Consider the following 119,957-nt stretch of genomic DNA (forward strand, 5'->3'; position numbering starts at 1 on the left):
GCAGTGTCTCCTCTGACAAGCTTTTCTCATTCACAACTGTACCACTCAGAGTTCAACCAGATTTATCAGATTTATTATAGGGAATTGGCTTATGCAATTGTGTGGGCTGAATAAACAGTCCCTATAAGGCTGTCTCCGTATTTGATGCTGTAGCCTAAAGTCCACAGGGCAGGCGTTCAGAAAGAGAAGATGGATATGAAGTAGGGGGAATTGACAGCAGATTGGAACCCACAACCATGAGCTGAGACCCTGCAAGGATGGATCGACACACGTATCTGTTTTTGTTGCCCATGGCGTTGGTGATGAGGGTATCCTGCAGAAGCTGGGGCCTTTCATCGCTGCTACCTGGGATGATATTTCTGAGAACCAAGTTCTTAAAACCTTCAGTGATTCCCCAGTACTTTTAGTATCCTATGCAAATCACTACAGCACAGAGACCCTCAGGCTTTTAACTGACTACCACTCTGGCCTTATATGTTGTCATTCCCTTGACATGCCTCTTCTCACCTCTTCCCCTCCACTTTCTAATTCTCTTTCTCTCTCTCTGTCTCTCTCTCTCTCTCACACACACACACACACACGCACGTGCACATACACAAACACACGCACATGCACACGCACACAAACGTAATCTCAAGCCATAAAGAATTACAGTAGAAAAAAATTTACCCATAATAATTGGGGCCTGGTTTATTCAAAATTAACTATCTTAACTCCAGAAAAGAACACTTGAAGAATTATGTTGTTGCCTGCTAAAACATACAGAAGGCAAGAATTGTCACAAATTTTGCACTACAAGCCAGGTTTCTCTAATATCATGCGAGATTTCATTTTAAAGAGTGTTGCCCTGTTCTCATCAGGGAGATTGTCCTCCCTGTTGTCACTGACCAGCCCTTGACAGCCCTGTGGTGTCTGTTATCTTCCACTGGAGCAAAGGATTCTTCAACTGTTACGATGCAGAGGACTGAAAACTAGGCACTTACTTATTTATTTTTTTTTTGAGACAGGGTCTCGCTCTGTCACCAGGCTGGAGTGCAGTGGCACAATCATGGCTCACTACAGCCTCGACATCCTGGCTCAAGTGATCCTCTTGCCTCAGCCTCCCTAGTAGCTGGGACTACAGGTGCATGCTATCGTGCCTTGCCAATTTTTAATTTTTTTTTTTTAAGAGATAGAGTCTTGCTATTTTGCCCAGGCTGACTTCAAACTCCTGGGCTCAAACAATCATCCCAACTCAGCCTCACAAAGTGCCGGGATTACCAGCATGTGCTACTGTGCCTAGCCAGCTTTTTAATTTTTTATCCCCAACATCTAGCATAGTGCCTATCCCAGAGCAGTTACTTCACTCACTGGAGAATAACGTACGACATTACTTGAAAGAAGGAACTTTCTTCTTACCCCTTAAAGTCCTCATCCGTCAGTCCATGGAGGAGCCTAGAAAGTCAAGCTTCATAACCTCTCTGTGCTTTTTTTTTTTTTTGACAGTCTTACTCTGTTGTCCAGGCTGAAGTATAGTGGTGCAACCTCAGCTCACTGCAACCTCTGCCTAACGGGTTAAAGTGATTTTCCTGCCCTAGCCTCCCGAGTTGCTAGGACTACAGTTATGCGCCACCATGCCTGGCTAATTTTTGTATTTTTAGTAGAGACGGGGTTTCACCCTATTGGCTGGGCTGGTTTCAAACTCCTGACCACGTGATCTGCCCACCTTGGCCTCCCAAAGTGCTGGGATTACAGGCGTGAGCCACCGCACCCAGTCTCTCTGCCCTTTCAAGATAAGCTTTTGTTTACTGTGCTTGGGACATTTAAAGGAAGATCATTTCCTAATGCTTTATACACTGCTGTTGTGAATGCTATTGTTATAATATTTCTGGAGACCAATATGACATATAATTATAATTATAATTATTATTTTATTTTTTTCTTTTTTGAGACACAGTCTTGCTCTGTCACCCAGGATAGGGTGCAGTAGCACAATGATAGCTCACTAAGTGCTTGAACTCCTGGGCTCAGATGATTCTCCCACCTCAGCCTCTGAGTAGCTGGGAGCGTAGATGCATGCCCTCAAGCCCAGCTAATTTTTAAATCATTTTTTATAGAAATGGGGTCTTGCTGTGTTGCCCAGGCTGGTCTTAAACTCCTGGCCTCAAGCGATCCACCCACCTTGGGCTCCCAAAGCACTGGCATGAGCCATTGTGCCAGGCCTAATGTGGCAAATTATATCAAAAGCTTTAACATTAAGAATTGCCCTTGACCCAGTAATTCCATTTTTAGGCATATGTACTAAGAAAATAATCAAGGATGTGAACAAAGATTTACCCATAAGAATGTTAATTGCAACACTGTTTATAATAGCAGAAAATTGGAAACACTCTGCATGTCTATCAAAGACAATTGGCTTGAAAAACTGACTCACCTGTCAACAGGCTATCATGTAATAATTAAAAATTAAATTGCAGAAGTGGGTTTTTTATATGTCAAGATGCTCATGATCTATTGTCAGATTTTAAAAGCAAGTTACCATATAGTAAGTACACTATTACAGTATTTTTGTATAAAAATCCATGTGACATATGCATAGAAGAAAGTCTAGAAGGACATTCATCAACTATTAACCGTGTAGTCAAATATCTTTATCTTTTTCTTTTTCTGAGATGGAGTCTCGCTCTATTGCCCAGGCTGGAGTGTAGTGGCACAATCTCAGCTCATCACAACCTCTGCCTCCCTGGCTCAAGTGATTTTCCTGCCTCAGCCTCCCGAGTAGCTGGGACTACAGGTGTGCACCACCATGCCCAGCTAATTTTTAGTAGAGACGGGGTTTCACTATGTTGGCCAGGCTGGTCTCGAACTCCTGACCTTGTGATCTGACTGCCTTGCCCTCCCAAAATGCTGGTATTACAGGCATGAGCCACTGTGCCTGATCTCCTTTTTATTTTTCTATAAGGCACATATCACTTTGGCAATATTCTTCTAATGAGAAAAAAGTTAACTTGTAGTGAGTTCTCCAAGCCCTCCACTAAGCTGCATTCATAGTCATAAACACCTTTGGACCAAAAGAAAGAAGAAAACAATGACCAATTACCAAGACTTACTATTGGGTGGGCATATATCACATACGTGAACTCGTTTAGTCCTGTAAATATGCATCTCGTCTCCATTTTTACTGGAGAAAACTGAGTGCCAGAGAAAATAAATGGTAGCTGTGCCTGAAGTCACGCAGCTAGTGACAGATTTCATCTAGCAGGTCTTCCCAACTGTAAGCTCCAGCCCTTTCTACTGCAGCACACAGCACAGGCCTCTCCTGAGGCACCCACCTCTGAGGCCATGGTTGGCACTAAGAAGGGTGAAAACAGATAAGTTCTCAGGGTCATTGTCCTCTGATGTAAGCCCACCAGAGGCCAGGGATCCTTGCATTAGCAGAAGTTGGGTTGAAGCTGCAGGGGTGTATATTGGCTTGTAGTTAATGGATAACAATGTATTTGCCTGAGTATTGACCCATGATGAACAAGAACAACCGATATCATGCACTCACTGAAAACACAAGGCCAGAGAGTCTTGGGCTCAACTCCTGGCTGGGTGTGTGATCTTAGGCGAGCAATTCAATTTCTCAGGATTTTGATTACATTATTTCAACAAAGTAGGGTTTGGCCTAGTGACTTTCTAGGGACCCTTCAATCTCTAACACTTATGATTCTTTGATGAGTTGCAGATATCATGCAGTTTTCTCTTTGTCCCTAAATATCTTAGGGTCTAACTTTCTCTTACATAATCACCGTATAGGCATCCAATTCACAGAATTTAACATGTACCCCCTATTATATAATTTGCATTCCATATGTAAAATCTGCCAACTGTCCCATGGTATTCTTTAGAGGAATTTTTCCTTCTTACCTCAAGATGCAATCCAGGATCGAACTGATTGCATGTTGCATTTAGTTACGAAGTCTCTTCAGTCTCCTTTAATCTAGGACAGTTCTCGAGCCTTTATCTCTCGTGGACTGACATTTTAGAAGAGTACAGCCAGTTGTCTTGCAGAATGCCCTGTAGTTGGGTTTGTCTCGTCTTTCCTCATTGTTAGTTTAGGTTACCTGTCCCCTCTAGAATACCACAAAAGCCAGGTTGTATCCTTCGCAGTGCATCGCATCAAGAAACACATGGTATCTATTTGGCTTGTTTATTGGTGATATTTATTTTGATCATTTGGTTAAGGTGATGTCTTCCAGGTTCCTTTGGTATACAATTAAAATTTCTCCCTTTACGGTTTTAAGTAATCTGTGAGGAGATACTCAGAGACTATGTAGATAACCTCTCCCATTTCAAATTTTTACTCCATAGTTTTAACATACATTGGTGATTCTTGCCTGGATTTGTTACTACAATGATGACTGCAAAATGGTGGTTTTCTAACTATCATCTCTTCTATATTTAGCATTTGGCATTTTATTGTAAGCAAAATGTTTTCCTTCTTTCTTATTCAGTTGGAATCAGTATGGACCCATGGTTTGCTATTTTGTTCCGTGTATTCACTACTATCGTTAATTATTTTGATGCTCAGATTGTCCTAGATTTCACAATGGATTCTCTTCAAGTGGTTTCTTTTTAAATGGACTTACTCTTTGAGTCCTTCCTTACTTTCTGCAAAGGATCAACTTACACTCTCCCTTTTCCTGGAATCAGCCATTGCTTCAAGGAGCTTTGGTTGCTTTTAATGGGGAATAAGATTTAGAAAACAAGTTCTGATACTAGGCGGGCTTATTGGTACTGGAACTCATTCTTGCTTGTAGCCCTTCTCAGTGGAAAAAGTTGCAAAGAACAATAATTTCATTTGGGTCCATGTAAAATTATGACTTCATTCTGCTACCTCTAGTACCAATCCAAGATCCCAGAGTTTCTTGTCTTCTCTCATCCTCACTCTTTCTCACAGTGAGAATCCTGGTTTTCAAACGACAGTATGAATTTGCTCAAGATTACAATACACATAAATAGTTTTAAGAATTGCTATACCCATTCTATTGTGGAAAACAAACCTACTAAGTAGATTCCAAGATTTGTTTGCATTTCTTTTTTGTTGTTGTTGTTCTTTAGACTGATGAAATATACAATTGTCCTTTGGTATCTATGGGGGATTGGTTCCAGGACCCCAAAGGATGCGAAAATCTGGGAATGCTCTAATACCTTATCTAAAATGACATAGTATTTGCATATAACCTATGACATCCTTCCATATATTTTAAATCATCTCTAGATTACTTATAATATCTAATACAATATGAATGCTATATAAGTAGTTTTTATACTATATTGCTTTTTAATTATTTTTATTGTTGTATTATTTAAAAAAATTTTTTTTCCAGTAGTTTCATTGGATGTGGAACTCACAAATATGGAGGGTGATGGTAATCAATGAACTGTGTCCAAAAATTACTTGGATTAGTTTTCTTTTTTCCCCTTTCATCGTATCTAGTATTCATCTGAAACACAGTTAGGCTCATTTGTTTCTGTTTGTATTTTAGTTTCCATTCCCCTATCTTTGTTCAATTGATTTTGTTTTAAATATATAAAACATTAACATGATTCTAAAAGTCAAAATTAAAGTACTCTGAGCATAGTACTGGAAATTTTGAGTAATTTTTCTTTTCCTTATATTTAGAATTCTCTTTTAATTATTACTAAATATATCTTCTTCCTTCAATAGGATTTGGTGAGACTGCCATTGAGCATACCTCCTCCTTGCTCCATTCAACTTTGGCTGTCCCCATATACTTTTTTGTTGTTGAGACAGAGTCTCACTCTATCACCCAGCCTGGAGTGCAGTGGTATGATCTTGGCTCACTGTAACCTCTGCCTCCCGGACTTAAGCAATCCTCCCACCTCAGCCTCCTGAGTAGTTGGGACTACAGGCTCAGGCTACCACATCTGGCAATTTTAAAATTTGTGTAGAGAGGGGGGTCTCCCTATATTTCCCAGGCTGGTCTCAAACTCCTGGGCTCAAGCAACCCTCTCGCCTCGGACTCCCAAAGTGCTGGGATTACAGGTGTGAGCCTCTGTGCCCAGCCCCCATATTTTGTTTTTTGAGACAGTCTCACTCTGTTGCCAGGCTGGAGTGCAGTGGCACGATCACGTCTCACTGCAACCTCCACCTCCTGGGTTCAAGCAATTCTCCTGCCTCAGCCTCCCGAGTAGCTGGGATTACAGGCACGTGCCACCACAACCAGCTAATTTTTTTTTGTATTTTTAGTAGAGACGGGGTTTTACCATGTTTGCCAGGCTGGTCTCTAACTCCTGACCTCGTGATTCACTCGCTTTGAAATTGTTGATGTTTTTATTGAGTTTTATTTTTAAAATATGTATTTATTTTTTAAAATTTCAACTTTTGTTTTAGATACAGGAAGTACCTATGCAGGTTTGTCACATGCGTATACTCTATCTAGGTAATGAGCATAGTACCCAATAGGTAGTTTTTCAAACTATACCCTCTCCCATCGTCCCTACTCTAGTAGTCCACAGTGTCTATGGTTCCCATGATTATGTCCATGTGTGCTCAATGTTTAGCTCACACTTGTAAGTGAGAACACATGGCATTTGGTCTTCTGTTCCTGTGTTAATTCACTTAGAATTATGGCCCTCAGCTGCATCCATGTTATTGCAAAGGGCAGGATTTCATTCTTTTTTATGGCTGTGTAATATTCCATGGTGTGTATATACTACATTTTCTTTATCCAGTCCACCATTGATGGGCACGTGGGTTGTTTACGTGTCTTTGCTACTGTGACTAGTGCTGTGGTGAACATATGAGTGCATATGTCTTTTTGGTAGAACGATTTATTTTCCTCTGGGTACACACCCAGTAAGGGGATTGCTGGGTCAAATGGCAGCTCTGTTTTAAGTTCTTTGCCAAATCCCCAAGCTGCTTTCCACAGTGGCCGAACTAATTTACATTCCCACCAACAGTGTATAAGCATTCCCTTTTCTCCACAGCCTCACCAGCATCTGTTGTTTTTTGACTTTTTAATAATAGTCATTGTGACTGTCGGGAGATGGTATCTCAATGTGGTTTTGATTTGCATTTCTCTGATGATTAGTAATGATGAGTACTTTTTCATGTTTTCATGTTTCTGCTTGTACGTCTTCTTTGGAGAATAGTCTGCTCATGTATTTTGCCCATTTTGTAGTAGGGTTGCTCACTTTTGTTTGTTGATTTACATTCCCTACAGATTCTGGATATCAGAATTTGCATATTTTGCATATTGTCATATGCATAGCTTGTGAATATTTTCTCCCTATCTGTAGGTTGTCTGTTTACTCTGTTGGTAGTTTCTTTTGCTGTGCAGAATCTCTTTAGTTTAATTAGGTTCCAGTTATCAATTTTTGTTCTAGTTGTAATTGCTTTTGGGGACTTAGCCAAAAATCCTTTGCCAAGGCTGATGCTGAGAAGGGTATTTCCTAGGTTTTCTTCTAAGATGTTTTTTGTTTGCTTGTTTCTGTTTGTTTTTTGAGATGGAGTCTTGCTCTCTCACTCAAGCTGGAGTGCGGTGGCATGATCTTGGTTGACTGCAAGCTCCACCTCCTGGGTTTAAGCAATTCTCCTGCCTCAGCCTCCCAGGTAGCTGGGATTACAGATGTGTGCCACCACGCCCAGCTAATTTTTGTATTTTTAGTAGAGACAGGGTTTCACCATGTTGCCCAGGCTGCCCTTGAACTCCTGACCTCAGGTGATCCACCTGCCTTGGCCTCCCAGAATGCTGGGATTACAGGCATGTGCCACTGCACCTGGGCCTAAGATTTTTATAGTATGAGGTCTTACATTTAAATCTTTCATCCATCTTGAGTTAATTTTTGTACCCATATACTTTTATTTCTTCATCAGAACTTTAAAAATCTCCAATATTCAGGAAAAATCCAGGAAAGAAGCAACTGAATCATAGCTGAGTTTCCACTGAGAGAAAATGTGCCAGAGCTGTAACCTCTTTATGAGAACGTGGTTTGCCATTAGATCCTGGTTCTGTTAATTTGGCAGATGTTATCACATGTAGGGTATTTGAAAGGACACATGCTTTAAGGTGACATGATTGTCAAATGGAATGAAGATACCTCCCAACAAAGCCTCATAGGATGAAATGTGCGTACGTCACACTCAGCACAGTACCTGGCATACAGTAGGCATGCAGCAGTGTTAATTCCCCTTTTCTTCTTTGGTCAGGGTGTGGGTAGTACTGGTAATGGTGGAATTTGGCAATAAAACTACCCATTGGGAGTGACACCCATGAGAACCAGCACCATTGGGTGAGGCAGTTTGTCTACAGGGTGGATGCACTCTCTGAGTTGGCTTGTAAAGATGCTAATGAGGCAATTTGAAAAGCGCCCAGATCTGTGCAAGGTGCAGGGCAGCTGCTGAGAAGAAGACTGTACTGAATTAAAGCTTAGCCTTCTGCCCTGCCTTCAATTCAGGGTTCAGGGTGTATGCCTGTCACTGGAATCCAGCTAACTACCTGTATTGTTACCAAGTGTTCTGAAGTGACGATGCAGTCTGTTTGCAGGATATAAAAGGACAATCAGAGAGGAAGAATTTGTCAGCATTTGTCCAGCCCTGCTGGAGAGACGCTAGAAGAGGCATCGGTCTCCAGTGCAAATTAACAAACTGGCTTCTGGCTTATACATCAGTTGACTGTGTATAGGGTCAGTGTACTCACCCCCAGGCCTGAGCAACTCTGGGTCCTCAGGAACCCTGAAGGTGTGACTGGCAAAGCTGAGACCCTGCCTAGTGGGCTGCTTCCCTGAGACTGCACCTACCACGTCCTTGACATCTCTTTTCATAAACCAGCACAACTGTGAGTATGAGATATGACTTGAAGATCCTAACTGTCCCCTTCTTATCTTTTAGAATTTCTTTGGCGAGGTACTAAGGGCAAACTGCATGCCAGGCACTTAGTGTATAAAATCCCACCTGGTCCTCACATCTATCCTGTGGATTAGCTGTAGCCTCAGAGAATGTGAGAAACCCATCCTTGGACACAGCTGATGAGTGGTGGAGCTGGGATTTGAACCCCTGTGCTCTTAGCCATACTGCCATAGGGATTCGTGGAGGAAATTCCACTTTTGAGGCTATAAGGGAGATTTGCCCTAAGAATATTTTTGATTCTGAAAAGTGTTCTCTAAACATTTTGATGTTTTCCATACGTTGTCCAAATATGACTGATAAAAGTAAGAGGGAGAGGGAGATTCCAAACATAGGATACTTCAGGAAGGAGTCAAGGACAGAATGCCAAAAGGTAGCCCTGAGGCTAGCAGGTGGGTTGGAAGCAGCAAATACTATCCCAGTGACAGAGGAGACAGCTGCAAAAGTTGGAAGGTGTGGAAAGTAAACAATGTGATACACAGCTCCTGCAGTAAAAGTGAACAATCTGTTAGATACGCTCCCTGCCTTTGCCCCTCAGGCATACTCTGTTCTTCCTTCAAGCCCCAGAGTGAATGTTATCCTCTCTAGGAAGCCTGTCCTGACTTCCCCAGCAGAACTAGTTTCTCCCCCTGGTGCATTCCTAATATCCACTCCTTGAGGTCCAGAACCATGCCTTCTTCTCCGAAGCCATATAGGTTAGAGGCAAACCCTGGCTGTAAGACCTCAGGCAGGCAATTTAACCTTTCTGTTCCTCAGTTTCCTTATCTATACAATAGGAATAATAGTGGTACCTACAGGCCTTGCTTGGTCATGGGCGTACATGAGAGAAGAAACACAGAGTGTTTAGCACAGGACTGGGCACACACCGAGACTTATCAGTGTCATAGAGAGTGCTAGGCTTTGGCAGTCGATGGAGTAGATATTCATTCAGTATTTGTGGAAGGAAGAAAAGATAAAAGGAGGAAGGGAAGAGAGAGAGAAACACACCAACTAGCTGCAGAGACCACTACGAACCAGGCAGCACTCACCTGGTATTTTGAAGCCATTGCTGCCGTACAGTTTTGCTAAGTACAAACCCCCTCCCCTTAGGCCAAGACTTGGAATCTGGATTTCTAATTCTCCAGACACCTAATCTCGTGTGCTGTCTCTCTCAGCTCTGCAGCCAACAATGTCTCATCTGTCTGACCTCTCCCTGTTCTAAAATCAATGATTCTAAGTTGCTGCCCTGGATCACACCTGTGTCAGGAGGTGAGCAGACCAGGAAGCCCCCTGCCTCTCCCTCCTCACTCAAGGAAAATCAGCTTTGTTTCTCCTAACCTGGTTCATCTGGTGGTGCATCCATTCAAGTGTGACCACTTCCCCGTTGCTGGACCAGAAAAAGACCACTGGCAGAGTCCCATAGGAATCTGCTCTGTGGGAGACAAAGTGAAGACCACAGGGTGCAGTCACAGCATGGACAGCTGTCCTCGGACATTGTCTCTGGCCATCCTGTGCACCAGGGCTATGCTAAGCACCTTTGTACACCTGTGATAAGCCCATATTGCAACCTCAGGAAATGGAGACTCCTGCTACCTTCCTTTTTACATGGGAGGGGCCCGAAACTCCCAAAAGCTAGTCTTGGGCTGTCTAATAAGGTACCCACATGCAACTCTTGAGCATCTTTTTTTTTTTTTTTTGAGACGGAGTTTCACTCTTGTTCCCCAGGCTGGAGTGCAATGGTGCAATCTCGGCTTGCTGCAACCTCCGCCTCCTGGGTTCAAGCAATTCTCCCACCTCAGCCTCCTGAGTAGCTGGGATTACGGGCATACACCACCATGCCTGGCTGATTTTTTTTGTATTTTCAGTAGAGACAGGCTGGTCTTGAACTCCTGACCTCAGGTGATCTGCCCACCTTGGCTTCCCAAAGTGCTGGGATTACGGGCGTGAACCACCACGCCCAGCCCCCTTGAGCATCTTAAACGTGGCTAGTCCAAATTGGGGTATGCCACAGTGCGAAACAAAGAATGTAAACTGTCCCACTCATAATTTTCATATTAATCACATATTGAAATTATAATATTTTGGATTGATACGTTAAGCAAAACATTGTTAAAATTAATATCATCTGTTTCTTTTTACTTTTTGAATGCAGCTCCCAGAAATTTTATTTCCATTAGACAGCACTGTATTTGACAAAGCCTAGACTGCTCTATCTTCACAGCCTTGCTCTTCACTCCTGTGCTAAAACTAAACTCCCATGCTGATCCTAAAGTTGCTCCCATATGCGATGGAAACCCAACACCTGGGTTGGGCTTCTGGGGAAAGAGGAACTCTATCCTCCTCTTTCTACAGGCGGGCGCATCTGTGCATGTATGCATATGCTGGGAGTGCCATTGTTTTATGAATAAGGAAACAAAACGTTCTGTGGCACACCCAGTGTCACAGGCCCTCTTACCATGCAGTGGAAGAGGTGGAATTTAAACCCAAGACTGCCTGACACTGAAGGCTGTGCTCTTCCCTTGCTTCCTCTCCCAGGGCTCCCACACTCCGCAGCCCAGGAGAAGGCCAGCTCAGGTTCTTTGAGACTGGGTTGAAACCCAGGTGCACAGGTGGTGGTGCACAAGTTCCATGTTATTGGATCTTTTTATCTGTTTGAGTCCTGCCTTTTATTTTAGTTGCACTCATGGCCTTCACCTATACAAGTCTAATACATTCCTCAGGCCCCAGACCATTCTCCTCCTCTTTGTTCTGCGTCCTGAGGCCTCACATCCTTCCCAGCCTCTTTCTGTACATAGCTCAGGCTCAATGAATGTTTGTCTCCTCACTGGCTGAAGCTAACCTGTTGTCGTACCCCAGAATCTGAACGTCTGGTTTCTGTACCCATTTTCCTAGTATTGTTCCTATTTGAAAACAATGCCTACAGCCCATGTCTACAGAACTGAGATCTTTAGATTTGGGTTTGTAAATCAATCCTCAAAAATTATTTGCCTCCAGGAATTAATTAGGGCTGTGCCTCAGTCAATTTTGTGTAATTATAACAGAATATCACAGACTGGGTAATTTATAATAAATAGAAATTGCTTTGGCTCATGGTTTAGGGGGCTGGGAAGTCTAAGATCGAGGGGCTGCACCTGGTGAGAGCCTTCATGCTGCATCATAACATGGTGGAAGGCATCACATGGGTGAGAGGAAGAGAAAAAGGAACCAAACGCATCCTTTTATCAGGAACTTGCTTCCAGATAATGGCATAATCTATTCATGAGGGTGGAGCCCTCATGACCTAATCACCTATTAAGGGTCCCACCTCTCAACGTTATTACATTGGGATTAAGTTTCCAACATGTGAACTTTGAGGACATATTTAAACTATAACAGACTGTATCTGATTAATCTTAGAAGTCTTATCAATCCTTGATTCCCCCAGAATCTTATTTCAGTTCCTGGCACGTGTGGAGTTGCTCAATAAGTGCTTGTTGAGTTACAAGTAACTATCAGGATCACCCAATAGCTACCACTGTGTACCAGCAAGCACACAGAGGGATGTAGCAGTTCCTAAACTTATTTGAACACAGAATTCTGGGATGGAGACAGGAGAAAGGAGAAGGGCTAGAGTAGGGAGAGAGTGAGGGGGTGGTTACTTACCTCATGGACTAGGACTTTATAGAACGCCTTCTGTGATAACCTCATCTACAGGCTTCTTTCCCACTTTGTCTCTTTTCTCTCATGACAAACTACTGCTGATATGTGTTTTTTTTTGTTGTTGAAATAAAAAGTTTTTAAAAGATAATTGTCTTTTCTTAAACATAAGACCTAACACAATAAAAACCCTAGAAGAAAATCTAGGCAAAACCATTCAGGACATAGGCATAGGCAAGGACTTCATGACTAAAACACCAAAAGGATTGGCAACAAAAGCCAAAATAGACAAATAGGACCTAACTAAACTCCAGAGCTTCTGTATAGCAAAAGAAACAATCATTAGAGTGAACCGGCAACCAACAGAAAGGGAAAAAATGTTTGCAATCTACCCATCTGACAAAGAGCTAATATCCAGAATCTACAAAGAACTAAAACAGATTTACAAGAAAAAAACAAGCCCATTCAAAAGTGGGCAAAGGACATAAACAGACACTTTACAAAAGAAGACATTTATGAGGCCAACAAACATATGAAAAAATGCTCATCATCACTGGTCATTAGAGAAATGCAAATCAAAAGTACATTGAAATACCATCTCATGCCAGTTAGAATGGCAATCATTAAAAAATCTGGAGACAACAGATGCTGGAGAGGATGTGGAGAAATAGGAACACTCTTACACTGTTGGCAGGAGTGTAAAGTAGTTCAACCATTGTGGAAGACAGTGTGGTGATTCCTCAAGGACCTAGAAATAGAAATTCCATTTGACCCAGCAATCCCATCACTGGGTATATATCCAAAGGATTATAAATCTTCGTATTATAAGGACACATGCACGAGAATGTTCATTGCAGCACAGTTTACAATAGCAAAGACTTGGAACCAACCCAAATGCCTATCGATGATAGACTGGACAGGGAAAATGTGGCATATATACACCATGGAATACTATGCAGCCATAAAAAATGATGAGTTCGTGTCCTTTGTAGGGACATGGATGAACCTGGGAACCATCATTCTCAGCAAACTGACACAAGAACAGAAAATCAAACACCACATGTTCTCACTCATAGGCGGGTGTTGAACAATGAGAACACATGGACACAAGGAGGGGAGCATCACACACTGGGGTCTGTTGGGGGGAACTAGTGGAGGGACAGCAGGGGGTGGGAGGCAGCAAACCACATTGCCATGTATGTACCTATGCAACAATCTTGCATGTTCTTCACATGTATCCCAAAACCTAAAACGCAATAAAAAAAGATAATTGTCTTTTGTATGGTTCCAATAAATAGAACCTTTCTGAACCACGAATAGAAGCTCAAAAAGAAGGCAATAGTCCCAACCACTGTGTTGCTAGTGTTCCCACCCACCTGCCCTTCAGTATCGTTCTCTTAGCAAGAGTATCAGGTTTTAGTCTCATAATAAGTTTGCTTCTATACATATAAAAGGAAGAATAGGCTTGAAATACGATGAGAGAACTTTTGATGTCTCTTTGACTTTTTCCCCTTAAGTAAAGTCATTGTTTAAAGATAACCTAAATCACAATAAGTAGAACGTTTTCCACCCAGATGGCTAAAGGGCTTAAGGAATCTCATCTGTGCTTCTGGCAGATGACTGTGGGGTTCAACCACCTTCCTGATCTAACAAGGGCTTTGCACACAGACTGTCAGCCAGGAAGTCTGAATTCACCAAGCACCACTGGGACCTGAGATAACTATTAGAGTGGCTAAGGAGATCTCCACAGCAAAGGTGCTAGGGTAGAGGGGGTGAATGGGACAGTCCTCCATATTCCTATTCAGGAGGGACCTGCAAATCAGAATCTAATCATAAGAGACTTGAACAAATATTATGATTTCTCGGGAAACAGTTGGGAAACCGAAATTTGTTTGTATGCACAGGTGGATATGAGGTTGCTCAAGGGTCTAAGGTTAGAATCATTGGCAAATTCTATCCAAAGTACTGACATAGGAAAATCCAAGTTCAGAATTCAAGGTAAACTTGATTAGCCCTTCCAATTATAACAAAACTGCTCAAGTCTGCCTTAAAGAGCCTTACAAGCCGGGCAGTCCCTGCAGCTCCACAAACTGACCCATCCTTGGACTTGTTCTCCACGGAATGGATCTGCTCCTTCCCCTGGCTCTTTGCACCTTAGCCGTGTGCTGTGGAGCAGTGTCTCCACCCAGGCCGGCTCTCAACCCCTTGCCTCTGCTCTCCCGGGGCTGCAATGACTCAGATGTGCTGGCAGTTGCAGGCTTTGCCCTGCGGGATATTAACAAAGACCGAAAGGATGGCTATGTGCTGAGCCTCAACCGAGTGAACGATGCCCAGGAGCACAGACAGGCAAGTAACAGGCATGTGGGCAAGCTGGAGGACTGGCCAGGGTAAGGGAGCCCAGAGTCACATGATGGGAGGTGCTTTCCGAATTGGAAGACCTGCTGAGAACACTGTTCTCCTCTGCCAGGGTAAGCAACAACGCACTTGCTGTTAGTAAAAACAAGTGTTAACAGTGATCCTACTCTGACACTTGTGTCGGGTTCAACGGTGTATAGGGCATCTTCACAAACATCCTTTGGCTTTCCCATAAAGCGGGGATTTTTTTGTGTGCAGTCTTTCTGGGTTTCTGCTTCCTGTGAAACATGCATTTCTCCACCCCTTCCCACAGGATGGCCTGGGATCTCTGTATTATCTCACGCTGGACGTGCTTGAGACTGACTGCCATGTTCTCGGTCAGAAGGCATGGCAAGACTGCACAGTGAGGTCGTTTCATAAATCGGTGAGTGCTTGTTTTCATAAACCATTAAGGGCCCTAGGGAAGGCAAGTAGGTGCCTCCTTCTACAGGGTGAAGGTTGCTCAATGTCTGCCATCTTTCAAATGTCCCACTTTATAATCTCCTGGCAGGTGCCCATGAATTTATTTTAATGCTCTAGACAGAACAAAGTTTAACTCATGAGAGGGGTTTCTGAGAATTCCCATTGAGGTCATACAGAACAGAATGGAAAGGCTGCCCCCAAGACTTTTTTTTTCCTCCAAGACCCTCCTTTAGGCTCTGAACCAGAGTTTAAATTGTGAGAAAAAGGCCTGAGGTGTGAATATCCTGCATGTGGGGTTAATCTAGACTGAAGAAGCCATGGAGCTTTGTCTATTTGTTTTATTTGGTTTGGTTTTGTTTAATAGACACTGATGTGAGGTTTGAGGGGGGAAATGGATGACTTGCAGTATGAAGGCTCTCAAGGGCGCCATGTAAGGATTTCCTGAAACCACAGAACATAAAGCGCTGCAGAATTAATCTTTTAAAGAGGATCATAGAGGAGACTTGAAAATAGATAATCCATTTCATTTGATTCTTAATTATCCTGGGGTGATTTTCATTAACTGATATAAAGCTTTACAATATGAGTACAGGATTGTGATATAAGTGTTTAGAAGCAAACTATTTGATCAAGATATTTTTCCTAATTATGTAGCCAGTTGGTCAAACTGCACCCAACTTGATTTTGAAAAGCGAATGCCTGTTGTGCATTATGATTGTTATGGTGACACTGGCTACTAAAACACATACACAAAAAGTGTATACTGACTCTAACATGACAGAAGTTCATTTCTCATATGTGTAAAGTTGAAAGTAGAAGTTCCAGATTAGACAGGGGCTTTGCTCCAGGGGTGATTTGAGACCCAAGTTAATTCCACACTGTGGCTCTAGACTCTGCCAGCTTCAGCTCACGACTTCCCTGGTTACCTGCTCATCTGCATCAAGCTGTGCACAGAGAAAGAGCATAAAGGACAGTGAGAACATGGGAGACCCTTATGAGCCAGATCTGGAAGTGATTACACCTCACTTCTGCTCACCTTCCTGTGGTTAGAACTCAGTTATACACAGTCACACCTGTTGGGGAGACTGGGAAATGTATTCTAGCTGTGTCCTAGGAAAAGGTTAAACAGTTGGATCATCAACTGCAGTTCCTCCCAAACAAAACCACAAAATTTGATCTGAAGTTTCTAATTACTTTAAAAGAAAATGTCTGACTTTAATTTTGGAGTTATTTTAAAAGCTCATAGTTGCATTCACTAGTCATAAAATGTATTTGTTGGTTTCAGGTTTATGGTCAATGCAAAGCAATATTTTATATGAACAACCCAAGTAGAGTTCTCTATTTAGCTGCTTATAACTGTACTCTTCGCCCAGGTAAGAAATCACTATGATTTTGTTAATTTTAATAAAGGATGGAAAAGAATACTTAACTAGGGCTTTGCCAAGAGTGTATAGGGTATCTCTCATTCCTATTTGCTGTTTATTCTTAATGCCAGTTTCTTAATATTTCCAGTATTTACCTCCCTACTGAAATTCATCCTATACTCCTCCTCTTCCCACAATTAATCTTACTAAATTACCTCTACATTTATATCCTGCATCAGATCTTAAAATTGCAGTCTGACATAAATGGCATAATCTCTGTTCCTCAGACTTCCTTTCTTGCTATCTCTGCCATTATTTCCCAGACTACACCAACTCTACACTCCATTCTACTGGATGCCACACGGTTTTCTGAACACGCACTGCACTTCCCAGTCTCTGCATCTTGCTTGTGCCTCTCCCTCTGCTGAGCCTGCCCTCCTCTGACGACCTCTGACCTTGGAACACACCTATTCTTTAAGAACCACCACCATTTTCTTCCACAATGTTCTCTATTCTAGAAAGGAATGGCGCTTTTGTAATCCACATCCCTATAAAGCCTTGCCTAAACTACTCAGGGAACACATAATGATTTGGGGTCTCATGTCTTATATCACATAGAATATTTTATCCCTTTTGACCCAGCAATCCCATTACTTGGTATATATCCAAAGGATTATAAATCGTTCTACTATAAGGACACATGCACACGAATGTTCATTGCAGCACAGTTTACAATAGCAAAGACCTGGAACCAACCCAAATGCCCATCGATGATAGACTGGACAGGAAAAATGTGTCACATATACACCATGGAATATTATGCAGCCATCGAAAACAATGAGTTCGTGTCCTTTGTAGGGACAGGAATGAACCTGGAAACCATCATTTTCAGCAAACTGACACAAGAACAGAAAATCAAACACCGCATGTTCTCACTCACAGGCGGATGTTGAACAATGAGAACACATGGACACAGGGAGGGGAGCATCACACACTGGGGTCTGTTGGGGGGAAACGGGATGGACAGCGGGGGGTGGGGAGTTGGGGAGAGATAGCATGGGGAGAAATGCCAGATATAGGTGAAGGGGAGGAAGGCAGCAAATCACATTGCCATGTGTGTACCTATGCAACAATCTTGCATGTTCTTCACATGTACCCCAAAACCTAAAATGCAATTAAAAAAAAAAAGAATATTTTATCCTTTATCCTTTCTTCCTCCTTGCTGCGCCCTTCCTTACTTCTCACCATGTAGAAGGTGTCAATAACGTTGTTAAGTAAATACATGGACTAGAAATGAGGCTGAAACTAATGACATTTGAAATACGCACATGCATTACTTGGGGCCTTCCTTTTTTCAAGGGAAAGTCTTTGGAAAGAGAGCATCCACAGTGCGGGAAAACAGAATTTGGTCACCTGTCAAACAACTACCTGTGTGTGGCTCCCCTGATGGATGTGCAAATTCTGATTCCATAGGTCTGGGTCTGGGCCTGAGATCCTGTATCTCTAATAAGCTTCAGGAGATAAGAATGCTGCTGGTTGCTTTGAATAACAAGGCAAGCGAGCAAACATTTTGTTAGGCACAGTTTAAGGTGCCTGGTTATGAAGGCAGGATTCACCTAAGATAAGTTAGAACAGCAAGTAGTAAACAGTCTCAGGACTTAAACGGAAGTCATAGATATCAGAGCTACGGGAGGTCAGGAAGCAATAGGTGGTGATGATTCAGGAGTGACAAGCTGTGGATTTAAGTCCCCCATTTTCTTCCCCAGTCCCCAAATACATGCAGATAAACGCAGAATCACTCAAAACAATGTGTTTGCTCTGCAAAAGCAGCTTCAAGATAAATTCTCTATCTTGCTTTCCACACGAGGCTTACTGCCCTCAGCTCCTCCCAAATAGAAATTCTGGCTGTACTTGGTGTGATCATTCTATCCAGTCACACAGTGACTTGACCAATTTTGTTCTGGCTCACTTGCATTTTTCTTCTTTTATTTTTTTTTAAATCTATTTTTATTTTTAATGACAAAAAAATAGTTGTACATATTTGTAGCATATATAGTGATATTTCCATAACTACTGTATCATGATCAGATTGGGTTATTAGTATATCCATCTAATATAGGAGCAACTGACTAGTTAGAGATTAGACAGGTTCAGACTGCATTCAAACCTTTATCACTTCCTTGTGTTGGGAACATTCAACATTCTTCTTCTAGGTATTTGGAATTTTATCTTATTGTTAACTGTCATCATCCTGCAGTGGTCTAGAACACTAGAATTTATCCTCCTATCTAGCTGTAATTTTGTATCCTTTGACAGATCTCACTTGCATTTCTAACCAAACAGGATGCGCTTCTACCTCCTACTATGTCATTCACTTATCCATTCATTCTACGAGCATTTACTAAGCACTTTCTATGTATCAGATATGATGTTCGGTGTTAGGGACTGAAAGGTAAGTATGACATGGCAGCAATCAAATCTCAACCTTTTAAGACACTCAGTCTACTTTACAGAGTCAATAATGAGAAAAGATATTGAACTTGTTGGAGGAAAAGGTCCTATATTAATATACTACATCACATGTCTTTGAACAAAATTCTCAGAGTAAACGTGTGTGAGGTGAAAACTTTGCTTTGCTCTCTTTTTTAATTGTGAAGGTAATACATGGTCATTACAGAAAACACTGCTGACAGCTAACTTCTATTCCAGAAAAATGTCTTCCTTGCCCCATCCTTGCCTCTTTACAGTTATATGATTTATAGGATTGAAAGTCAATAATATTTAAAAATGTATGTTATTGGCATCAACAGTTTCAAGAAGAAAGGTTCACATGATGTGTCCTGACTGCCCAAGCCCCTTACCCACCGACTCTTCATATCCCCAAGTTTTGGAGGCTGCCATCAAGTCTCTTGCAAAATACAACAATGGAAGCACATCTAAGCAGTATTCTCTCTTCAAAATCACCAAGGCTTCTAGCCAGGTGAGGCTAAAATGCTCAAGCCAGTTACACAGTGTGTCTCATAACTGTTGCTGTAGGTTCCTACGCTGAGAGGAGAATGTCAAGGCACTCATTTTGATTAGAACCAAAATAGCTTTCTCTACTTTCCCCACTTTGGTAGACCTGATACACAGTCTATCATGTTTCAGTTTCTAAGTTATTTCATGGCATTTCTACAAGAGTCAGGTGACTTGATTTTTGCTTCCCCAACCTTAAGGCAAGAAGAGAAATGGACTCCTGGTCTCCTTAGGGGATTGTCCATAGGTCCACTGCTCACTGCTACCTTCTCATACCTGACTGATCACGGATCATTTTACAACATAACCTTTACTCTACATTAAGGCCTAGAGTGGGTGTTGAATTTTATGAATTAGGGAAAATAAAGGCTCATTTGTATTTAGATTATGTTGATTTCTTTCCTTCTTTTTTTCCCCTCTGTCTCTTTTTTTTTCTTTTTTGAGACAGAGTCACTCTGTCACTCAGGCTGGAGTGCAGTGGCACCATCTCAGCTTACTGCATCCTCCACCTCCTGGGCTCAAGCAGTTCTCCTACCTCAGCCTCTCAAGTAGCTGGGACTCCAGGTGCATACTACCACACCTGGCTAATGTTTGTAGAGATGGGGGTCTTACTATGTTGTCCGGGCTGGTCTTGAACTCCTGAACTCAAAACAATCCACCCTCTTCATCCTCCCAAAGTGCTGGGATTACAGGCATGAGCCATTGCACCTGGCCTGATACTTCATTCATATGCAGAAAAATCTAAAAGACAATTCTACATAAGGAAAAATCAACTAATCAAAATAAAGTGTTTAGGGCCCATTCAAATCTTAAAGAAGGGAAGAAAGGTGTGCAGTTATAAACATAATAAATAAATCATGGTACATGGCTTGATCAGTGTGGGGATTTGCAGAACAACAGATATGTGCATTGACAATGCCTCTGGTGACATATTGTTTCTGTAGATGTAATGCTGCCAAACCTGGGTCTTTTACCCAGGCGAAATGTTTGATTTTTATGTCTTAACTCTTGTCTCATAACAGTGGGTGGTTGGCCCTTCTTACTTTGTCGAATACTTAATTAAAGAATCACCGTGTACCAAATCCCAGGCCAGCAGCTGTTCACTTCAGTCCTCTGATTCTATGGTGAGTTTTCCTGAATGCCTTCATAATTTGAGTGTTCACAGATCATCTTTAAGTGTTTGTGGAGCATAAATTACATATGAGGTGTCATAAAGCATGAGATGCTTTTCTTTCTCTCAAGGAGCAACTGACTAATTAGAGATTAGACAGGTCCAAACTGCATTCAATTTTAAGTGCAATTTTCATCAGCAGTTGCAAAAGTGATTATATGGAGCTGTAAAATATAGACATCTCAGTGGTGGGTAATGCTTTGGTCTGACCCAATCCAGTTACATTTGTAAGACAGCATGGTGCTCCATTTCTTGGACCACTCTTTAAGAAAGACAAAGTCAAATAGGCCTTCATTCAAAGAAGCATCCAAGAAGGAAAGCATGCCTTGAAGCCATCCGAAACACACCTGGTGGGAATTTAAACTGGCACGATGTGTTGGAGTGCAACTGCCAAAATGCACCAAGAATATTTTTCCTCTTATTGACTTATAATAACAGCTTTATTAAGAATTCACACATTGTATAATTCATCCGTTTAAGGTGTACTTCAGTCATTTTTAGTATGTTCACAGAGTTGTGCCACCATCACAACTTTCTTATTTTAGAATATTTTCGTTAGCCTCAAAAGAAGCCTCACACCCACTAACAGTCATTCCCTACTGTCACCTGACTTTGTGGAATATAATTAAAGAATCTCTGTGTACCAAATCCCAGGCCAGCAGCTGGAAACCACTAATCTACTTTCTGTTTCTATGGCTTTGCCTATTCTGGACATTTCATATAAATGGAATCATATAGTATTTGGTCTTTTGTGTCTGACTTCTTTCACTTAGCGTAATGTTTTCAAGCCTTCTCCATCCATAAATAGATATAGTTTTACCTCTTCCTTAGCAAATAATGTCTTATTGCACAAATATTGTTTATTGTTTGTCCATGTTGGACATTTGAGTTGTTTCCTGCTATGAACAAGTGTACAAGTTTTTATGTACACATATGTTTCCATTTCTCTTGAGTATATACCTCAGAGTGGAATTGCTGTTATATGAAAAAAAAAACCCAACTCTGTGTTTAACTCTTTCACCGACAATACTGTTTCCCACTGTGACTGTATCAGTTTTGCAATTCCATCAGCAATGTATGGGGCTTTCAATTTCTCCACATCTTTGCCAACACCTATTATCATCTTTCTTTTGGTTATAGCCATCCTACTGGGCATGAATTGGTATCTCATCATGATTTTTATTTGCATTTTCCTAATGACTAATGATGTTGAGCATCTTTTAATGTGTTTATTATCCATTAATATGTTTACTTTGGAAAAACGTCTACACAAACCATTTGCCCATTTAAAATCTGGTTGCTTATCTTTTCATTGTTGAATAATAAGAGTCTTTACACATTCTGGATACAACGTCCTTATCAGATATATACTTTTTAAGTATTTTCTCTCATTCTCTGGGTTGTCTATTCACTTTTTTGACAATGTTCTTTGAACTATAGAAGTTTTAAATTTTGATGAAGTTCTATATATGTCTATTTTTTCTTATTTTGAATAAGGAATAATGTCATATCTAAGAAACCATTGCCTAACCCCAAATCACCAAGATTTACATGTGTAAAATGCAAGGGATCCAGAATGCCAAAATAATCTTGAACCAAAAGAATAAAATAGGAAGACATACTTCCCAAACTCAAAACTTACTACAAAGCTACAGTATTTAAGACAGTGTCTTGATGGTATAAGAATGATATATAGATCAATGAAATAAAATTGAGAGTAAAGAAATAAACCCCTGTACGTAGGTCTATGACACATTTTGAGGGTTTTTTTAATCTTTTTTTTTCTTTTTTCTTTTATTCTCATTACACATTTTGAGTTTTTGTACAAGGTGTGAGGTAGGGAGTTCAACTTCGTTCTTTTGCAAGTAAACATTCAATTTTCCCAGCACTATTTATTAGAAAGACTATTCTTTCCCCCACGTAGTTGTCTAGGCATACTTCTTGAAGATCAATTGACCATAAATGTAAGAGTTTATTTCTTAAATCTCAATTTATTCCATCGATCCACACTTCTAAGCTTATACTAGTATAACACTATCTTGAATACTATATAGCTTTGTAATAAGTTTTGAGATTGGAAAATTTAAGTCCTCCTATTTTGTTCCTCTTGTTCAAGATTGCTTTGGGTATCCTGAATCCCTTGAATTTTCATGCTGATTTTAGGGTCAGTTTGTTCATTTTCTATTTTTAAAAAGGCAGTTGGAAATTTGATACATTTGATTGCATTGAATCCGTACATCAGTGTGGAAAGTACATTATCTTAACATTAAGTTTTCAAATCCATGAATATGTGGTATCTTTCCATTTGTTTAGAACTCATTTAATTTCTTTCAACAAAGTTTTGTAGTTTTCCATGTACAAACCTTTTATTTATTTTGGTAAATTTTATCTCTTTTATGCTAATATAATGAAACTGTTTTCTTAATTTCATTTTTGGATTGTTCATTGCAAGTGTGTAGAAAGACAATTGATTTTTAATATTGATCTTATATCTTGTAACCTTGATGAACTCGTTTATTAGTTCTAACAGTTTGCTAGTGGATTTCTTAGGGTTTTCTATGTGATCATGTCATCTGAAAAGAATAACTTTTTACTTTGCCCTTTTAAATCTGGATGCCATATGTGTCCCTAGCCTCTAGGGCTCACTTGTTCAGCACATCCATCACCTCCCAATTTGTGATCCACTCTAGTGTCAGCACCAGGTAGGCCAGTGAACTCTGGTAGCTCAGCAAATCCGAGCTAGCGTGGGAGTGGCCAGGCTCTACTTGGTCCAGGTACCTGCAGTTTCTTCAGAAGGTTCTCTGAGAGCCCTTTCCCTTTGTGACTTGATGAGGAAGAGAAGGAAAAGGCTGAAACACCATTTCCCGGGCACTTCATACTTTAATGGATGGTCTCTTTTTAAGGAATTTCTAGTCTTCTTTTCATACGGTCTGGAACTGAGTGACAGAGTAATATTTAGGCAATCTGTTTAGACACTTATTTTTCTTCTTGTAGATGTAGGGATACAAGCGCAGTTTTCTTACATGAATATATTGCATAGCTGTGAAGTCTTGGCTTTTAGTGTACCCATCACTCGAATAGTGTACATTATATTCAGGGTGGTACTTCTTTTTGTCTTTTCTTTTTTTGTTGTTGTTTTGTTTTGTTTTTCTTTGTTTTGTTTTGAGGCAGAGTCTTGCTCTACCACACAGGCTGGGAGTGCAGTGGCGCAATCGCGGCTCACTGCAACTCTCCCTCCTGGGTTCAAGCGATTCTCCTGCCTCAGCCTCCCAAAGTAGCTGGGACTACAGGAACCTGACACCTCGCCTAGCTAATTTTTGTATTTTTAGGAGAGATGGGGTTTCACCATGTTGCCCAGGCTGGTCTCAAACTCCTGACCTCAAGTGCCTCAGCCTCCCAAAGTGCTGGGATTACAGGTGTGAGTCACCATGCCTGGCTCAGGGTAATACTTCATCCCTCACCACTCTCCCACCTTTTGGAGTCTTCAATGTCTGTTACTCCACTTTGTGTCCATGTATACCCTTCTTTAGCTTCCATTTTTAAGTGAGAACATGTGGTTTTTGGCTTTCTGTTTCTGAGTGATTTCACTTAGGATACTGGCCTCCAGTTCCATCCATGTTGATGCATGCAAAGGACATGATATCATGATAGATATACAAGTGCAGTTGTCTTTTTCATATAGTGGTTTCTTTTTTTTTTTTTTTTGGTGGTGAGGGGGTAGATAACCAGTAGTGGAACTGCTGGATCAAACGGTAGTTCTATTTTTAGTTTAGTTTTAGACACATGTAGTAAATTTTGTGTGGATATACCTAAGAGCTCTTCTTTAGAAATTGAGGAAACATTTTATTGTACTATTCTATTTATGCTTGAAAATATGCATGGTGTATAACCCTAAAATTCCTCTTCTAGGAATTTATCCTAAGGAAGTAACTAGGAATCCACGAAAAGATATAGCTTGAATGTTTAAACAACAACAACAAAAAAAATAGATTCAGTTTGTCCATCCAACAAAAAAGAGCTTTTTAAATATCACAGAGGAATATTAGGTAACCATTATTTAAAAATCCTCGAAGACCATTCAATGCCATAAAAGGGTTTTTATAATACTGCTAAGTGACAAAATAGTTATAAAATAATACATATAATATGACTATTTTGTAGAAAAAAACATATGCATAGGAAAAAAGATTGGAAGAAAAGAAATCAAATCATTGCAGGTAACAGGTATCTTTCATGTAATTTACAGGTCTTAATTTTCTTTTTATTTATCTCTATTCTAAATAACTATGACATTTGAGTAAAGAAACAAAGTTACTTTACTTTTAAGTAAAGAGAAACTTAAGGAGCTGAGAGTCATTTTGTCTGAGAAGAGAAAACTCAGGTGGAACATACTTAAAGGGCGGCTACATGAAAGATGAAAACAAGTTTTCTAATTGACCCTAAAGCAGAACTAAGGCCAAGAGGTAGAAGTTGTATAGACATAGCTTTCCACTCAACAAAAGAACTTTTTAAAAAACAGAGTTTTGCTCCTCAAGAAATACTGAGTTTCTCATTGTTGGAGGCAGTTTCACCTAATTTGGATGATTTCTTGGTAGGGGTGATCTAGAAAGAATTGACTCAGAGTCCACCTATTACATGGTACAAGCATAAAAATGTTGATTGGCTGTGTATCTACACAAGGAGAAAGCTAGTTGATTTCCATCTATGATCACTGGTAATACTCACATGACATTGTATTTTCTCTGTCTTTTAGCCTGTTGGTATTTGCAACGGTTATCGGATACAAGCACATTTGGAAGAGTTTGTCTCTGCGACTTGTGACTTCTTTGAATCACAGGTATTTTTCAATCTAACTGCTTGTCTTTCTGTGAAGAAGAGCAGATTATCTATAGCTACCTGCCACTACCTTACCCCTCCTTTGATTTTCCCAACCACCTTGCTCACCACTTTCCTCATGCTACCCAGAGGCCACACCCACAGCTTAGCTGGTCAAAGACCTGTTATGCTTTGTGTTAGTCACAATATGGTCCTGTAGAGTATGCAAGACAAATTCGGAAACAGGTAACTACAAGGCTTGGATGTCATTCAAGCTTCTGAGACATTAAATTCAGTGTCCAAAGAAACCTTACCTCAAGCCACAGGGAGAAATCATTTCCATGAAAACATTCAATACCTTTCCAGAAGTGTTTATTGAGCACTTATTGTAAGGCAGCCTGGTATATTTGAGAGAGCAGTGGAAACAGGACAGTTGGGATCCAGTTTTGCTCTGGTACCTGTGAGCTGTGTAAAAGGCACATACCGTTTGAGTTTTGGCTGCCTCATTTATAAAACGGGATTGTAACACCTGCATCATTCAGATCCCTGTGAGAAGTGAGTTAAAGGACCTGAATAGAGGGTGCTGTACAGGGCCTGGTACAGAATAAACAATCAAGGAAAGGCACCTGCTGCTGCCCCTACTGGAAACAGAAAGACAGCTTGTTGGAGACTTTGAGTGAGTCACTGAACCTCTCTGGGCCATTATTCAGCTCTGAAATTGTGAGACTTACAGTCAAGCTTCTACAGGTCTTGGGTCCCCCTGGCCCTTATCTGTTTTGTTTTTTAACCCTTTCACCAGGAGGTCTATCCCTCTAATCCCTCCACCTAGTCTCCCTTTGAAATGTTCCAACAGAAAGGCACAGATCAGCTTAGGCTGGTACTAGGCATGGGAGGGTTTTCCCTATGGAACTCTGCATTTAAAAATGTTCTCATTCCAGGCTCCAGCCACTGGAAGTGAAAACTCTGCTGTTAATGAGAAACCTACAAGCCTCCCCAAGGTGGAAGAATCCCAGCAGAAACACACACCCCCCACAGACTCCCCCTACAAAGCTGGGCGAAGAGGATCTGTCCAATATCTTCCTGACTTGGATGATGAAAATTCCCAGGAAAAGGGCCCTCGAGAGGCCTTCCCTGTGCATCTGGATCTAGCCACGAATTCTCAGGGAGAAACCCTGGATGTTTCCTTCCTCTTCCTGGGGCCTGTGGAGAAGAAGCTGGTTGTCCTGCCTTTCCCCAAAGAAGCACGCACTGCTGAGTGCCCAGGGCCAGCCAAGAATCCCAGCCCTCTTGTCCTTCCGCCGTGAGAAGCACACAGAGTCTTCTGTAGGGGTATGGTGCACCGCATGAGATGAGAGGCAGTGGAGACAATGGACAGAGAGACAGAGTGCTCACAGGTAGAGAGCGGCTAATGAAGGACACCTTTTTGACTCTTCTTGGTCTCAGCATGTTGACTGGAAATGGAAATAATGAGACCGAGCCCGCGCTTGGGCTGCACTCTACCTTGTACACTGCCTTGTACCCCAGGCTGCATCCCCTTCTAAACTGAGCAGTCTCATGCCATGGGTAGATGCCTCTTGTATGTCTTCATCCACTCACTTAGAAAGATTCTTATCCTTTCAGCAGTATATATGTGCTCAAATCTCAGCATGAAAGCCTCACATGAGTAAAGATACTTTCCCTAACGCCAAGAGACATATGAAACTGAGACAGACCCAGCACAGTTTCAGTCCCTAAATTCCCTTTAATTCCAGGACAGGTATTAGCTGCATATGGCCCATACCATTTCCAACCCTCTACCTCTTTTCATCTGTCTGGAAGTCTCCAGGTCTCAAGAGTGGGGTAATTCACTTAGAACTGGGGGCACATGGAAGAGAAGTACACGTGTGGCCTGTGGTAGACACTGTGGGAGTACCAGACCATGAGAGTTCTCATCACTGTTACAATTTCTCCAGGACAGACAGAGGAGGGCCCATTATAGCATTCAATTACAGTCTATGTTTTTCATCTTTCAAACACTGCAGGATCAATTTCCCCTCATTCAGTAATATATATGTACACATGCACACCTGCACACCAAATAGGACTCTGGACATTTTGACAGAGAATTTGCAGATGCAGCTATTTTCCTCTATCCTGGCCGCTATTAGAAGAGGCACATAGGGGTAATTTGCATGAGAGAAGTAGACAATATTTGCATTCCATTCCTCTTATCTGCTTCTCATAAGGAAGTGATTATGTGGGGGTGTCACGTGGGGTCTTACACCCTGTTGGTCAGGGTCTGAAAGAAGCAGAGTTGTACTCAGGTAGCTCAACTAAAAAGACTTTAGTTGTTGTGGCGCAGTGGCTCACGCCTGTGATTCCAACACTTTGGGAGATTGAGGCGGGTGGACCACTGGAGGTCAGGAGTTTGAGACCAGCCCGGCCAACGTGGTGAAACCCTGTCTCTACTAAAAATGCAAAAATTAGCTGGCTTGGTGGTATACCATCTCTTCATTCCTTTGGTCTCATTTCTTAGGTCATTGGTTCAAACAGCCAATGGGAGGCGGAGATTGGAAGGAAGCAGGATGGGAGGGAGAAGGCAGGGCGTAATTCCAGCAACTCAGGAGGCTGAGGCAGAAGAATCGCTTGAACCTGGGAGGTGGAATTTGCAGTGAGCCAAGATCATGCCACTGTATGCTGCCAGCCTGGGTAACAGAGATAGACTCCGTCTCAAAAAAAGAAAAAGACTTCAGTGAAGGGAACTTTAGTGAAGGCTTGTGGCCCAGGCGAAGGGAAGGTCAAGGGATGCTGAGGCACCTGGACAACAGCATCAGGAGGGAGCCTTTGCCACCTGATGCTGAGCAGGAGCAGGAGTGACTGGCTTCCCCAATCTATTGGAGCTGTCCTTTGGAGAAGCCACCCTGCAGGTGGAGGGGTGCAGCCCCTGCAGAACCTGGTGCTGGAACAGGAAGGAGCAGGGAATAAGCACCCTTCCCTTCCGTTCCCTTCCTGCTTCCTTCCAATCTCCTCCTCCCATTGGCTCTTTGAACCCAATAGTAAACTAGCCAGCAGGGGAGCCTGGGTTATTCAATTCCCTGGAGCCAGCCTGGGAGACAAGGCCAGGCAGAGAAAGTCAAAGGATGGGCCTGAGGCAAACAGAGAGAAACCATTACAAGCCCCAACTGGGGTTTCCCAAGGGGTGTTCTATAAGGCCCTTCTATACTGGTAAAAGAATGGGGAAGGGCCTCAAACTTTGTGGCTCCTCCTACCTACCACCTCCTTTCTCTTTCCATGGCTTAATTTGTGAAAAACTAGATTGTTCCCATGCTTGCCACTTCCTCACCACCTCTTCATTCCTTAGGTCACTGTAATGTGAATCCATCTCTTTTCCTATAACCCACTGACTTGGTGTTCCCTAACAATCTTTTATTCTAAATTTTTTTTAAAAAAGAAGCATTTCTGTTCACTTTTACTTACACTTTCAAGCATCTGGCAATGCTGACCTTGCTTGCTTTTTAGCCTTTTTCAAGTTCACTTTGTCCCACATCCTCCAGGTTTTTCTTCTATCTTTGTGACCACTCCCCATCATGTCCACCTTGGTTCCTCTTCTCTGGCTCATCTCTCAGATGCTGTTTCTCTGGCTTTCAGTCCTTGATCTTTTTTTCTTACTCTGGAGACTCCAGGCAGACAAACTAATCTACATCCTTGTCAACAGTTGCAAAATGCTGCATTTATTACTGATCTCAGGCTCTTGTGTTCAAGTCATTAGTAGTTTGCAAATTGCTAACACTAATCCACAACAAAATTTCAGGAGCTGGGTATTTCTAGTTATATAATATTAAGAGTTATCTCAGGTGAATGTTTAAAATGAACATATTCAACAACAGGAAAATGAAAAACCCAAGTTAAAAATGGGTAAAACATTAAAAAAAATGAGACCGTGTCTTTTGCAGGAACATGGATGAAACTGAAGGTTATTATCCTTAGCAAACTAATGCAGGAACAGAAAACTAAATACCACATGCTCTCACTTAGAAGGGGGAGCTAAATAATGAGAACACATGGACAGGTAGAGGGAAGCAACAGGCACTGGGGCCTACTTGAGGCTGGAGGGTGGGAGGAGGGAGAGGAGCAGAAAAACTGTTGGGTACTAGGCTTAGCACCTGGGTGACAAATAATCTGTACGACAAACCCCTATGACATGAGTTTACCTATATAACAAACCTGCACAGGTACCCATGAACTTAAAAGAGAAGTTTTAAAAATAAAAATAAAAATAAGCAAAAGATTTAAACCTCACCCCAAAAAATATAAAGATGGTAAGTAAACATCTGAAAAAATGCTGAACTTTAGTGAACTTCATATGTCATCAAAGAAATGCAAATTGTAATAACAATGAGATACCACTACGCATCTGTGAGAATGGCCAAAATCCAGAACACTGACAATACCAAATGGTGGCAAGGATGTGGAGCAAAAAACTTCTCATTCATTGCTGCTGGGAATGCAAATGGTACTGCCATTTTGGAAGACAGTTTGGTGTTACTTTCAAAACTTAACATACTCCTATCATATGATCCAGTAGTCACACTCCTTGATATTTACCCAAATGAGGTGAAAACTTATGTCCGTACAAAAACCCCCACATGAATATTCATAGCAGATCTGCTCATAATTGTTAAAACTTGGAAGCAACAAAGATGTCCTTCACCAGGCGAGTGGATAAGTAAATCCAGACAATGGAATATTATTTGGCACTAAAAAAAATATGAATGTCAGGCCATAAAAAGACATGGAGGAAGATTAAATACATATTACTAAGTGAAAGAAACCAATCTGAAAAGATTAAATACTGTATGGTTCCAACTATATAACATTTTAGAAAAGGTAAAATTATGAAGACATTAAAAAGATCACTGGTTGCCAGTGGATAGGAAGGAGACAGGGTTGGAATATGTGGAGCACAGAGGATTTTTAAGGCAGTGAAACTATTCTGTATGCTACTACAATGGTGGATACATTTCATCATTTGCCGAAACCCATAGATGTACAACATCAAGAGTGAATGCTAATGGAAGCCATGGACTTTAGATGATAACGATGTGTCATTGTAAGTTCATCAGTTGTAACAAATGCTCTGCTAGTGTGCAAAGGTTTATAGTAGGGGAGACTGTGAGTGTGAGGGGCATATGTAGGGGCTCCATAGGAACTCTGTACTCTCCACTCATTTGTGCTGTCAACATAAAACTGCTCTGAAATAATAAAGCCCATTTTTAAAGTAAATTAACAAAATAAGTGGATCACGAGGTTGGGAGTTCGAGGCCAGCCTAACCAACATGGTGAAACCCTATCTCTACTAAAAATATAAAAATTAGCCAGGTGTGGTGGTGCATGCCTGTAATCCCAGCTACCCAGGAGCTGATAAAAACTGTGTTTTCTTTAAAAAGTGACTCCTATTACAAAAAATTAAATGTCATAAAATTCTGTCAACCAGTCTAGTGATTCTCAAAGAAACAGAGATTTACAAAGAGGTCCATTGTAGCATGACTTATAAGAACAAATAACTGGAAAAAATATGCATGGCCAAAAATTGGGGAACGTTGAATACATTAACACATATATAACATGCAATACTATGTAATCTCAAAAATAATCTTTCTGAAGAATATTTAATGATCTGAGAAAGTCCTCAAAGTATAACCTTAAGGGAAAATACAATATTTAAACCACATATAACAAGGAATTGTTAAAAGTCCTTATCTTGGCAAGGGTTTGGGGGGTGAAGAATGGAGGAAAGAGGCTTAATTTTTATTTTATAATATTCTAAAATATTCTGTTCGCTTTTTTACTTTGTGCAGGGATTATATTTATGACTAAAAATTGTATACTTAAAAATAACTCAAAATTTAAAAATCCTATAAAAACACAAAAACATTTATAAAGCTTACATGGTTTTTATTAATACCTGAAAAAAACAGAGGTTATAAATAAATACATACTCAACTACAGTGGAGGAAAAGAAACACTTGTATGTACAGAATTATTCTAATGATGCAATATATATATATTTTATATATATTTTATTGCACTTTAGGCTCTGGGGTACATGTGAAGAACATGCAGGATTGTTGCATAGGTACATACATGGCAATGTGGTTTGCTGCCTCCATCCCCATCACCTATATCTGGCATTTCTCCCCATGTTATCGCTCCCAACTCCCTACCCCCTGCAGTCCCTCCCCTAGTGCCCCCCAACAGACCCCAGTGTGTGATGCTCCCTGCAAAATATATATATTACATATATTCAAATAGCAAAAAGTGTATGAAGCAATTATATATTATAAATAGTTGGTTTTCCTCATGGTTGTAGAATTACAGGTGAATTTTCCTTATGCTTTTTGTATTTTCCACATTTTTGCAAAGAGCATGTGTTCTATTATGAGTCAAAAAGCTTTAAAGTATAAAAACTCTGTTAAGTGGCTAGGCACAGTGGCTCACACCTGTAATCCCAGCACTTTTAGAGGCCCAGACAGGCAGATCACGAGGTCGGGAGTTCGAGACTAGCCTGACCAACATGGTGAAACCTGTCTCTACTAAAAATACAAAAATTAGCCAGGCATGGCGATGCGTGCCTGTAATCCCAGTTACTCAGGTGGCTGAGGCAGGAGAATCACTTGAACCTGGGAGGCGGAGGTCGCAGTAAGCTAAGATTGTACCACTGCAGTCCAGCCTGGGTGATAGAGCGAGACTCCGTCTCAAAAAGAAAAAACAAAAGTCTGTTAGGTAACTGTTTTTTCTGATAAAATAGCCAGGACACCCAGAAATAATCTAAATGCAGAATGTAAATGTTTAGACAGCTGGGCGCTGTGGCTCATTCCTATAATCCCAGCGCTTCGGGAGGCCGAGGCTAGTGGATCACCTGAAGTCAGAAGTTTGAGACCAGCCTGGCCAATATGGTGAAACCACGTCTCTACTAAAACAAAAATTAGCCGGGTATGGTGGTGGGTGCCTGTAGTTGCAGCTACTTGGGAGGCTGAGACAGAAGAATTGCTTGAATCTGGGAGGCGGATGTCGCAGTGAGCCGAGATGACTCCACTGCACTCCAGCCTGGGCAACAGAGTAAGACTCTGTCTAAAGAAAAAGAACAGAAAAGAAAAGAAAATGTGAAGATGAAGATTCTACCTGCCTTAGTTTGCCCAGATACCATCTGTGTAAAGTCAGCACTTCCATCCGAGGCCACTCTGTGGTTCCCCTAATGCTAACAGGAACCATCCCCAAAGCCAAATGTTACTTCCCGGATCATCGAGAGTCCTCAGGACAGAATGTCTCTCTTACTTACTACGATTCTGCCTCCTCCCGACCATGACCATCCCAGCACCCTTAATGTGCTCTCTCCCCTGAAGCTACTCCAGATGCTAGAATGGCATCATGAGTACTGTATCGCTCTTAAAGACTCCATAAAGCAAGAGGAAGAGGATGTACAGCTCCCTGAGGTACCCTTACTCTCAGCAGATCAGTACTGTAGAAAAATCATACTCCTGTTCTGGATGCCTCTTCCCAGCCCCTCAACATTCCCCTCCTTCCCCTACACCAGCATTTGGCTCACCCAGGACACCCCACGTAGGGTGCAGCCAATATAGCCATAATAGAAAAGCTCCATTAAGGAGCTCAACTCGTAATAACAAAAACTCAAAATAGTTTTTGTTTTCATCAGTAGCTTTCCCCTTCCCCACTGGGTTGTAGCCTCTTAACAACACCTTGAGCAGATTCCCTACATTCCTGTCATTCTCAGTCACAATGGACTGGTCCCACTGGGTATTTAAAAGCCAGGGTTACTGACATTAAAAGTTCATTGGCAAACATTATTCAAAACATGTTGCACTCATTAAACCTGTGACTTGTGGAAATGAGGTCTACTTTTCATATACCTCCCTTTTCTTTCTCTCTTCAAATCCTTTCCCTCTCTTCAGTTGTCTCTAGAATCCCTGTAATTCTCAACCTTGACTGCACACACTGGATCACCTAGGAGTTTTAAAACGACCCATACCAGAGTCCACTCCCAGAGATTCTGATTAAATTGTCCTGGAGGGAGTCCTTGACATCAGGACTTTTTAAAGCTCCTGGGGTGATTCTAATATGAAGCCAAGTCTGAGAGACATGAGTGTGGACCCTCGCAGATACTCACGGTAGAGGCAGAAGAGGGAGGAATGGCGATGATGCCTAACTGGCTGTGGGGTAGTGAGGACGGAACCTAGGCTGATCCCTCTGGTCCTTTCTGATGCTGCTGGCTCTTCTGGTCTGAGGGTTATATGTAGGCATATGGGTTTCTTCTGAAGGGTGAGGGTAGGGGGTCAGCTGTATCAGAGCCCAGTTCCCCCAGTGCTGATCCCCTCTCACAGTGGAATGGCCATCCAACTATTTGACTCTTGCTCTCACCACCATCCTCTTCCACATGAACCAATTCTTTTCGGCATGCTTTGAGGGCCACCGAGAATTGTGATGACATGAGGTGTCCCCAACTTCTTTGCAGGCGCATAATAATAATGAATAGCATCACTTATTCGGCATCTACTCTATGCCAAGAATTATGTTGGTTGCTTCATATTGGTTGTTTTCTTATTTAATTATCATACAAGCCTGCCAAGAGGTAACAATCCATATTTTATAAATGAGGAAACTAAGAATCAGATAAGTGGCCAGGCGCAGTGGCACATGCCTGTAATCCCAGCACTTTGAGAGGCTGATGCAAATGGATCACCTGAGGTCAGGAGTTTGAGACCAGCCTGACCAACATGGTGAAACCCTGTCTCTACTAAATACAAAAAGTTAGCTGGGTGTGGTGGCACATGCCTGTAATCCCAGCTACTTGGGAGGCTGAGGCAGGAGAATCGCTTGAATCTGGGAGGTGGAGGTTGCAGTGAGCCAAGATCACGCCATTGCACTCCAGCCTGGGCAACAAGAGTGAAACTCCATCCCAAACAACAAGAACAACAACATCAACAACAGCAAAGCATCAGATAAGTTTTGTGGTTTACCCAGCATTACATAGTAAGAAAGTAATAGAGACAGGTTAGAAATTCAGATCTGACCTCAACATGATAGCCTCTTAATTATTCTATTTTACCTAAAGTCACTTCCTTTTATGATGGTACCTGTTTAACACGTTACCTCCCTAAGTTAATGCAGCTGCCATCTACTGAGGAGTTTTAGTGCCATGATCCATCAGTCCACTGACTGATGATGGAGATTTCCAGCTGAGACAGACAGGCAGTTGGAGGAAAACTACCCCTAGACCCGCCCCCTACATCAGCATAGGCAGTGCTTATGTTCAAAAACGTACTTTGGATCTGCTACCTACTAGAAAAATCCAGATCTGTGCAGATCACGGTTCCACCCTCTCATCAGCAGCATTTCTCAACTTTCTGACCCCAGGACCCACTAATCATTTACAGCTTGTTGATGGTTATTTGAACTCAGGGTCAAGGTGAACATCCCTAGTTACACAAGGAAAATGTATAAAGGTTTTGTTTAATTAATTGCGTGTGTCTCAGAAAGTCTGTATAAAATTCTCCACGGTGGAAGATCATAGCAAGGGATGGTTTAACAAAATGAAGGCATTCATTGCAGCACTGCTTTTGATCACAGTGCAGTATTCGTGTGCTGTGAGTCCCACTGACTGCAATGCTATTGAGCCGGAGGCCGAGAAAGCTCTGGATCTGATCAATAAAAGACGACGGGATGGCTACCTTTTCCAATTGCTGCGGGTTGCTGATGCCCATTTGGACGGAGTGGTGAGGAATGGCCAATGGCAGAGTTCAGTTGGGAGACTATGCACCAGGGGTGAATGTGACTCTACCCTCTACGCTTACTGCTTTGCACAATGGATGGCTTTGGTCAGAGTTTTCTGTTTGGCTTCTGTGGCTGCTCTAAATTGTTCTTTTTTCCTTCAAACTAACGTTTATTATTAGTATGCCCTTAACTATGATTTAATTTGTGAGTACGTATAAGCATTTATGCTGAGCCCAGTTACATGCTAAGTACTGCCAGAGAAACATTGGAATAAACTATGGGCCTTGGCCTCCAGGAAATAATAATAGGCTGGCACATACAGGCAAACTGTATAAGTTAGGATAAACTCAAGAGAAGGAAAAGTTTTCTCAACCCTCCTAAGGCTCCTGACTGAGCCTGAAATAAAACTGGTAGACGATTAACAGAAGAAAATATACAAATTTATTTAACCCAAGGTTTACCTGACACAGAAGTTTTCATAAATGAAGACCCAGATATCCAGGGAAACTGCCCACTTGCATACTTAGAATTGATGAGGAGTGTACCGAATGCAGAAGTAAGATGGGACAAAAGGCTGTGATCTAAGAGCCATAGACTGAAGGAAGGACCCCGCAAGTTCTGTCTGTTTGAATTCTCCTTGACCTCTCTGTGTGCCATTTCTTGACCCCAAGTATGGAGCAGGATCCCTCTGGTATGCAGATCTGAGCACCTACTATCAAACAGAGTAGGTCAGAGAATTTCTTTATGGCCAGCTCCTACAAAGAAAGACCCAGGGGGAAGGCTAGATTCACATTTTAGAATTTATGGATGCTTTCGGGGAGAGGGCTTCCATCTTCTGTGATTTGCCCTGGAGAAGAGAAATTTTAGTTCCTATGGCTTGCCTTGGGGGAGAAAGCAGAGTAGAAGAACAAGGGGCAGGAGAAGGTCAGACAGGTCTTGCCCTTCCCATTTCCTTCCGTTCAAAGGACTCAGCATAACAAAGTACCATACTTTGAGGTATCATGTTTTGAGTCCCAACAATAGCCAACTGATAAAAGGAGTGGTAAATGTACCGGAGCAGTTTAATGAGGGGAGATTTAGTGAGACTGGATGGGAGGAGGCTTCCTCTGTGTAATAATGTGTGGGTAGGATTTGAACAGGTCTGTGAAAGGTGTTCCTGGTGAATTCCTGGCATCACCACTTCTAGGAGGGTAGGGAATCAGGAGGAAGGGTGTTAGGAAGCCACTGAATATAAGCAGGGGGGTTCCAGAAGTTCCACGTGGGCTCTGGAGCAGCCATCAGGTGGGAGCAGAGCCTGTGGGCTTGTCTTGAGGTGAAGCAAGCTTACTGTCTTCACTTAGATTACATGCCTGCCTAAACTGGACTCTAGGAGCTCATAGAGATTACAGAGAGGCATGAAGCCTCCCTCTAAGCACCCCAAATAACCTACTCTTCCTCTGATGGAAAAACTGAAATTAGCGAGGCCAGACAAGGAGTACTGCAGAGGACAATTTACCCTTCAGAAAGTATCACAGAAGGAGGCACAGCGGGTTGCAGAGAACAGGTGTGCAGGAATTTAGGATTCAACCAGTAATTCAGTGACCATTAGTCCCATGCCAGGCTCGTCATCACATGTTAGGGCACAGGATGCCTCCACACAGAGCTACCACTGAGAGCTAGCATAGAGAGTGAGTGGGTGGAGAGAGGACCTGGTCTGCCTGGGGAAACTGAGGCAAAAGATGGGGACATGAACTAGAAAGCTATTTATGTATTCAGGAATGAAAGAATGAGGATGAGACTCGGGTAGTGGGAGGCAGGGCAATGAGACTGAAGAACAGACATGAGACACATTTACAAGAAAGGCTATTCAGAGCCTAGTGACTGGATAGCAAAAGCAAGGACAAGGGAGACATCTCGTAGGTTTACACGTTTTACCCCAGAGGCTAAGGCAATATGTAATTAGTGGTGCCACTGACAAAGACGAGGGAAGTGGAGAGGCAGCTGGTTTGCAAGGGAAGAGAGAGGATTTAGCTTTGGGCACAGTGACATCAAGGCAGAAAATCCATGTTCAGGAATAGACCTGGGCAGGAGGACACAACTCCAAGGACAGATTGGAGGCCCTGATGAGGCCGTCATCGCCTAAACTTCTAGGCGTGTATAGGTGATGACACCTCCACTAACCCACCGCTGCCATTTAGTGATAGCTTCTTAAAGTTTATGGGCAGAAGACACATCAGGACCACTCAAAAAGAAAATTTGGAAGTAATTTATTGAAGCTATTTATTGGAATCAATAGATGAAATGACACAAAGGTAGGCATCTGCAAAGACAGGGAGAGGAACAGGAATTCTGTAAAACTAACACCATCATCTAAATTAATTTACCATAGACTGGCCCCGTTCATACAGGAATTTCTATTTGGAGAAAGTTGATCTGAGAATCGATTACATGCCCTTGGAAAACAGGGGTGTCTACAAAAACCCACCCTGGCTTAGACTATTTAAGGGATAAAAGGAAAAAGAGTCTCAGCCATTTTAAGATAATTGATGGTTTGTAAAGTTTTCAATGCTTAGTTATTTAAAGAAAATTTAATTAAAATATATCTAGGAAGAATAAAGTTTGCTAACATGTTCAAAAAACTTTACCAAAAAAAAAAAAAAAAAGAAAGAAAGAAATATATGACCTTAATTAAAAAAAAAAAAAAAAACCCACTAGGCTTCCACATGCTACTCACATGTTGCTTTTGGCATTCCTCAGGAAACTGCAACTGTATATTACTTAGCCTTAGATGTGCAAGAATCTAACTGCTGGGTCCTATCCAGGAAACACGGGAATGACTGTGAGCCAGCTGGTTCCAGACGTCCATCTGATATAGTAAGTAAACAGGTTACCTTCACTTTGCTCTTATCATTCTTATTTTCCATCTACTCTGTTCACTCAGGGCAGCCAATACCTGGGCTAACACAGCAGAAGAGAAAGGGCAGCTTTTGCCTTGAGATTCATGAAGATGATGTTGACCTTGAGCAATACTCTTGAGAGTCTTTCCTGGGAACCCAGTTCAACACGACTCAGCAGGGCTGTGGTCCCATGAAAGAGCATGACCAGCTGTGAGTCCTTGGGCATTCATCTAATAACATCCCTCCACTTCGGTGTTTTTTGACTGCAAAGTAAGAAGTGGGTTTAGGAATTCAGACTCTCAGGGCTTTCCACTCTTGACAGTCTATAGGTATGAGAATCTGTGAACTTGTGATTGTGTCCTATGAACAATGGTCCTGTTTTCAGGAATGACCAAACAGATAACTTGCAGTGAGGAGGTGGGTATTGTTCAGCATCTAGGACATACGCTGAGGAATAAGATCTGGCTTTGCATGTGGGAGGTGGGTATTCAAATGCCAGGCTCTCTGACACAGGGGTAGAACATGAAAATGAATAAGCACAGATTCAAGATCTCATTTCCAGAAAATGAGAGGTTCACACTCCTGGGAGTTTCACCACTTTTTCCCTTGAAAATGTTTGGGGTATGGTCATGATACTTTAAATAGTTTCTCGCTGGTTCTCATGAGGATTTTGAGTGCCAACAGGATGCAGCACACAGACACTGACTATGAAAATGCAGGTTTTGAGACAAGCTCTGACGAAGGAAATGCGTTTTAAGTGAACAGTAGGAGGATGCTGCATCACCTTTTTGCTCTTTCATATCCAACCTGAGGAAGGCAGGATGCAGTGACTCAGCAAGCCCTCAAGAGTCTCTTTCTTACAGGTGATCGGACAATGTAAGGTAATAGCTCTAAGACATTCCCATGAATCTCAGGATCTCAGAGTGATTGACTTTAACTGCACCACAAGTTCTGGTACGGTAATCTGCTAAATTGCTAATTAATTCTTGATTAATACAAATTCAATCATACAGTGGTATTTGTATCATCTATGTACATATATATTCATATATATATTAATATGTATTCATATGTATTCACGTACATCTATGATGTACATGAAAGAAAAGCCCTCATAGACTCCATTATTATTCATTCTCCAGAGAATAGAAGAGAGACAAGTTTCCCCTGATCCTGGTACACCTTCCTTTAAAGAAATTCAATACATAAAAATAGAGATTTATGAGAGGTAGGTTAGCATCATTATACACGCAGGCTCTGGAGCGTCAGACTTGCTTTAGCTTGAGTCATCATCTGCCAGTTGTATAATCTTGGGAGGAAGTAAAGACTTGAGACTATGAAGTAAAGATTATGATACTTTCTATTTAAGACAAAATAATTGAGGCTCAAAAAGGTTAAAGACTTGGCCTTGAGAACAAAGCCAAGATATTGTGAATACATGCCACTATCCAAAGAGTATTAACTCTAAATTCCATATCCTTTTAATTATTTTCAAAAAGAATTATCACAGAATTCCTTTTAAAAATAGCAAATCCAAATATGATGTTATATACAAAAAAGCAAGCTACTTCCACAGGTGGTTGCATTGAAGAAAGGATGAGCTGTATCTTCTCCTCTCTCTGGGCAAAACTCTATGTTAAAGCTCCCTCTTCCTCCTTGGCAACAACAGGAAGAACTTATTAAAATATTAGTGGCCTGGCGTAGTGGCTCACACCTATATTCCCAGCACTTTGGGAGACTGAGGCCTGAGGGTTGCTTGAGCCTAGGAGTTTGAGACTGCCTGGGCAATGTGGCACGACCCCATCTCTATTATTTAAAATACTTGTATATATGTTAGCACTTTATCAATGGTACTGGTGAAGGCATCATGAGTAGGGGTCACAACATAGACATGAGGATCAGAAAGACTGGAAGGAAGAATCAGTAGTTTAATTCTGTTGCTGAATGGCTGATTGATCTTAAAGCAGTTACTTAGCTCTTCCAAGCCTCAATTTGCCCATCTGTAAAATGAAAGTTATTGTGATTCTTGCCACCATTAACATTTACAGCCCTTAACTGTGACACTGCCATCTTCTTTCTCCAGTCTCTTCAGCACTGGCCAACACCAAAGACAGCCCCGTCCTCTTAGATTTCTTTGAGGATACCGAGCCCTACAGAAAACAAGCCAACGAAGCCCTTGAGAAGTACAAAGAGGAGAATGATGACTTCGCCTCTTTCAGAGTGGACAGAATCGAGAGAGTTGCAAGAGCGGTGAGTCTCCACGAAGGTTCATCTGGAGTATGAGGGCCCAGACTCCAACCCGGCAGCAGGAACTGAACAACACACCCTCTCCACCTGCCTCAGTTGACCAGCTGCCTTTTAATTTGCCATCTTTGGGACCATAAAACTCAGGGAGCAGGTATAAAAAAAATACCAAAAATTGGCTTCCTGAAACACTTTTATTTTTTGAAGGATGGGTAGGGCAGTGGACATCTGACAGAGAGGAGGGAAAATCTAAAGAAGAAACAGGGAAAGACAAGAGCATATGAGGGTTGTGTCATTATAAATTATCTAATACTAACCGTCTTGTACTACGATGGAAAACTGAGGTTCAGAGAAATGGCCTCACCACACCCAGTAATGTGCCTAAAATTAGATGGTTCCCTGCTCTCTCCACAAGGACCCAAGTGCTCTTGCCCAGAGCTGTCTTGTAGAACAACGGGTTGACATTTGCTATGCATTCAGAAAATGCAACGTTAAATAGATTGTGTTGCATACAAGTAAGGAAATGAGTACCATGCAGGTGCTCAAAGAATGTTTGCAACCCATGTGCACTGGAAAGAGTTTCAAGACACAATGGTAAGAAAAAGGCAGGTTATAGAACAGTACTTAGACTATGAGGCCATTTATATGAAATATTCAGATCTACCTGTGTATGTGTAACACATCTAGGAAAACATTCAAAGAGGAAACACATCAATTGAATGAGAATGAAAACTCTGAGAAGTTGGAGTACAGGAGGGGTGATTTTTCATACTCTACTTCATCATGTATTTATTATTTGAAACTTTTCAGTGAAACGGTATTCACCTTATCACTTAGGTGATACAGAAACCATTTAAAAAATGAAATGTGTTGGTGATTTTGAATTCTCATACTGCCTTATAAAATATTGAATGGTAGGTATCTACTGCTTTTTTTTTTCCTTTTTCTTTGTCTGGTCTTGAAACTATTTTGATCCCATCTGTTCTAGAGAGGAGGGGAAGGAACCGGTTACTACGTGGACTTCTCTGTGCGGAACTGTTCCAGGAACCATTTCCCCAGACACCCTAATGTGAGTATAAGAAATGTCTGTGATCGTTGACTAGTGTCACACAGAAAAAAGAAAGAGAAGAAGCAGAAGAAGAAGGAGAAGGAGGAGGAAGAAATGTCTACGAAATACAAAGTATTATCTGGGAAGCACAGTACCTGCCAGGCACTCTTCTAAGTGCTTTACACATAGGATAACCTGTTTTTGTTTTGTTTTGTTTTTGAGAGGGAGTTTCGCTCTTGTTGCCCAGGCTGGAGTGCAATGGCACGATCTCGGTTCACTGCAACCTCCACCTGCCGGGTTCAAGTGATTCTCCTGCCTCAGCCTCCCAAGTAATTGGGTTACAGCCATGCTCCACCCTACCCAGCTAATTTTTGTATTATTAGTAGAGATGGGGTTTCAACATGCTGATCCTGACCTCGGGTGATTTGCCCGCCTTAGCCTCCCAAAGTGCTGGGATTACAGGTGTGAGCCACTATGCCCAGCCTATGATAACTTATTAAGCCTCACACTACCATATGAGATAGATACTATTTTTATACCAAATTAGCAGATAGGGAAACTGAGGCACACAGCACATAAGCAAATCATAAGAATATGATTTTAAAATATACATGATATATACCTAAACTTAAAACTAAGTTTCTTAACCCGTTAGGATTAAAGGCTTAGTTAAAACTATAGCAACTTGTACTAAGACCCTACACCTAGTGGTTTTATTAATTCCACATCATTGACACTCACAGGAATCCCACTTGACAAATTGAGAAGGTAACTGAAGCTCAGCAAAGTAAAGGTCTTGCCAATGCTCACAACCAAACTGAGATTAAAACTTAGTTATTCTCATACAAAGTCCAGCGGGATTTTTTCCTCTAATCATTTACAAATAGAGCCCATGTACCTGCAGGAAGACATTATTAATACTACCTGGCACTTGCCTGGCACTTTCATGGTGACCTACAGTTAAAGAAACATCTCCACATCTATTATTGCCACGTCAGAGCCTCATGAAAACCCTGCTGACAAGGAAAAGCAAGTATCTGCCTCCATTTCCTTGTGACAAGGGGACCTAAAATTAAAACCACTTACCTAAGGGCACTCAGCTAGAGAGTGTTAGGAAATGGAATTTTAACTATGATGTCAAGTCCAGGATTTTTCTGAGGTTTAACAACACATTTTCCCGGGTCAAAAGGGAGAAACCATCCATTAGTACCTTTTCTAGCTGTTCTAATATCCAAACTGAACCAGGTCTAGAGTCCTTCTTAGTGGCCACCAGCACCAGAAAAGACACCTCCCTCACCTATGCCTATGGCCAACAAACCCTTCATGATCTTGGTGTGGATAATGTAAACCCAGAGCTGAAGCATCAGAGCTGAAGAAGAGGCTCGGGGATAAGTGTTTTACAGCATCCTCTCATTTAATTAAGTCCTCCCACAACCTGTGAGTACATAGTATTATCTCCATTTTACAATGGCTGACTTTCAGAAATTTTTTGTAACTTTCCCAAACTCACACAACTAGGAAACGGAGAAGCCAGGATGAACATAGGTCTCTCTGATTCCCAAACTGTACTCAGAACCTCAATGCTTAACAGTTTCTTCCAGCAGACAGCCATCCTCTTGTCCTAGTCAATCTTTCACAGCTGGGTTTAGGGGCCTCTAGAGCACAGGAGCGCCAGGCAGTTGTAGTCCTTGTACTTAGGTTGGAGCCAGCAGACACCTGCCTTGACAATGTCCATGAAAACCCATCTTTATGCTAATCAGATTCCCTCCTGTCCAGCACTTTCCTCCAAGGGACCAGCTGAAGTTGTAAAAATCTCTCTATGACACTGTTCCTCATTCTCCTAGGCACAAGCAACTCATAGCTTCAGTGCAGAAGGGTTGGCCTAAAGGCAAGGCAGCAATGATGTGGTTTTCCTCACCACCACCCATGGGGAAGCCCAGTGCTGGCGCCTGCTCATGAAAGAAACCACAGCAAGTTGAATGATATACCCTTTACCACCGGCACTTTCCCCTAAGTTTGATGAGGAAAGATTGCTGAAAAATTGGTGTGGATAGCTGATCATATTACCCTGATTTTTCTCAAGCACTTCTTCCTTTTCTGAATGTCTGGAAGCTAACTCTGGTTGTTCACCTTCACACCACCTGGCACATACACTAACAGGTTCCTCATTCCTTTGTAGGTCTTCGGATTCTGCAGAGCAGATTTGTTCTATGATGTAGAAGCCTTGGACTTGGAAAGTCCAAAAGACCTAGTTGTAAATTGCGAAGTCTTCGACCCTCAGGTGTGTTGTCTAAGCAGACTTTGTCATGGCAGTGCCAGATTAAGTGACATATGTACACAAACAGTGTTGTTGGTTCCTAAAGCTCTGTATATGGATGTGTGTGTGTGTGTGTGTGTGTGTGTGTGTGTGTGTGTGAGAGAGAGAGAGAGAGAGAGACAAACAGACAGACAGACAGTCAGACAGGAAAGAAAGAACATATAGAGAGTACCCCACAACTGCGGAAAGGAGTGCAATTGCCAGATTACACAAAAAGTATGAAAACTTTTCCAATAATTGGAGAGGGGTAACAACTGGCAGAAAAGTAAAATCATGTCCAATTCAACCAACCTTGAATGAATTTGAAAATGCTCCTTGTAGCAGGACTCCAGTGCTGAGACTTAGTCATTCTTAAGCTTATTTTATTGGGCACAGAATCTAAGGGGAATAAATTAGCCTCAAATTTATTATGTAAATGCATATAAAATGAGATGCAAAACCATATTTTGCATCTGTCTCAGAAATCTTTGTTCTATTTTTTACATGAGTACAAAGATTTGCTTCATGAAATTTTTCATATCGGAAACAAAACTGAAAATAATCCAAACATTTATATCCCAAGTTAAAAAAAAAAAAGAAAAAGAAACAAAAGGCCAGGATTCTCACCATGAACATGGCTCTGTAAGCTATTTTTAAAAATTAAGCTGTGAACTAGGAGGAGAGGGAAGAGGTCAAGTGTTCAGCTTTTTGAGTAAGGGATGTTGATACCATCAAGCCTCAGTTAAAAATATCAGTTATAAGGCCAGTTTTCTAGTGTTGGTCTACAGATGGGTGCCAGGCCATAATATTGTTTCACCACTCTGTGTAGGGAAAATAAGAAAGATAAGAATAATAAAGTTTTTTATATCTAACATTCATCCATCTAAAGGACAATCCTTTATTCTGATATTGTGTTTTTGGATCTTTTTTTTTTTAATCAAAATTTCATTCCAAGCCGGGTATGGTGGCTCATGCCTGTAATCCCAGCACTTTGGGAGGCTGAGATGGGTGAATCACTTGAGGCCAGGGGTTCAACATGGTAAAATCCCGTCTCTACTAAAAATACAAAAATTAGGTGGGCATGGTGGCTTTGGCCTGTAGTCCCAGCTACTTGGGAGGCTGAGGCAGGAGAATCGCTTGAACCTGAGAAGTAGAGGTTACAGTGAGCCAAGATTGCGCCACCGCACTCCAGCCTGCATGACCAAGCGAGACTCAGTCTCAAAAAAAATCATTTCTTTTGTGAAACAATGATAGTGGTAAATGATAGTTGTTTATATTTTAAATATCAACTGGGCTAGATAACAATTTGAGATCCTTTTTTGTAATACTTTTAAAACTGATTTGTGGAATCTATGATCTGGGAGCCATTGGTATAAATCAAGTCAAGTGTCTAACACCTTCTTTTATGTTACATGATGATAGGCACTTTTCTGTGTTCTTTTCCAGGAAAATGGAAACATTGGCGGTGTACCACCTCATTTGGGATGTCCCTTCCAACAGGGTGGGCACGAGCATTCTCTTCCTAACAAGTCTCCATTTAAGCCCCATGGGCCCAGAGATCAACATCATCCCCACAAGCCACACGAACATGGATGCCCACCCCCTCCAGATGAAAAAGATCACTCAGACAGACCCCCACTTCAACAAGGTGCTCCTCTGGGGCCCATGCCCTGCTCAAGATGTCATCATGCCACTTTTGGCACAAATAGGACCCAAAGACATCCTCATAATCATAATTCCAGTGACCTCCAATCCCATGGACACCGTCCCCATGCACACCACCCTCATGAACATGGTACCCATAGACAGCATCCTCACAGACACCACCCCCACGCACACCATCCTCATGAAAATGGTACCCATAGACGGCATCCCTATGGACACCACCCCCATGGACACCATCCCCACTACCATGAATTCCAAGACTATGGACCCTGTGACCCACCACCCCATAGCCAAGGTCACCATCGCCATGGCCACGGCCCACCACCTGGGCACTCAAGAAGACAAGGTCCATGTAAAGGACACTGTCCCTTCCATTCCAGACAAACTGGATCTGTGTACCGACTCCCTCCTCTAAGGAAAGGTGAGGTGCTGCCACTTCCTGAAGCCAATTTTCCCAGCTTCCCACCACCGCCCCACAACCACCCTCCAAAGCCAGACATTCAGCCCTTTCCTGAATCACCCTCTGAATCATGTCCAGGGAAGTTCAACAGTGAGTTTCCACAAGTTTCCACATTTTTTGCACATACAGTTCCAAAATAAAATGTGATTCCTTTGAAGAGGAAAATGAATAATACTTTGAATTGGAATCATAAAGAAAATGACCAGTAATTGTGAAAATTACAGTTATCTCAACTTACTTACATACTGAGGATGCAGCAAAATGGGAATGGGAAAGGAGATGGCCTGAGAAGAGAGACCAAATGGAAAGAAGAGGAAAGAGCTCAGTGCTGCCAATTAGCAGTTAATTCTGTCACTCACCACTACATCACTTGAGGCAAATCTATGTCACTCAGATCTCCTTCTTTACTGGACTTAACTCTAATTCCAGAGATTCTCTTACTGCTTGGGCTATACCTGGGCATATCAATAAAGCATGATACTGAAACTATTATTATTATTTATTTTGTTTTATTTTATTTGTTAAGTTCCAGGGAACATGTGCAGGATGTACAGGTTTGCTATATAAGTAAATGTGTGCCATGGTGGTTTGCTGCACCTATCAACCCATCACCTAAGTATTAAGCCTGCCATGCTTCTTTTTCTGAATGCTCTCTCATTTCCCATTCTCCCCCTATTTATTATTATTAAACTGATTTAAATTCTCTCCTAGTGATTATTTCTAGGTATCTAAATTTTCTTTTGGAAAAAAATAAGTTCTAAATTCAATCATGAAGCAAACAAACCTCTGGCTTTAAATTGCAAAGAAGTTTGCTAGCATGAATCATGACCATAAATTTAAGTGTATAAGAAATGTCACTTTATGCTTAGAACTTAATTTCTATTTGAGGATGCTACCCTACTGGCTTAGTGGGAAATTTAACCCCAGTCCTTTTTGGAGTCCCCTTGTCCTGCCCTGCTACTTTCCACATAAAGTTGGGACACAGTTCTAGAATCTCACATGGTGCCAAGCGGTCCAGGAGGTAGGAAGCAGGGTAGTGACTATCCCTCAGCAGGGGTGACTGTTGGAGCAATGATCATCATCATGAGCAATAGCCATCATGCTGGGGGACAGTCACGACCCTGTTCACATCACTCTTTGAGTCTGATTTATCTGCTACTTCTGTATGCAGGAATGTCTGTACACCAGCAATGGACATGACTGCCAAGGTATGGAATATGGCTACTCTCTCCCTGGGATCTTGCTGTCTTCCTGGCTGCATGCCCAGAAAGCAGGGCAGAGGTCTCCTCTGCCTCAGAAACCTCTTACCCCACTCTTCTTCTTGTATGTTCTCCCCCAGCTAAGGACTCTCTTTCTAGTCTCGGGTAAGTTCACTTTATTTATTTTTAGGGCCAGAAGACTATTTTTCCACATTGTACCCCTCTTTCTTTTTCCTTCTTAAGTCAGGAATCAATCATTTGAAACAAACTAAAAGAATTCAGATTCTTGAGACTCTGTCTCAAAAAAAAAAAAAAAAAAAGAACTCAGATTCTGTCTATTTTCCAACTACAATAGTGACATCAGAGCAGGAAATCCACGTTCAGGAATAGACGTGGGCGAGAACACAACTACAAGGACAGATTGGAGGCCCTGATGAGGCCGTCATCAACAACCTCTAGGCATGTCCCTTCAACACCTCCACCAAACCACCACTGCCACTTAGTGATGGCTTCTTAAAGCTCAAGAGCGGAAGAAACATCATGACCACATAAAAAGATTTGGATTGAAGCTATTTATTGGAATCAATAGATGAAATGACACAAAGGTAGGGCATCTGCAAAAATGTGGAGAGCAGTGAGAATTCTGTGTAAGATATAAAGGTAGACATTACCTTTATTAAAAAAATAAGAATTGGGAGGCCGAGGTGGGCAGATCATGAGGTCACGGGATCAAGACCATCCTGACCAACATGGTGAAACCCTGTCTCTTCCAAAGGGCACAAAAATTAGCTGGGTGTGGTGGCATATGCCTGTAATCCCAGCTACTTGGGAGGCTGAGGCACAAGAATCACTTGAACCCAGAGGCTGGAGGTTGCAGTGAGCCAAGATCACACCACTGCACTCCAGCCTGGCAACAGAATGAGACTCTGTCTCAAAACAAAACAAAACAAAGCAAAAAACCCAACACCCAAAGCTGAAATTCTAATTAAACTATATCCAGGAAACACTGGAATGACTGTGAACCAGCTGATTCCAGATGTCCATCTGATATGCTAAGTAAACGGGGCAACCTTCACCCTGTGCTATTCATTGTTACTTTCCATCTACTTTGTTCACTCAGGGCAGCCAATGCCTGAGCTAACACAGCAGAAAAGAAAGGGCAGCTTTTGCCTTGAGATTCATAAAGACGTCGTTGACTTTGAGTAATATTCGTGAGAGTCATTGCTGCTGTGGTCTCATGAAAGAGCATGAGCAGCTGTGAGTCCTTGGGCAAATCACCTAATAACATCCCTTCACATCAGTGTTTTTGATTGTAAAATAAGAAGTGAGGTTTGGAGTTCATGCACTCTAAGGCCTTCCGCTCCTGACCATCGATGACTATAAGAATTTTTGAACTTGTAATTGTGTCCTGTGAACACTGATCTTGTTTTCAGGAATGGCCAAAGAGATATGTTGTGACATATGAGGGGACATGTGAGGACTCGGGTCTGCTTCTGTGCCTTGCACATACACTGAGGAAGAGGGTTTTGTTGTGCACGTGGGAGGTGGGTACTCAAATGCCAGGCTCTCTGACACAGGTGGAGAACACGAAGATGAATGAGCAAACATTCAAGACTTCAGTTCCAGAAAATGAGAGGTTCACACTCTCAGGAGTTCCACCACTTTTTCCCTTGAAACTGTTAGGGATATGGTCACGAAGCTTTAAATAGTTTCTTGCTAGTTCTCCTGAGGATTTTTGGTGCCAACAGGATGCAGCACACAGACACTAAGAAAATGCAGGTTTTGAGATAAGCATTGATGCAGGAAACTCCCAATGCATTTTAAATGGACAGTAGAAAGATGATGCTTCTTTTTGCTCTCTCATGTCCGACCTGAGGAAGGCAGGACGCAATGACTCAGCAAGCCCTCAAGAGCCTCTTTCTTACAGGTGATCAGACAGTGTAAGGTAATAGCTACAAGACATTCCCATGAATCTCAGGATCTCAGAGTGATTGACTTTAACTACACCACATATTCTGGTATGGTAATCTGTTAAATTCTTAATTATTTCTTGATTAATATAAATTCAATCATACAGTGGTATTCAACCCCCATAATGCCATGATGTACATGAATAAAAAGGGACCCTGCCCTCATGTACTCCATTATTCACTCTTCAGAGAAGAGAAGGGAGACAGGTTCCCCTGGTACTGGTACACCTTCCTCTAAAGAAATTCAAGATATAAAAATAGAGATTTACAATAGGTAGGAGAACATTATTACAGAGACGTGGGCTTGGATCATACTCGCTTTAGTTTGAATCTGAACCTCATCACTTAAAAGTTGCGTAAGATTGGCCGGGCGGGTGGCTCACGCCTATAATCCCAGCACTTTGGGAGGCGAGGCAGGTGGATCACGAGGTCAAGAGATCGAGACCATCCTGGTCAACAAGGTGAAACCTTGTCTCTACTAAAAATACAAAAATTAGCTGGGCATGGTGGTGCGCGCCTGTAGTCCCAGCTACTCGGGAGGCTGAGGCAGGAGAATTGCTTGAACCCAGGAGGCGGAGGTTGCGGTGAGCCGAGATCGCGCCATTGCACTCCAGCCTGGGTAACAAGAGCGAAACTCTGTCTCAAAAAAAAAAAAAAAAAAGTTGTGTAAGATTATACAAGAAGGCAGTTACTTAAATTTTTTAACCCTTTTTCACATGTAAAATGAGGTTAGTAACAGCATTAGCTTTCAGGATTCTTGTTAGAATTGAATAAGATGCCCTATGTAGCAGACTTCCCAGGTTATTCTTAGCACTTAATAAGTATTGACTTCTATGTTTAAATGCCATGAATTACTCTACAGTTTACAAAGCAATGATACCTGTTATCTCATTTAATCTCCCAACAAGGCAACAAAATATGATACTGTCAGCTTAAGAGAGAAAATACTTATGACTGGAAGAGGTTTAATGACTTGTCCTCAGGAACACAGCCAAGGTGTGATGAAGATATGACTCTGTACCAACAGTGTTGACACTAAATTACATGCTCTTTTTATTTAAAAAAAAAAAAAACTTTTTAAAAAAAGATTTATCACAGAATCTTTCAATGGCAAATTTCACTATGATTCTGTACAAAAATTCAATAGGTAAGCTACTGCTGCAGGAGGTTGTTTTAAAGAAAGGTTCTGTATCTTCTCAACTCTCTGGGCAAAACTTTATATTAATGATGCCTCCTCCTCCTTGACAAACACAGAAGGACTTCTTTAATATTAGCACTTGATGAGTGGCAGTGGTGGAGGCATCATGAGTAGGGGTTACAACTGAGACTTGGCATCACAGGAAAGGAAGGAAGGATCAGCAGTTCAGCTCTGTTGCTGGTTGCCTGATTCATCTTGAAGAAGTCGTTTACATTCCCAACCCTCGATTTGTCCACCTATAAAATGAAAGTTATTGTCCTTCCTTCCATTGAGCCCCCATTGCCATTTTCCAGCCTTAACTGTGACACTGCCATCTTCTTTCTCTAGTCTATTCAGCATTGGCCAATGCCAAGGATAGTCCCATCCTCTTAGATTTCCTCAAGGTGGACTCAAGGATACCAAGCGCTACAGAAAACAAGCCAACTAAGCCCTTGAGAATGATGACTTTCCCTCTTTCAGAGTGGACCAAGTCTAGTGAGTTGCAAGAGTGTTGAGTCTCCACTAATATCCAGCTGGAGTCTGAGGGCCCAGGCTACAACCTGACAGAAGAAACTGAACAACCTCCCCTCTCCAGCTGCTTCACTGGACCAGCTGCCTGTTAATCTGAGCCCCTTCCCCACCATTGTGGCATTTGGAGGAATCAGAGTCAGGCAGCAGATACAGTTCTCCTGGAAGAACTGCTCTCATGCAAGTTTTTAAAATATTTTGGAGGGTGTGGGAGAAGGGTATATCTGTTAGAGAGGAAGGAAAATCCAAAGAAGAAACAGAGAAAGACAAGAGCATACGAGGGTTGTGTCATTACAAATCATTCAATATTAACCTCCTTGCACTGCGATAGAAGACTGAGGCTCAGAGAATCTATGAGTGGTGTGGCTGGAACTAGACAGTTCCCTGCTCACTCTGTGAGGACTCAAGTGATCCCACCCAAAGTTGTTTTCAGAGCAGCTAGCTGATGTTTGTCATGCATTCTGAAAATGTAACATTAAATCGATTGTGGTACATACAAGGAAAGAAAGAAAGACATTGAAGTTGCTCAAAGAATTTTTGAACTCATGTGCATTCAAAAGAGTTTTAAGACATATTGTTATGGGAAAGGTTACAGAACAATATTTAGAAAGGAGTGCAACTGCTAATATTACACCAAAAGTATAAAAACTTTTCCAAGAATTGGGGAGAAATAAGATTTGGAACAAAAGTAAAATCATGTCCAAGTCAGTCAACCTTGAATGAATTTGAAAATACTCCTTGTAGTCAGGACTCTCAGTGCTGAGACTTAGTCATTCCTAGCTTTTATTATTAGGCACAGAATCTAAGGGGAATAAATTAGCCTCAAATTTATTATATAAATGTATATAAAATAAGATGCAAAGCTATATTTTACATCTGTCCCAGAAATCTTAGTTCTATTTTTTACACGAGTACAAAGATTTACTTCATGGAATTTTTTAAATCAGAAACAAAACTGAAAATAATTCAAATATTTATGTTCCAAGTTAAAGAAAGAAAGAGAAAAGAAAGAAAGAAAGAAAGAAAAAGGAAGAGCAGGAAAGTCACTATGAGCATGGCTCCATAGATTTTTAAACATTATAATTTGAATAAGGAGGAGATGGAAGAGGTTAAGTGTTCAGCCTTGGAGAGTAATGGTATCAACATCCTCAGACCTCTGTCGAGAACATTAATTATAAATTACTAGAGTTTTCCAGTTTTCCAGTATTGGTCTACAGATGGTTGAAATCACATAGTATACTTTCACCACTCTGTTTTGAAATGGAAAAAAGAAGGATGAAAATATTTTTGTATCTAACATTTATTCCATCCAAGGACTATTTTTACTCTCATGTGGTGCTTCTGAAGTTTCTATGGTTTTCTTTATCTTTGTTATCAAAGTATCACTCATTTTGTGAAAGAATGATCGTGGCAGATGATAGTTGCTTATACTTTATCAATTGGGCTAGATAACAATTTTAGAATCTTTTTTATCCTACTTTTCAAATTCATTTGTGGAATCCAAAATCTGAGTGGCATTGGTCTAAATCCAATGTCTAACTTCTCTTAGAAGTTGAATGTCCAGCTTCTCTTTGTGTGTTACATGATAATATTTATTTTTCTGTCCTTTATCAGACATATACAATCATCAATTATGTGCAACCCCATTTGGCCTATCCCCTCCATCCTGGTGGGTAGGCATGAACATTCTCCTACTGCCAACCCTCCATTTAAGCCCTAAGAATTCAGTGATCATCATCATCCTGACAAGCCACATAAACATAAATGCCCACTTTCAGCAAATGAAAAAGATGACTCAGACATTAACCACTTCAAGGAGGGGTTCCTCCACTATTGCCCCTCAGGGTCCAGACATAACCATCCCTTCTAGCATGATTGGAACTCAAAGTTACTCTCATAATCATAATTCCAGTGAGCCTCATCTTCATGATCATCATCCCCATGGACACCATCTCCAAGGAAACTCACTGTTCCCATGTACAACACCACCATGGCCATGATTTCTGTGACGATGGACCCTGTAACCCACCACCCTGTAGTCAAGGTCCCCAAGGTCACCATCACAATGACCATGGCCCACCACCTGGGCATTCAGAAGCACAAAGTCAAGGTAAAGGACACTATTCCTTCTATTGCAGACACACTGGATCTGTGTATCAACTCCCTCCTGTAAGGAAAGGTAGGTGCCACCTCTTCCTGAAGCCAATATTCCCAGATTCCCATTGTCACCCCACAACAACCCTCTAAAGCCAGACATTGAGCCCTCCCTCAGTCAGCCGCTGAATCATGTCCAGGGAAGTTCAAGAGTGAGTTTCCAGAAGGTATTCAAGGTTTTTGAATATACATTTCCAAAATAAAATGTGATTTTTTGTGGGGAAAAATGAATAATAGTATGAATTAGAATCATAAATTAAATGCCCAGCACTCATGAAAATCACAATTCCTTTCAGCTTACTTACATACTCAGGATGCAGCAAAATATGGATAGGGGAGGCGATGGCCTGAGAAAATAGATCAAATGGAAAGGAGAAGAAAGAACTCAGCACTGCCAACTAGTAGTTAATTCTGCCACTTGCCACTACATCACTTTAGGAAATCTACGCCCCTCAGAATTTCCTTCTTTCCTGGACTTAATGCTAATTCTAGCGTATCCGTTACTGCTTGGGCTATAAGTGGGCATAGCAAGAAATTATAGTATCTAAACTATTATTGTTGTTATTAAAGTGACCTAAATTCTCTCCTAGTGATTGTTTCTAGTCATCCAAATTTCCTTTAGGAAAAATAAGTTAAATTCAATCATGAAGCAAACAAAACTCTGGGTATAAACTGCAAAGAAGTTTGCTGACATGAATCATGACCATAAATTCAGGTGCACAAGACATGTCACTTCATGTTCAGAACAAATTAATTTCTATCTGAGGCTGCCATCCTATTGGGCTAATAGGAAATTTAACCCCAGTACTTCTTGGAGTCCCTTTGCCCTGCCCTGCTACTTTCCACGGAAAGTTGGGCCACAGTTCTAGAATCCCACACAGTTGCCAAGCTGTTCAGGTGGTGGAACAAGGAGGTCAGATCCTTGATCACTGGTCCAACAGTTGCCCCTGCTGAGGGATAGTTACAACCCTGTCCACATCACTCTTTGAGTCCAGTTTATCTGCTACTTCTGTTACAAACTGTAAATACAGAAGTGTCTGTACAATAGCAATGGACATGACTGCCAAGGTATGTCATATGGCTACTGTCTCCCCAGAACCTTGCTGCCTTCCCGGCTGCACGTTCAGAAAGCAGGACAGAGGTGTCCTCTGCCTCAGAGATCCCTTACCCCACGCTGCTTCTTATATCTTCTCCCTCAGCTAAGGACTCTCCCTGTAGTCTTAGGTAAGTTCACTTTATATATTTTTAAGGGCCAAGAGACTCTTTTTTCATAATGTAATCTTTCTTTTTCCTTCTCAAGTCAGGGCTTGATCATTTGTAGGTTTACACGTTTTACCCCAGAGGCTAAGGCAATATGTAATTAGTGGTGCCACTGACAAAGACGAGGGAAGTGGAGAGGCAGCTGGTTTGTAAGAGAAGAGAGAGGATTTAGCTTTGGACAAGGTGACATCAAAGCAGAAAATCCATATTCAGGAATAAACCTGGGCGAGGACACAACTCCAAGGACAGATTGGAGGCCCTGATGAGGCCGTCATCGCCTAAACTTCAAGGCGTGTCCCTTCAACACCTCCACCAAACCACCACTGCCACTTAGTGATGGCTTCTTAAAGCTCAAGAGTGGAAGAAACATCATGACCACATAAAAAGAAGATTTGGAAATAAGTAATTGAAGCTATTTATTGGAATCAATAGATAAAATGACCCAAAGGTAGGACATCTGCAAAGATGTGGAGAGCAGTGAGAATTCTGTGTAAGATATAAAGGTAGGCCAGGCACGGTGGCTCACGCCTGTAATCCCAGCACTTTGGGAGGCCGAGGCGGGTGGATCACGAGGTCAAAAGATCGAGACCATCCTGGTCAACATGGTGAAACCCCGTCTCTACTAAAAATACAAAAAATTAGCTGGGCATGGTGGCACATGCCTGTAATCCCAGCTACTCAGGAGGCTGAGGCAGGAGAATTGCCTGAACCCAGGAGGCGGAGGTTGCGGTGAGCCGAGATCGTGCCATTGCACTCCAGCCTGGGTAACAAGAGCGAAACTCCGTCTCAAAAAAAAAAGATACAAAGGTAGATATTACTTCTATTTTAAAAAAAAAAAAAAACCTCCTTCTCACCTAACGCCGCCAACATGGTGTTCAGGCGCTTCACGGAGGTTGGCCGGGTGGCCTACGTCTCCTTTGGACCTCATGTCGGAAAACCGGTCGCGATTGTAGATGTTATTGATCAGAACAGGGCTTTGGTTGATGGACCTTGCACTCAGGTGAGGAGACAGGCCATGCCTTTCGAGTGCATGCAGCTCACTGATTTCACCCTCAAGTTTTCCACACAGTGCCCACCAGAAGTATGTCCAGCAAGCCTGGCAGAAGGCTGACATCAATACGAAATGGGCAGCCACTCGATGGGCCAAGAAGATTGAAGCCAGAGAAAGGAAAGCCAAGATGACAGGTTTTGATCGTTTTAAAGTTATGAAGGCAAAGGAAATGAACAAAATAATCAAGAATGAAGTTAAGAAGCTTCAAAAGGCAGCTCTCCTGAAAGTTTCTCCCAAAAAAGCACCTGCTGCTAAGGGTGCTGCTGCAGCTGCTGCTAAAGTTCCATCAAAAAAGATGACGGCCGCAGGCAAGAAGGCCCAGCCCAGAACGTTCCTGCCCAGAAAGCCACAGGCCAGAAGGTAGTGCCTGCTCCTGAAGCTCAGAAGGGTCAAAAAGCTCCAGCCAGAAAGCACCTGCTCCAAAGGTATCTGGCGAGAAAGCATAAGAGGCAATTATACAAAATAATAAAGGTTCTTTTTGACCAAAAAAAAAAAAAAAAACTTCTGGACTGCCATGTGCTACTCACATATTGCTTTTGGCATTTTTCCGGAAACTACAGCTGTGTCGTATTAGTCAGGGTTCTTCAGAGGGACAGAACTAATAGGATATATATATATATAAAGGAGAGTTTATCTAATATTAACTTACATGATCACAAGTTCGCACAATAGGCTGTCTGCAAGCTTAAGGAGCAAGGTGAGCCAGTTTGAGTCTCAAAACTGAAGAACTTGGAGTCCGATGTTTGAGGTCAGAAGCATCCAGTCCAGGGGGAAGATGCAGGCTGGGAGGCTAGGCCAGTCTCGCCTTTTCATGTTTTTCTGCCTGCTTTATATTCGCTGGCAGCTGATTAGATGGTGCCCACCAGATTAATGGTGGGTCTGCCTTCCCCAGTCCACTGACTCAAATGTTAATCTCCTTTGGCAAAACCCTCACAGACATACCCAGGATCAATTTACATCCTTCAATCCAGTCAAGTTCACACTCAGTATTAACCATCACCTGTGTACTATTTACTCTTAGATGTGCAAGAATCTGACTGTTCGGTCCTATCTAGGAAACACTGGAATGACTGTGAGCCAGCTGTTTCCAGATGTCCACTGATATGCTAAGTAACAGGGCACCTTTGCCCTGCTCTTATCATTTTTGCTCTCCATGTACCCTGGTCACTCAGGGTAGCCAATGCCTGGACAACACAGCAGAAGAGAAAGGGCAGCTTTTGTCTTGAGATTCACGAAGATGACGTTGACTTTGAGTAATACTCTTGAGAGTCATTCCTGAGAACCCAGTTCAAGATACCTCAGCAAGGCTGTGGTCCCATGAAAGAGCATGAGCAGCTGTGAGTCCTTGGGCAAATCACCTAATAACATCCCTTCACGTCAGTGTTTTTGATTGTAAAATATGAAGTGAGGTTTGGAGTTCAAGCACTCTAAGGCCTTCCGCTCCTGACTGTCAACGAATATAAAAATCTATGAACTTGTAATTGTATCCTATGAACACTGGTCCTGTTTTCACGAATGGCCAAAGGATATGTTGTGACATATGAGGGGATGTGTGAGGACTCGGGTCTGCTTCTGTGCTTTGCACATACGCTGAGGAAGAGGGTTTTGTTGTGCATGTGGGAGGTGGGTACTCAAATGCCAGGCTCTCTGACATAGGTGGAGAATGTGAAGATGAATGAGCAAAGATTCAAGACTTCAGTTCCAGAAAATGAGAGGTTCACACTCTCAGGAGTTCCCCCACTTTTTCCCTTGAAACTGTCTGGGGTATGGTCATGAAGCTTTAAATAGTTTCTCACTGGTTCTCCTGAGGATTTTTGGTGCCAACAGGATGCAGCACACAGACACTAAGAAAATGCAGGTTTTGAGATAAGCATTGATGCAGGAAACTCCCAATGCATTTTAAATGGACAGTAGAAAGATGATGCTTCTTTTTGCTCTCTCATGTCCGACCTAAGGAGGCAGGATGCAATGACTCAGCAAGGCCTCAAGAGCCTCTTTCTTTTTTTAATTTCTTCCTTTTTTTTTTTGAGACAGAGTCTTGCTATGTTGCCCCGGCTGGAGTGCAGTGGCCCAGTGTTGGCTCACCGCAACCTTCACCTCCTAGGCTCCAGCAATTCTCCTGCCTTAGCCCCGCTGAGTAACTGGGATTATAGGCCATGTCACCATGCCTGTCTAATTTTTGTATTTTTTGTAGAGACAGGGTTTCACCATGTTGGCCAGGCTGGTCTCACACTTCTGACCTCAAGTGATCTGTCCACCTTAGCCTCCCAAAAGGCTGGGATTATAGGCGTGAGCCACTGCTCCCGGCCTCAAGAGCCTCTTTCTTATAGGTGATCACACAGTGTAAGGTTATAGCCATAAGACATTCCTATGAATCTCAGGATCTCAGAGTGATTGACTTTAACTGCACCACGCATTCTGGTATGGTAATCTGTCAAACTGCTAATTCTTGATTAATATGAATTCAATCACGCAGTGGTATTCACCCCATTATGCCATGATGTACATGAAAGGAAGGGTCCTTGCCCTCGTTGACTCCATTACTCACTCTTCAGAGAAGAGAAGGGAGACAGGTTCCCCTGGTGCTGGTACACCTTCCTCTAAAGAAATTCAAGACATAAAAATAGAGATATGAGAGGTAGTAGAGCATCATTACAGAGACATAGGCTCTGGAGTCAGACTTGCTTTACTTTGAATCTGAACCTCATCACTTAGGAATTGTGCAAGATTACACAAGAAGGCAGTTACTTAAACTTTTTAACCTTTTCTCACTTGTAAAGTAAGGATAGTAACAGCATTAGCTTTTAGAATCCTTGTCAGAGTTAAGATTCTCTATGTAGCACACTTTGCAGATTATTCTTAGCACTCAGTAAGTATTGGTGTCCACATTTAAACGCCATGAATTACTCTACAGTTTACAAAGCAATGATACCTGTTATCTCATTTAATCTTCCAACAAGGCAATAAAGTATAGGTTGTGATACTGTCAACTTAAGAAATAAACTAATTGTGACTCGAAGACGTTTAATGACTTGCCCTTGGGAACATAGCCAAGGTGTGATAAGGATACGACTCTGTACCAACAGTGTTGACACTAAATTACATGCTCTTTTTCTTTACTTTTTCTTAGTTTTAGCTAAGCCTTTAAGCTGATTCATGTGATATATGAAATTATATGATTTTATAATATATATGATATATACCTAAACTTAAAACTGAGGGTTTTTTAACCATTCCTTAGAAGGGAGGAAGCAAGATTCATATAATTTCTCTGCCCTCAGGTTTCCCATCTGCAAAATGGGGATTAAAATAGTATCTATCTCATAGGATGGTGGGAGGGCTAATAATTTACCATATTTATAAAGCACTTTTTTCTCATTGTTCAGCTCCTAATTATAGGTGAGAACATGTGGTATTTGGTTTTCTGTTCCTGTGTTAGTTTGCTGAGGATAATGACTTCCAGCTCCATCCATGTCCCCACAAAGGACATGATCTTGTTTCTTTCTATAGCTTCATAGTATTCTATGGTATATAAGTACCATATTTTCTTTATCTAATCTATTACTGATAGGCATTTGGGTTGATTCCATGTTTTTGCTATTGTGAACAGTGCTGCAATGAACATATGCGTGCATGTATATCTGTAATAGAAGGATTTATATTCCTTTGGATATATACCCAGCAATCCTAGGTCTTTGAGGATCACCACACTGTCTTCCACAATGGTTGAACTAATTTACATTCCCACCAACAGTGTAGAAGCATTCCTATTTCTCCGTAACCTTGCCAGCATCTGTCGTTTCTTGACTTTTTAGTAATTGCCATTCTGACTGGCATGAGATAGCATCGCATTGTGGTTTTGATTTGCATTTCCTTAACGATTAGGGATGCTGAGCTTTTCTTCATATGTTTGTAACCAGCTTTTATTAAGGCCCTACACAGCAAGTATTTTTATTCATTGCAACTGATTGACACCCACAAAGATCTTATTTGATAAATGAGGAGGTAATTGATGCTCAATAAATGAAGGGTCTTGCCAATATTCACAACCAAGCTGAGATTAAAATCCATTTCTTTTCATGCATAGTCCCATGGGATTTTCCCTTGATTATTTACAAATTGATATCCATGTACCTGCAGGAAAATGTTGCTAATAATAACTGGTATTTGCATGGTGACCTACAGTTTACAAAACGCTGTCACATATATTACAGCCATTTCAGAACCTCAAGATAATGCCACTGACAAGTAAAATCAAGTATCTGCCTCCATTTCCTCACTAAAACGTAGCCTAGAGTTTTAAACATTTACCAAAGGACCTTTATCTAGAAAGTTTTAGGACACGGAATTTTAATTCTGATTTCACATTGAGGATTTTTCTGAGGTTTGACAACATATCGTTCGTAGCTGAAAGTTGAAAGGAAGGAATCATATATTAGTTCTTTTTCAGGCTGTAGAAATTTTCAACCTGAACCAGTTTTAGAACTCTACTTAGTGGCCACCAGAAAAGACACCTCCTTCCCCTATCTCCATCTCCAACAAACTCTTCTTTCTTCATGAAAATATGGTACATATACACCATGGAATACTATGCAGCCATAGAAAGGAACAAGATCATGTCTTTTGCAGGAACATGGATGGAGCTGGAAACCGTTATCTTCATGAAGAGTTCATGAGTTTGGTGTGGGTAATGTAAGCCCAGTGGTGAACCATGGAAGCTGGAGAAGAGGCTCAGGGCTAAGTGTTTTATAGCATACTCTCATTTAACTGAGCCCTTTGATGTCTGGTGTGATGCCTGTAATCCCAGCACTTTGGGAGGCAGAGGCAGGCGGATCACTTGAGGTCAGGAGTTCAAGACCAGCCTGGCCAATATGGTGAAACCCTGTCTCTACCAAAAAATACAAGTTAGCAAGGCGTGTTGGCAAGCTCCTGTAGTCCCAGGTATTTGGGGGGTTGAGATGGGATAATCACTTGAACCCAGGAGGTGGAGGTTGCAGTGAACTGAGATCTTACCACTGCACTCCAGCCTGGGTGACAGAGTGAGATTCTGCCTCAACAACAACAACAACAACAACAACAATAGAGCCCTCCTACACCCGTGAGTACATAGTATTATACCCATTTTACAATGGCTGACTTTCAGAAATCTTTTGTAACTTTCCCAAACTCACAACTAGGAAACGGAGAAGCCAGGATGAACATAGGTCTCTCTGATTCCCAAACTGTACTCAGAACCTCAATGCTTAACAATTTCTTCCAGCAGACAGCCATCCTCTTGTCCTAGTCAATCTTTCACAGCTGGGTTTAGGGGCCTCTGGAACATAAGCGTGCCAGCCAGTTTTAGTCCTTGTACTTAGGCTGGAGCCAGCAGACACTTGCCTTGACAATGTCCATGAAAATCCATCTTTATGCTAATCAGATTCCCTCCTGTCCAGCACTTTCCTCTAAGGGACCAGCTAAAGTTACAAAAATCCTTCTCCAATACCATTCTTCATTGTTTCTAGGCATGGGCAACTTAGGTCTCCAGGGCAGAAGGGTTGGCCTAAAGGCAAGGCAGCAATGATGTGGTTTTCCTCACCACCACCCATGGGGAAGCCCAGTGCTGGTGCCTGCTCATGAAAGAAACCACAGTAAGTTGAATGATATACCCTTTACCACCTGCACGTTCCCCAAAGTGTTAACAAGGAAAGATTGTTGAACAACTGGTGGAACTATCTGATCATATTACTCTTATTTTTCTAAAGCTCTTCTCTCTTTCCTGAATGTCTGGAAGTTCACACCTCTGGCTGGGCATCTTCACTTCCCCATGTGAGTACATACACAACGCGCGCACACACACACACGCGCGCACACACACACACACACTCTAACAGGTTTCTGTCTCCTCTGAAAGTCTATGGAGTCTGCAGAGTAGATTTGTCCTATGATGCAGGAGGCTTGAACTTGAAAAGCCCAAAAGACCTTGTCATAATCTGCCAAGTCTTCAACCCTCAGGTGGGTTGTCTAAGCAGATTTTGTCATGAGCAGTGCTAGACTAAGTGATATTTGCACACACATAGTGTAATTGGTTCTTATGGCTCTCTAAGAGAGATTGTGTATGCATGTGTGTGTGAGAGAGAGAAAGAGACAGACAAGAAAAGAGATACAGAGAGTGCCCCATACCTGGGGAAAGAAGTGCAATTGCTGGTATCACACAAAAAGTATGAATACTTTTCCAAGAACTGGGGAGGAACAAAACTTGGCAGAAAAGTAAAATCATGTCCAATTGAATCAACCTTGAATGAATTTGAAAATGCTCCTTGTAGTCAGGACTCCCAGTGTGAGACTTAGTCATTCCTAGCTTTTATTATTAGGCACAGAATCTAAGGGGAATAAATTAGCCTCAAATTTATTATATAAATGTATATAAAATAAAATGCAAAACTATATTTTACATCTGTCCCAGAAATCTTAGTTCTATTTTTTACATGAGTACAAAGATTTGCTTCATGGAATTTTTTTTATAAGAAACAAAACTGAAAATAATCCAAACATCCACATCCCAAATTTTGAAAAGAAAGAAAGAGAAACAAAGGGTAGGACTGTCACCATGAACATGACTGTAGATATTTTTGAAAATTAAACTCTAAACAAGGAAAAGGGGGTAGAAGTTAAGTGTTCAGCCTTAGGGAGTAAGGGGTGTCAATATAATCCAGCCTCGGACCTCTGTCAAGAATATCAATTATAAGGCACTAGTTCTCCAATGTTGGTCCACACATGGGTGCCAGGCCATAATATAGTTTCACCACTGTCTGTTAAAATGAGAAAAATAAGGATAATATATATATTTTTTTTTCATAAAGATGGGAGTCTCGCTGTGTTGCCCAGGCTGATCTCAAACTCCTGAGCTCAAGTAATCTGCCTGCCTGGGCCTCCCAAAATGCTGGGATTACAGGCATGAGCCACCATATCTAGCCAAGAATAATGTTTCTTATATCTAATATTTATCCATCTATAGGACTATCTTTTACTCTAAAGTTGTATTTTTGACCCTTTTGTGAAACAATGATGATGGAAGATGACAGTTGTTGTTTACATTTTAAATATCAACTGAATTAGATAACAATTTCAGAACGCTTTTTAAAAATTCTGCTTTTCAAATTCATTTGTGGAACCTAAGATCTGGGTGGTTGCCACTGGTCTAAATCCAGTTAAATGTCTAACTTCTCACTGCATGTTACATGATGATATTCACTTTTCTGTGTTCCTTACCAGGAATATAGAATCATCAATGGTGTAAACCCCATTTGGGATATCCCTTCCACTCTGGTAAGCATGAGCATTCTCCTACTGCTGGGCTTCCATTTAAGCCCCATGGATCCAGAGATCATCACCATCCCCACAAACCACAAGAACTGGGATGCCCACCTCCCCCAGATGAAAAAGATCACTCAGACAGATCCCCACTTCAACAAAAGGGCTTATCCACAATTGCTTCCTTCTTGGTCAACAGGTCATCATATCCCTTCTGGCACAAACAGTCACCCCTCATAATCATAATTACAATGAGCTCCATCTTCGTGACCATCATCTCCATGGACACCATCTGCATGGACACCGTCCCTATGCACAACACCACCATGGCCATAATTTCCATGATGTTGGACCCTGTGACCCACCACCCCATAGCCAAGGTCCCCAAGTTCACCATCGCCATGGCCATGGCCCACAACCTGGGCATTCAGAAGGATGAGATCCAGGTAAAAGAAACTTACCCTTCCATTGCAGACAAACTGGATCTGTGTACTGACTCCTTCCACTAAGGAAAGGTGAGGTGCTCCCTCTTCCTGAAGCCAATTTTCCCAGCTTCCCATTGTCACCCCACAACAACCCTCTAAAGCCAGACATTCAGCTCTCCCTCAATCAGCCCCTGAATCATGTCCAGGGAAGTTCAAGAGTGAGTTTCCACAAATTTCCATGTTTTTTGCATATACGTTTCCAAAATAAAATGTGATTTCTTAGATGGGAAAAAATTAAAATATTTTTGAACTAGAACCACAAATGAAATGACCAGTAATAATGAAAACCTCAGTTCCTTTCACCTTTCATGCTTACTCAAGATGCCCCAAAATATGGATGGGAAAGGAGATCACATGAGCTACAGTGAAATGGAAAGGAAAGCGCTCAGTGCTGCCAATCAGTAGTTAATTCTGTCACTCTCCACTACATCCCTTGAGGCAAATCTATGACCTTCAGAATTTCTTTCTCCTTTGGACTTAACCCTGATTCTAGTCTATTACTGCTTGGGCTACATCTGGGCATACCAAGAAGGTATGGTGCTTAAAGGATGGATGATGATAGTGATGAAAATGATGATGATGATTATTATAAAAGTGACGCACCCCTTTCCTCAGGGGTCCCGCATCCGCGGATTCCTCCTCCCTGGTAGCCGTGTCCTTGGCTGGCATCAGAAAAATGGCTACAAGCTTCCTAGTACATGAGAAGATCTGGTTCGACAAGCTCAAACATGAAGATGCAGAAAGGAGATTTTACGAGCAGATGGACGGGCGTGTGGCCGGCGCCAGCGTGACCCTCCGCGACACTGCGAGAGCCAGAGAGAACATCCAGAAATTTGTGGCCAGAAGCTCAGGCCCCGGGGCCTCCAGTGGCCCCAGTGGAGACCACAGCGAGCTCATCGTCCGCATCGCGGGTCTGAAAGGGGAGAACCAGAGCCTGGCGCCACGCGGCACCATGCAGGAACCGCAACAGGCCATCTCTAAGCTGGAGGCCGCCTCAACGTGCTGGAGAGGAGCTCGCCCGGCCCCCGGGCCACAGCCTCGCAGACCCAGCCACGCGTCTCTCACGCATGCGCCACGTGGAGCCCCCGGCCAAGAAGGCAGCCACAGCAGCAGAGGAGGACGAGGACATTGACTCACCTGGCAGCGAGGATGAAGAGGAGGACCAGGAAGCAGCACAGCTGAGGGAGGAGCGGCTGCGGCAGTCCGCGGAGAAGAAGGCCAAGAAGCCTGGGCTGGTGGCCGAGTCCTCCATCCTGCTGGACGTCAAGCCTTGGGACGATGAGGCGGACATGGCCCAGCTGCAGGCCTGTGTGCGCTCAGTCCAGCTACACCGGCTGGTCTGGGGAGCCGCCATGCTGCTGCCTGTGGGCTACGGAATCCGGAAGCTGCAGATTCATTGTGTGCTGGAGGACCGCAAAGTGGAGACACTCGCTGGAGGAGGAGATCGCCAAGTTTGAGGAGCACGTGCAGAGTGTCCACACCGCAGCTTCCAATATGATCTGAAGTGTGTGTGTGTGTGTGTGCGTGTCCCTGCCACGATTAAAAACTGAGACCAATGCCAGGTGCGGTGGCTCACGCCTGTAATCCCAGCACTTTGGGAGGACGAGGCGGGTGGATCACGAGGTCAGGAGTTCGAGACCAGCCTGGCCAAACTGGTGAAACCCCATCTCTACTAAAAATACAAAAATTAGCTGGGCGTGGTGGTGCATGCCTGTAGTCCCAGCTACTCGGGAGGTTGAGGCAGAGATTGTGCCACTGTACTCCAGCCTGGGCGACAGAGACAGACTGTCTCAAAAAAAAAAAAAAAAAAGTGACACAAACTCTCTCCTAGTGACTATTTCTGGTTATATAAATTTCCTCTTGGAAAAATAAGTTCGAAATTCAATCATGAAGCAAACAAACCTCTGGCTATAAATTGCAAAGAAGTTTCCTGGCATAAATCATGATCATAAATTCAGGTACACAAGAAATATCACTTTATATTCAGAATAAATTTATTTCAATTTCAGGTTGCCATCCTACTGGCCTAGTGGGAAGTTTAACTCTAGTCCTTCTTGGAGTCCCCTTGCCCTTCCCTGCTACTTTCCACACAAAGTTGGGCCACAGTTCTAGAATCTCATAATTGCCAACCTGTCTGGGTAGTGACCAGCAGAAGGAGGTCTGATCCTTGATCATTCACCCAACAGTTACCTTTGCTGAGGGATAGTCATGACCCTGTTTATATCACTCTCAGTCTGGTTTATCTGCTACTTCTGTAGCAAACTGTGGATGCAGGAGAGTCAGTACACTAGCAATGGACGTGACTGCCAAGGTATAGCATATGGCTACTCTCTCCCTGGTTTCTTGCTGCCCTCCTGGCTACAGGCCCAGAAAACAGGGCAAAGGTGTCCTCTGCTTCAAAGACCCCAGGCCCCACTGTTCTTCTTATATCATCTTCCTCAGCTAAGGCCTCTCCTTCTAGTCTCAGGGGAGTTCGCTTTATTTTTAGGGCCAGAGACTGTTTTTCCATGCTGTAATTTTCTTTCTTTTTCCTTCTCAAATCAGGGCTCAATCATTTAAAAGAAGCTAAAGGAATTCAGATTCTTGGCCTATAATCCCAGCACTTTGGGAGGCCGAGGCAGGCGGTTCACGAGGTCAGGAGTTCGAGACCAGCCTGGACAACATAGTGAAACCGCATCTCTCAAAAAAATTCAGATTCTCTATACCTTCCAACTACAATGGTGATGCTCAAAGTATTGCATAACTAACATGAAATAAGCACTGACCAATCAGACCAGATAAAACAACAAATCAGAACAGCCACTATTCACAAACAATCAGGGTGGCCACACTGGCAGATGCAGCTGAATGTGGTCCTTTAAAATCACATTCCTCCATGGAGGCATGGACACCAGGTCAGCTGTTTGAATCGGGAGAAAAGAAAGGCGAGAGCCAGGGAGGACAAGATACAGAGGTTAATAACTCGAAATGTCTCCTCCCACAGAAGCACTGGAGTAGGGTTCAATAATTTACAAAGTACTTTCACAACCACTGCTTGAGTTAATGACAGTATTACCTGGAATACAGAGAAGCTGATGCTCTCAATTCATTTCAATTAAATGCATTCTTCACAGGCACACCTGATACTGCAGGAGAATAATGAAGAAACCATTCCCACCCTGGGAGCATACATTCTACTAGAGGTTTTAGACAATACACCATGTATCCTTGCTTTTCTAGACTTTTTATGTCTTCGTGGTTAAAAAGGCTATGACTTTGTGTTTGCAAATATTTTGTAAACTTTCACAGGTGATGTTCACAGAGGGAATATTACTACCTCCTCAATGTCTAAAGCCCAATCTCCTCACTGTTCCCTAGAAAATTCCTCCCACTTTCTACCATCACCCTTGCTGTCAGTGGCACAACCATTCTTTACATCCTAAGGTGAGAAATATTTATGGATTCTCTCCTTTTCTTCATCCCCTATAACAGCACAAACGTTGTCTGCTTTGTTCACTAAAGCGCCACCCACACGCTAGGGGTTCAAGAAATGTCTATTTAATGAGCTGGCACAGTAAACATTTATTATGACTCTGAAGAGTTTTCTGTTTTGTAATTTCATCTTTACCAACAAGTCCCTTATACAGAAAATACAATTGTATCAAAATAGTTCAGTTGCTGGAACAAACTCAGTGGCCTAATGATGGAGAATTTGATTTCTCTCTTCATGTTACAGGTCAATATAGGTTATCAGCAGGCGGCCAACCACACAGCGATTCAAGGTGCCAGGCTCCTTTTCTCTGTGGCTCTGCCCTCCCGTTGGCTTCAGAATTGTCTCTTGGGTCGTCTGCATCCAGCCCACATGGGGAGAGAGTGGAGGATCATGAAGGTGGTTTCTGCAGGCCAGGCCTGGAAGGCGCATGCATGATTTATGCCCACATTTCACTGGCTAGAGCTCAGTCATATGGCCACACCTAACGCAAGGGAGATGGGGAAACAAAGTCTACCTGTGCTCCAAGGAGGAGAGGGACATAGGAAGAGAAAATGGGCTGCACAACCACCATTCTTAGAGAAGAAAGCTGCTGAAATAGCTAGAACCTGTGAAATATGGCATTGGAAAAATAAAAAGGAGCTTGCAGAGAGTGGTCCTTGAGGTGTACATGGAGGTCCTCTGCTGGTTTATGAATAAGGGCTGGGATTGTACCTGCAACCAGGCAGGACCATCTGAGGCTTACAATTACACCAAACCCTACACAACTAACTCCTTAGTCATTCAAAGAAGCAGTGCCCCACAAAGACAATAAAAAAAAAAAAAAAAGGAAAAAGAGGTTGAATTACTTGCTTAGGATCTTACAGTCAGTAAATGTGGGACTGGGATTGGAACCTTGGTTGGCCTCTGCCAAAGCCACAGACTGTCTTCTTTATGACACTGCTGGTGATACCGCCCAGGCCTGTTTGTGAGCCTTCACTAGAAACACATGTGCTGGTTAGCCTCGACCATTCCTGTCCATTCCCCCTGGACAGTGCTCCCTCATGCATTTCCCCATCCTCCCAGTGTTCAGCTTCTGCATCTCTGCTTCTCCTCCTTCCTCTCTGTCTCAGAACTTCACAAAATCTCTTCCACGCTACATGTTTTCCACACAACTCCGCATTACAATCTACCTTCTCCCATGACTATGCACTGAAGCCATTTCAGCCAGGCAGGGATTCTTAGACCCCTTTTCCTAGCACTGGAGATAACTTACAAGAACTAATTACCATGCCCTGCATGTATATTAATATTACCTCATTCACTTCTCAAAAACACCTGGTTAAGATATTATGATTTTCTATCATCTACATATGAGACACCTAAGGCTCAGAAACTTTATGTGACCCTGCCTTGCTTGGGATCAAATAGGTAAGTAGCAAAGCTAGATTGGAATCCAGGTTGGACTTACTGCCAAGCTCATGTTCCTGCTCCACCCTACACTGGCCCCATTGGCTCCCACTGACCCTTCTTCTCCGGGGGCTCCAGGGAGAATCAGTTGGCAAGTTAGATTGACAAGAAGTCTTAACAACAACAAAACTTCAAATTTTGTTTGTAAGATTGGAAGACACACATTTGCTAAGGACAAACACATGTCTGTAACCTACCTTTAAAACTCCTCTCTCTCTGAATAGTCTAAATCTATTTAAAAGGTTGCTTAGTGTTGGTGAATGCAAAACACGATATCCATTGTAGGGACAAAAAGGTGTGATGCCTTTCCTTACCCATCATAAGGGTCACAGCTGGGACTCTTACAACAACAAAAAAGCTTAGCAAGGCAAAGCACAGCATATTCGTTTAATCCAAGTTTTTATAGCATGGGAGTCTTCAGAATCAAGGCCCAAACACACAATGACACTGTCCACTGTTAGGCTTAAGTGGATGAAGACTGTAAAAAATAAAATGTGACTGAATAAACAGGGAAAGATCCGATAGTAATAGACTATAGGGGAAACCCCACAAGGCCTTCAGTTTGCATTTTCCCTGGCCCCTCTGTGTGGCTTTTCTTGCTCCTGGGCATGGGGCCACATCCCTCTGGAGTGTGGATCTGAGGACCTACTATCAGACAGAGTAGATCCTAGAATTTCCTTTTTTTCTTCTTTCTTTCTTTGAGACCAAAGTTTGCTTCTGTTGCTTAGGCTGGAGTGCAATGGTGTCATCTCGGCTCACTGCAACCTCTGCCTCCTGGGTTCAAGTGATTCTGCTGCCTCAGTCTCCTGAGTAGCTGGGATTACAAGCACCAGCCACCACGGCTGGCTAATTTTTTTTTTTTTTCAGTAGAGACGGGGTTTCACTGTGTTGCCCAGACTGGTCTCGAACTCCTAATCTCAAGCAATCCGCCTGTCTCGGCCTCCCAAAGTGTTAGGATTACAGGCCTAGGATCTGCTGGGTGTGTGCAGCAGAATTTCCTTATGGACAGCTCCTACAAAGAAAAACCCAGAGGGAGGGGAGGGCTATATTTTAGGTTTTATGGCTGTTTGGGGGCAGAGGCATTTCACTTTCTGTGACCTGCCTGGGGGAAGAGAAATTCTAGTTTCTATGGCTTGCCTTAAGGGAGAAAGGAGAGCAGGAGAAAGTAGAGTGGGAGAAGGTCAAACAGATCTCACTTCTAAGGCCCTTTACGTTTCCTTCAGTTCAAAGGACTCAGCATTGCAAGGCACCATAGTTTGGAATATTGTGTTCTGGGTCTCAACAATATTCGAGTGAACACAGGAGTGGTAAATGTACTGGGGCTATGTAATGAGGGGTGATCTGTTAGAATTGCATGGGAGGAGGCTTCAGCTGGGTAGCAACACGGGTAGGATTTGCATAGGAAGAGGGTCTGGGTAAAAGCATTCCTGGTGAACTCCTGGCACCACTACTTCTAGTGGGTAGAGTATCAGAAAGAAGGGTATTGGGGAACAATTGAATATAAGCGGAGGGGTTCCAGAAGTTCTATGTGGGCTCTGGAGCTGCCATTAGTTGGGAGATGAGCCTGTGGACTCGTCTTAAAGCAAAGCAAGGCTACTGTTTTCACTTAGATTATTTGGTTACCTGGAGTGGATTTGAGTGGCTGATAGACATTATGGAAAGACATGAAGCCTCCCTCCTCTCTTTCAAAACAAACTACCCTCTCTTTGGTGGAACAATTGAAATCAGGAGGACAGACAGGAGTACTACAGGGGACAAGCAATGTACCCTTCTTAACGTATCAGGGAGGGGGCACTGCAAGTTGCAGAGAACAGGAGTGCTGGAATTTCGGGTTCAATTCAGTGATGCTTACTCCCATTCCAGACTCTGCTCCAGGTTATCGCACAGCATGCGTCAGCACCGAGCTACCTCTGAGAGCCAGCATACAGAGTGGGTGAGTGGGAGAGGCCCCAGTGTGCCTGGGGAAACTGAGGCAGGAGACAGGGACATGAACTTGGAAGTTATGTATGCAGGAACGAGGGAATGAGGGCCAGACCTGGGCAGTGAGAATCAGGGCAATGAGAATGAGGAATAGACATGAGAGATACTGCCAGTTGGTTGAGCCAGCAGACACTTATCTTGACAGGGTTCATGAAAACCCATTTTTATGCTATACAGTTTGCCTTTTGTTCAACACTTTCTTCCATGGAAGAAAACCACAACTTGAAATAAGACCCTGCACCACCTGCACTTTCTTCAAAGTGTACATGAGGAGACTGACTGTTGAGCCACTGGTGGGGCTATCTGATCATATTACTCATTTTTCTAAAGCTCTTCTTCCTTTGCTGAATGACTGGAAGCTCACAACTCTGGTTGGGTATCTTCAGTTCCCCATATGGGCACGCATGCATGCACGTGTGCACACACATACACACACACACAGTCTCCTCTCTTCTTTAAAAGTGTTCCAATTCTGCAGAGCAGATTTGCCCTATGATGTCATAAACTATGAAGTCTTCAACCCTCAGGTGGGTTTTTTCTAAGTAGGCTTTGTTATGAGCAGTACCAGACTAAGTGATATTTGCCCACACATAATGTATTTGGTTCTTATGGCTCTGTGTGTGTGTGTGTGTGTGTGTGTGTGTGTGTGAGAGAGAGAGAGAGAGAAAGGAAGGAGTAGGAGAAGAGATACAACACTCCTCGGGAAAGGAGTGCAATTGCTAGTGTCACACAAAAAGAATGCAAACTTTTCCAAGAATTGGGGAGGAATAAGATTTGGCAGAAAAGTAAAGTCATATCCAATCAATCAACCTTGAATGAATTTAAAGATGCTCCTTGTAGTTAGGACTCCAGTGCTGAGACTTAGTCATTACTAGATTTTAATATTAGGCATAACATCTGGGCGCAATGGTTCGCACCTGTGATTCCAGCAGTTTGGGATGCCGAGGCAGGCAGATCACTGGAGGTCAGGCGTTTGAGACCAGCCTGGCCAACATGGTGAAATCCAGTCTCTCCTAAAAGTACAAAAATTAGCTGGGCGTGGTGGCAGGTGCCTGTAATCCCAGCTACTTGGGAGGCTGAGGCAGGAGAATTGCTTTAACTCGGGAGGAGGAGGTTGCAGTGAGCTTGAGATCTTACCACTACACTCTGGCCTGGGCAACAGAGCAAGACTCTGTCTTACAAAAAAAAAAAAATGGGCATAGAATCTAAGAACAAATTAACCTCAAATTTATTATATAAGTGTATATAAAATAAGATGCAAAACCATGTTTTACATCTCTCCAAGAAATCTTTGTTCTATTTTATAGGAGCACAAAGATTTTCTTTACAGAATTTTTTATCAGGAAAAAGATTGAAAATAGTCCAAACATCTATGTCCTGTGTCAAAAAAAAGGAAAAAGGAAAGAAATAGTAGGTTTGTCACCATGAACATGGCTCTATAGATTTTTTAAAAATTAAAGTTCAAACAAGGACCAGATTGAATAGGCCAATTTTTATCCTTTAGTAGTAAGGATGTTGATATCATCAAGCCTCAGGCATCTGTTGAGATTATCGACTACGTTTTTCCAATGTCGGCCTACACATGGGGGCCATTCTGAAATATAGTTTCTCCACTCTGTGTTGATGTGAGAAAAAAAAAAAGTTTTATTGCTAGCTTTGAGGGAGAAGTGTTCTATGACCCACCTTGGGAAGAAGTAGAGCAAGAGAAAGGCAGGCAGGAGAAGGCGAGAAGGAGACTTTGCTTCTGCACCCCTTTTAATGTCCTTCAGTTTAAAGTACTCAGCATGCCAAAGAGCCATATGCAGGGCTATCTTTTTCTGTGCCAAACCAACACCACCAAACCAGAAAGAAGCAAGCATAGGGAATCCAAGGCTTCACTCAACCCATCTCTTCCTAGGCCTCTCCTCTATCTCTTCCACCCTGGGAGCATTTTCTTTTATAGAACTAATGCGATTGAGCAGAGAGAGGCTGGCCTATCCAGAGACCAGATAGGATGCCCATATTTTATTTTCAGTTGTGCCAATGTCCTGCATGGGACTCCCGGAACTCACTGGATGCCCCTGGGCATGAGCTTCTTAGGCATGTCATATAATTAATAGCAGTCTGCTTCTATGCAGGTAGGTATCCTGCAAAGAAATTTTGTATGAAATGTGTCTGCATATTGTACTCATTGTCGCATTGTTTACCCATGTAGTGACCTTCATAAATGGCTCTGCAAAAGTCACAAGGGAGTAATCGAGTTAGCATGCACTTTGTTCCCCTCCTTTATCAGATTCTGCTCTGATTTGCTATATAAAGTTGTGTAATCACCTGGAAATGTGCACTGTGCTCCCATGTGCTTTTCAAATGCAAATGAGCAGGTTAACAACCCCAGTGTTGCAATGTTCTAGCCTTAAATATATTTGGATAACCCAGCAGAGCCATTTTGCCTTTGGGAACAGGGCAGCTAGCCTATGGCAGCAGGAATCCAACAAGTGCCCTGAGTGCTGAGGCAGAGAGGAGGACAGAAGAAACAAGAGGCTGGAGATTGCCAAATTCAGCCTCCCGCTTGGCTCCTGATTCTTGGTGAAACCATCCCTCAGCTCCTAGAGCGAGAGTGTTAGATCATGAAACTAATTACCATCCTTTTCCTCTGCTCCAGGCTGCTACTAGGTTTAACCCAGGAATCACAGTCCGAGGAAATTGACTGCAATGACAAGGATTTATTTGAGGCTGTGGATGCTGCTCTGAAGAAATATAACAATCAAAACCTAACAACCAACCAGTTTGTATTGTACCGCATAACTGAAGGCACTAAGATGGTGAGTGAACTGTGTTTAACCTTGAAGTCACTTGGGATTTGTACTATCACTAGGAGCCCAGGCCACACACACACACACACACACACACCACCGCCACCACCACCACCACCACCACTACCACCAAAGAGGAGATAATCAAAGGTAGAAGCTTACAACTTGTGAAAAGACCAATACACTCTCTGGCCTGGGGAGGGAAGACAGAGTATGACTCATCCTCAGGCAGTTTGGCTTCCTGGATGATCAGAGAAGTAGAATCTAGGGTGAAATGAAACAAAAGTAGATGGAGAAATCTGAATAGGACCAAGTAGAGTGGGAGAATTTAGGAATTTAGTTAGACTGCACCAAAAGAATTCACTGCATCTCTGGCCCTAAAACTAAAATATATAGACCTCCAAACCTTAAATGGGAGGGGGTACTTCATGGGGTATGTCTAAGAGGAGTCAGGAATGAGATTAGTGTGATTCTACGGAATTAGAAGTCTGCATGGCTGAATGCATCAGGTTTAACACAATGTTTTAGTTGGTTTTTGATATTTTTATTATTGCAATGATTCACTCCAGGAGGAGACAAATCCTGGCAGAATCCATGGTTCAAAGAAATACCAATCTTTCAAGAGTATGTTTAAATAAATTTCATTATAAAAGACTAAATCTCTGGGACAGGTAAGCAACTCGTTGCTTTAGCAGGAAAAAAAAAAACTCACCACGTGAAAACAAGGGGATAAAGAAAAAAACACAGTGGACACGTTATTTTTTCTGAAAGTAAAATCAAGCCATTTTGTTTCATAATCTAATATAGTCATGTAAGAAATTCTGCTTCATGGTGATCTCAAACAATTTATTGGTGGTGTGATTCCCAATAGATTGTGGGTGTGATTGTAAATATACTAAAAAACATTAAATTGTATACCTTTAGTGGGTAAATTGTATGGCATGTAAATTACATTCAATAAAGCTGTTTAAAAAAGAAAAAGTAGGCCGGGCACGGTGGCTCACACCTGTAATCCCAGCACTTTGGGAGGCCGAGGAGGGTGGATCACGAGGTCAAGAGATCGAGACCATCCTGGCCAACATGGTGAAACCCCGTCTCTACTAAAATATACAAAAATTAGCTGGGCGTAGTGGTGCACGCCTGTAGTCCCAGCTACTTGAGAGGCTGAGGTAGAAGGATTGCCTGAAACCAGGAGGCAGAGGTTGCAGTGAGCCAAGATCGCGCCACTGCACTCCAGCCTGGCAACAGAGCAAGACTCCATGTCAAAAAAAAAAAAAAAAGAAAGAAAGAAAGAAAGAAAAAAGAGAAAGTAGGAAACAAAGCAAACCAAATAAAAGTACTAAAATCACCCATAGTTAGTTCCACCATACAGAGATAACTGTTAACATTTGTTTAAAGTTCTCTTGTTTGCGTTTTCTAATTTGTAAAAGTCATATATGTTCATCACGGGGAAAAGACCACTTAGAATGTTTGCTTGAAGAATATGAAAGATAATTATAATCGCACCACTGAGAGACAAAAATTTTATCACCTTGCTCCGTGTCTTTCCAGATTTTTAAAAGACATAGATTTGTGTATAAACCAGTTTTTATAAAAATGGGCTAATACTATGCATATTACTTTGTAACCTTTAAAAATACATTGTGAGTATATTATAAATATTCTTTCACATAAATGTTTATGATACAAATATAAATATATTTTAAGTAAATGCTTTGCTCTCAAGTCAAAAAGATCAATATTCCTAACTTTACCGGAACCCACTACAATTATTTGCTATTGGGTCAGTTGGATGAACCCTAAGTATCTTTGGCTGCTTTTCAGGTTGGCTCTGACACATTTTATTCCTTCAAGTACGAAATCAAGGAGGGGGACTGTCCTCGTCAAAATGGCAAAACCTGGCAGGACTGTGACTACAAGGATGCTGCGGAAGCGGTAAGTGTATTGGCCATTCTCGGGCCTTTGGTTTTCTCCATTGACCCTGCCAGATTTTTTAATCATGCAGAAATGATGACCACTGGTGAGCCTGTTTATGAGAAATCACATAAACACTACAAAGTGTAGGAAAGTCAGATGCTTGGCCGGGCATGGTGGCTCACACCTGTAATCCCTGCACTTTGGGAGGCCAATGTGGGTGGATCACCTGAGGTCAGAAGTTCAAGGCCAGCCTGACCAACATGGAGAAACTCCATCCCTATTTAAAAATATAAAATTAGCCAGGCGTGGTGGCAAATACCTGTAATCCCAGATACTCAGGAGGCTGAGACAGGAGAATTGTTTCAATCTAGGAGGTGGAGGTGCAGTGAGCTGAGATCGCACCATTGCACTCCAGCCTGGGCAACAAAAGCGAAACTCCGTCTCAAAAAAAAAAAAAAAAGGAAGAAAAGTCAGATGCTTTATATCTGTGTTCTTGCATAGCCAGAAAAATCATGGAGAAGCCAGCAGTTAAACATGGAGAAAGACTTTCCATGAGACGGGGGCTCTAGTGTCCAGTGAGAACACGTGGCTCAGACTCCAGAGAGAGAACAGATCGACATTTGGGCCAAGCTGAAGGGCTAGTGAGCGAAGAGCATGGGTGCTTTGATTGTACAACCTTGAGTGCAAATCTTGACTCTGCCTTCTAGGGGCTGTGCCCTGTACTGCCTGTTTCTAGAGGCTGTGTGGATAAAGAGAGGTATGATAGTGAGTGAGGTGTGACCTCTCAGAACTGGCACTCTCCGCTGTATATGGGAGATAATATTGACCTCATTAGGTTGTTAGAGGATGAAATGAGATGGATTATGCAAATAACTTTGATAACAATGGTTATCTCAACCAAATGCCCAACATATAGGCCTGGCACACCACAGATGGTTGTTTTGCTTTAATTAAGGGAGATTTCAGACAGTATCTGCCTCAGAAGCAAGCCTCTCTTTTCATGGATTGATTCCCTTCTTTTATGTCAGAACCTAGAAGATGACTGCCAGTCATCTGTGGTTACCAAAGAGCGCTGGACTCTGAGTCAGGAGTCTAGGATTCTGCACTGCTGGTTCTTCCTTCTCAGTGATCTCATCTGGAAGGTGGAGATAAGTGCTGCTGTGCCCTATACTACCTACTTCTAGGGGCTGTGTGGATAAAGGGAGGTGTGCTTTATCCTGATAGAATAGTGTCTGTCACTTAGCATCCAATAGCTATGACTGAAGAATGACAAGACAGAACAAAACAAAAACACTGTACAAGCCGGCGCCGTGGCACACACCTGTAATCCAAGCACTTTGGGAGGCCCAGGTGGGCAGATCACCTGAGGTTGGGAGTTGGAGACTAGCCTGACCAACATGGAGAAACCCCCATCTCTACTAAAAATACAAAATTAGTCAGGCGCTGTGGTGCATGCCTGTAATCCCGGCTACTCAAGTGGCCGAGGCAAGAGAATCGCCTGAACCCAGGAGGTAGAAGTTGCAGTGAGCCAAGATCGCGCCATTGCACTCCAGCCTGGGCAACAAGAGCAAAACTCTGTCTCGGAAAACAAACAAACAGAAACACTGTTAAACAATAACAAACAGCTGCCTCTTATTAAGTGCCTGCTCTGTGGTGGGCCTCTATTAGACACTTCATGTGTGTTTGCACCCATACCCTTCACAACAACCCTAAGAGATAGATGTGTCCTATCTCCTACAAGATGGGTAAACTGAGACTCCAAGACTCAAGGGGACATGACAGAGGTAACAGCTAGCAAGTGACAAGGTTGGAACTGAATAACATTTTGATGCCAAGGTCCTTGCCCTTTCTATTAAGTTAAAATGAAGTTTATGTGAACAGTATTAACCCACTGAAGTTGAGAGGTAGATAAGGAGTGTTTAGCAGGCCGGTTCTAGACCTCTGTGTCCATCTTGGTTAGAAAGAAATATCTCCAGGGCTCAGCCAGGCGTGATGACTCACACCTGTAATCCCAGCACTTTGGGAGGTCAAGGTGAGTGGATTGTTTGAGGTCAGGAGTTCGAGACAAGCCTGACCGACATGGTGAAACGCCATCTCTACTAAAAATGCAAAATTAGCTGGGCAAGGTGGCACGTGAATGTAATCCCAGCTATTTGGGAGGCCGAGGCAGGAGAATAACTTGAACCCGGGAGGCAGAGGTTGTGGTGAGCCAAGATCGCACCATTGCACTCCAGCCTGGGCAACAAGAACAACACTTCATATCAAAAGGAAAAAAAAAAAAGAAAGAAGAAAGAAAAGAAAAAAAGAAATATCTCAAATATCTCCAGGGCTCAAAACAAAGACTCAAGCTTTAAAACTTCATCAATGAGGCCAGGCGTGGTGGCTCATGCCTGTAATCCCAGCACTTTGGGAGGCCAAGGCGGACAGATCATGAGGTCAGGAGTTTGAGACCAGCTGACCAACATGGTAAAACCCCGTCTCTACTAAAAATACAAAAATTAGCTAGGTGTGGTGGTATGCGCCTGTAGTCCCAGCTACTCAGGAAGCTGAGGCAGGAGAATCACTTGAACCCAGGAGGCAGAGGTTGCAGTGTGCCGAGATGGCACCACTGCACTCCAGCCTAGGCAACAGAGCGAGACTTCATCTTAAAAAAAAATAACCTCACCATTTACACTGTCTTTCCTCCAACATCTCATGAATATCAGTGGCTTATATAAAGTAATCATTAGGTTACAAAAAAAACCAAAACATTTATTCTCATGTCTCAAAACTCTTTTGGGTAAAATCTTCACAATTTTTGTTTGTTTGTTTGTTTAAGGAAAGCCACATTGAGCAACAGTACTAGGTAGACGTTCCCATCTGAAAGATTAGATAAATGATTTCTTTCTTTTCTTTTTAGGCCACTGGAGAATGCACAGCAACTGTGGGGAAGAGGGGGAATACGAAATTCTCCGTGGCTATCCAGTCCTGCCAGATTACTCCAGGTAGCTGGTTTATCCTCTGGCACTGCCCTGGTGGGAAATTAACCATTTCCATATGCCAGGAACACAACCTTGACCAGGCTCTGCTTGCTCCCAGAGGGTGGCAGTAGCAAAGCCATTTGCAGAGTTAGGGACCACTGGGTGGAGTGGCAGAGCCTGGAGGTTGGGCCAGGCTCATGCCCATCATCCCCTTAGGACTAACCCAACCCTTCCCGCATGCTACATCGTATCTGGTGTGTGCAAGGGCTCTGCAGAAGGACCAGAAGACACAAGACCTGCCCTCCATTGTAGGCAGCATCCCAGAGTGAAGAGCACATAGGCTTTGAGGGCAGACCTGGGCTGGAATCTTTCAGAACTTGGCTCTCCTATTCCTTGTCTAGAAAAGGGAGTGACAGTACTTCCCACTTCACAGGACTGTTGTGAGGCTGAGATGAGATGATATGCCTGGAGGTACAATCATAATAACATATTGGCCAGGCGCAGTGGCTCATGCCTATAATCCCAGCACTTTGGGAGGCTGAGGCAGGTGGATCACAAGGTCAGGAGATCGAGACCAGCCTGGTGAATATGGTGAAACCCTGTCTCTACTAAAAGTACAAAAATTAGCCGGGCATGATGGCAGGCACCTATAGTCCCAGCTACTAGGGAGGCTGAGACAGGAGAATTGCTTGAACTCGGGAGGTGGAGTTTGCAGTGAGCAGAGATTGCACCACTGCATTCCAGCCTGGGCAACAGAGCGAGACTCTGTCTCAAAAAGAAATAAATAAATAAAAATAAAAAACATATTAACATATTAATCATAATAACGTGTTAACAATAATGAGGATAAAAATAATAGCTAAAATTTATTGAGTACTTATGTACCAGCCATGATTTAAGCACCTTACATGTATTAACTTCTTTTTCTTTTTTCTTCTACTGATATATAATATTTTACATATTTATGAGATACATGTGTTTTTTACATGCATAGGACATGTAATGATCAAGTCAGGGTGTTTGGGGTATCACCTGGAATATTCATCATTTCTATGTATTGATAACATTTCAAGTCCTCTCTTCTAGCTACTTTGAAATATACAATATATTGTTGCTAACTATAGTCACCTTAGTCTGCTATATAGCATTAGAACTTATTTCTTCTATCTAACTGTAATTAAGTACCTATTCACCAACCTCTTCATTTCCCCCTTCTACCCCTGACCCTTCTCAGCCTCTGGTATCTGTCATTCTACTCTCTTCTCTACTTCCATGTGATTAAGTGTTTTAGCTTACACATATGAGTGAGAACAATGTGCAGGTTTGTCTTTCTGTGCTTGGGTTGTTTCACTTAACGACCTCCAGTTCTGTTCATGTGACTTCAAATGAGATGATTTCATTCTTTGTTTATGGCCAAATAATATTTCATTGTGCATATTTGCCACATTTTCTTTTTTTTCTTTTTCTTTTTCTTTTTCTTTTCTTTCTTTTTTTTTTTTTTTTGAGATGAAGTCTCTCACTGTTGCCCAGGCTGCAGTGCAGTGGCACAATCTCAGCTCACTGAAACCTCCCAGGTTCAAGTGATTCTCCTGCCTCAGCCTCCTAAATAGCTGGGATTATGGGCGACTGCCACCACGCCCGGCTAAATTTTGTATTTTTAGTAGAGACGGGGCTTCACCATGTTGGCCAGGCTGGTCTCGAACTCCTGGTGATTCACCCACCTCGGCCTCCCAAAGTGCTGAAATTACAGGTGTGAGCCACCGTGCCCGGCCCTCCACATTTTCTTTATTCATTCATCCTTTGATGGACATCAAGGTTGATTTCGTATCTTTGCTATTGTGAATAGTGTTGCAACAAACATGGGAGTGCAGGTCTCCCTTTGATAGACTGATTTCTTTTCCTCTGGGCAAATGCCCAGTAGCTGATATGCGGTATTTGATGTTTTCAGCTTTTGAGGAATTTCCATACAATTTTCCATAGTGGTTGTACTAATTTATATTCTTACCAGCAGTACATAAGAGTTTCCTTTTCTTTTTGTCATTTTCTTTTTTTTTCTTTTTTCTTTCTTTTTTTTTTTTTGAGACAGAGTTTCGCTCTTGTTGCTCAGGCTGGAGTGCAACAGCACAATCTCGGCTCACCACAACCTCCACCTCCCAGGTTCAAGCGATTCTCCTGCCTCAGCCCTGAGTAGCTGGGATTACAGGCATGTGCCACCATGCCCAGCGAATTTAGTACTTTTAGTAGAGATAGGGTTTCTCCATGTTGGTCAGGCTGGTCTCAAACTCCTGACCTCAGGTGATCCACCCATCTCGGCTCCCCAAAGTCCTGGGATCACAGGCATGTGCTACCGCGCCCAGCTAGTTCTCTTTTCTCCATATCCTCCTGGCTGTGTTTGACTCTTACATGACAGGTAGCAAGAGCACAGTGGGTGCAGAAGCCCAGGCTCTGGGAGGTCCCTCCACATGTGCCGCTCACTCTGCAGCTACATTCCCCTTTTTATGGAGTTTGCCTCTATTGACCAGTAGGTTAGGGCTACCTGTTATGAACATTACTTGGTAATCGAATACAAACTTTTAAAAATAATAGCCATTCCAGCTGGGGTGAGATGATATCTCACAATGGTTTTGATTTCCATTTCCCTAATACTTAGTGATATTGGGCATTTTTTCATATACCTGTTGGCCATTTGTATGCCTTCTTTTAAGAAATTCTTGCTCAGATCCTTTGCCCACTGTTTAATGAAATTACTTGTTTTTTTTTTATTGGTGAATTGATTGAATTCCTTGTATATGCTGGATGTTAGTCCCCTGTGGGATGAATGATTTTCAAATATTTTCTTTTTCTTTTCTTTTTTTTTTGTTTTTTGAGATGGAGTCTTGCTCTGTCACCCAGGCTAGAGTGCAGTGGCATGATCTTGGTTCACCACAACCTCTGTCTCCTGGGTTAAAGCAATTCTCCTGCCTCAGCCTCCTGAGTAGCTGGGATTACAGGCATGGGCCACCACACTCAGCTAATTTTTGTATTTTTAATAGATGGGGTTTCACCATGTTGGCCAGGCTGGTCTTGAACTCTTGACCTCAGGTGATCCACCCACCTCGGCCTCCCAAAGTGCTGGGATTACAGGCGTGAGCCACCACGCCTGGCCTCTTCTGTGTTTAGGGCAATGTATGTGAATGCTGATTGCGATCATTAATGCTGTCTTTTTGTCTGCCCTTTGTTAAGCCGATAGTCCTGTGATGACAGCCCAGTATTACTGCCTCGGCTGTGTGCATCCTGTATCAACGAAGAGCCCAGACCTGGAGCCCATTCTGAGACATGGTGTTCAGTACTTTAACAACAACACGAATCATTCCTCCCTCTTCATGCTTAGTGAAGTAAAACAGGCCCAAAGACAGGTTTGCCCTTTAATTCTCTATGTCACACAGTATTACCAAAATTTGTTAGATCTTTACATTTAAAATGTATGATTGCATGGCTGGTGGTGTTTTCGCCTGACTAGCACAGGAAGTGTAGGGCTTTCTCATTCATCAAAGTGAGTAGGACAGTGCAATACGTAAAGTGAGAAAAGATGGCTAATCAGACCCCCTTCCTTTGATGTTTGATGTTAACAAATGGGTAATCTTCATTACAGGCTCTTCCTAGAGACATTGAAAAGGAAAAGTCATACTGGGCTTAAGAGTTTAAGAAAACTAGCCAAGGCAGTGGCTCACGCCTGTAATCCTAGCACTTTGGGAGGTCGAGGTGGGCGGATCACCTAAGGTTGGGAGTTTGAGACCAGCCTGACCAACATAGAGAAACCTCATCTCCACTAAAAATACAAAATTAGCCAGGCATAGTGGTACATGCCTGTGATCCCAGCTACTCAGGAGGCCGAGGCGGGAGAATCACTTGAACCCAGGAGGCGGAGGTTGTGGTGAGCCAAGATCACGTCATTGTACTCCAGCTTAGGTAACAAGAGCAAAACTCCATCTCAAAAAAAAAAGAAAAGAAAAGAAAAGAAAAAGAAAACTATATTATCATCTAGCCACTATGAGTTAAACACAGCTCCAAAATATTAAATTGTGTCGAAAATGGTTGGCATGGCTTTCTGGGTACCTACTAAGTTACAGTTCCCATATCATCAGAAAAAAAAAAAGTAAATATCCGTAAATCTTTTTCTTTTTTTAGACAGTCTCACTCTGTTGCCTAGGTTGGAGTGCAGTGGCACGATCCTGGTTCACTGCGATTTCTGCCACCCGGGTTTAAGTGATTCTCCTTCCTCAGCCTCCTAAGTAGCTGGGATTACAGGAGCACATCACCACGTCTGGCTAATTTTTGTATTTTTAGTAGAGACGAGGTTTCACCATGTTGGCCAGGCTGATCTCGAACCCTCAACCTCAAGAGATCCACCCTTCTTGGCCTCCCAAATTGCTGAGATTACAGGTGTGAGCCACTGTACTCGGCTGTAATCTTCTTTCTTTCTTTTTTGAGATGGAGTCTTGTTCTGGTGCCCAGGCTGGAGGGCAGTGGCATAATCTCAGCTCACTGCAAACTCCACCTTCTGAGTTTAAGCAATTCTCCTGCCTCAGCCTCCCAAGTAGCTGGGATTACAGGCACTTGCCACCACACCAGGATAATTTTTGTATTTTTAGTAGAGACAGAGTTTCCCCATGTTGGCCAGGTTTGTCTAGAACTCCTGACCTCAGGTGATCCGCCCACCTCAGCCTTCCAAAGTGCTGAGATTAAAGGCGTGAGCCACCGCACCTGGCCCAGTCAGACTTTTCTGATAGTTGACTGGGTCCCTCGTATTTCAGCTTATTTATGAGTGATTCCCTTTGGTCAGTAATATTCTCTGCATTTAATAAACCTTACAACTTGCTTTCATGCAAGTGTGCTTTACTCAATTATGTCCGTATAGAGCTATCGGGGTGGGACTGGCCCAGAATAAAGTAGGAGAAATCTTACTACTTGGTAACCTGGGAGTCTGAGGACCCATCAGTAAAGACCATTCCCCTCCAAAGTCTTCTTTATCCATCTAGAAGGGCATTATTATTTTATGAAATTCAGGAAACATTTCTCTCTGCAGCCTGGCAGAGGAAATATTGTTAGGATTTACTTAAGGAAATCTATGTTCCAAAACTGGCTAAAAAATTTAAAAATATATCTTGCTTGTCATATTCAGATGGCCAGCGGGGTGTGTGTGTGTGTGTGTGTGTGTGTGAGAGAGAGAGAGAGAGAGAGATATGAGAGTCTTATGGTGCTCAATATTTATTCAGCATTTTTTGCCTAGTAATAATAATTTATATTTCTTGGACACTTGTTATATTGCCACACAGTGTTCTAAACTCCTTATAACATTCATATCCCACAGTGAATAATCTTTAAACTACCATTTAAATATTCACTCTGAAATTGTTTCAGGTGGTGTCTGGATGGAACTTTCTAATTACCTACTCAATTGTGCAAACGAATTGTTCCAAAGAGAATTTTCTGTTCTTAACTCCAGACTGCAAATCCCTTTGGAATGGTGTAAGTAGCCAAAAATTTAATTATGAAGTTCTTAGCATTTTATTTCCATTTTGATGGTAACTGTCAAGCTGGGTGGGAAGACTGTCACTAAAGTTTTAGATGACATTCAGTAATTCACATTCACATTCACTAGGGCCTCCTAAAGCTCACATCACTGGTCAAGCTACCTCACCTACCTGGCCAAAGAATCTGCATAGCTAGCGATAAGTATTTTTTATAACTTTATTTTATTTCATTTATTTTATTTTTTGAGAAAGAGTCTCATTCTGTTGCTCAGGCTAGAGTGCAGTGGTGCCATCTTGGCTCACTGCAGCCTCCACCTCCCAGGTTCAAGCAATTGTCCTGCCTCAGTTTCCCAAGGAGCTGTGACTACAGGCACCTACCACTATGCCTGGCTAATTTTTGCATTTATAGTAGAGACAGGGTTTTACCATATTGGCCAGAGAGGTCTTAAACTCCTGACCTCAGGTGATCCACCCGTCTTGGCCTCCCAAAGTGCTGGAATTACAGGCGTGAGCCACCGCGCCAACTGCGCCCAGCCAGCAATAAGTAGTTACAGAGTGAAACCAGGAAGGAGACATAGACAAAATGCTTGAACCATCAAGTGTATCTTTGTTATGTTTCCACATTTTCCTATTTCCTTTTCTTCCCCATGAGTTCAATGCCCGTGTGTTTGTTCCCTTGCTCTACCCAGGACTATTTTCTTTTCTTTTTTGAGACGGAGTCTTGCTCTGTCACCAGGCTGGAGTACAGTTGCAGGATCTCGGCTCACCGCAACCTCTGACTCCCTGGTTTGAGCGATTCTCCTGCCTCAGCCTCCCGAGTAGCCAGGATTACAGGCACGTGCCACCATGCCCAGCTAATTTTTGTATTTTTAGTAGAGATGGGGTTTCACCATGTTGGCCAGGCTGATCTCGATCTCCTGACCTTGTGATCCGTCTGCCTTGGCCCCCCAAAGTGCTGGGATTACAGGTGTGAGCCACCATGCCTGGCTGCCAGGACTATTCTTCATGTCAAACTTTTCTGTTTGTTTTCTCATCTTCCCTCCCCTACCTTTATCTTTAATAAACAGACCCTGAGTCTCTAGCTTTCAGTGGTCCTTCATAGCATCATATCTTGTTACCTGAACCAAAATTACATTAAAATGGTGTATCTCAAGGTAGTAGTATCTAGTGAATGTTGAGATGGCTGTTAAGATGGCTAAGACATGATATGTTCCCAGGGATGTTTGCATTTGCACAGACGACTGTGCTTTAGCCAAGGAATTGCTGCAAGACCTTTAATCTAGGAATTCTGCTTCTAATTCTTTTATATGGGAAATCCAGACCATAAGATGTTAATTTCAGTTGTTTTTTAATAGGAAAATATTGTAAATAAATTGTTTATACAACATTAGAGAATGGCTAAATAAATTACAGTATATCCATACAGTAGAATATGATACAACTATCAAAAATTTTTAGTTCTTAATAACATAGTAAAATGGTTACAGTGTTAATTAAAAAAACATAAAAAGTAGGATACAGGCCAGGTGCGGTGGCTCACACCTGTAATCCCAGCACTTTGGGAGGCAAACGCTGGAGGATCACAAGGTTAGGAGATTGGGACCATCCTGGCCAACATGGTGAAACCCTGTCTCTACTAAAATACAAAAAATTCGCAGGGCATGGTGGCACATGCCTGTAGTCCCAGCTACTCGAGAGGCTGAGGTAGGGGAACCGCTTGAACCTAGGAGGCAGAGGTTGCAGTGAGTTGAGATCATGCCACTGCATTCCAGTTTGGCGACAGAGCAAGACTCTGTCTAAAAATACAAAAAAATGTGGGATACAAAACTATACTGTTATACAGATTTATTTAAATATACAAAATAAATGTAAATATAAAAGGTGATGGAAAACAAATTATGACAAAATATAAATGTAGTTAAATTTCAGTTGGAATTGTGGGTGCTTTATCTGATTCTTCATATTTTTTGGAAATTTTTGATACTTCCCAAATTTTCTAATTGAGCATGCATTTATTTCATAATTGGAGAAAAAAGTAAAAAGGACACTATCAAGAGAGTAAAAATACAAACCACAGAATGAGAGAAAATATTTGGAAATCATGTATCTGATAAGGGTTTAACATGTAGAATATATAAAGAACTTCTTTTGTTCATAAAATAAAAAGTATTAGAAAGGACATAGAGAAATTAGAACTTTTGTACGTTGCTGGTAGGACTGTAAAATACTGCAGCCATTATAGAAAATAATTTGGGGCAATTTCTGAAAATGTTAACCACAGAATTACTATATGACCCAGAAGTTGCACTCCTAGGTATATGCCCAAAAGAACTGGAAACACATATTCAAACACATGCTTATACATGAAAGTTAATAGCAGCAAAATTCCTAACAGCCAGAAAGTCAAAATAACCCAAGTGTACATCAACAGGTGAATAGATAAACAAACTGTGCTATTATATATATACACAATGAAACACTGTTCACCCTGTAAAAAGAATGAAATTCTGATACATGCTACAATGTGGATGAAGCTTGGAAATATTATGCTAAGTGAAATAAGCCAGATACACACACAGAATATTGTATGGATTCCACTTATGTGAAACATCTAGAATAGGCAAATTCACAGAGACAGTGAGTAGATGAAGATTTGTGAGTGGATAGGAGGTGAGAATGGGGGTTTATTGTTCAGTGGGTAAGAACTTCTGTTTGAGGGGGATGAAAACTTTTAGAAATGTGACGGTTGCATGACATTGTGAATGGAATTAATGCCATTGAACTGTATCCTTTAAAATGGTTAAAATGGGCCGGGCGCGGTGGCTCAAGCCTGTAATCCCAGCACTTTGGGAGGCCGAGGCGGGTGGATCACGAGGTCAAGAGATCGAGACCATCCTGGTCAACATGGTGAAACCCCATCTCTACTAATACAAAAAATTAGCTGGGCATGGTGGCATGTGCCTGTAATCCCAGCTACTCAGGAGGCTGAGGTAGGAGAATCGCCTGAACCCGGGAGGTGGAGGTTGCAGTGAGCCGAGATCACGCCATTGCACCCCAGCCTGGGTAATGAGTGAAACTCCGTCTCAAAAAAATAATAATAAATAAAATAAAATGGCTAAAATGGCAGATTTTATGTTATACATGTTTTATCACATTTATCACACAGAACCTGGCTATTTTTGTTTATTATTCTTTTTTCCCCTCCCTTCTGGGGACCTTGGCATAGGCCTTTCTCTTTATTTTTCTCCCTCTGTTTTTAAATTATGAAATCGTGTCAAGTCAAAAATTAACTTAGAATGCTGTTCTGACAACATTATATGGTATTCTCATTTTTGTTATTTTGTTTGTTTTTTTTCCTTATCCAAAGAAGACCCTAACTTTTTAGGCAAGCATGTTTATATTTTCAAGTATATTGTTTTTGTTTGTTTAAACATGTTACTAATTTTTAGAGATTATTTTTTCTTTTTGATGCTGAGGTAAAAGAACATACCCTGTATTGTGTCTGCTTTGTAAAATGTATTGCATCTTTTTGTAACCTGGTGTAAAAACAATAAAAAATATTTGTATGATACTGGCCAGATGTAATAGCTCATGCCTGCAATCCCAGCACTTTGGGAGGCTGAGGTGGGTGAATCACTTGAGATCAGGAGTTCGAGACCAGCCTGGCCAATGTGGCAAAACCTTATGTCTACTAAAAATATGAAAAAATTAGCTAGGTGTAGTGGCACACACATGTAATCCCAGGTACTTGGGAGGCTGAGGCAAGAGAATCACTTGAATCCAGGAGGCAGAGGTTGCAGTGAGCCAAGATCACGCCACTGCACTCCAGCCTGGTGACAGAGCAATACTCCGTCTCAAAAAAAAAAAAAAAAACACCACCACCAACAAAAATATAAATACATACAAATTTGTATGATACTTATGAAAGTATCATTTAAAATCATATGTAGCATATGAAAATACCATTTAAATAAATCTTTATTATGTTATTCAAATCTTCTATGGTCTTTTTTCTTTTTCCTTTTTTTTTTTTTGAGACAGAATTCTACTCTGTCACCCAGGCTGGAGTGCAGTGGCTTGATCTCAGCTCACTGCAACCTCCACTTCCCGGGTTCAAGTGAGTCTCCTGTCTTAGCCTCTGGATTACTGGGATTACAGGCATGTGCAACCACACCTGGCTATTTTTTGTATTTTTAGTAGAGATGGGGTTTCACCATGTTGGCCAGGCTGGTCTCGAACTCATGACTTCAGGTGATCCACCCACCTAGGCCTCCCAAAGTGCTGGGATTACAGGCGTGAGCCACCACACCCGGCCAACTTGAAATTGCTAATACTGAACTTTCCTACCATGATGATTTCTATCCATTTCTATTCATATGTGTAATTTTTTTTACTTTATGTATTTTGATTCCAAGCCTTCTGGTCTGTGCTTTTGAAAAATAAAATTATCATTTTTACTACCTTTATGAGTGTTTTGTTTCGTTGAATTTTACTTTGTTCAATATTACTAATATTCTAGTTCCTTCTATGTTTGTAGTTTTCTCATATAACCTTGTTCATCTTTTATTTTTAAGCTTTACGTACTGTTTTTATTGTGAGATAATTCTTGAAACTGTAATACATCAATTTGGTGTCTTAACAGTCTGAAAGTCTTACCTTATTCTTTTAGAAATTTACCTTTTTACTTATATGGTTGTTATTTCTATACTAGATCCTGTGATCTTATTTCCTGCTTTCGATGTGCTTGTGTACGTGCATGTATTTGTTGTTGCTATTGTTACTATTACTTAACTATATTTTAGTCTCTCTTTTGCAGTAAGACTTTTTTTTTTTTCAAGACAGCATCTCACTCTGTCGCCCAGGCTGGAGTGCAGTGGCACAATCCCAGCTCACTGCAACCTCTGCCTCCCAGCTACAAGCGATTCTCCTGCCTTATCCTCCCGAGTAGCTGGGACTACAGGTGTGTGCTACCACACCCAGCTAATTTTGTATTTTTCGTAGAGACAGGGTTTCACCATGTTTCCAGGCTGGTCTCAAACTCCTGATCTCGGGATTACAGGCATGAGCCACCACGCCTGGCTTCTTTCTCTTTTTTTCTATGCAATGATTTGGAAAGTATGCATCCTATTTTTCAATTTTACTAGTTGTTTACTTTAAAGACTCTAAAAAAAGTTTTTAACTTAGCACATATATGCTTTTTAAAAACCAGGATATCGGTGAATGTACAGATGACGCATACATGGATACTCAGCTACGAATTACTTCCTTCTCACAGAAATGTGACATTTATCCAGGTAAGGAATAACACATGTTGACACACCCATAGAGGAATAGTGGTCCCAGACAACTGGCTGGGTCTTTTCCTATAAGTTGTGTCTTGGTTCCCATGATATACTCCAAAGTCTGTGTAACCTGCGGACATAGATGCCCCCCTTGATGAGAACACAGTACCTCTTCCCTGCCCAGTTGTACTGCAGCTCAGGCTGTTCTGTAAGTGGCCAGAATGGGTTACAAAGATGGAAGGGAAATACATGACCCCTGGGCAAAGTGGCAAAGTTGGCTTTTGAGTACAATGCCAACTGGTCTCTCTTCTCTACAAGTTGTCCTCAAGTCAGGTGCTGTAATTTGGAGAGATCTGTATTTTATTTCTAACCATTCAGAATAAAACCCTTTCAATTAAGGTGGTTTTTTCCTGCATGTTATAACGGGAAGAAATGGAGATAGTATGAGTTTGTGGTCAGGTCAGTATTTCTTATAACAAGAGCTGGCTTTTCTCATACTTGGAAAACACTTGTATGCGTTCCACAATGAGTAATCTGAAGCTACCTGCTCACCAGAGCCACAGCACTTAAATTTTTCTTATAAGAGTCACTCCTTTAAATTAAGCATTGCTTTTTACAGTTTCCGTCAAAACTGCAAACATTCAGCCGGGCGCGGTGGCTCACGCCTATAATCCCAGCACTTTGGGAGGCCGAGGCGGGTGGATCACGAGGTCAAGAGATCGAGACCATCCTGGTCAACATGGTGAAACCCCGTCTCTACTAAAAATACAAAATGTTAGCTGGGCATGGTGGTGCATGCCTGTAATCCCAGCTACTCGGGAGGCTGAGGCAGGAGAATTGCCTGAACCCAGGAGGCGGAGGTTGCAGTGAGCCCAGATCACACCATTGCACTCCAGCCTGGGTAACAAGAGCAAAGCTCTGTCTCAAAAAAAAAAAAAAAAAACTGCAAACATTCAAGAAAAGTGTAGCATTTTGATTGAGTCACTCACAACTTCCAATTGAATATGTTTCCCTAAATACAATGGGCTCTAAGGAGGAGAAAAGAATAGAGGCAGAAAGTGAAAGTCAGACCGACAACCTTCACCCACTCACTTCTAAGTCTGGGCTACCATGTGGCCCTTCATAAATGTGGGTGCTGGTTCTTATGCAGGAGGGACGCTAGGCCAGGCTGCTACTTCAGTGTACATGCTGACTTAATACCTGATCCTTCCAGGGGAGGATTTTGTACAACCACCTACCAAGCTTTGTGTTGGCTGCCCCAGAGATATACCCACCAACAGTCCAGAACTGGAAGAGACACTGACTCACACCATCACAAAGCTTAATGCAGAGAACAATGAAACTTTCTATTTCAAGATTGACAATGTGAAAAGAGCAAGAGTACAGGTGTGTAAATTATGCTACAAAAGCAGTAACACTATAGTCTATGTGCAAATTGCTTACTAATTTTGCCACTGATCTTGGCTCTGAATTGGGAAACTATCATTTGATAATGTGCTTTGGTAGATTAGATTTGGTAGATTCAGTGCCAATCTCCCTGCATGCTTGATCTTGGACCAGTCTTTTACAACATTCTGTTTTATATCTGTAAAAGACTGAGGTGAGGATCAAATAAATTCATATATGTCAGATCACTTTTTCAAACTCTAAAATGCTATATGAATGCAATAGCAACCATGACATAATTAATAAAATTCAGGGCTAAGGCCAGCAAGACTTACTTTATGTCTTTCTTGACTCATCTCTCATTATAATATCACATAATGCCTTGGGCTCGGTCACATCAGTCTATCCATCATTGCCCAGGTTCCACACTCTCTTGCTTCCATGTCTTTTACCTACTGTTCTCTCTGCCTGGGATGGCTCTCTTAGAAATGTACGCTCTGAGGATTCATCTCTCCTTTCACACCTTGTCAATAGAAGATTGACAGGAGTGTCTTCTGGGAGTCAGGAGACTCAGTTTCACCATAGCATCTGCCGCTCAAATCCCAGATCACTCTGGGTGGTCATTCAAATGTTCTAAGCTTTCGCAGCCCCATCTGTAAAATGAGTGACTGTATTAGAACAGCCTACATAGGCCGTGTGCAGTGGCTCATGCTTGTAATCCCAGTACTTTGGGAGGTCGAGGCAGGTGGATCACCTGAGGTCAGGAGTTCGAGACCAGCCTGACCAACATGGAGAAATCCCATCTCTACTAAGAATACAAATTAGCCAGTAGTGGTGGTAGGCGACTGTAATCCCAGCTACTCAGGAGGCTGAGGCAGGAGATCGCTTGAACCCCAGAGGCGAAGGCTGCAGTGAGCCGAGATCACACCAGTGCACTCCAGCCTGGGTGACAGAGCAAGACTCTGTCTCAAAAAAAAAAAAAAAAAAAAAGAAGAAGAGCCTACATTTCTAGCAACTCCAAGAGTCTCTGACCGATGTTTTTTATGGACAGATTCCTATTTTAGAGGCTGAAAACTCGCTTCCCTAAATACAAGTTAAAGAAAAATAATCAAAACAGAGCCAAACTATTACAGCAAGCTAACATAATTTTTATAATCTGGTGAAAAAATTCTCACCAAAAGTTTATACATTTGGCTAGGAAACTGAGTTTCTAGGAATCTAAAATAGGAGTCTTTCTATACAATGATATTCCCTGAAGTTGTAATTATAACAGCAAAAACAGTCAACTGTCAAAATGATTAATGTGAGAATGATTAGCTCATGCCTGGCATATCCTTAGAATAGAGTGTTAAGCAGCAATTTAAAAGGATCTTTGTGAGGCACTCTTGATGTGGGGAATGTCTTGTGTTATAATATTCAGTGAAAAAAAGGAGGCATAAAATTGAATATCCATGATGTTATCAGTTGTGTTATTTAAAAGTACAGAAAATCATATGGAAAAAAAGGGGGTTGGGTGCAGTGGCTCACGCTTATAATCCCAGCACTTTGGGAGGCTGAAGTGGGTAGATTGCTTAAAGTCAGGAGTTTGAGACCAGCCTGGGCAACATGGTGAAACCCCATCTATACTATTAGGTTGGTGCAAAAGTAGTTGCGGTTTTTGCCAAACTAATGGCAAAACCACAATTACTATTGCACCAACCTAATAAAAATGCCAAAATTGGCCAGGCGTGGTGGTGCGCACCTATAAGCTCAGCTACTCAGGAGGCTGAGGCACGAGAATCGCTTGAACCCAGGAGGCGGAGGTTGCAGTGAGCTGAGATCGCGCCACTGCACTCCAGCCTGGATAACGGAGTCAGACTCTGTCTCAAAACAAACAAAAAACAAACGCCTCACAGTCATAGTGGTGATTTTCAGGTGATGGAATAACAGGCTACTTTAATCTTCCTAATTTCCTGTGTTACTTTTGTAACTGAAAATAGTAAACAAAATAGATTAAAGTAAATTAAAACTGAGACTTTGATCTCTCTGCTACTTGAGCACTCATTTCTATCCCAGACACGACCACCCTCTCTCTGATTTCATTGCCACATGACCACGTTAGGTTTACTTGAAAGGGATGCCAATCTATGCTACTTACGCTTTTATCAGCTTTAAGTCTCACCTTTTTCACTTTTTTTTTTTTTTTAGATAGAGTCTCGCCCTGTCACCAGGCTGGAGTGCAGTGGCATGATCTCAGCTCACTGCAACCTCCGCCTCCCGGGTTCAAGCAATTCCCCTGCCTCAGCCTCCTAAGTAGCTGGAACTACAGGTGCATGCCACAATGCCCAGCTAGTTTTTTGTGTTTTAGTAGAGACGGGGTTTCACCATGTTATGGTCTCAATCTCCTGACCTCATGATCTGCCAGCCTCGGCCTCCCAAAGTGCTGGGATTACAGGTGTGAGTCAACACACTCGGCCCACGAAATTCTTTATTCTTTTGTTGCTATTGTTATTTCACGAGAGATGGGGGCCAGGCACAGTAGCTCATGCCTGTGATCCCAATACTTTGTTAGGCTGAGATGGAAGGATCACTGGAGCCCAGGGCAAAACTGGCCTGAGCAACATAGCAAGACTGTCTCTACAAAAAAAGAATTAAAGGCCGGGAGTGGTGGCTCATGCCTGTAATCCCAGCACTTTGGGAGGCTGAGGCGGATGGACCACCTGAGGTCAAGAGTTCGAGACCGGCTTGACCAATATGGTGAAAAACTGTGTCTACTAAAAATACAAAAATTGAGGCCAAGTGCGGTGGCTCATGCCTGTAATCCCAGCACTTTGGGAGGCCGAGGAGGGCAGATCACCTGAGGTCGGGAGTTTGAGACCAGCCTGACCAACATGGAGAAAACCCACCTCTACTAAAAATAAAAAAATAAAAAATAAAAATAGCTGGGGGTGGTGGTGCATGCCTGTAATCCCAGCTACTCAGGAGGCTGAGGCAGGAGAATGGCTTGAACCTGGGAGGCAGAGGTTATGGTCAGCCATCACTTGAACTTGCGAGGCGGAGGTTGCAGTGAGCCTAGATCATGCCATTGCACTCCAGTCTGGGTGACAAGAGTAAAACTCCATCTCAAAAAATTAAAAAAGAAAAATAATTTTAAAAATTAGCTGGGTATGGTGGTATGTGCTTGTAGACCCAACTACTTTGGGAGGCTGAAGTGGAAGGATCACTTGAGACTGGGAGGATCACTTGAGACCAGGACGTGGAGGCTGCAGTGAGCTATGATCATGCCACTGCACTCCAGCCTAGGTGACAGAGCAAGACCCTTTGGGCAACAGAGCAAACAAAATGAGAGAGAGAGAGAGAGAGAGAGAGAGATGGGGGTCCCACTCTGATGCCCATGTTGGACTCAAACTCCTGGGAGCAAGCAATCTGCCCATCTCAGCCTCCAGGTGCACACCACTGCACCCAGGTCCCTTATTCTTTATTCTCAATGTTGTAGGAATAATCCATCATGTATTGCATGTCAAAAATTTGCCATCAAAGAGAGAACCACTCATTCTCAAGCATAAATATCTAGTCCTCTTAGTAGTTCCAGTTCTCTCTGTGGTTTAACAAATCAATATTGTAGTGTGTGTGTGTTTATGTTAAGGATGCCGGGGGACACCAAGAGGTCACCCTTCAGTTAGTTGCCAAGTCAATCTGAATATTGTGAGAATTTCAAACTTACTTTAGAGAGATGAATCTTTACTGATTTTTGCATTTAAAGAGAGCAATTTGGCTGCTTGGACATAGTCACCCAAGGAGGCATTAGTGGAAGCAACCAATTTACTGGAAATTAGTTAAACATGATGAATTTGCTAAAAGCTAATCTCCAATCTACCTGGACTGAACTCCTACAAATGACCAATTTGCCAAATTGCTAAATATTTATTTTATAGTTTTAATCTTGCCTTGGGTTTGCATATTTAGTCCTGTTTGGACACATGTTGATTCCACATTGGATTTATATTTCAGAGCCAAACATTTCCTGAATCTCCATTTTCACACGTTAGGAATTGCAGCTTCATATACATTTTATTTTGCCCTGCCATCATCACTGCTGCTGTCCCCAAGGCTGTTGATGCTCCTGCCTGCCACTGCTGAGACGAATATACTTCCAAGATATGTGTGTGCGCATGCAGAAATTTTGCCTTTGACAAAGTCCTAGAAATGTCAAAAAATATGTATCTATCTAAGACTTTATGTAAATTACCAAAATCACCAAACTATTTGCAATGATGCCAATTTACATTCACATCACCTGGGTATATGACACCAGTTGAGGATCTTAATTTGAATTCTCTTCCTAAAAGCAGTGACTGAGGCTGAAGGTTTCCTATGCCTGGCCAACACCAGGTATCATCAATTTTTGTTTTCATCTTTGCCAGCATGGAAGGTTAACAATGATGTCTCATTGCTTTTTTTAATGAGCATGTTTTTGTTTATTAATGAAGTTAAACTTTTTTTTCAAGCTTAATGACTATTTTAATTCATTCTCTGAAATATCTGCTCATGGTTTTTGTCCATTTTTTAGTGTTGGGCTTTAAATGCATATGGATATTGATTTTATAACATAGTTTTCCCAGTTTGCCCTTTTCCTTTGCTTACCTGTCAGGGTCACCACCTGCAGGGGTCTGTCCTGCAGACCCTGACATAGCGATGGATGAATAACATACATTCACACACAGAATACAGTGAATGGGCGGGCTGGGTGTCCATGGTCATTTACAGACTCCCTTGGGAGTACTATAAACAGTTGTGATTGCCAACCCTTACATGCTGGCCTCTCTGGTCTTTATTCAGCACACATTAAATGACAAAAGCTTTGAGTCAACACCAGTAGAGGTTGAAGATTAAAGGACAGATTCTGATGCCTAAAGCAAATACCATTTAGTGGGTAATATCCTTTGTCGACCTCCCCACAAGAGGAGCAATCTGGAATCATCAAAGGTTAATTGTAGAACCACATGAGTAAATAAGTTAGTTAGGTAAACTCCCCACATTCCTTTGTTTCTGCTCTAATTTATTTAACTAAGGGAACAAGGCTGCCTTCAGCCAAGAACTGTAGAAAAAACCCTTAGGCCTTCCATAAGGGTATGAGACTATATTCTATGACTTTCCCTAATATTTTTTCCTTAATATTTTTGTCAGTATCTTGACTGAACTCCTACACTTATTGTGATTTTTCAGAAGCAGTTTTCATTTTTGTTTAGTCAAGTTTTAATATTTTCCCCTTCCTTTAGATTTCTTTCTTCTGCTTTTCACCTAAGAAAGGCCTTTCTCATCATGAGTTTTGGTGGATATTTATTTGTTTTCATTTTTTTTGTTTTGTTTGTTTCATTTTTCTGAGACACAGTCCCACTCTTTTGTTTAGGCTGGAGTACAGTGGTACAATCTTGGCTCACTGCAACCTCTGCCTCTCAGGTTCAAGCGATTCTCCTGCCTCAGCCTCCCCAGTAGCTGGGATTACAGGCGCCTGACACCAGGCCCAGCCAATTTTTTGTATTTTTAGTAGAGACAGGGTTTCATCATGTTGGCCAGGCTGATCTTAAACTCCTGGCCTCAAGTGATCCACACATCTTGGCCTCCCAAACTGCAGGGATTACAGGAGTGAGCCACTGTGCCCAGCCTATTTTTACTTTTTATTTCTTTAATTTTTTTTTTTGAAGGTAAGCTTAAACGGGGAAGACTTCTGATAAGAATGACCCCTGAGAAAGGTGGCAATGTGGATGCAATTTTTAGGCCCTCAAATGGAAGATGTTATTTAAGGTCTATTTAATTCCTCTCCTTTGGACCTTGAATAGAGTTGAGCCATCAGCTGTGGTTTGCATTACAAATTGTCAGCTTTCTTAGGCTACATTACATTGATCAACTTTAATTAAGGTATACTCTGAAATGAGCAAGATAATTCATGAGCACAAAGGAAAGACTCTGAATCCCTCTTGGAACCTCTTCCCAACTTCCACACATACCTATATTTTCCAAAGTTAATCATTAAATTCATTTTAAAAATGTAACCATACTTAGCCGGCAAAACAACGCCAGAAAAGAGAAGTTTAGTTCTTCCAATGACTCCTCCCTGCAATCATCTCACATCATGCTTTTATCTTTCTTTTTTCCTTTTATCTCATTTACACTGAAGGTCTACACATCATGCTTTTAAAAAAAAAAAAATCAGGAGATAGAGAAGACTGTTGTAGTTTGCTTTTACGAAAATGGGATTACACTATCACCCTATAACTTCCATTTTTTCAACAATGGCTGTCCCTGTAGGTTAACAGATATAGGTAGCATGCATTCTTTTTAATAGCTACATACTATTACAAACACCACCCCACCCACACACACACATTTATTTATTTATTTGTTTGTTTGTTTGTTTATTTTGAGATGGAGTCTCACCCTGTCGCCCAGGCTGGAGTGCAATGGTGGGATCTTGGCTTACTTCAACCTCCACCACCCAGGTCAAGTGATTCTCCTGCCTCAGCCTCCATAAGTAGCTGGGATTACAGATGCCTGCCACCATGCCCAGCTAATTTTTTGTACTTTTAGTAGAGATGGGGTTTCACTATATGTTGGCCAGGCTAGTCTTGAACCCCAGACCTCAGGTGATCTGCCCGCCTCGGCCTCCCAATGTGCTGGATTACAGGCATGAGCCACTGTAACTGGCCAACACATTAAAAAATGTAACCATACTTAGCCAGCAAAACAACACCAGAAAAGAGGAGTTTAATTCTTCCAATGACTCCTCCCCACAATCACCTCACATTGTGCTTTTAGCAACCAAATATTAAATAATTTGGTTGAGAAATTAGGCCACAAAATATTTAATGAAAGATAGTGTTGTGTAGTGATTAAAACTGTTGCTAGAGATTAAAATAATTATTTTTTATTTATTTATTTTTTTTGAGACAGAGTCTTACTCCGTTGCCCAGGCTGGAGTGCAGTGGCATAATGTTGGCTCACTGAAACCTCCCCCTCCTGGGTTCAAGTGACTCTTCTGCCTCACTCTGCCAAATAGCTGGAATTACAGGCAGGCACCACGATGCCCATCTAATGTTTGTGTTTTTAGTAGAGATAGGGTTTGACCATGTTGGTCAGGCTGGTCTTGAACACCTGGCCTTAAGTGATCCACCTGCCTCTGCCTCCCAAAGTGCTGAGATTCCAGGCATGAGCCACCGTGCCCAGCCTAAAATAATTTCTTAATATTAAAAATAGTAGGAGAAGCAATAAAAAAACAAATACTTTTTCTAATTACACAATGTAATCCACATAATTTCTATAGTAGTACTATATTAGTACTTCACCAATTCAAGAGTTGGCAGAACAAGACATGTTCAAAAACATTTTAAGTTTTTCTTCCTATTCCTCTTAGATTCTTAGATATTACAACTTGAACTCTTGAATTACTAGGGAATTTAATAGCTGTTGGACAATAAAACTCAAATAAATACATACATAAATAAAAATTGTAGCTTGCTTTTTTCTTCCTTCATTTAGGAAAGGAAATGGGACCAACCAATTGCCAAATATTTTAAATATGCAGGTAAAGTTTAATGCCAAACATTTGTACTTTTTGTGTGTAACTCTCTAAGTTGATCAATTAAACTTTCAAGATTCTTCCTTAAAATTTCTTAAAATAAATGATTTATTATGCAAATATTTCTTAAGCATTTATTTTGTGCTAATTAATTTTTCAGGTGGTGGCTGGCAAGAAATATTTTATTGACTTCGTGGCCAGGGAAACCACATGTTCCAAGGAAAGTAATGAAGAGTTGACCAAAAGCTGTGAGACCAAAAAACTTGGCGTGAGTAGTCATGCACCTGTCTACTTTTTCACTGGAAGCTTATTTGATGTTTTAAAAATCATTTGTTTAAATATCTCATGAATAACACTGTCTCTCTTTTGACTTCTGTTTTCATGGATAGCAAAGCCTAGATTGCAATGCTGAAGTTTATGTGGTACCTTGGGAGAAAAAAATTTACCCTACTGTCAAGTGTGAACCACTGGGAACGGTATGATTCTAATTACAGTCGGCATGGGGTCAGTTCTGCTCAATCTGAAAATTCATATCTAGGGGTTGAAAATGAACCATTACTGAAATGAATTGGGGAGCTATCTTCCTAAAATGGGGAGTAACTCTCACACTTCTGTGCTGATCTCTGTTTAATGGCCAGAAAGGAGAGTAATAATCCTCCTGACCACTTCTCACATATTGTCAGAGTCTCAGGGAAGCTGCTATAGACCCTCTCCTAGTGCACTGCAGTCCTGCTGTGGAAGAGCAACATTGGCTATGCCAGGTGCACCTGAGGCCAGATACAGCACTCCACTGCATTCTGCTGACATGCAAGGACCATGTGAAAAATGCATAGCCGGGCACGGTGGCTCACGCCTGTAATCCCAGCATTTTGAGAGGCCGAGGCGGGCAGATCACCTGAGGCTAGAAGTTTGAGGCCAGCTTAGCCAACATGGTGAAACTCCGTCTCTACTAAAAATACAAAAGTTAGCCGGGTGTGGTGGCATGTATCTGTAATCCCAGCTACTAGGGAGGCTGAGACAGGAGAATCACTTGAACCCAGGAGGCAGAGGTTGGTATGAGCCAAGATCTCGCCACTGCACTCCAGCGTAGGCAACAAAGAGCAAAGCTCCATCAAAAGAAGAAGGGGAAGGAAGGGGTGGGGAGGGGAGGGGAGGGGAGGAAAAGAAAAAGAAAGAAAAGAAAGAGAAAAATGCAGACTCACTGGCTGGGTAATGCAGAAAAATGCAGGCTCACTGGCCTGTAATCCCAGCAGTTTGAGAGGCCCAGGCAGGCAGATCGCCTGAGGTCGGGAGTTCAAGACCAGCTTGACCAACATGGAGAAAACCCCATCTCTATTATAAATACAAAAAAATTAGCAGGGCATGGTGGCAGGCCCCTGTAGTCCCAGCTACTGGGAAGGCTGAGGCAGGAGAATCGCTTGAACCCGGGGGGCAGAGGTTGCGGTGAGCCAATATCGTGCCACTGCACTCCAGCCTGGGCAACAAGAGCGAGACTCCATCTCAAAAAAAACAAAAGAAAAAGAGAAAAGAAAAGAAAAATGTAGACTCGAAAACCCCACTTCACAGCTACCAAATTTTAACAAGATGCCCAGGGATTCATATGTACGAATCAAGTTTGAGAAGCATTTGTTGATGTCATCTTTCTTTTTTAAATCTTAAAAGAACCCTGGGAAGTAGTAACCCTTTCCCTATTGTCAAGGATGAGACACTAAAAACTAGAAAGACTTTGAGGTCCTTAGTGAATAATGACACTATCAAATACTTCCTCTGTCCCAGGCACTATACTGAAGGCTTCATCCATTTTCCATTAGTTTTCCTTAGAACTCTATGAGGCAGGTGCTGTTATTATTTCTATTTTACAGAGAGGAAAAGTGAAGCTAGTGGCACTTGGATTCAAATATTGGTCAATTCAGAGTCTACCCTTTTCATGATGATGCTGATGACCAGTAGGGTCTAGCTTGACTCCAAAGACCATGTTCTTTGCATCACCAAAGATGATGTTAATCACTGCGTCCGATTAACACCTTCTCACGGGTAGTAAGTGTAGGTAGAATTAATCCACAAATCAACATCTTTGACGCAAGTTGCCTCTTCTCCCTCTTTTCTGATTTAGTCTTTTGTCGTGTGTAGGTATGTAGATGGACTAACACAAACATTGTATAAAGGCTGCATTTCAAGCTTATGAATATCTTAATGTGCTTCAGCACAACAAAGTGATCGTGGATACATGCTCCCTATATATTCAGTTCATAAAGCCACTTGGGCCTTTTAGGATGAAAGCAGTGATGATGATAACAATAGTATCAATAATTAAATGCTGTGCTTGCATAATCATAGGCTTAGAATATACCCTAGAGATTAGCTACTTCAACCACCCAATTTTTCCAGATGAAGAAAAAGCTCTCTAGCTTATTTTACTGCTTGTTTTTGAGACAGAAACTCACTGTCACCCAGGCTGGAGTGCAGTGGCACCATCTCGGCTCACTGCAACCTCCACCTCTTGGATTCAAGCAATTCTCCTGCCTCAGCCTCCTGAGTAGCTGGGGTTACAGGCATGTGCCATCATGCCTAGCTAATTTTTGTATTTTTAGTAGAGATGGGGTTTCACCATGTTGGCCAGGCTGGTCTCGAACTCCTGACCTCAAGTGATCCGCTCTCCTTGGCTTCCCAAAGTGCTGGCATTACAGGCGTGAGGCACCGTGCCCAGCCATTTTACAGTATCATTAAGAACAAAAATCAATGTCCACAAATTTTAAGACCAATCAAAAGAGAAAAAAGTACTATTCATCCTTTCTGGTATATTAATGTATTTAAAACCTGGCAAACACCTCCCCCATTGTAAACTAAGATAGCATTGTCAGATATCTGTGTTTGTTTCCTTCATTGATAGCACAATTTTTGCAGTAATACATTCATTTTATATTTTCTGTTTAGATCTCACTGATGAAAAGGCCTCCAGGTTTTTCACCTTTCCGAACATCACAAGCAGGGGAAATAAGAGAAGAAACAACTGTAAGTCCACCCCACACTTCCACGGCACCTGTACAAGACGAAGAGTGGGATTCAGGAAAAGAACAAGGGCATACTCGTAGACATGACTGGGGCCATGAAAAGCAAAGAAAACATGGTCTTGGCCGTGGCCATAAACATGAACGTGACCATGGGCTTGGGTACCAAAGGGGACATGGCCTTGGCTGGGGGCACCAACAACAACATGGTCTTGGTGTTGGACATAAGTTCAAACCTGACGATCTTGAACACCAAGGGGGCCATGGCCTTGACCATGGACATAAGCATAAGCATGGTCATGGCCATGAAAAACATAAAAATAAAGGCAAAAAGAATGGAAAGCACAATGGTTGGAAAACAGAGCATTTGGCAAGCTCTTCTGAAGATAGTACTACATCTTCTGCACACACTCGAGAGAAGACAGAAGGGCCAACACCCATCCCTTCCCTAACCCAGCCAGGTGTAGCAGTTACACCTGACTTGCAGGACTTTCGGGACTCTGATCTCATTGCAACTATGATGCCTAATATACCACCAGCTCCCACAGAGAGCGATGATGATTGGATCCCTGATATCCAGATACAACCAAATGGCCTTTCATTTAACCAGATATCAGATTTTCCAGACACAACCTCCCCCAAATGTCCTGGACGCCCCTGGAAGTCAGTTAGTGAAATCAATCCAATCACAAAAATGAAAGAATCGTATGATTTTGATCTCGCTGATGCTCTTTATTAATTTATGCAGCCATGGGTATTTATTTAATACTTTATTAAAGTATCAATATCCCTCTCTCCATTGTCCAAATGCAAATATCCTGATATAATGCACCAAAAACCGTGCAGCTTCAGAACAGCCTAAAGAGAAGTGGAAGATTCCCAGTGGAGACACCATCAGTGGGGACTGCATAAAATTGTGTGCCACAATTCTAAATCTTTTCAGAATCTTCTTCACAGTTTTCTAAACTAGTACAGAAAATGGGCAAACTAATGTGCCTTATGGCCTGCTGCAGTTGGCTTCTGTGATAACAAATATGTACCTTACAACGTATGTCATGAATTTTCACACAAAGATTCTTGACATTCTGAATGAACTGTGGCACCTGCTCTTTGAATGTGTGTGAAAATAAGGGAAGTCAAGAGATTAAATACTGCACTTATTAACGGAGTAGAAATAATTAAAAAAAAAAAAAACTTCCAGATGTCAAAGAGAAGTAACAAGAAAGAAAGAAAGGTTGGCCAAAGGGAGGAAAAGGGGGACATAAATTAATTGACTTTCTGTTCCCAAAATGGGCTAGTTATATCAAATAAGTACTCCCACTTGACAAAGCTATTCTGATAATTCCCTTTCTGGGTGAGAGTGTTTCTTATAAGTCAGTAATTTCTGTTTACTCATTAACTACTCTTTGCAACAGGCTTTCATATAGGAGTATTCTGTTTATTTTTTGCTGTGGCTAGATTGAGTAATTCTTAGTTTACAGAAGCTCTGAGCTTAATGATAAGGCTGAAAAGCAGAGAAAGCAATATAGAACCAGGCTTGCTAAGTAAGCTTTTTACACAATTGACAAGGGAATATTATGGAATGTGATGCGGTTTGTTCAGAAATTTTATGAGGAAATTCTCTAGTCTCACTTTATAATCATATCATCTTTTTGCTATGACATTGAAGACCATTCAGTTTTGCAAAAGAGAATAATAGGATTGTCTTTCATTGCCTTATCGTGCAAAGAAGGTTTATGTTTTATAACCAGTGTTGTACTTTTGCCTAGAGAAACAAGATACGGCTTTAAATAGCTACAGTCATCTTTGGATGCGTATGTCACTGCTGCTTCGATTTATTGGATGTATTTGAACCTCTGAGTTTGTCTTTCATCTTATATATTGCCTGTACTTTTAAATAAACAACCAAAGACGTCAGGAAAAAGTCTTACCTTGTCAACTGGATGCTCCACTTTTTAAAAAAGCTTGAATGATAACATCAGATTAACTGAGTTTTACTATACTTACAGAGTCACCTAAGGTCCTGCGAGTACAAGGGTCGACCCCCAAAGGCAGGGGCAGAGCCAGCATCTGAGAGGGAGGTCTCTTGACCAGTGGGCAGAATCTTCACTCCAGGCACATAGCCCCAACCACCTCTGCCAGCAACCTTGAGAGGAAAGACAAGAAGAAAGATGGGGTAGAATTTAAATAGAGAACAATGCCTTTTTATCATTCTGCCTCTGGGTGAAATAAAGATCAGTTTTGATGTTCTTACTCCTGGTTAATTCACAGTGGTCTCCTTTCGGCCATACCCATCCCGCATCAAATTCTAGCTGGTCAGAGACTCAGTGCTGTGGCTCTGCTGTGGAGGCTCATAACCCAACACTGGAACACTCTCTAACCAAGACAGAAAGCCTTAGGAGGGACTTCCTTACCACTATGGGTGCTAAATTAAGTCAGTAGGTCATGCTTCAACCAGTAATCTAAGGACTCTCTCTACCTTCTCTTCCTCCCTCTTCTCCTGATTCCCAAGCCTTTAGCTAACAGTAATTTGGCTTGTTTAGTATTGTTTTCTTATGGTCTAGACAATTACCAAAAATATTTTTTAAATCATCTCTGTTAATATGATGTCTACCAACTTCTCATTATCAGAAAATACCTAACCTCCAAAAAAGTTTAAAGAAAATTCGCAATTGCCGGGTATGGTGGCTCACACCTGTAATCCCAGCACTTTGGGAGGCCAAGGTGGGCAGATCGTGAGATCAGGAGATGGAGAACATCCTGGCTAACACAGTGAAACCTTGTCTCTACTAAAAATACAAAAAATTAGCCAAGCGTCGTAGCACATGCCTGTAGTCCCAGCTACTCGGGAGGCTGAGGCTGGAGAATCGCTTGAACACAGGAGACGGAAGTTGCAGTGAACTGAGATTGTCCACTGCACTCCAGCCTGGCCAACAGAGCGAGACTCCATTTCAAAAAAAAAAAAAAGAAAACAAAAACTGAAATTATCTTTGTGATCCAGGTAAAGAAGAAAATAGAAAATCAATAAAATAAAAAGTGACAGATTTTAAATTTTCATCCCAGCACTTCAGGAGGGTGAGGCAGGTAGATGACCTGTGGTCAGGAGTTCGAGAACAAAAAATCTGGCAAACACCACCCCCATGGTAAACTAAGATAGCATGGCCACATGGTGAAACCCTGTGTCTAATAAAAATAAAAAATTAGCCGGGTGTGGTGGCTTGTGCCTGTAGTCCCAGATGCTCCAGAGGCTGAGGCAGGAGAATCACTCGAGCCTGGGATACAGAGGTTGCAGTGAGCTGAGATCATGCCACTGCACTCCAGCCTGGGTGACAGAATAAAACTAAGTGTCAAAAAAAGAAAAAAAAAAAAACATTTATTTAACATCTATTACCATCATTTGCTGTGGTAGACAATTTATTTTTGGCATATAATTTAATCCTCACAACACTCTTTTTTCTTTTTTTTTTTGAGACAGGGTCTAACTGTTGCCCAGGCTGTAGTGCAGTGGCACAATCAGAGCTCACTGAAGCCTCCACTTCCCCAAGCTCAGGTGAGCCTCTCATCTCAGCCTCCCAGATAGTTTCGCTCTGTCGCCCAGGCTGGAGTACAGTGGCGCAATCTTAGCTTACTGCAACCTCCACCTCCCAGGTTCAAGTGATTCTCCTGCCTCAGCCTCCCAAGTAGCTGGGATTACACGTGTGTGCCACCACGCCCGACTAATTTTGTATTTTTAGTAGACACAAAAAAACTAATTTTTGTATTTTAGTTTCTCCATGTTGGTCAGGCTGGTCTTGAACTCCCGACCTCAGGTGATCCGCCCACCTTGGCCTCCCAAAGTGCTGGGATAACAGGAGTGAGCCACTGTGCCCAGCGATCGTCATTCTTTTATGAGGAAACTGTAGTTCACAGTGCCCTGCCCAAGGTCACATAGTTAATAAGTGACAGGGCTGGCATCCAGACTTAGACCTTTTGAACTCCATTCCACCATGTCATTTTAAGGCTTTATTATTAATGTTGTCATCACAAAAGACACACCAAGTCACTGACCAGAGTCACAGAGACCCAATAAATTCAAAACAAAACAAAACAAAAAGATATTCCGAGACAATTTCTGACTCTGAGAGGATCCTTGTCTCAATCCCAAATATTCTTATTAAATACCTAATTGTGGCTGGTGCTGTTCTGAGTATTGGTCAGGGTAAACTGACATAAGCAGTAGCCACTAACTATTTACCATATGCTTCGCCTGAGGTCCTGAGAGGAAACGAAATAAATTTTAAAAGACATAAATCCTTTCCCTAAAAGATCTTGCAATCCCATTGGTAAGTCAAGATGAAAGCATATGGAACAAAGACTTGATCCAGCCTGCAGTCTTCTGTGGAACAGTAAGTGGACGCAACCAATGTGATTGGAAGAAGTTGACGAGGTGGAGGGAGCAGCTGTGAAAGGCAGCATGGAGCCTAGTTGGGAGTTTAGGCTGAAATAGGCAGTAGAGCTCCTTCTACAGTCTTTGTTTTACTCAAAGAGTGTTTGAGATAGAGTATTCTGAAGGTTCTGGATACGGTGGATCAGAATGAGAATGGAGTCAGGATATTTCCTGACGATCATGTTTTAGCAGAGAATGACCACTCAGGGCTGATATATAAAGCCTATCTTCTCAATTTACTCAACAACATGAAGTATTTCCACTTCAGGATTTCGTTAGGTAACATAAACACGAGTTTCCTGTAACCCAGAAACTAACTTTCTTACTTTTCAAATATCTATACCAGCTGGGCATGGCTCACATCTATAATCCCAGCATCTTGGGAGGCCAAGGTGGCCGGATCACAAGGTCAGGAGTTCGAGACCAGCCTGGCCAACATAGTGAAACCCCACCTCTACTAAAAATACAAAAATTAGCCAGGCGTGGTGGCGGGTGCCTGTAGTCCTGGCTACTCGGGAGGCTGAGGCAGAATAATTGCTTGAACCCAGGAGGCGGAGGTTGCAGTGAGCCGAGATCATGCCACTGCACTCCAGCCTAGGCAACAGAGAGAGACTCTATCTTAAAAAACAACAACAACAAAAACAATTTGTTGGTGTGGCGGTGGGTACCTGTAATCCCAGCTACTGCGGTGCCTAAGGCAGGAGAATCACTTGAACTGGGGAGGCAAAGGTTGCAGTGAGCCGAGATCAGGCCACTACTCTCCAGCCTCGGTGACAGAGAAAGACTCCACCTCAAACAAACAAACAAACCCCAACTCCCAAGCCAAAGTCACACCCCGAGTGTCTGGCCCTGGCCCTGGGGCCACACAGCTCCATTGCTCTGTGCTTCTCTTCGGGGCAGCATTTCCTCTTGTCCAATCCAACCCACATTCCTCACATTGTCTACACCTAGCTCCTCAAACAGGAAACCCCTGTTGGCTTTTTATCCCACTCTCCACCTCCTGCTTCTAAGCCTGGCTCCAAAGGACTTAACTCACAGGAGGACACATGCTTTTCGGCCTCAGCCCAGTCTGTCCCGCACCCACGCTCTGTACCTTCTGCTGGTGCTCTGTACCTTCACCTTGCTGGAGAGCCCAGACCTCCCACGGCTCCTCTGAGAAGACTTGAGAGGATCCAGTAGCTATGTTAAAAGCCCACTCCTGTAATCCCAACACTTTGGGAAGCCAAGGTGGGCGGACCACCTGAGGTCAGGAATTCGAGACCAGCCTGGCCAACATGGTGAAACCCTGTCTTTACTAAAAATACAAAAAATTAGCTGGCATGGGTGCGTGTGCCTGTAGTTCCAGCTACTCAGGAGGCTGAGACACAAGAATCGCTTGAACCGAGGAGGTGGAGGTGGCAGTCAGCCAAGATCGCACCACTGGACTCCAGCCTGGGTGACAGAGTGAGACTGTCTCAAAAAACAATACGAAACAAAAACAAAAACCACTCTTCCGGAAGCCCAGTCTCTCTCTCTCTCTCTCTCTCTCTCTCTCTCTCTATATATATATATATATATATATATAGTAAGTTAGGTGATCAAAAGGCAAAATGCCACTTCAACCTCTTGAAAAATGCTGCGTTAAATTATTTAAGGTTATACTTTCATCTTTTATTTCTTTTCTTTTTTTTTTTTTTTTTTTGAGACGGAGTCTTGCTCTGTCACCAGGCTGGAGTGCAGTGGTGCAATCTCGGCTCACTGCAGTCTCTGCCTCCTGGGTTCAAGCGATTCTTCCACTTCAGCCTCCCGAGTAGCTGGGACCACAGGCGCGTGCCACCATGACCGGCTAATTTTTTTGTCTTTTTAGTAGAGACGGGGTTTCACCGTATTGGCCAGGATGGTCTCGATCTCCTGACCTCGTGATCCGCCCACCTCGGCCTCCCAAAGTGCTGGGATTACAGGCGTGAGCCACCGCGCCCCGTCTCATCTTTTATTTCATGAGAATCTCCATTTGAACACCATTCTGTCTTTTTGCAAAACTTTCTCTATATTTCCCTGGCTGTTCTCAAATTCCTGAGCTCAGGTGACCCATCTATCTCGGCCTCCCAAAGTGCTAGGATTACAGGCGTGAGCCACTGCGTCCGGCCTTCTTTTTAATATTAATTATCCAGTTTTACATTGTTCTACTTGATTAACACTAGGCTTGAGTATAATGGCACGATCTCTGCTCACTGCAACTTCCGCCTCCAGGGTTCAAATGATTCTCTCGCCTCAGCCTCCCGAGTAGCTGGGATTACAGGCAGCTGCCATCACGCCGGGCTAATTTTTGTATTTTTAGTAGAGACAGGGATTCTCCATGTTGGCCAGGCTGGTCTTCAACTCCTGACCTCAGGTGATCCGCCTGCCTCGGCCTCCCAAAGTGTTGGGATTATAGGCATGAGCTACAGCGCCCGGCCACAGCATGCACCTTCTTAAGGACAGTTCTTTTTTGGATCCTTCCTGAGGTTCTGATTTCGAATCCTTCCTAACCCAGCTCACTGTCGCACCCCTCCACCTCTGTCCCCCGATTCTGCCTCACTTTCTCCTTTCCTGATTCCCATCATTACCCACAATCAGTCCTGGCCTCAGATTCCCGCCCTTCAGGTTCCAGTGTGCCTTGGGTCCTCCCTCTCCCCTGATCCTCTCTGATTAGGGGTCGGGTGTGTGTGCTGGAATTAAAGCCAACCTTTATCGGAGTCCTGGGGCTGGATTCTGCATTGTGCTCTGCTGTGTCATTGCACCTTCTCGCTTCTACTTTTTCTGCCCTGCTTCAACCTCTTCATACTCTATTTTTTTTTTTTTTGAGACAGAGTTTCGCTCTTGTTACCCAGGCTGGAGTGCAATGGCGCAATCTTGGCTCACCGCAACCTCCGCCTCCTGGGTTCAAGCAATTCTCCTACCTCAGCCTCCCGAGTAGCTGGGATTACAGGCGCTCACCAGCATACCCAGCTAATTTTTGTAGTTTTAGTAGAGACAGGGTTTCACCTTGTTGACCAGGATGGTCTCGATCTCTTGACCTCGTGATCCACCCGCCTCGGCCTCCCAAAGTGTTGGGATTATAGGCGTGAGCCACCGCGCCCGGCCTCAACCTCCATACTCTAACCCCGCCAGTGGATGCTGACCCCGACGGTGGAGCTCCTCTCCATCTCTCCATCTTCTGCTTCTGGCCTTTCCTGGCAAGGGGCCCCAAGCTCTGAGCCCTTTTCTGGGGCGCCGTTCTGCTCTTCCTTGTCACCTCGGGGCAGTGGCCGTGGGCTCCTTCTCCAGCTGCTGCGGGCCTGGGCCGCCCGGGTCAGTGTGGCCGGGCGACAGGGCACTTCCCGCCCGGCAGGTACACTGCGCGAGACACACGCTGTAGGTTGGTGTGGGCGCCGCTTAGAGGTTGGTGCGGCGCCCCCTGGAGGATGGTGTGGGCGTCGCCTGGAGGCTGGTGCAATGCCTCCTGGAGGTTACTGTGGCGCCGCCTGGAGGTTGCTGTGGTGCTCCTTGGTGCCCAGCACCCCGCCTGGGGTTTCCGGGCTGCGATGCTGCTGCCGCGGGACCAGGGTTCCACTCGGCTGCATCTTCTCGCGAGGCGCCTTCGCTTCTCCGGGAACTCAACGGTGCAGCCCCGGAGGCTGCTGCTGCCCAGGTTGCTATATTCCCGCGGGGGCCGGACGGGCTCTCGCCTCAGGCCGGCCATCCCACTCCGGCCGCCTCCGCCTCTTCCTTCCCTCAGCGGGAGGAGGCGATGGAGCGACCTTCAGGCACTGGGCGGCTGCCGCTCCCCAGCAGCCGGCGGAGCGGGGGAGGAGAAGACGCCAGGAAGCAGAAGGCCCCCGCCTGCCCGAGGGTCCCCCCGGCTGCGCCCCCTGGTACCTGCCCGCGAGCAGTTGCCGGGACCCTCCCTGACAAGTTGCTCCCCGAAAAGCTGTAAGGTTCTTTGGCCTGCAGGGAGGGACACGTTCTTCTTCACGTTGAGTCTGCACACTCGGGCCAGGCATTTTCTGCATATTCTTAAATAGAATGTTTCAGTCAAAGGTTGATGGTAGAACCACTCTTTCTGATTCTAGCCTGCTGGTAAAGAGAGTATGAACATGAAAATAAGAATATTTATGAATAGGTTCCAGACTTTGGAGGGATCCAGTAGGAAAGAAAAACAAACGCTTCCACCCACCTTTGTTCACAAAAGTGTGCTTTACCAAATTGGTGCAAATTACAGATAACTTGAGAGGAAAACGTTTCTTGAATCTAGAAAACAAACAAGTAAAGGGCGGGGCGCGGTGGCTCTCGCTTGTGATCCCAGCACTTTGGGAGTCCCAGGCTGGGGAGGGAGGGGCGGGGATCACCTGAAATCAGGAGCTGGCGACCAGCCTGGCCAATATGGTGAAACCCTGTCACTACTAAAAATACAAAAATTAGCTGGGCGTGGTGGCGAGCGCCTGCAGTCTCAGCTACTCGGGAGGCTGAGGCTGGAGAATCACTTAAACTCAGGAGGTGGAAGTTGCAGTGAGCTGAGATCGCGCCACTGCACTCCAGCCTGGACAACAGAGTGAGACTCTGTCTCAAAAAAAAAAAAGTAATAAATTAACAATATTTTAACTGCAAGTTACAGTTATAAAAACATTATCTTAATTTTATGGATTTTTTGTTTTGCTTGATCTCAGCAGTTTTTTGAACATTTAAGTTTATTAGAGTTCTAGAAATTGTTTTTTAGTTTATTGATTTTTATTTTTGAGATAGTATCTCACTCTGTCACCCAGGCTGGAGTTCCGTGGCACAATTTTGACTCACTACAACCTCTGTCTCCCAGGTTCAAGCAATTATCATGCCTCAGCCTCCCTAGTAGCTGGGATTACAGACATGTACCACCGTGCCAGGCTAATTTTTGTATTTTTAGTAGAGATGGGATTTCACCATGTCAGCCAGGCTTGTCTCAAACTCCTGACCACAAATGATCCGTCCATCTTGGCCTCCCAAAATGCTGGGATTACAGGTGTGAGCCAGTGCACCCAGACCTTTGATTTTTTAAAACATATTTATTTTTAATATATTGAGGGGATGTAAGTGTGAGTTTCTGACATGCCTGTATCGCATAGTGTTGAAGCCTGGGTAGTTCATTCTTGTGAGTTATCAGAAACCTGTGTTCAAGAGGACTTACTAGAGTTTTTTCCATGAAAATCAAATTTGGGGGCCAGGCACGGTGGCTCATGGCTGTAATCCCAGTGCTTTGGGAGGCTGAGGTGCGCGTCGGATCACAAGGTCAGGAGTTCGAGACCAGCCTGGCCAACATGGTGAAACCCTGTCTCTGCCACCACCAGTTAGCTGGGCATGGTGGTGGGTGCCTGTAGTCCCAGCTACTTGGGAAGCTGAGGTAGGAGAATCAATTGAACCCAGGCGACAGAGGTTGCAGTGAGCCAAGATGGCGCCACTGCACTCCAGCTTAGGTGACAGAGCAAAATTCCATCTCAAAAAAAAAAAAGGAAAAGAAAAAAATTTGAATTTGGACTATTGCCGATTACAAATAGTTTTAGAGAAGAATTCAAAACAGTAAATGTGGATTATAGAATCAATAGTTATGATGAAAATCTGATCAAAGTTCCCAATTCACAAGGAAATTTAGTTAGTAGTCTTATGTGCAGCATTTTAAGAGAGTAACCAGAATCATGACTGACAGCATCACATCAGGACCACCAGACTTTTATAAATTTCGTATAATCTTCAGAATATATTGATAACTTTTTGTTGTTGTTTTTTGAGATGGAGTCTTGCTTTGTTGCCCAGGCTTGAGTGCAATGGCGCCATCTCAGCTCACTGCAACCTCCACCTCCAAGGTTCAAGAAATTCTCCTGTTTCAGCCTCCCAAGTAGCTGGGACTACAGGCATGTGTCACCATGCCCAGCTAATTTTTGTACTTTGTGTGTGTGTGTGATGGAGTTTCACTCTTGTTGCCCAGGGTGGAGTGCAATGGGCATGATCTCAGACCACTGCAACCTCCACCTCCAGGATCAAGTGATTCTCCAGTTTCAGCCTCCCGAGTAGCTGGGATTATAGGTGCCCGACACCACACCCGGCTAATTTTTGTGTTTTTTTTTTTTTTTTATAAAGACAGGGTTTCACCATGTTGGTCAAGCTGGTCTTGAACTCCTGACCTCAGTTGATCCACCTGTCTCAGTCTTCCAAAGTGCTGAGATTACAGGCATGAGCGACCGTGCCCAGCCATTAAATAACATGTTTATACAAATATAACTTTAGCAAATATTTAGCATAACAATCAAAATTACAAATCATAACATATTCAATTTGTATAAATGTATATAATTTTTGGAACATGTATATCAACAACATACCCATAAATATAACTGAGATGACATCTAATGTCACCTCGTTTGACAGTGCCCTCCCATGCAGTATCACCACATTTGACAATGACCACCAATACAATCTATCAAGTAAATCGAATCATTTCATATCTTTACAAGATGAGAGACACATTCTTTAGACTCCCTGAGGGACCCAGCTGAAAAATCTCAAGGTTAATTTTAAGCCAAAAAGACTTGATTTAGGATTTTGATGATGGAGAAACCCGTCAAAGATGTCATGTTGGAAAACACTTGATCAAAATGGAATCATAGGTCACTATTAGAAGAATATTCATTTACCCAGAGACTTCAAAAGCATTACAGAAAGTTACATGGATATAAAAACCTTAACCCTTATATGTGTGTATATATATATACACACACACACACACATATATTTTATATGTATGTATATATATACATATATATATAAACATTATATATACGTATATATGTATATGTATATATATATATTAAGTGTTGCTCTGTTGCCAGACTGGAGTGCAGTGGCATGACCTCAGCTTACTGCAACCTCTGCATCCCAGGTTCAAGCAATTCTCCTTCCTCAGCCTCCCAAGTAGTTGGGACTACAGGCATGTGCCACCACACCAGCTAATTTTTGTATTTTTAGTAGAGATGGGGTTTCACCATGTTGGCCAGGATGGTCTCGATCTCTTGACCTCGTGATCTACCCACCTCGGCCTCCCAAAGTGCTGGGATTACAGGCATGAGCCACTACGCCCAGCGAAATCTTACCCGTTTTAAAGCTCAGTTTTGCTAAGTAATCAAAAAGGGTACTTGAATGTCATCAGACACAGGAAGAGCGTGCACGGGTATACACACATGATGACTTTGGTCATATCTCCATTTGCCACATGATTACACATTAGAGTGGCAACTTTACTGACCGGAAAGCCAGTATTATAGAAGGTATAGGAGGCACTCTTGGACTTGAGACAAGAACATTGTTGTGTAGAAATTTCATTGATTGTGTTAAAATTATTCTCCAGGGGCTAGAGAACACATAGCATGGCCTTTAGAATGAGCTAGGCTTTGGTTGGATGCAAGGTCTCAACACTTACTAGCTGAGTCATATTGGACAAAGTTCTTCATCATTCTGAGACTCAGTTTGTTTGTTTTTTGAAATGGAGTTTTGCTCTTGTTGCCCAGGCTGGAGTGCAATGGCACGATCTCGGCTCATTGCAACCTCCTTCTCCCAGGTTCAAGTGATTCTCCTGCCTCAACCTCCCAAGTAGCTGGGATTACAGGTGCCGGCAACCATGCCCAACTAATTTTTGCATTTTTAATAGAAATGGGATTTCACCATGTTAGCCAGGCTGGTATGGAACTCCTGACCTCAGGTGATTCACCCACCTCGGCCCCCCACAGTGCTAGGATTATAAGCATGAGCCACTCCACTTGGCTGAGACTCAGTTTTTTTTTGTTGTTGTTGTTTGTTTTTAGACGGAGTCTTGCTCTGTTGCCCAGGGTGGGCAATTCTCCTGCCTCAGCCTCCTGAGTAGCTGGGATTACAGGCGCGCGCCACCGTGCCCAGCTAATTTTTTGTATTTTTAGTAGAGACGGAGTTTCACCATGTTGACCAGGATGGTCTCGATCTCTTGACCTCGTGATCCACCCGCCTCGGGCTCCCAAAGTGCTGGGATTACAGGCGTGAGCCACCGCGCCCGGCCCAAGATTTTTATTATATATCTTTTATAGAGAAGGCAGCGAAGACATAAAGAGGTGAATTATCTTGCCCAGATTACTCAGCTAATAAGTGGTGGAGGCAGAATAGAACCTAAACAGTGTGGCTGCGGAGCCCACATGCATTGATTCCACAAGTGTTTATTGAGCACCTGCCATGTACAAGGCCTTGTGTGATTAAATATGGTTATGATTAATAATATAACAATGACAAATCACACATTTTAGATGTAAGATTTTCTTTTTTTGTAGGTTTCAGGCACAGAACTGTATATCCAATAATAGTGAAATTGATCCCACTAGTTATGACAGAAATGATGATACATTTAAATGAGTTGGATGATTTAGAGGTATTATCTCATGAATCTTTGACGGAAACTGAATGAGGAATGAAATTTATTGTTCCCATTTCACAAAGAAGGAAACTGAAGTGAAGAGGGATAAAATAATTTTGCATGGCATGAAGTAGAAATTCCAAGTACAGGAATTTAGACTTGGATCTGTCTTTTTCTGAGGCCCCCATGCTTTTGACCACTATAGACTCAAGCATCACCTTGTTTTTCCACTCATTCAAGAGACTTTTTTAGAATTCTCTAGAGTGGATCTCAGCGAAGATGGCTGCGCGATCTGTGTCCGGCATTACCAGAAGAGTCTTCATGTGGAAAGTCTCAGGGTCACTGCATAGAGAATTTTGGTCTCGATCCAGAAAAGAGATAGAGCCAGTGGTGACTGAGACTGCAGAAGAGGTGAAAAAGGAATCTATCCTAGTGTGTCCACCCTTACAAAGCCGAGCATACGCACTACCTGAAGATCTCCAGAGTCGTTTGGAATCTTATGTTAAAAACTTTTTGTTTCATCTCTTCCTTGTAATTGGCAAGACGTCTCCCTGGAAGATGGTCGTCTAAAGTTCAGTCTCTTGGTGCATTTAGCTGATGACTTGGGTCATATAGTCCCTAATTCCAGACTCCACCAGATGTGCAGGGTTAGAGATGTTCTTGAATTCTATAACATTCCTGTTCAAGATAGATCTAAATTTGATGAACTCAGTGCCAGTAATCTGCCCCCCAGTTTGAAAATCACTTGGAGTTACTAAGCAATTTGGAAGAGAAACACACTGAAATCATTTTTTTTCCCTGGGCAAGGGGGCTGCTTATCATACCTTTCAATACTTTACCATGTGAAATACTACCAGAACTGTTCTCTAAACCCACTTTTTCTATAGATGAATGTATCATCTCTTTTGTTTCTCATATTATGAATGGACAAACAACAGGACTTTCTACTTTCATATTTGCTGAAACCATTTTTTAAATGAAATTAGGTCATTAATTTGAAAAATTTTGAGAGGACACTGTCATTAACTTGGATTTAAGACAGGAGGACATTTCAAGTTCACACCCTTCATAGGCATAAAGTAGTAGTTGCAAGAAAATATTTTCATCCTGTTAGGACTCATATCTAAGGTAGAGTTATTATATATTGCACATATACAAATAAACTTGTATTAGATAAATACCTATAAACGAAACATAGAAGTATGTTGCATGTTACTGACCATTACTAGATTAATTTCTTTTGGAATTAAAGTAGATTTGTTGAAAAAAAAATAGAATTCTCTATTTTTTTTAGGTTGGTGCTCATCATGAGCTTCTGTTCCCATTCTGCAGGTGGTGAAGCCCTCTATTGTCCTGACCCCAACCTGTCCCATGACCAGGGCCAGCTCACCAAGGAGCTGCAGCAGCATGTAAAGTCAGTGCCCTCCCCTATGCGAGTACCTGAGGAAGGTGAGTGAGCGCAGACAGACGGGGCCTGGCGCCCTCGAACAGTTCCTGGGTCTTGGCCGCCACAAGTCTCACAGGGGCCATGCTGGGGGGAGCGTAGGCAGTCACAGTACTGGATTTTTCCTCCTTTTTCCTTCCATACAAGTGGCTTAGTATGGAATGGCTTAGTATGGGATGGGGTAGAGTAGTTAACTTATTTGGATAAAAACTACTATTTTGTATCAGAAACTCAAAAAGAATTATTGCTGACATGTTAACCTAAAGAAAAACAACGAGACAAGTGCCCAGCAGTACTTCAAAAGGCTATTTATTATCCTGCAAAATTCAGGCTGGAAGTTGTGTCCCATACCTGTAATCCCAGCACTTTGGGAGGCTGAGTGGATCACCTGAGGTCAGGAGTTTGAGACCAGCCTGACCAACATGGAGAAAACCTTGTCTCTACTAAAAACACAAAATTAGCCGGGCATGGTGGCATGTGGCTGTAGTTCCAGCTACTCAGGAGGCTGAGGCAGGAGAATGGCTTGGACCTGGGAGGCAGAGGTTGAAGTGAGCTGAGATTGCGCCACGGCACTCCAGCCTGAGAGAGAGAGAGAGAGAGAGAGACTCTGTCTTAAAATATATATATATATATATATATATATTTTTTTTTTTTTACAAAATTTGAAGCAGAAATCAAAATCAGCAGCTTCCAAACTATTTTTAACATGATTCATAATTAGAAATACATTTTATATTACACATATAGTTCTATATTTTGAATAAAATAATTAATAAAATCACATTTATTTTACAACATGCAATACATTTCTTATTCTCCTTCATTTGTTTTTATTTTATTTATTTATTTTTATTTATTTTTATTTTTATTTTTTTTTTCTTTTTTGAGACGGAGTTTTGCTCCTGTTACCCAGGCTGGAGTGCAATAGTGTGATCTTGGCTCACCGCAACCTCTGCCTCCTGGGTTCAGGCAATTCTCCTGCCTCAGCCTCCTGAGTAGCTGGGATTACAGGCACACACCACCATGCCCAGCTAATTTTTTGTATTTTCAGTAGAGACGGGTTTCACCATGTTGACCAGGATGATCTCGATCTCTTGACCTCATGATCCACCTGCCTCGGCCTCCCAAAGTGCTGGGATTATAGGCGTGAGCCACCGTGCCCGGCCCTATTTTTTTATTTTTTAAAGATGAGGTTTCACCATGTTGGTCAGGCTGGTCTTGAACTCCTGACCTCAAGTGATCCGCCCGCCTTGGCCTCCAAAGTGCTTGGATTACAGGCGTGAGCCACCACGCCCGGCTATTCTCCTTCATTTGTTTGGAATGCTCTGTGCAATCTACAAAAAGTCCAATGGTAATAATTAAATTATTCATTTAATTAAACATTATCTTGTCATTTAAAATAATTTCAAAAATGATCTTTTGTTTTTGAGATTATGTGTGTATGTGTATGCGTGTATATATATATATATATACATGCATATATATATATATATATTTTTTTTTTTTTTTTTCTTTGAAAGAGTATCTTGCTCTTTCACCCAGCCTGTAGTGCAGTGGCACAATCTCGGCTCACTGCAACCTCCGCCTCCCGGGATCAAGAGATTCTTCTGCCTCAGCCTCCCAAGTGGCTGGGACTACAGGTGCATGCCACCACACCCAGCAATTTTTGTATTTTTAGTAGAGACAGGGATGTCACCATATTGGCCAGGCTGGTCTCGAACTCCTGACTTCATGATCCACCCGCCTTGGCCTCCCAAAGTGCTGGGATTATAGGTATGAGGCACTGTGATGGGCCCAAGATAAAAAAATTTTAACAGTAGGCCAGGCATGGTGGCTCACGCCTGTAATCCCAGCACTTTGGGAGGCCGAGGCGGGTGGATCACGAGGTCAAGAGATCGAGACCATTCTGGTCAACAAGGTGAAACCCCGTCTCTACTAAAAATATAAAAAATTAGCTGGGCATGGTGGTGCGTGCCTGTAATCCCAGCTACTCAGGAGGCTGAGGCAGGAGAATTGCCTGAACCCAGGAGGTGGAGGTTGCAGTGAGCCGAGATCACACCATTGCACTCTAGCCTGGGTAACAAGAGTGAAACTCCGTCTCAAAAAAAAAAAATTTAACAGTAGACTATTAAGAGAAAAACACTGGCTATGAAAGAATATACATAGTTTTTCCTATCTGTTTAAAAATAAAGATTGAAAGAATACATATGCAAATAAGTTTACATTTTTTTTGGTAATACTTTGCTGCATTGTCTGAATATTGACAATCAATACACATTCTGAAGCTACATGGCTAACATTGAGTACTCACTGTGGGTGCCAGGCCCTGGGCTTAGTGCTCTACATGCATTTTCATTTCATTTCATTCTCTCCACAAGCTGAAACAGTATAGCCAACCCATTTTACAGAGTTGGAACTGAGGCTGAGAGACTGAAAGTTATGCCTGAGCTTGCAGTCAATAAGAGGCAGAACTGGAACTGAAACCAACGTGTGCCTGACAATCAGTTCATGTTCTGATGGTAGGCTCGTCTGCTTCACAGAGCATGGAATAGATGGCACGTGCCTGCTGAGATGGACTAGGTATCACTGTAGGTAATAAACAGTCCCAAACCATGGAAGTTTATAACACCGAAGGCTCTTTGTCTGCTCATGCTGCATGTCCTCCATGGCTCTCCTGGGCCCTGTGCTCCACATCGCCTCATCTGCCACCAGAATAAAGGAGCAGCCTGCATATAGGACCTGTCAGTGGCTCTAAGAGATGAAGGAGAGGGTGGCCAGTCTCAATGGCTCCCAACTCATTTGCCTTGAGGTGACACACTTCACTTCCACTCACATCTCCTGAGTCAAAACAAATCCCATAACTACATCCACCTTCAAGGGTCCCAGAGGAGAACCTGAAATACTCGGTGGACTCCATTAAGGCCACCGTACGGTGTCTGCCTGCGTGGGAGACTGCGGAGAAGCAGAGGAGAGTGGGGAATTGATGGGAAATGACAGAAGGACTGAGTCACCGCAGATTTGCTTTATCCTCAACCAGGTAGATGTAGAGAGTTGTCGTGATGACAAAAGGAAGGTGAAGGGGAGGAAGAAGAGACTAAAAGATAAAAAAACTTCTAATGGGGCATTCGACCTGACTGTTAACAGGAAGGTCTTGTTTCAGACTTTGTTTTTAAGAATTTAGATTGTACTGGCCAGGGCCTATAATAACAGCACTCTGGGAGGCCTATCTGGGTGGGTCACCAGGTCAGGAGATCGAGACCAACCTGGTCAACATGGTGAAACCCCGTCCCTACTAAAAATACAAAAATTAGCTGGGCTTGGTGGTACGTGCCGGTAATCCCCAGCTGCTTGGGAGACTGAAGCAGGAGAACTGCTTAAACCCGGGAGTCAGAGGTTGCAGTGAGATGAGATCACTCACTGGGCACAGTGGCTTATGCCTGTAATCCCAGCACTTTGGGAGACCGAGCGGGTAGATCACTTGAGATCAGGAGTTTGAGACCAGCCTGGCCAAACTCCTGTCTCTACAGTAGAAATACTGTCTCTACTAAAATTACAAAAATTAGCAGGGCATGGTGGCACAGCTACTCAACTCAGGAGACTGAGGCAAGAGAATTGTTTGAACCTGGGAGGCAAAGGTTGCAGTGAGCCAAGATTGTGCCACTGCACTCCAGCTTGGGTGACAAAGTGCGACTCTGTCATTTAATATATATATATATATATTAGATGAAGCCTCTAGAATGCTAAAGCCAATTCAACCCTTAGGTAGTTTGAAAGGAAAATAAATTTCCCCAAAATCAAAGTCAAGCTGGGAACTGCATAGGGCAAACCTGCCTCCCATTCTATTCCTAAATAAGATAGCTACAAAGATGTTTAAAAGCTGCACACCTCCCTCACAATTTGCCCACAAGGAAATTCCCTGTGGTCAAAGTACAGGCTGAACTCAAAGTCATCCCTCTACTCACATGAGACAAATGCGTATCTGATTGCTTCCTTTGCCCTACTGTTTCACTAAGCCAGACTAAGTCATAAGTGACTATTCCTGAAATTGTGGATTCAGTGAAAGGCTAATCAGAAACTCAAAAGAAACCATTTGTCTCTTATCTACCTATGACCTGGAAACCTCCTCCCCACTTCTAGTTGTCCCGCCTTTCCAGATTGAACCAATGTATATCTTATGATATACATCTTACATGTCTCATGCCTCCCTAAAATGTATAAAGCCAAACTTTGCCTCAACCACCTTGGGGCACCTGTTGTCAGGACCTCCTGAGGCTGTGTCATGGGTGCATCTTTAACCCTGGCAAAATTAACTTTCTAAATTTTCTTTTTTTGTCCCTCCAGCTTAGCTTTACTGCATTATAATTTTTTTTTTTTTTTTTTGAGACAGAGTCTCACACTGTTGCCTGGGCTGGAGTGCAGTGGTGCGATCTCAGCTCACTGCAACCTCCGCCTCCCAGGTTCAAGTGATTCTCCTGCCTCAGCCTACTAGGTAGGCTTTTGAGTGCACACATGGTCCTTCCCCCAGTCTAGCAGTATGACATGGAAAAAAACAGTATTCTACATGACCACCAAACGTCAGGTGTACCTTCATGAGGGCCCTCAATCCAGAGGCCTTTTTATTATTCACATTTTTGTTGTTGTTGTTGTTGTTGTTTTTGAGATGCAGTCTCAATTGTCGCCCAGTCTAAAGTACAGTGGCAAGATATTGGCTCACTGCAACCTCCGCCTCCAGGTTCAAGCAGTTCTCCTGCCTCAGGCTCCCGAGTAGCTGGGATTACAGGTGTGCACCACCATGCCCGGCTAATTATTTTTATTTATGTATTTATTTTTGCTTTGGAGTTTTGCTCTTGTTGCCCAGGCTGGAGTGCAATGGCTCAATCTTGGCTCACTGCAACCTCCACCTCCTGGGTTCAAGCAATTCTCCTGCCTCAGCCTTCAGAGAAGCTGGGATTACAGGCATGCGTTGCCATGCCTGGCTAATTTTGTATTTTTAGTAGAGACAGGGTTTCTCCATGTTGATCAGGCTGGTCTCGAACTCCTGACCTCAGGTGATCCATCCGCCTCAGCCTCCCAAAGTGCTGGGATTACAGGCGTGAGCCACTGCACCTAGTCTTTATTCACTATTTTTGGAGAATGAACCTCTAGACTAGCCACAGTGGAGGAGGGAAAGCTGCCATATTCCATGGAGTAGGGGGAGAAATTCCTGGAATTCCA

General features: G+C 42.5%; 3 protein-coding genes, 1 long non-coding RNA gene and 3 pseudogenes across 6 annotated transcripts; 6 read left to right on the forward strand and 1 right to left on the reverse strand.

Annotated features, from left to right (window-relative positions):
* Window positions 1-8,544: 8,544 nt before the first annotated feature.
* FETUB (fetuin B) lies at window positions 8,545-29,949 on the forward strand. 3 transcript variants are annotated; one of them, XM_064366911.1, is made up of 7 exons: window positions 8,545-8,825; window positions 15,177-15,287; window positions 16,611-16,698; window positions 19,500-19,669; window positions 20,727-20,828; window positions 25,629-25,712; window positions 26,629-29,949. In XM_064366911.1, the coding sequence occupies exons 3-7, from the start codon at window positions 16,641-16,643 to the stop codon at window positions 26,992-26,994; spliced, it is 780 nt and encodes a 259-aa protein (XP_064222981.1). In that variant the 5' UTR covers window positions 8,545-8,825; window positions 15,177-15,287; window positions 16,611-16,640; the 3' UTR covers window positions 26,995-29,949. The 3 variants fall into 3 exon arrangements, with proteins under 3 accessions (XP_064222981.1, XP_012326255.2, XP_012326257.1); XM_012470832.3 differs by lacking the exon at window positions 8,545-8,825 and adding an exon at window positions 14,445-14,854; XM_012470834.3 differs by lacking the exon at window positions 8,545-8,825 and adding an exon at window positions 14,960-14,976.
* On the reverse strand, window positions 15,638-33,091 carry LOC135270796 (uncharacterized). The gene is made up of 3 exons (XR_010338943.1): window positions 32,961-33,091; window positions 16,094-16,269; window positions 15,638-15,766 (listed from the first exon to the last, which is right to left on the reverse strand). It is a non-coding gene; the product is annotated as an uncharacterized LOC135270796 (long non-coding RNA).
* A 2,109-nt stretch (window positions 33,092-35,200) lies between these two features.
* Window positions 35,201-46,537, forward strand: HRG (histidine rich glycoprotein). Its single transcript, XM_012470835.3, has 7 exons — window positions 35,201-35,460; window positions 38,195-38,311; window positions 39,198-39,288; window positions 40,418-40,584; window positions 41,567-41,647; window positions 43,806-43,907; window positions 45,369-46,537. The coding sequence occupies exons 1-7, from the start codon at window positions 35,278-35,280 to the stop codon at window positions 46,185-46,187; spliced, it is 1,560 nt and encodes a 519-aa protein (XP_012326258.2). The 5' UTR covers window positions 35,201-35,277; the 3' UTR covers window positions 46,188-46,537.
* An 8,666-nt stretch (window positions 46,538-55,203) lies between these two features.
* On the forward strand, window positions 55,204-55,863 carry LOC105729888 (large ribosomal subunit protein eL14-like; annotated as a pseudogene).
* A 7,926-nt stretch (window positions 55,864-63,789) lies between these two features.
* Window positions 63,790-64,667, forward strand: LOC105729910 (elongation factor 1-delta-like; annotated as a pseudogene).
* Window positions 64,668-72,477: 7,810 nt separating this feature from the next.
* Window positions 72,478-102,405, forward strand: KNG1 (kininogen 1). Its single transcript, XM_012470836.3, has 10 exons — window positions 72,478-72,863; window positions 74,679-74,789; window positions 77,671-77,755; window positions 80,954-81,126; window positions 83,132-83,239; window positions 88,454-88,538; window positions 89,740-89,912; window positions 97,628-97,735; window positions 97,857-97,943; window positions 100,402-102,405. The coding sequence occupies exons 1-10, from the start codon at window positions 72,669-72,671 to the stop codon at window positions 101,212-101,214; spliced, it is 1,938 nt and encodes a 645-aa protein (XP_012326259.2). The 5' UTR covers window positions 72,478-72,668; the 3' UTR covers window positions 101,215-102,405.
* A 10,924-nt stretch (window positions 102,406-113,329) lies between these two features.
* On the forward strand, window positions 113,330-114,173 carry LOC105729893 (large ribosomal subunit protein mL50-like; annotated as a pseudogene).
* Window positions 114,174-119,957: the final 5,784 nt, after the last annotated feature.

This window comes from Aotus nancymaae, unplaced genomic scaffold, assembly GCF_030222135.1.
Source record: "Aotus nancymaae isolate 86718 unplaced genomic scaffold, 86718_ANA_hifiasm-v0.15.2.pri h1tg000067l, whole genome shotgun sequence".
Taxonomy (NCBI): domain Eukaryota; kingdom Metazoa; phylum Chordata; class Mammalia; order Primates; family Aotidae; genus Aotus; species Aotus nancymaae.

Excerpts from the sequence above, each read along its gene's own strand:
- KNG1 (XM_012470836.3), top strand. The coding sequence starts at position 72,669 with ATGAAACTAATTACCATCCTTTTCCTCTGCTCCAGGCTGCTACTAGGT. Across the intron at positions 83,240-88,453 it reads GCAAATCCCTTTGGAATGGT|GATATCGGTGAATGTACAGA; the intron begins GTAAGTAGCCAA and ends TTTAAAAACCAG. Across the intron at positions 97,736-97,856 it reads GTGAGACCAAAAAACTTGGC|CAAAGCCTAGATTGCAATGC; the intron begins GTGAGTAGTCAT and ends TTTCATGGATAG.
- HRG (XM_012470835.3), top strand. The coding sequence starts at position 35,278 with ATGAAGGCATTCATTGCAGCACTGCTTTTGATCACAGTGCAGTATTCG. Across the intron at positions 35,461-38,194 it reads ATGCCCATTTGGACGGAGTG|GAAACTGCAACTGTATATTA; the intron begins GTGAGGAATGGC and ends GGCATTCCTCAG. Across the intron at positions 43,908-45,368 it reads GCGAAGTCTTCGACCCTCAG|GAAAATGGAAACATTGGCGG; the intron begins GTGTGTTGTCTA and ends GTTCTTTTCCAG.
- FETUB (XM_012470832.3), top strand. The coding sequence starts at position 14,630 with ATGGATCTGCTCCTTCCCCTGGCTCTTTGCACCTTAGCCGTGTGCTGT. Across the intron at positions 16,699-19,499 it reads TAACTGTACTCTTCGCCCAG|TTTCAAGAAGAAAGGTTCAC; the intron begins GTAAGAAATCAC and ends TGGCATCAACAG. Across the intron at positions 19,670-20,726 it reads TCACCAAGGCTTCTAGCCAG|TGGGTGGTTGGCCCTTCTTA; the intron begins GTGAGGCTAAAA and ends GTCTCATAACAG.